Source organism: Nycticebus coucang, chromosome 2, assembly GCF_027406575.1.
Source record: "Nycticebus coucang isolate mNycCou1 chromosome 2, mNycCou1.pri, whole genome shotgun sequence".
Classification (NCBI taxonomy): Eukaryota; Metazoa; Chordata; class Mammalia; order Primates; family Lorisidae; genus Nycticebus; species Nycticebus coucang.
In genome coordinates this window covers 94,862,123-95,006,301 of record NC_069781.1, presented here as the reverse complement: position 1 = coordinate 95,006,301, position 144,179 = coordinate 94,862,123, and the positions used below count along the sequence as shown (strand labels likewise).

Below are 144,179 nucleotides of genomic sequence, written 5' to 3'. Positions count from 1 at the left end.
TGCGATCATGGGGCACCATACACTGGTTTTATAAACAGTTTGACACATTTTATCACACTGGTTAACATAACCTTCCTGGCATTTTCTTAGTTATTGCGCTGTGTGTTTTCTTGAGGAGATAATCTCTACCCTTCACTGGATTCTCCAAGAGATCTGTGAACTCTCTCCCCACCCAAAGTTATGAACCATTGGCTTAGATCAAGGGTAGGTGAACGCACTCTAAAAAGGGGTTAGATAGTAAATATTTCAGGCTCTTGAAGTATATACAGTCTTGGCAAATAAGTGGGTATAGATGTGTCCCAATATAACTTTATTTACAAAACAGGGTTGCTCTGGAGGCCATCTCTGACTTCTAACTTAGGCTATGACTTGGTAATACCAATGACAAATAACTTTGTTATTTCTTTCACGTTGAGGTATAATTTACATAGGACAAAATGAACACATCTTGAATATACAACTTGATGAATTTTTATGTATGCCTACACCCACATATCCACCACCCAGATCAAGATATAGTATATTTTCATCATCCTGGAACATCCCCCCATGTCCCTCTCCAGTCACCATCTGCCTTCTCCCTTCAAAAGTAACATTTTTCCCTCTTCCATCACCATAGCTTAATTTTGCCTTTCCTGGAACTTCATTGAAATGAGATTAGGGAGCAGTGTGGGTTTTTGTGTGTGTCTGTGTATGGTTATTTTTCTTTATTTTTTCTTTTTTTAACTCAACACAGTCGTTTTGGAGATTCTTCTGTGATCTGTGTTTTTGAACAGACACAGATTTCTAATACAGACTTCCTGGCTCACTTATATTGTTGTTTGTGAAGACCATATGTGCTTAAATAAATTTGTTTTTGTTTTTTTGAGACAGAGTCTCAAGCTGTCACCCTGAGTAGAGTGCTGTGGCGTCACAGCTCACAGCAACCTCTTAGGCTTAAGCGATTCTCTTGCCTCAGCCTCCCAGGTAGCTGGGACTATAGGTGCCTGCCACAATGGCTGACTGTTGTTTTGGTTGTTGCAGTTGTCATTGTTGTTTTAGCTGGCCCAGGTTGGGTTCAAGCCCGCCAGCCTTGGCGTATGTGGCTGCTGCCCTACCCACTGAGCTACAGGTGCCGCCCTGAGTTCTAGTGTTTGTAGTGCTAGACTGGGGACCATATGAAGAGAGCAGGAGGCCAGGTATAGTGGTTCATGCTTATCATCCTAGCACTCTGGGAATCTGCGGCAGGTGGATTGCTTGAGTTTAGGAGTTCAAGACCAGCCTGAGCCAACTGTGAGACTCCGTTTCTAAAAATAGGCAGGCAATGTGGTGGGTGCCTTTAGTTCCAGCTACTTGGGAGGCGGAGGCAAAAGGATCACTTGAGACTAAGAGTTTGAGGTTGCTGTGAACTATGATGCGATGGCACTCTACCGAGGGCGGGCAACAAAGTGAGACTGTCTCAAAAAAAAAAAAAAAAAAAAAGATTTAGGAATATTTATATTTCCATCCTCCCACCACTTAAGAGTTAAACTACAAACATGTAAATTGCAATTCAAGAACCCTTAATTATAGATAATATCAACAAATTGAAACAAACTGAGTACTCTTTCTCAGTGGAGAATTTAAAGGTTTAATTATATTCTTAATAAGTAAAATTTGCTTTTGTACCACCACTGACGCATAGAACTGGGGAGGAGAGTTCCTAATGACAGATCCACTTGAGATACAATGGCTGGATATATACGATGGAAAACATATGAATGAATGATAGTATGTGCTTTTGGAAAAGGTTGGAATCGATGGGATCCAAAGAGTAGGATTTGGCTTTTGAAAGGAAGAGAGATGTTCGACCAATGTAATAGGAGTAGAGAAATTTGAAAAAGTGCGTGGAAGGGTGTGGTGGTGGATGTTGAGGTTTTCAACATTTTCCATGAAGTAGGAGGTAATGCCATTGGCTATGAGGAAAGGGAAGCTGGTGCTATTAGGATCTGTCTAGAGAAGAGTGACATACATTAGGGAGTAGAATATGTTGACCACATAAATGTAGGAGGCTGCTGATCATTTGTTTAAAATCTAAGTACATTGTGTAATTTGATCCAGCACAAAGTCAGAAGATGGAGAGCATTTATGTTGATTGTGATTATGCCAAATATGTGACAGGACTTTGGAGTGCTGGCCAGATTGTCACTGAAATGGTGGATCATGGAATTTAAGCAAGAAAATGAAAGTGAAGAAATAAAGTTGATGGTAGGAATGATAGTAAAGAAGACAGTTATTTAGAGGCCCTATTGAACTGGAAAAATGGTCACTATGGGAGTAGTTTAATAAAATACCTAATAAGCAGGAAGGGAAGGAAGTCAGAATCTAAATGAAAGATGTCCCAGTGAATAATTTCAGGCTATGAAAGTCCAAAGCCGTGCTTGTGGGGTAGGTGGCAAAGGAGAAGGTTGCAAGTGATGAGGAGGTCAAAAATCCAAGGGAAGCTGTCTAATGGGTCCTCCACTTAACTACTGAAGTGACTCAGCTTTTGGCAGGACTTGGAGTGAGAAGTTAGACAGTAATCATGTGCCAAAGCTTCCTGTGAGTGGTGATGAAAAGGGAAGCTGATGAGTCACTGGAAAGGTGGTAAATGGCAGTTAGGAGGAAGGGGAGAGGCTATCAGGCATGACATAGGGGGAGATGATTGATGATTATTGGCAGGTGATGGTGGGAAGCACAGAGGACAAAAAAACTCCCATGTTCTGATTTTGAGCTACCTTGACAGTGAGAAAAGGAACAGTTTCTACTTGCAAGAAATGTGGGCAAGTATTTGCATTGGGGTCTGTCTTAAATAAGGTAGAGGAATTAAGCAAAGGAATAGATAAGTTCATAGAAAGCAGTATATGAAACAGCATTTCCAGAGAGCTCAGATAAAGGGTTGTGATGGGTGGGAGAAGGATATGCTGGGTCCTGGGCCCAGAAGTAGCAAACAGGAAGGATGAGGGAGAAGGAGAGGATGGATGGCCAGAGACTTATACTTGGGGTGTTCCTGATGAACACACATGGAAGGGTGGGCACAGGGTCCCATGTTCAGGGGACTTCTCTAAATTTAGATGATCTTGGTCCCAACATTCAGTTTTCATAGCCACTTGGCTTTGGGTGGTATTGTAGGCGGCAGTCCTGCAGCCAAGGCATGGGAGAGGGTAAAAATCCTTATTGTTGTTGAGTCTTATAACCAAAATTTCTGGTTATGTTTATTTTAAGCTTTCATATCCTAGCATCATATCTGTCTGACATAAGTCTTCTGGGATTTATGATAATGCAATCACACATTCCATAATGTTTACAGGCTTTAGAAGAGTTTACAGTGTACTTTTACGCATATGATCCCATATTATACTATGCATTTTTCTTTTATAAACACAAAGCTTTTGTCTTATGGTTTATTTGCATTTCTGGGGAAATTCTGGCTAAGAAAAGAGTATTTTGGATTAATCATTTCTGTTAGTTTAATTGGTTTGTTAAGTGGAAACAAAAGGTACACTGAGGGAAATTTAGATTTGACTAATAAATTTGGGCAGTCAGAGGCAAGGTATATTCTCTGTCAATTCTTAATAATCTGACCCAGGTACAGTGGCTCACACCTCTAATCCTAACACATTGGGAGGCCAAGGTGGGTGGATTGCTTGCTTGAGCTCAGAAGTTCGAGACCAGCCTGAGCAAGAGCAAGAGCAAGACCCCCATCTCTATTAAAAACAGAAAAGTTAGCTGGGTGTTGTGGTGCATGCCTGTAGTCCCAGCTACTCAAGAGGCTGAGGCAGGAGGATCACTTGTGCCCAGTAGTCTGAGGTTGCTGTGAGTGTTGACACCATGGCATTCTACCCAGGGAAAATGAGTGAGACTTTATCTAAACAAACAAACAAACAAACAAAAACAAAAACCCAAACCAAAACAAAAAACTGAATTAAAAAAATTTCTTGACCCAAATGGGCGAAGTTGAAACAACTTTAGCAGGTGGGTCTTCATGCTGTTCTTCAGCCTTCATGGTGTTGCCCTCTAGTCTTTGATTTTTCACTTTTAACATAGTGCGGCTCAGTATAGGATTTTAAACTATCTCACTTGACTTTGTTACTCTTTTTAAAGTAGCAAGGAGGTGACAGGTATTCCAAACATTTGGCTGGTAATGTAAATTTCAGTAGGCTTCAGAGGTAACAAAAGGAAGAGGAACTAGCACCAGGTGTTGAAATTTTGTCTCTCACAGATGCTCAAGCTTTAGTAGGCTTTATAATAACAACTCCTGTATCCCATTTCCCTCCCTGTTAACAATGAAAGTGAGGGATACTTATTTACCTTGAACAATATAGACACTCAGTAAATGTGCAGCTTTTATTTTTTCTTCTTGGCTGAACTATTTGCGTATTCTTGGTACCAAAGTGAAGTTTGAAAGTATAGAAAGGACGCAATGAGGTCTTTTGTTTAAGACAAACTCATCTTGGTTTTGGTATGTGTTTAATAATGTGACCTGTTATATTTTACGCTTTTGGTATATCCTTATATTAGTTTGAGCAATTACATGTTTTTAGAAAACTGACAACATTTTAATTTCACTGTAGGCCACATTAAAATACACAAAGTTAAATGAGAGGTTTGAAAGTTGATGGAGTCTACTAAGAATATTTTTTATTTCAGATTAATATGAGGGTACAAATATTAGGTTACATTGTTGCACTTGTTAGGCAAAGTCCAAGCCCTTCACTCGGGAGCGTGGTGTATACCCTTACCTTGTGTCCATAGTGAGAGCTTACCAAGCTCTCTTCCTCCTTCCCTCTCCCTTCTATATCCTTTCCTCTTCCCCCAACTTTAATTTGTGTTTTTCTCTCATGTGGGAGTATAGTTGTTTATTAATTGGTTTCATATTGCATACATTGGATACTTGCTTTTTCATTCTTATGATACTTTACTAAGAAGAATGTTTTTCAACTCTAGCCAGTTAAATACAAAAGATGTGGTCTCCATCTTTTCTTATGGCTGAATGATATTCCATGGTATACATATACCACAGTTTATTAATCCAGTCATATGTTGATGGGCACTTGGGCTTATTCCATATCTTGGCAATTGTGAATTGAACTGTGATGAACATTCTAGTGCAAATGTCCTTAAGGTAAAATGATTTTTTTTTTCCTTCCAGGTAGAAGCAAGTAATATGATTGTGGGATCAAATGGAAGGTCCACTTTTAGCTCTTTAAGGATTCTCCATACTTCTTTCCCAGCATAGCTACACATTAAAAATATTATACATGATGATCAGGTGGGCCTTATTCCAGGGATGCATGGTTGGTTCAACATACGTAATTCCATAAATGTAATCTATCAAGAATTTAATCATTTGGGAAATTAAAAATAATTTGGTTAGATGAAGCAAAAAAATTTGGGATTTGTCACTGGTATTTTCTTCTTACGGGAAGAAAAAGGAAAAATGAAATAATTATTTATAGTTTGAATGAATTGATACCACCAAGTGTATTTGTGTGGTATCACACTAATAGCAGACATGTTGCTTATCAAGTGTTCTGTGGTTGCATGCAGCATTTTGAATAAAGGCTCTCTTATATTGATCCATATCTTTTTATTGCATGGACCAACTCAAAGTTTCTTGCAATATCTTTCCTTTTCTTTACAGACACTATGAAAAGATGACTCTTGGATAAATTCTTCTTTTTAAATTTCCGCCATTGATTGGCTTATAGTTATGATTCATGGATCTTTCTTCTTTAAGGATTCTTATTTCTTCAAACAGGAATAATGAATTTGGGAAAAAGAGTTTTCCCAAGCAAAAAGTTGTTTATTTTATGCAAATTTAAGGAAATGCTTGTATAAAGCTAATAGCTAGCACATGCCTAAAGAAAAATTCATTGATTTCAGAATTAATATATATTCCTTTCTCTTCTTCCTGTAAGTCTTAGACCAAGATTCTGAGCACTGTGTTTGAAGAAGTCTTTCATCAGCGTGGCATAGATAGAAATGTCATCTTGACCTTGTTTCTGAGAGATGTTTTAACCTCACTAATTAAGTAACCTCCACTGTTATTCAGTGAAACCCTCTTGAGAGAGAAGGGCCTTTGATTGGGGAAATTTCCTAATTGGATAGGACTTCTCATCATAAAATAGTCATAACATGTTGATTATAGTTTTACCATTAAGAATTCCATTTTTTAACATAAATGTATTATACTAAGAATTTGATTAATCTAAGTCAATATTAGCCTGGAGATATTTGGAACCAGTGAAAAGATCAAATCACCCTAGGAACCCATGAGTCTAAGAAGGAGGATGGGCTATTCAATCATGTTCATAAAAATAAGTATTGTAAAACAGAATAACATTACAGTATGTGTTTTTATATAACAGCAATTCTCTAGTGATTGCTAGTATCTAATGGTTTCTTCTGTCTTTCAGCCTTCATTTAAAAATTTTTATTATTCAAATACTCATGAATACACACAAGGAGAACTGTATAATGAATTCCCTGTACCCATCAGCCAGCCTTAGTAATTATCAATATTATTTATTGTTGTATCATCAATCCCCTTGACTTTTTTGTTTGTTTGCTTCACTCATTTAAAAAGAATCCTGGATATATTATTTCACCCATAAATACTTCAGTATTCACCTTTGTCAATCTATTTTTTATTCTGTTAAAATATCTATAGATACTAACATATACCTCTTTATAGTCTTAAAATACATTATCTTTTTCTTAGGTTATCACAAAAAATTGGTACATTTTATCATCAATATTGAGCAGGTTAAGGGGAAAAAACCCTGAGGTTCCAACTGGCTAAATGACATTCTCTGCAACTACTGAATAGTGACAACAGGTTTCAATCTGGGGCCTCCCACAAAGGTATATGACCCTGTCAAGTAAAATCCTGCTGCCTTGGGTATGTGACTTCCACTGCTCTGAGCAGAGGTTCCCTTCTTTTGATTTTGTGATACCTTGGGACCAACTACAGGCGGTTGAGGGTAGCCTGAGGGAAGTGGCCAGTGGAGATGTATATTAAGCATGTCTTTTTATTCTGATGTTTTGATGTCTGGGGTCTTGCTAACTTCTGATTTCTTCACAGCCAACTCATGTCAACTTATGCCAAAAAGACAACGTATTACTTAACTATCTTCCCTGAGGTCTTACTATGACCTGAAATTTTCTACGAGGAAGTACCCAAAACACGTATTTAAACAGAAACTTGAGTCAGACAAAGAGGTTTGAAAAATACACCAACACCCCTAGTGGAAGATCAGCAATTACTGAGGAGACTGCCCCTCCCAGTGCTAGCCAGGGCTTGGGAGACTGCAACTGTGCTTTTCATGTGCAAACCAATCAGTCCAGAGCCTCTGCCCCCATACATCCCTTATCTGCCAGACTCACAGTTCCAGGCCCCTATCCATCTGTCCTAATCAATAGAAAACTGGAGAGAATCTATGTGCCCTACAGCCTGCTGAAATTACTCTAACTCTTCAATCCTAAACCTGCATACCTTGCCTTACTTGCTTCTTCCTTCTGGAAGAAACCACATATTTTCTTTCACTCCCTCTGACTGACTAGTGCTTGCTTCCCTTATGGCCTGTATACTATAGCAAGCCCCCTCCTCTTGGGAGCTAAGAGGATAAGAAATCATCTTTTCAGTGACTGCCATATCTTGATCTGTTGACTTTACCATACCATCCCATATTTACCATACCTGGATAATAATAAAACCTCTATTCTAATACAAGAAGGTGGGAGAATGAGTAAAACCTTTGGAACCTAATATTCTAGGGCAGTGATTTTCAATGGGTATGCCATGGCACACTGGTGTGCCCTGAGAAAAATCTTAGGTGCACTATGAACATTTTTTGTTTTATTTATTTTTATCATTATTATTATTATTTTGCAGTTTTTGGCCAGGGCTGAGTTTGAACCCGCCACCTCCGGCATATGGGGCTGGTGTCCTACTCCTTTGAGCCACAGGCACTGTCCCACTATGAACATTTTTAAAGATCATTGATTAACTTATTTTTGAAAGAAGTTTAAAGCACAGTAAGTATATTCTTTTTTTTTTTTTTACTCTTTTTTGTTTTGATCAACATAATTGAAGTGTGTCATGGAAGTTAAACTCCATGTTCAAGTGTGCCGTGAGATAAAAAAGGTTGACAAGCTCTGATCTAGGGCTTGTTGCTGCAAGATCTAGCAAGCTTAGTTGGAAGCAGGGGAGGATTCAAGGTTAATTAGTCAGGTTGGAGACGAAATGCTGTGAAAAGACAGCAATGAGGGACAGACGGGGGGTCAACAGCATGTGGAAGACATCTTCATTGGCAGGGGCAGACTTAGTGAGTGGATGGTGATCATTCAGTTATCTTGATGGCCTCCTGAATTCTGGAGGGAGTTGTATTTCTTCGTTATGAATGTAACTCTAACATTTGCACTGCCCTAGGACTGTAAGAAGGCAACATTCTCTTTCACTGTGACATTGATACCTCCCCATATGTCTTCTCTCAGGCCACCATTCACTCTTCACAGATGATATGGTTGTATATCTGGAAAACACTAGGGATTCTACTACAAAACTTTTAGAAGTGATCAAGGAATACAGCAATGTCTCAGGCTACAAAATCAACACCCATAAATCTGTAGCCTTTATATATACCAACAATAACCAAGCCAAAAAAACAGTCAAGGACTCTATTCCTTTCACATTAGTGCCAAAGAAGATGAAATATTTGGGAGTATACCTAACAAAGGACGTGAAAAATCTCTATAAAGAGAACTATAAAACTCTAAGAAAAGACATAGCTGAAAATGTTAACAAATGAAAAAACATACCATGCTCATGGCTGGGAAGAATCAACATTGTTAAAATGTCTATACTACCCAAAGCAATATATAATTCTAATGCAATTCCTATTACAGCTCCATTGTCATATTTTAAAGACCTTGAAAAAATAATACTTCGTTTTATATGGAATCAGAAAAAACCTCGAATAGCCAAAACAATACTCAGCAATAAAAACACAGCAGGAGGAATCACACTACCAGACCTGAGAGTGTACTATAAATCGTTAGTGATCAAAACAGTATGGTACTGGCACAAAAACAGAGAAGTAGATGTCTGGAACAGAATAGAAAACCAAGACATGAATCCAGCCACTTACCATTATTTGATCTTTGACAAGCCAATTAAAAACATTCAGTGGGGAAATATTCCCTATTTAACAAATGGTGCTGGGTGAACTGGCTGGCGATCTATAGAAGACTGAAACTGGACCCACACCTTTCACCATTAACTAAGATAGACTCCCACTGGATAAAAGATTTAACCTTAAGACATGAAACTATAAAAATACTTGAAGAAAGTGCAGGGAAAACTCTTGAAGGAATTGGCCTGGGTGAATACTTTATGAGGAGGACTCCCCAGGCAACTGAAGCAGTATCAAAAATACATTACTGGGACCTGATCAAACTAAAAAGCTTCTGCACAGCCAAGAACATAGTAAGTAAAGCATGCAGACAGCCCTCAGAATAGGAGAAAATATTTGCAAGTTATACCTCCAATAAAGATTTAATAACCAGAATCCACAGAGAACTCAAACGTATTAGCAAGAAAAGAACAAGTGATCCCATCTTAGGGTGGGCAAAGGACTTAAAGAGAAACTTCTCTAAAGACAGACACACAATCTACAAACACATGAAGAAAAGCTCATCATCCTTCATCATCAGAGAAATGCAAATCAAAACTACTTTGAGATATCACCTAACCCCAGTAAGAGTAGCCCACATAACAAAATCCCCAAACCAGAGATGTTGGCGTGGATGTGGAGAAAAGGGCACACTTTTACACTGCTGGTGGGAATGTACACTAATACGTTCCTTTTGGAAGATGTTTGGAGAATACTTAGAGATCTAAAAATAAACCTGCCATTTGATCCTATAATTCCTCTACTAGGTATATACCCAGAAGATCAAAAATCACAATATAACAAAGACATCTGTACCAGAATGTTTATTGCAGCCCAATTCATAATTGCTAAGTCATGGAAGAAGCCCAGGTGCCCATCGACCCATGAATGGACTTGCAAATTGTGGTACATGTATACCATGGAATACTATGCAGCCTTAAAGAAAGACGGAGACTTTACCTCTTTCATGTTTTCATGGATGGAGTTGGGACATATTCTTCTTAGCAAAGTATCTCAGGAATGGAAGAAAAAGTATCCAATGTACTCAGCCCTACTATGAAGCTAATTTATAGCTTTCACATGAAGTCTATAATCCAACTATAGCACAAGAATATGGGGAAAGGGCCAAGGGAGGGGTAGGGAGAGGGGAGGTTAGGGTGGAGGAAAGGTAATAAGTGGGGCCACACCTATGGTGCATCATAGAATGGGTACAGGCAAAACTTACTAAATGCAGAATACAAATGTCTACATTCAATAACTAAGAAAACGCCATGAAGGCTACGTTGAACAGTTTGATGAGACTATTTCAGATTGTATATGAAACCAGAACATTGTACCCCTTGATTGCACTAAAGTACATTGCTATGATTTAACAATAAAAAATAAATAAAAATAAAAATAAATAAAATAAATCAATAAAACTAAAAGTTTGTTATCTGAAAAGATTAATGAAATATTTAATCTAGACTAATCAAGAATAAAATAGAGAAGCCTCAATAAAATCAAGAGTCAAAGAGGGGAGAGTGGGGAGAGAGAGAAACACACACATGAAAGAGCAAATTCACCTGGTGTCTCTTCTTACAAAGGCATTTATTCTTTTTTTTTTTTTTTCCACAGTTATTTTTTTTATTGTTGGGGATTCATTGAGGGTACAATAAGCCAGGTTACACTGATTGCAATTGTCAGGTAAAGTCCCTCTTGCAATCATGTCTTGCCCCCATAAAGTGTGACACACACCAAGGCCCCGCCCCCCTCCCTCCATCCCTCTTTCTGCTCCCCCCCATAACCTTAATTGTCATTAATTGTCCTCATATCAAAATTGAGTACATAGGATTCATGCTTCTCCATTCTTGTGATGCTTTACTAAGAATAATGTCTTCCACTTCCATCCAGGTTAATACGAAGGATGTAAAGTCTCCATTTTTTTTAATGGCTGAATAGTATTCCATGGTATACATATACCACAGCTTGTTAATCCATTCCTGGGTTGGTGGGCATTTAGGCTGTTCCACATTTTGGCAATTGTAAATTGAGCTGCAATAAACAATCTAGTACAAGGCACTTATTCTATCATGAGGTTTCCTACTCTCATGACCTCATCTAAACCTAAGTACCTCTTAAAGGCCCCATCTCCAAATACCATCACTCAGCATAAGAATTTTGGGACAACAGAATTCAGTCCATAGCAGGGTAACTTTTAAAATTTTGTGTTATGCTCCTACTGTGCCACCTTATATTATGGTTTCCATTGAGAGCCCCAGTCCTTAACAGTCAAACATATCTACTTCTTTCTTATTGCATACTTGAGTTCCAAGAAGACCGGGGATGTGACCAAAGTACTTAAGTGTCTCTGACTATTTTATCACAGTTACTCTTTGTGGCAGCCAGCTTCCAAGCTGGCCCCCGGTGATCCTAGCTCTGGGTATTCACACTCTTTGTAGCCCCTTTCAACACTGTATTTGCATTGGTCTCTGAGACCAATGGAATACAACAGAAGTGAAGGCATCTCACGTCTCAGATTAGGTGATAAAGGCTTCCATCTTGGGCAGCTTGATCTCTCCACCATGTCCCCCCAACCCAGGAGAAGCCAGCTGTCATATCATGAAGACATTCAGGAAGCCTATAAAGGGACCCACATGGTAAGCAACGAAATTATATGGCAAACAGCTAGTGAGGAGATGAGGCTTGTCTGCCAACAACCCTGTGAGGGATCTTGGAAGCAAATGTCCCCCAGTTGAGCCTTAAGATGAGACTGCAGCCCTCCTAGCAGCTTGGCTATTACCGCATGACCAACTTGAGCCAGAATCACCCAGCTAAGTTGCACCTGGCTTGTTGACCCAGGGAAGCTGAGATAAAAGAGGGTCACTCTCCTAAGCTGTAAGTTTTGGGGTAATTTGTAGGGTGTTACAAATGGAGAAGGGTTCAAGATAAATATTATTACTTAACTGAATAGGAAACTGATGACCTCTTGACAGTTTCTGCTAGAGCCCTTGTATCAAATCTGGTCTCTTTTATGGATATATATTTTAACAAATATATTGTTGAGCGCTGGGTGGTCTCTTTGTAGAGAAAAAGGATCATGACCTTTATTTTTGTTAATAATGTCTAATTTCTAAATCTTTTCCAAATAGTTGAAGCTCCTGTATACATGGTATCTGATGTTAAGAGATTAATTCTACTCCTTTACATCTTTAAAATCTAACACATTTTGTTCACCACTAGGTCATTGGTAGGTAAATGCTAAATGATTGTTAGTTTGTTGCTTAAAGCATCTTTTTGCCCAAAGCCACCTGAAATTGTTTCTTGAAGATAAAAATAATGACATAAGGAACACAGAAGAGGTCTCAGTTTGGAATGTGTGCTATGTGAATAGCCACATGTGCATTGTTAGTTTTTTGTTTCTTTTCTTCTTCTTCTTCTTTTTTTTGGGGGGGGGGAGAGGGAGAAAGTCTTCCTCTGTCATCCTAAGCAGAATGTATCAGAGACATCATAGCTCACTGCCACCTCAAACTCCTGGGCTCCAGCAATCCTCCTGCCTCAACCTCCCCAGTAGCCAGGAGTAGAGACGTGTGCTATTTATTATGCCTGGCTAATTTTTCTGTTTTTAGTAGAGACAGGGTCTCACTCTTACTCAGTGTGATCCATCATTGGTTACTGTTAGAAGATTCACAAATTATTCTATAATACTCATTATTTTATATCATGAAAATCGAGATTTTATATTTGTAAAATGATAATAGTTTAAAATAACCAAATTTATAGAGAATCAATTTACAACTGATTATAAGAAGTTGATGGCCTCCTGGCTTCTAGGTATTATTACTATTTTTATTTGAAATGAAATAGGAGGGTCTGGTGATCGGCTGTTGTTGACTGGAAGCAATTTTGTTTTCCTGGAAACACTAAATGATGTTCTTGTACCTATTTGTTCTTATTGATATGTATCTTTTCAAAATAGCAAATAAACAAGGTCTGCTTTGTGGTTAAGTGTTCCTTCCCTGGAAGCATAAAGCTGAATATTCCTGGAATAGATTCATGTTTGCAGTGCCTACCACTTAATTTAATGAGCATATTTTATATATAATAAGTTCACAATAATTATGATGAGTTGTTTTCAGTAAGGGATGGAAAGTAATATCCAAGACAAGTTCTTCCCTGATGGTTCTTATCATGTAATTTGAGAAAAAATATCAAATACACAAGGAAAAGCTAAATGGCATACATACATTGTGAATAACAAAGAGATTGCGGTAGGTTTAAAAGTAGGGTTGGTTTCCTGGAAAAAGAGTTTAACCTCAAACAGTCCTTGAAGGACTAGTAAGATTAAAACGGGCAGAGAAAAGGAAAAGGAACTCTAGGAGATGCAAATTGTCTCACATTGTGATATTTTTTTTTTTTACCAGTTTAGCTTCCCTGTATGTGAGGCTGTCATCACACTCCTTTGAGGTGTTTTGGACAGGTATGCTTATTCTTACCCACCAAATATAACATTTTAAGTTAGAACAATACTTCAGAACTTTCCACATTAGTTAATGTTGGCAAACCACAGCCAGCTGCCTGTTTTTCATAATTTTAAGTTGTTATATGTATTTGAAACAGTTGCATGAGAACCTATATATTATCTTTGATTTTGCCTCTTGGCCTATGATTAAATAAAAATTAAACCTTGCAGAGCCTAAAATATTTACTACCTGGGTCTGTAAGAAGTGTGCTAATCATTAATTCAAGATATTCATGGTATTTCATATAACACATTTTTAATTTGTTGTAAGATATGGCACTATTACAATATACTTAACTATGCATCACCCTGTAAATACAATTTTGTATCTGTCTTTTTTACATCTAAACTTATATTATGCTTTCCTTGTCAGCCTTCATTTTTTTAAAAAATTATTCTAATGCTTCTATTATATTCCATTATATAAATATAAAATAACATATGTACATATTGTCCTGGTTGAATGTATAGGTTGCTTCCAGTTCTAGTTAGGAAAAATAACATGGCAATAAATATCTTTGTACACAATTATTTACATCTCTGATTAGTTCATTGGCATAACTCCCTAAAAACAGAATGATTCAAAAGTTATGAAATGAACATTTTTAAGAATTGTAATACATGTTGCTAAATTTCTTTCAGAAGAGCTGTGCCAACTTGATCCTTCCAAAAGTAGTGTATGAAAGTGGTTATCATGTTACAAAATCAGAGAACTCAAAGCTTCCTTAAATATAGAACCAACATAATACAGGAGGCATCTTATTATTTTGTTTTGCTAATGATACTTGACTTTAAATTTTTTTTATATGCTGGCATTTTGAACTTTATTTCTTTTGTATTTTATATGTGTGGGTATGTGTTCTTTGCCCTCTTCGCTATTGAAATATATACCATGTTTCATAGATTTAAGGATATTCTTTATAAATATTATGGTATCAATGCTTGGTGTTTGAAATATTTGTCTAAGTATATCATTTTATGAAACTTTTTCAGTTGGTTTTCTTTATGTTTTCTTAACATAGAGTACATTTCAAGGTAAAATATAGTTGAATATGTACAAAGTGTATATGTTTAAAAATGTGTTCTAATGAGTCACATAAAATTCTTAAATATGAAAATCTCTTATTAAAGATAATAAATGAGATAATCACTTTAAATTTAGGAGTCACGCACGAAGCCTTTGTGAAACCCACCTGTACTAAGGATTTTAAGATGTGACCCATTGATGTTCTAGAAGAAATAGGATTGTACTTGGTTTCTTCCTGTAGAACTGTGTTGATACAGAATCCACAAATGGATCTAAATGGAGAAAAATAGAGCCGGGTAGCATAGGCATGGCTTTGAGTAACCTGGGGATTTTCCACTCATTTACTAAAGATATATATGCCTCTGTATTTGCAGATCACTGGACCCATGAGCTTCTATTAAAGAATTGAGAAGCTTCTACATCCATTTGCTGTATAACCAATGTCATCCCTCTCTCCTAATTATACTTCTATTCCTCCTTTATAAATTCTGCAGCAGTTGGTAGAGAAAGGTAAACTTGTTAGAATCCAATAAACTTTCATATGAGAAAAAGTCAAAACAAACAGAAAGGGAGACATTTACTTCATCATAGTCTTGAAGCCCAATTTTAATGTAGGCCTAACTTGTTATTTTTCTCTTGCTGCCTTTCTTTTATTCATCTGTGAATGGCTAGATAAAGATTGATCAGCCTACTACACATATTTGAATTTTATCTGTAAATATGACTGAAATGTAATGAAGAAAAAAGCAAATGTAGGGTGTGCTGGGCAAATGATGAGTCTCTGGATTTGCACCACTGACTTTGCTGGGACAAAGGTAACTCTCTTGGATGATGGAGAAATAATGAGGGTGTTGTTACTCAGCTGGAATCATGGTTTTCCCTGGGATACCCATGGTGGTAGGCTTTCACGAGTGATAGATAGGTTGGGTTCATTTGTTCTCTAATTAGGAAATTATCTTCTTTTTAGAAGGAGAGTATGTCTCTAATTACACTAATGTGCAACAGAAGCTCCAGAGAGAAAACTTCGTTAAGTACAGAACATTGCCAACAGGAGGAATAAAGCTTTTTTTTTTTTTTTTTTTCCCATTTTGACTTGGTTGCAAGGGCCAAGATCATACTAATTAAGTATAGAGAGAATGACCCTGGCCTTAAGAGCTTATTTTGCCACATTTTCAATATCTTACTGACATTGAGCATCTGGGCTGTTTCTAGGATCTACAGCAACATCCTCATTTTTGCCAGCTCTCCTGGCACTCTCTTAGAGGATTATCTGGTTTATGCTACCTTAGTGTTTTCCATTTATGTTTTACTTCCAATGTCTTAAATAAACAAAACATTCAATTGACTGAAATGTGAATTCAAAACCACTGTTTATTGCACCCAAGCCAGTACTTCAGGCATTTAATTTATAGAGGGGTGATCAAATTGGTAAACACACTACAGGCACTTGGAGACGCTGGCAGGTTGTGGGAGAACAAATTCCAGTTGTCTTTCATGAAAAGATATTCGCTGTTTTTCTTAATGTTAAATTACTGATTCTGAAGAAAGATGTAATCGCTATAGTCTTATTATGCTCGAGTGTATACCTCCTTTTTGGCTATGTGATGGTGATAAAGTAAAACATCATGAGCCATAAATTCTCTGTGTGGGAAACATGCAACAGAGACATCTCAAGGTATGCCTAGGTAACAGGATGTGCAGGGCAGTGGCAAAAGTTACTGACCTGTGACACTAAGCTAGGCATGTGACTGTAACAAAGTCGCAGCCACAAGCACAGGAAGGAATAAGGACATATGTGTCAGCAGCAAAAGCTGCAACTAGATGCACAACTAAGTAATCACTTAGCGAGGCAGAACAGCTAAGGCGGATCCCAGGCAGACCAATAAGCAGGTGTCACAGCACGTGTTTCCCACACTAGATACATCAATACAGAACAGTCTGCACTCCCTGCATTCTGCACTCCCTGCTGTATGGTGTAACATGACTTATAACTTTTTCCCTGCAACATTTTCTGTACACTTCTTTCTTTGAATCTCCCCAAATAGCCCTTAGAACCTGGAGTCAGGGCCACACTGCCACACTCTGATAGTGTCTGGCCCCCAAGACCCACTTTGTATGGTTGTATTACACTGAGCTTCTCTCTGCAGCATTCCCTCTTAAGAGCTGTTTTACTACAACTCTTGAAGCAAGGGTACCTCCTGAGGCGACTTTAGCGGGATTTAGTCCATTATGAGAGAAAGGAGTGGTCTATTCTAAAAGTAATGGGAACTTCCAATGGTGGTTTAATAATTTGAGAAACACATTATAGAAATATAAAGATCTTTCTTACAAGAAAACATGAAACACCATTCTCATGCTCATGAAAACACTCAAGAGACACTTTTCTATACATCCCATGGTAAAATCACAAGGTTTTCATGCTATTTTTTACATTCAGGCCAGAAACAAACAGAAAAAATTATACAAAACCAGAGTTGTGGCTACTCAGACATTAACAGACTATCAAGAAGGAAAGGCAGATTACTTTGTCTGTGGGAAGCCAGGTAAGATTTTTTTCTGGTCAGGTATTCTTCAGGCCTGGTTGCCACTGAATTTATGTTAACAGCTGCAAACCATTGTCTGAGTTCAGCAATTCCTAAGTTTTATGTGTATTAGAATCACCTTGAGGACTTGTTGAAACAAAGACTGGTGAGTCTCATCCCACAGTTTCTGATTCAGTGAGTGAAGCCCCCAAACTTCCAGCAATTTCCTAGGTGAGACTGATACTGCCAGCCCATGAACCATCCTTTGAGAACTAGCATGTTCCGTTGTACAGAGATCCCTCATCCTAGAAAAGGTCTTTTGGACTCTTCAGACCTAACATTTACTTATCAAAATTCCATCTCTACAATTTTAACAAAGTATGGAGATTTAAGTTCTCATGCCCTCCTTTCCCCTCCTTTTCTTCTCTTGCTTCCTGGGCTCCTCTTCCCTCCTACATGGTCAATGATATCTCAGGTTCTTCTTCCAGTTCATTTGTGAGCAAAATGAACTTGAGCAAAAATATTTCAGGAATCTAGTAGGGGCTTACATCACAGCACCTGGCTGGCTCTAGCCTCTCTTCAGTTTTTTGTCTTATCTCTCCTTCCTCTCCTTTGTTTTCTTCCCCCATCTGTTGGGAGGAATAAAAACCTACCCTTGTCCACAAGAAGTGACAGAATCACCACCTTTATTCCACAGATTGTTTCCTCCTACAAGAGTCTATCAAGGTATTATTTCAAATGATGGTTCCTTTCAGGAACAATCCTGGTGCCAGATGTTAAGATCATGGTTACCTTCACCTCATTGTTATTAAATACACATCAAAATGATAATGCTGTCATACTTCTCCAGGTTATTTCTCTAGTAATCTAAAAATACAGACATGTTTAGAGTTTTGCCTCTATCATCTTTTTATGCTTGATTTTTGCAGTCTGGAAATCTTATTAGGTGTGTTCATTTTAAGTATTTCTTTTACAAAGTGCTATTTGCATTCTCACCCTGGTTCGGTGGGGGTAGTAAGTGGGGTGGGGTGAGTGGATATACCAGGGTTAAGGTAAGTTTGAGAGTTGAATTCTTGTTGTTGTTGTTTTTTGTTTTTTTTTTTTGGCCGGGGTTGGGTTTGAACCCGCCACCTCTGGCATATGGGACCGGCGCCCTACTCCTTGAGCCACAGGTGCCGCCCGAGAGTTGAATTCTTAAAAATCATTTGTGAAGGGTGGCGCCTGTGGCTCAAAGGAGTAGGGCACCGGCCCCATACTGGAGGTGGCGGGTTCAAAACCGGCCCAGCCAAAACCTGCAAAAAAAAAAAAAAAAAAAAATCATTTCTGAAAAGTATATTTAACAACCCATTCTAATAACTGTTTGTTGTCTTTCTACTTTCCAGAGTTTGTTCAGTGACTAATTATTATCATATTAGTTTGGAACGTGTGACTTTCTGTAAGAATGTCACCCTGGATGTGTTAAAGAAGTTTGCAAGAATTGTAGACCACAAGAAAACATTGACTAGGCCCCTTCGTGTCTCTTTTAGTCTTAGATCTCACTAAGTCAGAGGAAGCCTGATGTTACCCAAGTATTGGTTTGTGTTTTTTCAGAAGTTCTCCCAGTTGTCTCCATTTTATTAACACAAAATTGTAACTTCATTTAAGGATAGACCAAGTTTTCATAACCTTTTCAATACCAGAAAATATATTTCTTTGTAATTTGGAATTCATATAAAAATTTTAAAGTGAAAATTATTTGCAAAAACTCAAAAAGACACTTTTCACTCAGGATGGCCTCTGACCTTGAAAGACCTTTTACCAGAATTATACAATAAGCTAAGGGAGAGGAAAAAAAAAGATATTTAAGGAATTATCAGAAGTGCAAATACCTTTTTAGGTGTTCCATATTTCAAGAATTACATGATTAGTCCTACTTTGCTCTGTAAAATCTGAGTTTTTTGAGTGCAATTGGAGATTTTTATAATGAATCTTTCATGAAATGGGGGGAACCATAGAGCAAATACTTCCGTACAGCACCATGGGTCTTTTTAGGATTTCAAGACAAACAAAATAGTAGAATAGTGGAGGAAGTTTGCTTTGCCAATTGTAAACATCTTTTAGGAAATTAACCAATGATTTGTTTATTGCTAGAAAACATACATTGAGGGCTTGAAAGAGAGTTAACATTCTTTTATACAGGTATGGCATTTTCAACAAATGTATTGGTGGAGAAAGAATTTTGTCTTCTTCCATAATCTCATTTCGTGGTGCAAAAGTAACCTCTTTTTTAAAAAAACAAAAACAACAAAAAACTAGCTCTCTAATTTATCCATCTATGATATGAAAGACTGACCACTTAAGGAATTCTTGTATCATCATTAGAAATCCTGATTGTGTATTTCTTATTACTACATTAATGAAAAATTAGTATCCTAGTTCATTGTTAATCTGAGGCTCTAGGGTATTGATGAAAAAAGACTTGTTCGAAAACCTCATCCTTTGAAAACCAAATTATATAATGCTTTCCAGAAGAATGGGGATGGATTTAGAATTCTTTAGATTTTTTTTTTTTCCTGACTGATCTAACTTGTCTCATTTTGTACTTTTGGGAACACGAGATTTAATCTCTTTCAGTCTAAAAAATAGATTAATATTTTAACATCTCCTTATGTTACAGAATTGGGAAATACTTTAATGCCACATAAAATTTATCTCCTTTATTTGGGGTGTATGTAAATGTATCTCTGATCTTGCAATACATACATTGCATCCTCTAGAACAAAAAGTCATTTTGAGGGGCGGAGCAAGATGGCAGCCGAGTAACAGCTTCCTTGCATCTGGGCACCGTGAGTCTGGGGATATAGGACTCCAGGCATCTCTGGCTGGTGGGATCTGCCTATCATCACCACTGAGAGGATACAGGGAGTCAGCGAGAGACTTCTGGACCCCAAGAGGAGGACTAAAACAGTGGAAAACCGGCAAGTGGTCGCGTGTGTTCAATCCATCTAAACCCGCCCGCAACTTCCACAGGCACGAGAACTTAAAGAGCAAGAGGAAGTGAAAGGAAAATTAGGGCAAGGAAACAGATAAAAGAAATCACCCATGAGGAAGAATCAGCAGAAAACTCCAGGCAACATGAAGAACCAGTCCAGAACAACCCCGCCAAGGGACCATGAGGTAGCTATTGCAGAGGATTCCACCTATACAGAAATGTTAGGAATGACAGAAAGGGAATTTAGAATACACATGTTGACAACAATGAAAGAAATGATGGAAACAATGAAGGAAACTGCTAATAAAGTGGAAAATAACCAAAAGGAAATCCAAAAACAGAATCAAATAAGAGATGAACGATATGAAGAATATAAAAAGGATATAGCAGAGCTGAAGGAAATGAAACAGTCAATCAGGGAACTTAAAGATACAATGGAAAGTATCAGCAACAGGTTAGACCATGCAGAAGAAAGAATTTCAGAGGTAGAAGACAAAGTTTTTGAGATAACTCAGATAGTAAAAGAGGCAGAAAAGAAGAGAGAGAAAGCAGAACGTTCACTGTCAGAATTATGGGACTTTATGAAGCATTCCAACATACGAGTTATAGGAATTCCAGAAGGGGAAGAAGAATGCCCCAGAGGAATGGAAGCCATACTAGTGAATATTATAAAAGAAAATTTCCCAAATATCACCAAAGATTCTGACACACTGCTTTCAGAGGGCTATCGGACCCTAGGTCGCCTCAACTCTAACCGAGCTTCTCCAAGACACATTGTGATGAACCTGTCCAAAGTCAAGACAAAAGAAAAGATTCTGCAAGCTGCCAGGAGTAAGCGCCAGTTGACCTACAGGGGCAAATCCGTCAGAGTGACCGCAGACTTCTCTAATGAAACTTTCCAAGCAAGAAGACAATGGTCATCTACCTTTAATCTACTTAAACAGAACAATTTCCAGCCCAGAATTCTGTACCCTGCTAAGATAAGCTTCAAAATTGACGGAGAAATCAAATCATTTACAGATATACAAACATTGAGGAAATTCGCCACAACAAGACCAGATCTACAGGAAATACTTCAACCTGTTCTGCACACTGACCACCACAATGGATCAGCAGCAAAGTAAGAACTCAGAAATTAAAGGACAGAACCAAACCTCCACACTGATGCAAAAGATAAAACTAAGCAATGGACTCTCACAAAATAAGACGAATAGAATACTACCACACTTATCAATTATCTCAATAAATGTTAATGGCTTGAATTCCCCACTGAAGAGACATGGATTGGTTGACTGGATTAAAAAACACAAGTCATCCATTTGCTGTCTGCAAGAAACACACCTGGCTTCAAAAGACAAATTAAAGCTCCGAGTCAAGGGTTGGAAGACAATTTTTCAGGCAAATGGAATTCAGAAGAAAAGAGGAGTTGCAATCTTATTTTCAGATACATGTGGATTTAAAGCAACAAAAGTCAAAAAAGACAAAGATGGTCACTTTATATTGGTCGAGGGAAAACTACAACAAGAAGACATTTCAATTCTAAATATCTATGCACCCAATTTAAATGCTCCCAGATTCTTGAAACAGACCTTACTCAGTCTGAGCAATATGATATCTGATAATACCATAATTACAGGGGACCTTAACACTCCTCTTACAGAGCTGGACAGATCCTCTAAACAGAAATTAAACAAGGATATAAGAGACTTAAATGAGACCCTAGAACAACTGTGCTTGATAGATGCATATAGAACACTCCATCCCAAAGATAAAGAATATACATTCTTCTCATCACCCCATGGAACATTCTCCAAAATTGATCACATCCTGGGACACAAAACAAATATCAACAGAATCAAAAGAATTGAAATTTTACCTTGTATCTTCTCAGACCATAAAGCACTAAAGGTGGAACTCAACTCTAACAAAAATGCTCGACCCCACCCAAAGGCATGGAAACTAAACAATCTTCTGTTGAATAACAGATGGGTGAAGGAAGAAATAAAACAGGAAATCATTAACTTCCTTGAGCATAACAACAATGAAGACACAAGCTACCAAAACCTGTGGGATACTGCAAAAGCAGTTTTGAGAGGAAAATTCATCGCTTTAGATGCCTAAATTCGAAAAACAGAAAGAGAGCACATCAACAATCTCACAAGAGATCTTATGGAATTGGAAAAAGAAGAACAATCTAAGCCTAAACTCAGTAGAAGAAAAGAAATATCCAAAATCAAATCAGAGATCAATGAAATTGAAAACAAAAGAATCATTCAGAAAATTAATGAAACAAGGAGTTGGTTTTTTGAAAAAATAAATAAAATAGATAAACCATTGGCCAGACTAACGAGGAATAGAAAAGTAAAATCTCTAGTAACCTCAATCAGAAATGATAAAGGGGAAATAACAACTGATCCCACAGAGATACAAGAGATCATCTCTGAATACTATCAGAAACTCTATGCCCAGAAATTTGACAATGTGAAAGAAATGGATCACTATTTGGAATCACACCCTCTCCCTAGACTCAGCCAGGAAGAAATAGAGCTTCTGAACAGACCAATTTCAAGCACCGAGATCAAAGAAACAATAAAAAATCTTCCAACCAAAAAATGCCCTGGTCCAGATGGCTTCACTCCAGAATTCTATCAAACCTTCAAGGAAGAGCTTATTCCTGTACTGCAGAAATTATTCCAAAAAACTGAGGAAGAAGGAATCTTCCCGAACACATTCTATGAAGCAAACATCACCCTGATACCAAAACCAGGAGAAGACCCAAGCAAAAAGGAGAATTTCAGACCAATCTCACTCATGAATATAGATGCAAGAATTCTCAACAAAATCCTAGCCAATAGATTACAGTTTATCATCAAAAAAGTCATTCATCATGATCAAGTAGGCTTTATCCCAGGGATGCAAGGCTGGTTTAACATAACGTTAAACCAGCCATAAACGTTATCCACCATATTAACAGAGGCAAAAATAAAGATCACATGATCCTCTCAATAGACGCAGAAAAAGCATTTGATAAAATCCAGCATCCTTTTCTAATTAGAACACTGAAGAGTATAGGCATAGGTGGCACATTTCTAAAACTGATTGAAGCTATCTATAACAAACCCACAGCCAAAATTTTACTGAATGGAGTAAAACTGAAAGCTTTTCCTCTTAGAACTGGAACCAGACAAGGTTGTCCTCTGTCACCTTTACTATTCAACGTAGTGCTGGAAGTTCTAGCCAATACAATTAGGCAAGACAAGGAAATAAAGGGAATCCAAATGGGAGCAGAGGAGGTCAAACTCTCCCTCTTTGCTGACGACATGATCTTATACTTAGAGAACCCCAAAGACTCAACCACAAGACTCCTAGAAGTCATCAAAAAATACAGTAATGTTTCAGGATATAAAATCAATGTCCACAAGTCAGTAGCCTTTGTGTACACCAATAACAGTCAAGATGAGAAGCTAATTAAGGACACAACTCCCTTCACCATAGTCTCAAAGAAAATGAAATACCTAGGAATATACCTAAGGAAGGAGGTGAAGGACCTCTATAAAGAAAACTATGAAATCCTCAGAAAGGAAATAGCAGAGGATATTAACAAATGGAAGAACATACCATGCTCATGGATGGGAAGAATCAACATTGTTAAAATGTCTATACTTCCCAAAGCAATCTACCTATTCAATGCCATTCCTATCAAAATACCAACATCGTACTTTCAAGATTTGGAAAAAATGATTCTGCGTTTTGTATGGAACCGGAAAAAACCCCGTATAGCTAAGGCAGTTCTCTGTAACAAAAATAAAGCTGGGGGCATCAGCATACCAGATTTTAGTCTGTACTACAAAGCCATAGTGGTCAAGACAGCATGGTACTGGCACAAAAACAGAGACATAGACACTTGGAATCGAATTGAAAACCAAGAAATGAAACTAACATTTTACAACCACCTAATCTTTGATAAACCAAACAAGAACATACCTTGGGGGAAAGACTCCCTATTCAATAAATGGTGTTGGGAGAACTGGATGTCTACATGTAAAAGACTGAAACTGGACCCACACCTTTCCCCACTGACAAAAATTGATTCAAGATGGATAAAGGACTTAAACTTAAGGCATGAAACAATAAAAATCCTCCAAGAAAGCATAGGAAAAACACTGGAAGATATTGGCCTGGGGAAAGACTTCATGAAGAAGACTGCCATGGCAATGGCAACAACAACAAAAATAAACAAATGGGACTTCATTAAACTGAAAAGCTTCTGTACAGCTAAGGAGACAATAACCAAAGCAAAGAGACAACCTACACAAGGGGAAAGGATATTTGCATATTTTCAATCAGACAAAAGCTTGATATCTAGGATCTATAGAGAACTCAAATTAATCCACATGAAAAAAGCCAACAATCCCTTATATCAATGGGCAAGAGACATGAATAGAACTTTCTCTAAAGACGACAGACGAATGGCTAACAAACACATGAAAAAATGTTCATCATCTCTATATATTAGAGAAATGCAAATCAAAACAACCCTGAGATATCATCTAACCCCAGTGAGAATGGCCCACATCAGAAAATCTCAAAACTGCAGATGCTGGCGTGGATGTGGAGAGAAGCGAACACTTTTACACTGCTGGTGGGACTGCAAACTAGTACAACCTTTGTGGAAGGAAGTATGGAGAAACCTCAGAGCACTCAAGCTAGACCTCCCATTTGATCCTGCAATCCCATTACTGGGCATCTACCCAGAAGAAAAAAAATCCTTTTATCATAAGGACACTTGTACTAGACTGTTTATTGCAGCTTGCCAAAATGTGGAAACAGCCTAAATGCCCACCAACCCAGGAATGGATTAACAAGCTGTGGTATATGTATACCATGGAATACTATTCAGCCATTAAAAAAAATGGAGATTTTACATCCTTCGTATTAACCTGGATGGACGTGGAAGACATTATTCTTAGTAAAGCATCACAAGAATGGAGAAGCATGAATCCTATGTACTCAATTTTGATATAAGGACAATTAATGACAATTAAGGTTATGGGGGGGAAACAGAAAGAGGGAAGGAGGGAGGTGGGTGGGGCCTTGGTGTGTGTCACACTTTATGGGGGCAAGACATGATTGCAAGAGGGACTTTACCTAACAATTGCAATCAGTGTAACCTGGCTTATTGTACCCTCAATGAATCCCCAACAATAAAAAAAAAAAAAAAAAGTCATTTTGAACATTTGAGATCAAATTCAGAGGCTTCCCTAGGAAGAAATCCATTGTGATCATCTTAGAATATGATTTGTCTGGTGTTAGTATGTAAGCTTGGGGAAAGGAGAGTGTGTCCTTAACAGCTGTAGAATAATTAGCATATTAATAGCAAGGAAATGTTGCCATAATTATCATTCTGATAGTTCCAACATTAAAACGAACTACATAAGTTACTTATAGTTATTTATAATTTCTCAATATTGCCTTCCTTCCAAAAGACTTTGAGATTTTTTATACTTAAAAACATACATGCATAAAAACAGATAAGGAACTCAAAATTATAATAAAAAATGTCTGACTGGAAACAAGCTAGAGAAAGAGCAGAAATGGGGCTGGGGTTGAGCTGAACACTGAAGTTTAACCCTGTAAATCTATACAGACCCTATTCAGTTGCAATCTGTTATCAGATAAAGGCAAAATGGGAAACAGAATGAATGTCACCCTCTTTTTGCCTTCTAAAAAGAGCTCTGGCAATTTTTCACACAAGGGATTCTGCAGATGCTGTTCAGTCGGTCTCTTCTTAATGTAAAAATGTTAAATAAGTTATCATTAATAGAATTTCCAGTCTTCTTCCCATCATTCTCTTGTGATGACTTACCTTCTTTCCCTGAAAGTTGAATTATTATGTTTTTAATTGGTTTGAAGAATTTTTCCAGGTGCTGAAGGTAGAAGATTGGTTTCAAAATAAGGACATTTCTTGCCAATGCATAAAGTTAACTTATGCTATGAGAATAAGTGAAATGTGCCCTTCCGTCACTTTCTCCTCCAGAGCCAGATTGGAAAACTTTCTATCAAGGGCCAGGGAGGAAATATTTTAGGCTTTGCAGGTTATAAGTGTCTTGTCACAGCTACTCGGCGTGGCTCTTGGAGTATGAAAGCAAATGGATGCGACTATGTTACAGTAAAACTTCGTTTATGAACAAAATTAAAATTTCATACATCTTTCACATGTCCCCAAATATTTTGCTTTTGATTTTTTCCAACAATTTCTAAACACAAAAATCACCTTCAGGGCATGGGCCCTACTAAAATGGGTGGTAGGCTAGCTTTCCTGACATCCGCTTTAACTATCTTTCACCATGGGGCCCAACACCCTTTCCTTTGGCACATAGCTTGTCTTCAACTTTAGATATTCTCACCATCTTCTTACTGAGTACTCCCATGTGACAAATTTTAAAAATATGCGTGCAGTTTGATGCTATTTTTCTTCTTTGTGAAACATAAAATACTAGTCGAGGATATTTGAAAGACTTTCCATGCATTTATTATGCTTAGAATCTAGGCTCAAACGTATCCACTTCACATCATCTGCTACCTTCTTTTTTTTAAATTGAAGATTCTCCATCTTTAGGGCTGTATCATCATGTCTGACCCGAGGAGCATAATAAAAACTACAGAAGAGTCAAAGGATTTCATATTTCTGCCCTGACCTGCTAAGATTTTCAGGAAAATAGAATTTCTACCAACAAAGATTTTGAAAATATACTTAGTTAAATATGCCCAGAATTTTCCCAGTTAAAGTTATATATACACTACTTTTCAGTTTACCTTGATGATCTGGAGATGTACATATACATTACTTTTTAGTTTGTACGTACATATACGTTACTTTTCAGTGTACCTTGATTATCTGGAGATAATCAAGAAATAACTATATGAAATTTCTGCATCATATGAAATAATACACTTTTTAAAATGCCAAACAACTCCTTCTTCCAACTCCAAATAATGATAAAATCAAAAGGATAAGATTTTTAGATATTAGTATTTTCTTGCTTGTTTAAATTATTTGTACTGTTTTTCAGTTCTTACCTGAGATTGCTAACTGACATCTTACAATCTTTCTTTTAGTCCTCAATGTATCATGACAGAAGAGTAAGTCAGGAATATTTACTCTTTTATGCTCTATAAATATTTAGTTATATTCACAGTGCCTTTATATGTACTATAGTACATATAAAGTACCATAGCCTTGTGCCAGGGCTTTGTTGTGGCTTCCAGAATAGCTCATGTACCACACAGGGTCCTTTCTCAAACTATAGACACCATCACAGCCTTTGACTTAAATCTCTTTAGAGAGTTATTTCATACCAAGGAAGTGGTTGTGCACTATCTTAGGTTACCCAGATGCTGAGATGAGGATTCAGGTAAATGTGGAAGAGTAGGGGAAGGGTGAAGGCAGAACTGGGGAGGTATAAGCCACAGTGCAATGCTGACAACAAGCACCATGCCCTGGGGGGTGACTGTCTGAGTATCATAGCTGAGGACAGCATCAGTCAGTCTCAGGGGTGTTCTATGTATAGTGTAAAGGAGTTGGGGTATTCATTCCACCATGCACAGATACACAGGCAAAGCAAACTCCACCAGCTGGAGGGCAGTCCCCCAATAAGTGACACAGGGGATGGTTGTTGAGTGGAAATGCACAAGGGATTGAGGGGGATGGAGTGGAGCACGATAGCATCTGCTACATGTGCACGATTTGGGGACACTTGCAGTAAGCTGAACTGGGTCATCTGGGTTTGAATACTAGTTCTACTAGCTGTGTGTTTTAGTCACATCGCTGAATGGGAACTTACTTTTCTTGTTTCTGAAGTTGGTAAAGCTATCTCCATGAAGGATGTTTAGAGGATTAAATAAGACAGCACAGTGGCAAGGTAGAGAAAGAATCCTTGAGTAGAGGAAATAGCATGCAGGAAGTGACGAGTCTAAAAACTGGGCTTAATATGTGAGCAGCAGTGTGGCTTGAGGGCAGGGCACATGTGTGAAGGTATGGGGTAGCAACAGGGTCATTTAGGGACACTAGAAGGGAGGCCCAATCTCTTTTTGTAAGGTCAGGGAAATAACACTAAGTTGAAGACTGAAGCATGAGAAGGAGAAATCTGTTCAATACAGGGGACTGAGCTGATGTGGACAATACGTCCCTTGCTTCAAACAGATGTGTAGAAAAAGACCTTTAAAACAGTAAACTGAGGTCAGATGTGGTGGCTCATGCCTGTGATCCTGGCACTTTGGGAGTCTGAGACAGGAGGACTGCTTGAGGTCAGGAGTTCAAGACCAGCCTGAGTAGCATAGCAAGACCCCATATCTAAAATAAAATAGAAAAAATAGCTGGGCATGGTGGCATGTGCCTGCAGTCCTAGCTATTTGAGATGCTGAAGCAGGAGAATCATTTAAGCCCAGAAGTTTGAGGTTGCAGTGAGCTGTGAGCTGTGAGCTGTGAGCTGTGATGATGGTATCACTGTACTCTAGCCTGGGTGACAACAGAGTGAGACCCCGTCTCAAAAAAAAAAAAAGTTAGATTACAGATGGCCTGTAATTTTTTACTTTTCCTATTGTATAGAGAGGTGAAGACTAAGGAGTATCTCATTGAGTTTGGGTTAGACTTAGTGACTTGGTTGACCAATGGAAGGTGGCAGAAATAATGTTCTGGGACTTCAGGGCTAGGTTGTATAAGACTCTTAGAGCCCTGAGCCCATAAGAGGCCCAATTTTCCTAGTGGGGATACCATGTAAAGAGGCCCTGAGAACAGGTGAAAAGTGATAGTTGGATTAAAATAAAAATCCATCAGTATAATTCACCACTGTTCACAGAATAAAGGAGTAAAAACAACAGAATCAGCTAAGTAGATGCTGAATGATCTAATAAAATGCAAAATCCAGTCATAATAAACATTCTTAGCAATGTAGGTCTAGAGGATAACCTCCTAAATCCAATAAAGGGAATCTACATAAAAACTCTACAGTTAACATCACAATGATGGTGAAAGATCAAAGATCTCTAATATGATGTGATGAGGAACAAAGCAAGTCTACCTGTATTTACTACTGCAGTTCTACATTGTACTAGAAGTTCAAACCAGTCAAAAAAGCAAGAAAAATGTGTGGAAATGAAGAAGCAAAACTATCTTTTTATTCATGGATGATATAATTATGTATAGAGACAAACCTAAGAATTTACTATAAAGCAGCCACTAGAAGTAATTAGTGAATATAGAAGGTCTCAGAATATCAGTTCATAATTATACAATGATCAAATGAATTTTTAGACACTGGCAACAAGCAACTGGAAATTGATATTAAAAGTAGTCTTTTGAAATAGCTCAAAAATCAGGAGATAAATTTAACAAAATATGTGGAAGATCTATAAATCATAACCTACTTAATAACATTGTTGAGAGAAATTAAAGGAAGCTTAAAGAGAGCTAGATAGATCATGCTCATTGATTGGCAGATTCAATATTTTTTAATATCTAATTTCCCAGAATTGATATAGAAGATTCACAATCACAATACCCAGAAGGATGTTTTTTTGTATAAATCAACAAATTGATCTTAAAATTTGCACAGCAAAACTTAAGAGTGGCAATGTTCAAAACAACTTCGAAAAAAGAATAACAAATTTGGAGAACTGATACTGCCTTATTTTGAGACTTATATTCAACTTATTATCAAGACATTTAATCAAGACCATATGGTGTTGGTGAAAAGATAAATAGATTGATCAACAGGAAGGAATGGAGAGCCCAGAAATAGATCTACACACATATGGTCTTTTGATTTTCACAAAGGTGAAAATCAATGGGGGAGAAGATAGTATTCAAAAAAATAGTGCTGGAAGAACTGGTTGTCCGTATAGAAAAAAAATGAACTTCAACTTTTAACTCACCCAGTACACAAAAACTGACTTAAAATGGATCATAAACACAACAGTGAATGATAAATCTATAATGTTTCTTGAAGAAAAGATAAATGATACCTTTGCAACTCTGAGTAGACATAAGTTTCTTAGATGAGTCACAAAGCATAAAAGAAAAATTGATAAACTGGATTTCATAAAACCTTATGTTCTTCAAAAGATACCATTAAAAAAAATAAAAAGACAAAGCACAGAATGGAAAGTTTTCAAAATACATGCATGTGACAGAGACCTTGTTTCTAGAATATATGAAAGAATTCTTATAACTCAATACTATGACTGCCCAATAAAAGTGGGTTGAACAGTCGTTTCAGAACATGGAAGAATGGCTAATAAGCATATGAAAAGTTGTGTAATATCATTAGTCATCAGGGAAAGGCAAATTAAAACCACATTGGGATATATATCTATACCACACATCTATTAGAATTCCTACAATTAAAAAAGACTAAAATGATCATATTCAGGGTTCTTCTTACTCTGAAAAGGAAGGGGTTATGCAGAGTTATGCATGTATCCCAAGGGGCGAGTTGGGGAACACTGTATATTTCTGCTTACCACAGTTTGCTTTTTCTGCTGTCCAAAAGCTGAACTGAAGGCCATGTATTTTTAATATTTCTTTACTTCCTGCATACACGATGTCAGGGGCCTTCAAAAGTTTGTAGAAAATGGAATTTAGAGATAAAAATGAAAAATAGAAACTTTATTTCTTAATATAAGCTCCATTAAATTCAAGGTACTTTTGTTAAGTGATGACATGAGCCCTTTAACCTGTCCCTAAAGAACTGAGGGTCTTGGGAATTTAACTATGTCAATGCAGGTTTTTTTACGTTATTATTTTTTTTTATTTATAAAATATGGAACGCTTCCCGAATTTGCGTGTCATCCTTGCGCAGGGGCCATGCTAATCTTCTCTGTATCGTTCCAATTTTAGTATATGTGCTGCTGAAGCGAGCTACATTATTAACTGATGAAAAATGAGTGCCATTTACAGATTTTTACGATTAGAAAACCAAAAGAAGTCAGAAGGAACCAAACCAGGACTGTCAGGTGGATGCCCAGTGATTTCTCACAGAAACTCTTGCAATATTTGCAATATTGTTCTTGTTTGATGAGAGGAATAAGTGGAGGGTTATCATGGTGGAGAAGGACTTTCTGGGACATTAACCTGCTTAAGCTTTGGCTGACTTTCTCAAAACACTCTCATGATGAGCAGATGTTATCATTCTTTGGCCATGCAGAAAGACAAGAAGCAAAATGCCTTGAGCATCCTAGAAAGCTCATGCCATGACCTTTTGCTCTTGACTGGTCTGCTACTGCGTTGACAGGACCACCTCTACCTCTAGGTGCCATTGCTCTGATTATGCCTTGTCTTCGGGATCATATGGTGAAGCCATGTGTCATCTCCTGTTACAATTCTTCAAGAAAGTGCTTCAGGATCTTGATCCCACTTTAAAATTTCCATTGAAAGCTCTGTTTTTGTCTGCAGCTGGGTGCAACTCTGATTTGTAACTTTAATTTTTCAGCCAGAATAGTACAAGCTGAACTAATTGAGATGTTAATGGTGTTGGCTCTTGTTTCTGCTGTTAATTGTTGGTCCTCTTAAGTTAGGACAAGAACAAGACTAATTTTTTCTTTGAACATTGATATGGATAGTCTGATGCTGCCGGTTTCATCTTTTACATCATCTGGTCTGTTCTTAAAACAAGTTATCCATTTGTAAACTGATTTCTTTGTAGCATTGTCCCCATAAACTTTCCATAAAGCATTAATGATTTCATTATTCTTCCACCTAAGCTTCACCATAAATTTGATGTTTGTTCTTGCTTCATTTTTAGCAGAATTCGTGTTGCTTCCCTAGAGCCTCTTTTCAAAGTGATGTTTATCCTTATTAACACTTCAAACGAGATCCAGCTCAGACATGTTGTAAACAAGTTTGTTCAAGTTTATTTTGGTGGAAAAAAATCTGAACTTCATGTATGCTTTTTTCATAATACACATTTCCATGAACTTCTTGAAGCCTCCTCACATAGGACACAAACTTTTTTCTCACCCGAGAGAGCAAGATGTATGAGAAACAGTTTGCTAATGTGGAAAAATGGCATGTGAACTTTGCTCAGGCATCACACAGTGGATCAGAAGTTTGAAATTTAACACTTCTCACTCAGTTCTAGCAATGAACACCAACTCTGCTCTGGTTTGCAATATGAAATGTTATTTGATATTGTTTGAAACATCATAGAAAGATTTAATTTTTTTAAGTGAAGGATTTACTGAAGTCTGATCACTGCCAACACAGCACGTACACAGTGCTATATATTGATTACATAATGTTCAATCAATGAGGAAGTTCAACAGAGTCTGTAATGTTTTATTTTAAAAGCAGATCTAAAGAAAATATGATAGCATATTCCTATTTGCAAATTCTGGATAGTAGTATATGCTATGTTATTATTTTCTCTATTCTGGGCTTTACATAAAGAGTAAATACCCTGTTTCCCTGAAAATAAGACAGTGTCTTATTTTAAGGTGTGCTCTCAAAGATGAGCTAGGTCTTATTTTCAGGGGACGTCTTATCTTTCCTGTAAGTAGGTCTTATTTTCGGGGGATGTCTTACTTTCGGGGAAACAGAGTAGATGTAAGTTTTATGATATATTCCTCTTCACAAAATCTCCAGCGTTTTTCCTATTATTTCTAGTAGTGAGCTGTGAGTAGACATTCATGAGAACACGAAGACTCGAGTTCTTTGAGGGATGTGTGTATTTGAGAGAGTTCGTGAACCTACTAAATTGTACCTCTGTGATATTCCATTACTTGGATATCTAGTTCCATCTTAACTGGCATATCAGATCTTTCTGGGGCAGAGTAAATGTAGTGTGAAGTCATGCTCTGAGGAAGGCTCTAGTACCTGAAAGAAATCCTACACAGTAGATTAGAACAAGCTTCTACTAAAAGCTTCTCCCACTTACTGGGTGACAAGCAGGTTAAGGGGGTAGTGCTCATTCCCGTTATGGGAATTTGGGCCAATCTATGATGTAGTGGTGAGGGATCATGTCCCATGGGTCACCACCCTAGTCATTGTCTAACATGAGGTTTCTGAAAGTATGTTTTCAAGAGCACTAGCTTTGGAAAACTCGCAGAAATTTGAAACCAAACCAAATCAAATCCCCAAACTAAAAGCTTCCACAGTAAAATACATTTAGGAAATATTAAACTGCTTTCTTTATCTCATCCAAGAAAGGATATAGTAGGATTTTTTCCAAATTTATTTGCATTTTAAAAATGCATTTGATCACAAAACTATTTCTAAGGATATCTTTTTACTACTTTAAGAAACATACTTTAACAAGATTATCTCTGATTTCTAAAATCCTTAAACAGCCAGAGAGCAAGCTGATATTTCTAAAAGTCGTGCCAATAACTAAGGGCAAGCTCTCCTTACCTATCAATTCATCAGCTCTCAAAGGCTGCTCTGTTATCGCCTGTTTCTGGCTAGCTGTTTCTGGATGCTAAAATAGAAAAGGAGTACCTCCTATTTCTTCTCTCTTTACTCCGTTTCTTGGAAAAAAAAAAAAATAGAGTCAGATTATATAACCTTGGCTTTACCCTGAGTACACTGCTGGGAATAGTCCAAGGCATTCCTGCAGCCTGTTACTTGACTCCTTATAATACATGCTAGGTGATGCATTTGTGAATGGCAAGTCACAATTAAATTGGGGAAACTTTTGGTAGGAAAAGCAGGATCTAATTCTTCTACTGATGCTACGGAATGGTCTGGATAGACAGAAGAGAGAAAAGCTAAAGGATTTGTTTTATATTTACATTCAGTCGTGATAATGAGCTATTAACTTAATCATGTGGCAAAGTGTGGCTTTTTTGAAGTAGAAGTCCTCTTGGAGACTATGAAATATTTGGATCTGTGTGGTGGGGCCAGACTTTAGAGGTCTTGGAATGCCCAGATGAGAGTTTATCTTTAGTTCTCCTTTTATTGGGGTACCACTGGGGTTTATGAGTTAGGGGGCAGGTTTTCTCAACCTCAGCACTGTTGGTATTTTTGGCCAGATAATTCCTTGTAATGGCTGGGAGGAAGGGGATGCGCTAGCTAATGCAAGATATTAGCAGCATCCTTGGTAGCTACCTACTAGTTGCCCATTCTCAAAATAAGACAACCAAAAATGTTCAGATAATGTCTCCTGAGGAACAAACTTCCACCTAACTGAGAACCAAAGAGCGGGAGAATGACAAAATAATTGCTGTATGGCTGTGGTTGTGGAGAATGAACCTAAGCCTGGCAGGGCAGAAACCTGGAAGAATATATTAGAGGCTGTCCTAGTAATCCTAGGTGTGGCATATTGTTAGAGGAAGGGTCTCCCATGCAGTAGAGTACATCTCCCTGTATCCATGGCCTTGAGTAGTCCCCTCCCAGTGTTAGTAGTCCCCTCATCTTGACTTAGGATTTTCCATGTAACTTGATTTGATGAATAAATATCAGCAAAGATGACACAAGCTAAGGCTTGAAAGGCATATTGAGGCTTATCCACTTGGAACACTGCTACCAAGTGACAAAGCCCAAATTTGCTTCCTGGAGACACATGACCCAGTCTACAAACAGCACCAACTTCCAGACACGTGAATGAGGCTCTCTAAGACCACTCAGCCCCCACTGAGTCACCATGACAGCTAACCAGTGATCCCAGGCAAGCCAATAGAAAAACCACCTGGCCGAGCCCTGCTCAAATTGATGACAATGGAATTATGAACAAATAAAATGGCTGCTGTTTCCAACTACTCCATGTTGGTTGTATTATTATACAGTGATAAATAACTAATATAGTAACTCTAAAGTAGATCAATATTAGTGTAAATAAAAAGTATACACAAGATGTTTGGAATAATCAATGTTTTTTGATGACTCTTCAATAAAGGGGTCAGGATAGGTCGTAGAATGTAGGAATTCAGAAATAATGAGCACAAAAGTCAGAGCAGAATTTCAGGAGGGAAGTCATGTAAGCAGACTGCAAAAAGCACTTCGGTGTAAGCAGTTACAAATATCATTAACTCATCTATTTTGAAGGATGCAGATATTTATTAACTGCTAAAATATAATGATAATAATTATTCAAAGAGGCAGTTTAATAAGTTTATTTGTAAAGCTTTAAAGGTATTTCTAAGCTAGCCATTTTTTACTTTTTATGGAAAAATCAATTTTTAGAATAAACAGGAAAGCACATAAACTGAAAATCAATAACAACTTACACTGTACTAATGATAAAATTCATTTCAAATATTAGCTGTGCAACTGTAGAAAACTATATTCACTTAGCAAGTAGGTTGCTAAGACCAGGGATTCCAGTGGACTGGCTCTCATAATTTATCAGTTAAATATGCAGAAGGAGGTTATCAGTAGTGTTTACAGCTTGATAAAAGCTATTCATGTTGATGGCATTTATTGTACAATTCAAGAAGAAACAGTTCCTCAGATGTTTAGTGCTGAGCTGTTTGTTTAAGAACAGTAGCCTGGCGGGAATGTGCCTGTCAAATCTCCTACTTAATTATCAGACCTAAAAAATAAAAGTAATAAGTGATAAAGAGAATCCAGAATGAGATGAAAGGAAAACAGAGTCATAACTAAAAGAAATGGCAATAACTAAAAAATAGTCTAAAATGCAGAGGGAATGGATAATGTAAATAAAGTAAAAACACCCAAACGTATTTTTCACAAGGTATGAGAATCACTGAAAGGATAAACGTTAAACAGTATGACGGATTCAGAGTCTCCTGGAAATGGATGAACAAGACTTTTATAAAATAACCAAAATGGATGACTTTTAAAAAGCTCTTATACATTAACGAGTCATTGTTAAAGAAACAATAACATTGTCGAAATAAGTGTTCAGACTCAAAGGGTAACGTACCTTTATATATATAATTTCCATGAGGTTTGTTTAAACGGAGAAAAAAGTTCCAAATCGGAAAGTACCCCAGTCTTTGTTTAAAAGAATGTTGCCTGGCAAGTGATTTTGGTTGAGAAGGCAAGGATTAGGCAAGGATTGGAAGATGTATGTAATTTCTTTTTTTTTTGGCCGGGGCTGGGTTTGAACCCGCCACCTCCGGCATATGGGACCGGCGCCCTACTCCTTGAGCCACAGACGCCGCCCTGGAAGACGTATGTAATTTCTAATGTATATTAATAAGTAGTGAGACCTTAATGTTAGCTGGATGAAACGGTGTTAAAGAAAGTAGTAAAATCAGAGAATGGGGTCTTCTGGGAAATCCTGTACTTTGGTTTGTAAGAAAACTTGTATATAGAGAAGTTTACCAAGTTTCCTGAATTAGAAAGAGCATAAAATGCACATAAGGTTAAGCAATTTGGAATCTTACCCCTACCTACCTTTCTCCTCTGTCCTGTTAGCGTCTCACGCTCATGCCAGCGCCGTATGTTGGGGCGAACAGATCGCGGGGCTCTACCCGAGCAAACAGTATTTAAGTCCAGGGGCAATGCTACTGCAGCAACCCCAGTTCTGGCCAGAGGCCCCAACTCCAGCGCGGAAAGCACCGACTGGCTCCCGGAGGCGTGGGAACCACAGCCGGCGCTCCCTCCTCCTCCCCGGCTGGGCGGAGCCGGACCCTCCGGGAAAGTGCCCAGTGCCACCGCGCCTCGCAGACTCTCAATCTCTGGCGGGTGCAGCTTCCCAGCGCCCGGAGTTGGGGGCGCATCCTACAGCGCCCGGGGCCCGTAAGGGGCAGTAGGGACCAGCGTCCGAGCGAGCCGCGAGGCCACCCCCGACCCGCCCAGGCACGTCGCCCGCCTGGACATTCCCGCAAGTGGTCTAACCAGCCGGACTGGACTAGCCGAACTTGCCGCGGCTCCTGCCGGTAGCAGCAGGTGGCCCTGGACTTCCCTGCGACGCTGCTGCCGGTGAGGGCTGCGCGCTCCCTTGCGCTCGGTAGCCCTCTCCGCCCGCCCCTGCCAGGCGGGATGGAGGCGGATGGGGACCAGGAGGAGTTGGCCCGGCTGCGCGCGGTCTTTGCCGCCTGCGACGCGAACCGCTCGGGGCGCCTGGAGCGCGAGGAGTTCGGCGCGCTGTGCGCGGAGCTGCGCGTGCGGCCGGCCGACGCCGAGGCGGTGTTCCAGCGGCTGGACGCAGACCGCGACGGCGCCATCACCTTCCAGGAGTTCGCCAGCGGTTTCCGCGGGGCCAGCCGCGGGGGGCGCCGCTGGGGCTGGGGGCCGCGTCGGCCTGCGCCCGCCGCGCCCGCTGTGGGGTCTGAGACCCGGGACGGCGAGGAGGACGAGGCCGACGGGGACGCCGCGGCTGCGCTGACCGCCTCCCGGCGCCCGGAGAGCCCCGGCCGGGCTTGGCTGGACTTCCAGGAGCGACTTGGGGAGGAAGCCAATTTCATCCCCAGGTGAGGGTTGGGTGGGGGCGGAGGTGAAAATGGCGGTTCCGGATTTCTTTCCTTCCTGTTAACTTGCGGAGCGTGCAGGCATGTTAACCGCGCTCTAACGTGCGAGTTGCTTTCCTCCACCTACCACTTTTCCAAGACACGATCCCTTGGAGTTAAAGAAAGGGAATGCGTTCAGAGAATCAAGGTTTGGGGAGAAAAACTTTCTTGCAGAATTCTGAGTCCTGCACAGGCCCCTTGTTGATTGCACCGGCCTTCCTGAAATGCAGCAGGATTACGTCATCCTCCACCCCGGCCTCCAGGTTGCACCCAAGCGCCTGGGCAGTTGGCCAGTTTGGCATCCTCTCTGATAGTTTTTGGATATGTTGTTTTCCCAAGACTTACGTAGAAAAGACATTGGGTATTTGTATTGCTGGACAAATACATTCATTGATGCCTGGTACGTGTGAGGCGTTTGTTTTACAGACTTCATTTTCAATTTTCAAAATATCCCTGGAGATAGGCTTTGCTTATTCCTAATTGATGGAGAAAACTCAGACCTGGAAATTAGATCGAGAGATATCAAAGTACTTGCCCAGTTAGTTAAAGAGCAGGGATATGATCCTAGGTCTTGTGAACTGAAAAACTTTTATTTTATTTTTTTATTTATTTATTTTTTTGTAGAGACAGAGTCTCACTTTATGGCCCTCGGTAGAGTGCCGTGGCCTCAGCTCACAGCAACCTCCAACTCCTGGGCTTAAGCGATTCTCTTGCCTTTTATGCTATGACTCTGACAGACATAAAATACAAAGTTACTAACGAAGTCTACAGGTGGAATTCAGGGCATGCAGGAAAGCGCGTGTTCAGGTTTTCTTTTGAGTTCCAACACATCTGTCCACGTCTTCCTGTCACGGTATGTCAGAGCTATTTTTCACTCCTGCAGTACAAACATTTGAGTGCTGTAAATGTTTTTCTGCTTTCTGCTTGGATTTTAGCTGATATTTTATTGAACCCTGGCTGTTATTATTAAGAAGATCTGAGTGGCATTTTGGTTGGCAGTTCACTTGTCTGAGGGCCTAAGACTCAGTAAAGAAACAGCCCCGGGAGGGGTCAGTGTGCCTTTTCATTGTCTGAGAGCTTAGACCTGCAGGGCCTGGAGTCCTCACTTCCTCCTCCTCCCCACTTCTCCCTCTGGTTAGTAAAGTAAGGAGAAAACTGGGCATGGAGTGTGACTCAGAGCAGCAGAAAGATTGTGTGGTGTAAGTGGGTGTGTCAAGGATCTTTTCTGTTATTTACAAATGAATTAAAATGCTGTGCCTCTACTAGGAAAGTAGCAAAACTTAAACATTGCTATAAACTTCTCTTTCTTTGGGTTGTCTTTCCTCTGTAACTAGTTTGGGTCCAGATAGTTTAAAAAAGTAAGAATTTTAGGAATGAGGCAGGATGGGTCTGTATCATTGGATATTAAATGTATGTACATATGTATCTACTTTTCACATTTGTCTTAGCAGCAAATATTTCACTGTTAAATGATTAAAGTGCTTAACCAAAATGATTAAAGTACTTCCTTTAGGATCAGTGTACAAACCAGAATTTAGTATTATTGGTGGCATTATTATTATCATGATGCCTTTCCAAACTCTTCAGAGGTTATTACATTTAATGAACATGAGCGTCACCTGGTAGACTTGTGGCCTAAGCCCCACCTCCATCTGATGTGAGATTAACAAGTGCAGTGTTTGTCTTCCTATACTTGTTCAAGTGGGAAAGAACTAGACTGGGTGGCTTCAGCTGATTGTTACCATGGCAGCTGTTAGATGTTTTGGTAAATTGAATTGCTTCTCCTTCACTTCTTCATGCAGCTGTCACCTTTCCTTTCTTCCACCCAAATGTGATAAAACATCTTCTGTTATTGATACGTGATGCCATTGTCATTATTTCACCCAAATTTATTCCACAAACACAGAGTGCCTGCGATGTGTCAGATACTGTCATAGGTACTGTCCTAGGTTCCTGGGGACAGAAGAAAAGGGTGAGATGTAGTTCATACCCTTGAGATGCTCATAGTGTGGGTAAACCATTTCTCAAAAATTTCATCCAGGAACATTTAAAGGCAAGAGGGATATTTTCAGGAAACTCCATATATTGTGGACATAGCCCAACAGACTGCTGCAAGCAGGAATTGTTGTTCAAGTCTAGAGTTTTTATCTTTTAAAAAAAGTCATTTCAGTGCATAGTATACTGGGGCTTGTTTTAATATAAAATATGTTTTCTTCCAAGGGGGAAATTGTCTCTCCAGCGGGGCATACCATTCCATTTTATGGCTTTGTTTCTTACCTGGCACTCCCTTTGGTCATCCCCCTCTCCACCCCCATGCCAGTTCTGAAGATAGTCACATCCAGTTTGAGAAGAATGAATATTAAGTATAAGATTATTGGGCTCCTATAATGACAAAGCATGGTAGTATTGACAGGGTTCCATTTCAAAGGCCTTTCAAACAGAATATTAAGAAATTCTGATTAAACTCTGAAGTCATTAATAATTATATTAGGGGCGGTGCCTATGGCTCAAGGAGTAGGGCGCCGGTCCCATATGCTGGAGGTGGTGGGTTCAAACCCTGCCCCGGCCAAAAAACCAAAAAAAAAAAAAAATTATATTAGAAGATAATATTGCATTGTGACAGAGCAAAAATGGCCTTTGGGATGTTTGCCAATACATTCTTAAGTTGGTTTTCTCTTAGAAAATTGAGGGCCCCTTTCTTTTAAAGATTGGGAAGAAGAATGTTCCAGTGTGACCTGTTAACCTGAGCATGGCAGGTGTGAATGGTCTGCAAGATCAGGATGGGCCCTTACAACTTTCTGGTAAGCTTGAACAAGGTCAGGCATGAAGTGAGCCAGGTGGGGTGATATGGTTATGTAAGAGAATTCAAGAAGGAAAGTGATACTAGGCCAAGAAAAGTCTGGAAGTAGGAAGGGAATGTGGATGGGAGGATGGGACAGGCAGAGAGCAGACATAAGGTAGCCTAGGCAATTTCTGGTGTCAGGGAAATTGGTAAAAGAGTTTTGTATGTGGTAGATTCTCAACAAATGTTAGCTGAATGAATCAAATAAATCGGTATTCTTTAATTTCTTGGTTCATTTATGTATATTTAGGGAGGAACCAGGACTACTTGTGTGGGAGCTGTATACACACTGGCAAAACGGTTTACCTTAGCATACCCCTATAAGTAGAACGATGATTATTAAACTCAAGAGGAAAGGCGCAACAATTGAACACCAATCCCACTTAATTGGGAAATGTTTAAAAATATGCAACTGCCAGTAGTCAGAGGCAAAGTTTCAGCACTGGCCATGGTTACATTTGTATTTCCCTGTCTTGAGTTACAGTTTACCTTTTTTCAGTATAATTGTTGTTTTTTGTAATAGTGTGGTTGCTTCATCAGCTTACTTAGTTTATCTGGTGCTTGGCAGGGAAGGTCCAAGGAAGAGGAGAGATGGAGGTGAAGAAAGAGATTAACTTAACGTGGAGAGGGAGCCAGAGAGTAAGAGAGAGGGCCGGAGACAGGGTAAGAGAGTAAGTGAAAGACAGAGCAAGGGACAGATGAAAAGGAAGGGAGAGGCTGATTGGTACCATCTTGCCTCTGTTTCTTCTCTTTTCTACTCAACGAGCTTATGGATGTGTTTGTACTATTTAAAGTTAAATGTATTTTTTCCCCACACACGCGACCAATAACGTTGTGTTTTCATCCAAGGAAGTAAGATTTGTTCTAGCTTTGCAACATGATGGTGGGACGCACCCCAGTCCTGGGTGAGGTTCAAGGGTGGTTTTATTTTATGGGCTATTTACCTGTGGTACTGGATTTGCGAATGATCAGTGTGGTAGCCATAGATTTCCTGAATGTTCCTTTGCCTTTTCTAGATGCTCAGTCAGGGTCCTAACATTTCAGCCTGGGTTTATGTCTGTATCTCTTTATTTTCTTCTAACTGTTGCTGTTCTGTAGGTTTTTTTCTCTCTGTCTTAATACCTCTTCTGTATCCTTATCCGACGGAGTGGGGAACCTGCCTGTTTGAACAGAACGTCAGCTTTACTTTTAACCTTTGAGCCTTCCTCCTTGTATGTATCTGTGTGTGGCTTAGGTTTTAGGGACTCTTATATGCTGGTGGTGGTTGCATCTGATTCTGATATTGGAATTTAATCTCAAGGTAGCTGTTTGTTTTTGACCTTTTTGATGATGGAAAGGTATCCTGGCCGTCTGGTCCTTAGAGAACCTTTGGTTTTGGCCATCAGAGGAGAGGCCTGCTCTGACCCTCTGATCTCTCTGATTGCTCAGAGCTTTGCTCTCAGACTTTGAAGAAAGATGATTTATTCTGTCTTTTTAGATTTTAGGGAAAAAAGACTTAAAACTGAGTGTCACTGGGAAGACTATATGCCTACAACTACAGACTCTTCTGTAGTTTTTCTTTGTTCCTAAACTTTTGATTTACTCTTCTCCCAAATTACTGTTCAAATTCATGGTTATACTATAACATAGTTATTACTTTAAGCTTTTAAAAATCTTTATCTGTTTCTTAATTTCTTCCTAGAATACTTAATTTCTTTTCACTTCTAAAACAGAGCTAGCTGCCTTATGCTGTCTGCCTTGAATGGAGTTTCAGAAGCTAAGGCTGAAAGGAGAACCTTTGATATTGGGAAAGGTTAGTATGATTAGAAAAGGTTGGGTGATTCAAAACATATTGCCTTTTACTCTCGCAAGAGGGTATATGCAACATACATTCTTGCTTCATGTATAGCCTGTTACGATTTAGGTAGTACTTGACTGCAGCATGTAGTTTGAAAGAAGAAATGGGAAGAGATTATTTATCCTGGATGTTCAGGGCTGCTTCCCCTGACTCTAATAGTCTTGTATGAGGTTGTAAAATGGAAAGTAAACACTGTCTTCCAGAGGGAAGTTGGAGTGGTGGAATTTATTTTTGATTTCTTTGGAATCATTTTCTCAAATAAACAAGTTGATTGCTTCAACTTGTAAATATTTGGGGTCTTCCAAATGACATTTGCTTTTGTCAGAGTAATTATGAAAAGAGAAAAGTGAATGTTAGCCCTTGAAACCATAGCTTATATGTCCCATAAAAACTAGGATAGTAGCTGCAGTGGTACAAGTCTGTTTCTTCACCCAGTACTGACATTGTCCTTGACATCTCACTAAGCACTAGTGAGACTATGTAGATAGCTCAGTGTCTCACCTTCTTAAATCCCAGGAATTTCTGAAGAGTAGAGGACCTCAGATGCAGAATAATGAATGGGAAATCCTCTCCCGGGACACAAGCACTGCACACACCATGATCTATGAACACTGCATGTCAAGAGAGCTTCTCAAATTGGGGGTCCCAGACCCTTTGGGTTCCTTCCTAGATGTCTAAACACTCTTGCTTACATTTTGGTGATAATATATAACAAATTAATGTGATCATCTTATTAATCACCTGGATGACTCCAACCTACACATTTGGCTACCATATGTGCATTGCCATGGGCTGTCAAGGAAGGCAGAAAGATGAGGTTGGCATGAAAACCAGGAGTTCATGTAAACTGAAGGGAACTGACAATGCAAGAGTGCTGAATTCTCGGCAATTTTAATAAGAAAGGGATGGAATAGTAGGGTTTTGATCACAGTAGTGTCCTCAAGAGAGCCACACGTGAGCTGACACGATGACATTGGCCAAGGAGGTTTAGTTTCAGTGAAACTGCACACTCTGTCATTTGAGCCAACTATTGCCAATTCTGACTCCATTGATTTTGTAAATGTGTGTTGGTTTTATAAATGTTTCAAAGCTATCAGTATAAGTAGTTTGTATCTGTTTTTGTTCATAGTTAAATAATGTGATACAAATAATGTTTAAGTCAACTCTGAAATTCATAGTATATATTTTCTTTAATTCCAGGTGGACAATTAAGTTCATGAACTCATCCTAGAAAAAGTGCCACATACACATTGCTAAATATCATTTTGGTCAACTTTGAAGTACTCCCTTGTGGAGGCTATGCATTGATGCCAGCGCCTCGTCTTCCCTTCAAAGCAACTTTGGAACTCTTTGCTGGAATGGCCAACAGAGCTGTCCTCGTAAGAGTGCTTTGAAGGGTGGACTAGGAGCTGGCATTGATTGGTGCACAGCTTCCCAAGGGGAGTACTTTGAAGATGACTTTGGTGATATTCAGCAGTGAGGTATGTAGCACTTATTCTAGGGTGAATTTGCAAACTTAATTGTCTGACCTCATCAGGTCTACATGTTAGTCAAGTATGAAAAATACTATTCTAAAGGACTTGAAATCCTCAAGAGCTACATAGGTTTGAAAACATTAGTCTCTCATCTTTCAATGTGTACTGACCTCCCCCATCATTTAAATTGAGGGCATGATACTATGGAAGTTCATCAAGGGACATCTTTGTTTTCCCACAAAGAAATTCTTCTTACCTTTTTCTTATGTTTTTCATTCATTTATTTGGTCCTCCACATAACAAATAACTCTTCATGCGCACTGTGTGCTCAGGACTGTACCAGGCTCTGAGGGCTTGGAAATTGTATTCTGCCACAAATTGAAATTTCCTGGCCAGTTTCCAGAAGGATGATGACACCAGCGAGTATGTAAAGTGGGAAGAATTACAAGATGGATGGGATCTGGCTCTCAACTGGTGATCTGAAATCAAGCAGACCAGCTATGTGACAACTTTGTGCCTTCCCCAGCAAGGCCAAAGCATGCTAGAACTCTGTCTTTCCTAAGTGTGAAACAGCTCTATGGAGAGAGAATACAGGCTCCTGTCAAATGATTTCCAAGCTCCCATCCACACTGTGGGCTGTGACTGTTGTCACTTGATGTAATGGAGAAGGGCTCACTTAGAGGCCTCCAGAGCTGGAAAGGTAACACTGACCCAATGACATGGAGTCTATGGCCAGTAAGAGCCTCTGCTTCATTGCCTGGGGGGACAGCTGCTGGATGCAGGTTATAGGTCCATGGTTGTCAGCAATGCTGGATTTTCAGTGGAAATTTCCAATTTTGTATACAAAAGCATTGAGTATGTATATTTGTATACTAGAAGCATTGAGTATGCCAAAGCATATAGGTGGGAAAGATATCATTTACACCGTGTAACCTGTTTCCTAACTATGAATGAGTGTGCCTTGTTAAATTCAAGTGTCAGGTCTGATCTCATTGTGAAGATCCATGTTGATCTGAGTGTGTGGTTTCATAGAATTCTAACTTAGAATTTTAATGGTGCCATTTCTTTCTCTTCCAAGTTTGTGGGATAGTATTTTGACCCCAAATAGTCTATCTTTACTTTCTTGTTTGCTCTTGGGTGTTATTACACTTTCAGAGTTAATCTTGTTCAGACTCAACAAATGTTGGTGTATAATAATCAGCACCTCCAAGTTATGCTGCCATGATGGGTGTGTCTTGGGGAAAGAGGGGTGAGCTCTGAATGCATTGAGATGTCTTGAATGTCACTTACCCTTATGTTTTTCTTTCTCTTCATTTGAACTGGACATACTTGGTTATCACAGTTTTTAAGCCATATAAAAAGTCAACTGGAATGGAATGATTTGTGATTAAAAATAGGGGAGTTTAGTTAAGAGAGATCACTTTTCTCACATTGCAGTCTTATTTTCTTACATTGTTGGAATACTTTGTTCTTCAGGCAGAAATTGTTTTGCATGGATAAGAAATTTGAATAGGTACAAAAGCTGTGTGTCTTTTTTATTTTTTATTTTTATTTATTTACTTATTTTTGGAGCAGTCCCAAATGCAGGTTCTGTCAGCCTTCCTCCTTAAATGTGCTTCATCTGTTGGGCCTTGTCTTTTATTTTTGGGTGACCAAACAGAAACACTGGAGATAATGTCTTGTTCTGAAGCTTCCTCCCACTACACACCCACAGCATGAGCAGCTACTCTCTTCAGTTTCAATTTTTAAAAGTTAGTTTTGGGACATCTTATGGGAATGTTCAGCCTCGTTACCTCTTTGTGATCATTCACAACTACAATATTAGGAGCAGGCTCAAGGGGCCATTTTATTATACTCTTGTATCTTTGACCAAGAATGTTTTTTAAATCAAAAGCAAAAAAGTACAAAAGGAGTTATTCACTCTGAAATCTGAATGTAGTGGTGAAAGTATCACCTATTGTTGGCTGCCTGTAGCTACCTGGTCCGAGGGTAGATGGGCTCTCAGAGGATGTAGGTACGTTTGCTGGTTAGTTGCCCATTTTCCTAGGCATGGAAGACTGTCCAGGTCCATCCCCTTGTAATTCTTGTTTCTATAGATAAGAGTTATTATCTGTTTGGGGATGAGATGTAAGAATTTGTGAAGAGCTGGTCCATATTTGTCTAGAAAATCCATATTTGAGGACATTCCGATGTCTTGTTTTCTGACAGACATGGTATATGCTAGTGTTAGTGTTTGTGGTGCAAACTACTTTTATTTTTCCTCCTTGGGGATCTGTGGCACAGCAGGTACTTTAGGTTGGCAGATATGGTGAGCTCGGGGATGCTAATGAATGTATTACACTGCAGAGGCATTTCTCCTCTAACACGGTGTATGCACTCCAGAAAAACCTAATGTTCCAGAAACACATGGGGTATAGGAACAGAAAGAAAAAAAAAAAATTGAGATGGTACAGACCATTCAGTGTCTACAACTCCGTAACCAGAATACTCAAATAAGCAGCAAGAATCCTACTAAGATACTAGCACAATAAAAACTCATGTTAGATTTTTAATAGATATTGAAATGTAACAGTCCAGAATATATCTGTAGATGTTTTAAAAAATGAAAATAAAGGATTTTGCAGTTTATTTTTTTTCAAAGGTGAAGGAAGCCTCATGAAAGGAGGTGTACGGGTTGTGATTTCTTAGTTATGGGGACAAGGACAAAATGCAAAAAAATCCCGGAGGACCTGGACAGAGCATGTGGACAGTCTCTGCCAGGAATAAGACCACAGTGTAGGAGGGCACCACGTCCAGCATTCTGCAGCCTGCTGCAGGCAGCTGTGTTAATGGACTTGTGTTCCCTGGCTGTTACATAGGGACATGAACTGTTACTAACACACTGGGCAAGTCACTTCTACTTTAGCATCATTCACCTGTTGACTGTGGGATGGAGGTAACTGATGCTACTGGGACCTCCATTATGGAATCATGGAATACTCCAGCAAGGCACAAAGACAGAAATTAACTTTAGATCAATTTTGTATATACACATTTGAGGCTTCATATTAGTCTTTCATTTATAAGAATAATCCATTGCCTCTCTCCTTACAGAGTACAGTGAACCAGATGTCACTGGGTTGATAGTCTGTCAGTCTCCAAAAGTCCACAAGACTATCAGGTCATGAGAGTCCTAATGACCCTGGTTCAAGTTAAAATATGATCAGATATATGAACACTTGGGGCTTCAGAGAATGTCCTACTCTGTGGAATGATATTTTAAATTAAAACTTCTTAAGTTCTTTTTTTTTTCTTTTTAATTTCAGCTTGCTTGTTCATTCTTCTTCGTTTGAAGTACTCTTTTTTTTTTTTTTCTTCATTTTCTTCTTCCTCTGGCGATGCTTTTTCCCATTGCCTCCCCAGTAGCTGGGATTGTAGACGCCTACCACAACATCCGGCTGTTTTTGATGTTGTTAGTAGAGACAGGGTCTTACTCTGGCTCACTGCTGCTCATACTGGTCTCGAACCTCTGAGCTCAGACAGTCCACCTTCCTTGGCCTCCCACAGTGCTGGGACTACAGGCGTGAGCCACCATGCCCGGCCAATACCTTATGATCTTATATTTACCAAATAACATAGAGCCAAATAAAATGCAGTTAGAAGGAAAAGTAGATAAGTATGTTAAATAATATAAAATTTAAGGAAAGATCAAATAGACAATAAAAGATACTAGATTTAGAGAAGTAATACTATTGAACTTATATATTGAATTCTGTGTTTTATAGGGAGACTACACTTTTCTTTCTTTTTTCTTTTCCCTTTTTTGAGACAAGAGTCTTATTCTGTTGCCCAGGCTAGAATGCAATGGCATCAGCCTAGCTCAGAACAGCCTCTTAAACTTCTGAGCTCAAGTGATTCTCTGCCTCAGCTGCCCAAGTAGATGGGAGTACAGCCACCTACCACAATGCCTGGGCAATTTTTCTATTTTTAGTAGAGACAGGATTTTGCTGTTCTTCAGGCTGGTATTGAACTCCTGAGTTCAAGTGATCTTCCCACTTTGGTATGCCAGAGTGCTGGGATTACAGGCATGAGCCATTGCACCCTGCCAAGACTACAGTTTTCTATATAACAACCAAGCAACATTAAAAACTGATCATACATTAATGTACAGTGCACAGTATGGGACTGTATATTATTAAGATCTGGGAGAAGTTTTCCTTTTTTTTTTTTTCTTTTGAGACAGTCTTACTATGTCACCCTGGGTAGAGTGCTGAGCATCATAGCTCACGGCAATATCAGACTCTTGGGCTCAGGTGAACCTCTTGCCTCAGCCTCCTGAGTAGCTGGGACTATAAGCACTTGCCATGACGCCCAGCTAATTTTTCTACTTTTGGTAGAGACAGGGTCTCACTCTTGCTTAGGCCAGTCTTCAACTCCTTAGCTCAAGGGACCCACCCACCTTGGCTCCTAGAGTGCTAGGTTTATAGGCATGAGCCACTATACCCAGCCAGTTTTACTTTTTTCAAAATCATCTTTTTTTCTTTTTGGTTGTTTGTTTTTTCATTAGTTGTCTATTTAATTTTTTTTTTATTAAAACATAGCTGTGTACATTAATGTGATCATGGTTCACCATACACTGGTTTCATACACCGTTTGACACATTTTCATCACACTGGTTAACATAGCCTTCCTGGCATTTTCTTAGTTATTGTGTTAAGACATTTACATTCTACATTTACTAAGTTTCACATATACCCTTGTAAGATGCACTGTGCCATAACCAAACCAGCTCTTTAGGATATTCTCAGACCTATCCTCCATAATGACCAGCCCAATCCTCTACCACAAAAGTAAACTCACTCAGAAACTTTTGATCAAACTCCAATTTCCACAGTGGCAAAAGGATTAAAAATGTCCACTGGACTTTCGAAAAACTCGATACCCAAAATTTTACCAGACTTATCAATATTCTCCATTAATGTGAATGGCTTAAACTGTCCTCTAAAGAGGCGCAGGTTAGCTGACTGGATACAAAAACTCAGCCCAGATATTTGTTGCATACAAGAGTCACATCTTACCTTAAAAGACAATTATAGACTCAGGGTGAAAGGATGGTCATCCATATTTCAGGCAAATGGTAATCAGAAAAAAGCAGGTGTTGCAATTTTATTTGCAGAAACAATAGGCTTTAAACCAACAAAAGTAAGGAAGGATAAGAATGGTAACTTTTTAAGTTCTTTTTTTAATTAATTAATTTATTTTTTTTATTAAATCATAGCTGTGTACATTGATATGATCATGGGGCATCATACACTCGCTTCATAGACCATTTGACACATTTTCATCACAATGGTTAACATAGCCTTCCTGGCATTATACCTGTGGTGCATCTTTCAGAGTATTTGCGAAACTTGGTAAATGTAGAATGTAAATGTCTTGGCACAGTAACTGAGATAATGCCAGGAAGGCTATGTTAACTTCTTAAGTTCTTATCAGCAATGAGGTGCTTTAACTCTTTCAGCCAGTGCTAGTATACATTCACTGTGAAGCTGGTACGTCTGATGACACTGATCAGTCCCAATGAAAGTTTAGTGATTTGAGCCACTCGTATGAGAGTTCTCCAGAGAGAGAACTAATAAGATAGATGTGTGTGTGCATACACGTATATACATGCACACATATATAATATAGATACACATACAGGGTGCCCATAAAGATCGTGTGCAATTTAAAATAGTTTAACATAGTAACTTGCACGTGAACTTTATGGACACCAGTAATATTTATCATGTATGGATCATACATGCATAGAAAGAGAGAGATTTATTTTAAGGAATTGGCTCATGTGATTATGGAGTCAAGTCCAAACTACAGGGTAGGATGGCAGGCTGGAGACCCAGGGAAGAGTTGTGATCACAGTTCCAGCAAAAAGGCAGTCTGCTGGCAGAATTCTGTCTTCCTCAGGGGAGGTCAGTCTTTGATCAATTAAGGTCTTCACTGTTTGGCTGAGGCCCACTTACATGCATTATGTTATGAATATGCTTTACTTAAAAACCACCGATTTAAATGTTAACTTCACATATGAAATACCTTCATAGCAACATCCAGGTATGTTTGCCCAAATGTCTGGGTACCATCACCTAGCCAAGTCTACAGATATAATTCACTATTATTAACACTGAGAAACTTTTTCGGATATTCTCTGTTTTTGAGATTGACTATGTTGTGGGAATCAGTTTAAAAAGATCGGAGAACAGTTTTGAATGCTTCCAGCATGTACGATATATAAACAGAAAAATTTTAGATGATTTGAATCTGAAAAAAATCCCTCCATGTATATTTCTCCTGTACCCCTGCTAAATGCCTAAACACTCCAAACAACTTACCAAATTTCTGAGGAACTGTAAAGTTATTGACATTTAACTTTCTGCCAAGAAAAGGCTTGCCCTGCATCTGACTCTGAGATGGACCCTTGGGAGGAGAGTGCTCATTATGTATCTTTGTTTTTACCACTCCAGCCTTACCCTACAGACCCACTCTTCATCAAAATATTCACGATACCTAACTGAGCACTTCACAGAAGAGAAAGCCTGGATTTAAGCAGCCATAGCCATCCGGCCAGCCACGCCAGCATTTTAGGTTGCTGACTAGCCCGGCAAACTAACCGCTTGCTCGCCACCTTCTTTTCTTCCGGTCCTTCCTCCTCCTCTTTCTCTCCCTCCCTCTGTAAGTACTCGGTGAAACAAAGGCGTCGTGTCAAGAAGTCCAAAGGCGACTTTAGTAAGCAACGGAATGGGTTCTTATCCTGCTGTCCCCAACTACTAGTTTTTGTCCCTGCATAGGTGCTTGCTAACAGGGGTATAATATGAGAGGAAGCCCAGAAGGTCCACCAGTTCCTAAAACTCAGCCACAGGAGAGGTGCTAGCTTCATTCTTTAGTTCGGTTCCCAGGAGCTCAGTGGGCCCTGGTTTTAATCACATCTTTTCTCAGGCTTTGCTAGTCAGGGGCAGCATTGGCAACAGCTGGGAGTGTTTCTAGAACCTACAGAAATTCAGACTCCTAGGTAGGCCCCAGCACAAACCCACTAAAACCTGTGCATAGGTGATGTGGCTGTGCCCTAAACTCTGCTGGGGAAATGAGAAAGGGGATGTGGTCACCTTTGCTTCCAACTACCACAGAGCCTTCTCCCACATCCCAGGGTAAGTTATTATTCTTTGCCTGGTTTTTTCTTTTCCGTATGTAGGGTCCCATAATATATTTGGCTTTTTTTACTTACCATGTTTGTGAGCTTGTAGTTTAGATCTTCTGTTTTCGTGGCTGTAGAGTAGCGCACAGTTTATCCAGTTTGCTACTAATGGCCATTTGGGTCATTTCTACATTGTGCCTGTAACACGTAGTGCCACAGTGAGCGTCTGTCACCAGGTTCAGAAGCAATTGGACGTGTGCAACGCATTGCTCGCAAAATCATTTCAGCTTTCCTTGCTAACTTGGGGTCGGTACTGTGAGGCCGAGTTTTATCCTGGGCTGTATTACAGTGATATCCTCAGAATTGGTGGTTCAGCTTGGGTTTTTGAGCTACTGTGCGTTTTTTCTGTTCTTAACTGTCAGGCTGCCAGGTGAGATCTTAGTATTGTCGGTATTTTCTCCCCGGGTCCCTTTATCTGTTGAAGATTTGAAAAACAAATATATTAGAATTGTAGTTTTGAACCCTTGTTGGAATAGCTCAGTCCTATACTAAATCAGGGGGTATCTTACAGGCTTTTTTCAGGCTACCCCCCCCCCCCAGACTACAACCTTCTTTTGGATTCTTCTTTGTGACAGACACCTAAATTTCAGGTGGCAAGGCTGCCATTTGAAATTATTGTTACTATTTGCAGTTTTACTCCTTTTCCATTTTTAGTCATGTGTTAAGTCTTTTAAAAATTGTTTATATGGAAAGTTCCTCAAGTAAATACTGTAGTTTTAAGTTATCGTTGTAGAAATTAGGCCATTTGGAAAGATAAGCGTAAACCATGGATATTATTTTGATACATGATATTATCCGTGTAAAACCATGATATTATTTTGCATACAGGTAAGAAGTAGGTGTCTGGTGGGGGGCTGGCTCACACAGTGGAATTACTGGGAGGGTGGCATCTTGTGTCTTGGGCTCCTAGCTAATAGTTGGTCACCAAAATTATTTTTAATCCTCTTATGTTTTTCAGTCTTGGAATGCTTCAAAAACTGTACACAGAGGTAGGCAAATACTACTGCTTTGTGGATTCTTGTCCACTCGAGAATTGTTATAATAACTTTATTACAGCTCTTTCTTTAGCACTTGCATTTAAAGCAACAAATTATTTCTATTTAGATTTAGTAGCTTTTACACCAGTTTTGTAGCCCAGAGGGGATGTTATCCAAGCCGGTGAGAGAGGAGTGGCAGCTCAGACTACAAGAACTGGAAACCCAGGGAATGTGAAAGGTTTGGGATGAAAAATATAAACTGAGATAAATGTAAATACACAGCTCACTGAAATTGCTTTCTCCTTATCAGATGAAGCAGTGAGTTACAGTGATGACTCAATTAAGGAAGACTGGTTTTCCTTTTCCTAGCTCTTCTGGGAGGCTGAGGTCAGATTCCTTTGGCAGATAGTGTTTGCAAATCTGAAGGTTATTTGCTCTCTTAGTGAGCTGTGGTTCTGCGAGCTTAAAAGTGGTCTGGTTTCAGGACCACTGATCGCTTGTTTAATGTGGAAAGGTCAGATTTTAATAAGATTTTTGGCACATTCTAGGAAATCATCCTTTGGATTGTGCAGAAAATCAAATGAAAAAGTAATTAAACTTTCCAGCAGGATGGTGGGAAAGCAGAGGAGTGAACAGATAATGTGTGCATTGGGGTTCGTCTCAGGAAGCTTCTGCCCTGTGGAAAATACACCCCAGGCACCATTGAGTGAGACCAGGGTCTTCACTACTGAGTTGTCAAATTAGAGGTATTACCAGCATTTTATTTCAAAGGGGAAATGTGTTCAAGAAAATCTATAATAAAAATCTCTATAACTAATGTTTCTTTAGTTTGATATTTTGGGTCCATTTTTATATTTTTGCATGAAACAGACTGGAATACTGTGATTGATTTATCTTTGTGTTCACTGATTAGATAGCAAGGTAGGTAGATAAAAATCAATGATTCTTACCTGCGGTGCATCTTACAAGGGTACATGTGAAACTTAGTAAATGTAGACTATAATTATCTTAACACAATAACTAAGAAAATGCCAGGAAGGCTATGTTAACCAGTGTGATGAATATGTGTCAAACTGTCTATAAAACCAATGTATGGTGCCCCATGATCGCATTAATGTACACAGCTATGATTTAATATTAATAAAAAAATCAATGATTCTTAAAGTAGATTAAAAAAAATCTTTCTATGACTTTTTTTTTGGTACATTAAGTAAACACACAGTGTCATGCCTAAAACTAATTTAAGATAATTCAAAGGCATGGTTATAGAAACGGATTTCTTGGTTAATTACATGATCTTTCAGACCAAATTCTCGTGAACTCTGAAAGAGGCTTTTTAAAAAGTAGGAGTAGCTCGTGTACAATTTCCAACAAATTTTCTTGCCAGTATCATCTATTCCTTAAACATCCTTAAACATAAGGTTTAATTGTTGAAAAAAATCTGACTATAATAGCTTAGGCACCAACCAGTTATCCTTCTATCATACTACTAATAATTTAGCTTTAAATGCCAGACATTTAATAATTAGTGGTAGGTATTCAAATATATAATAAATGCTAATTCAGGAAATATATTTGCTGTTGCGTGAATAAGTAGAATGCACTTATATTCTAAAATGTAGTGATTTGGGGGGAGAAAATTTCCTCTTCATTGGTACTCATATTAAGAAATCATTTGGAGATTTTAGAATGGTGAGGAAATTCTTATCTTTTATAGAAGCTGTTGGGGGGTTATCTATGTAGGCAATATTTTAAGTGGGAGTTTATATATATGAAATCACATAATTTATGTTTTTGGAACTCATATTACAAAGAAATACATTTTCTTTTGTTGTTAAAAGTGCACCCATATTTAAAATATGTTCAGGATTCAAACCATTGGTTTAGCCATTCACCAGGAATTCAGATTTCAGACACCTCAACCTGTGAAACACATAAATCTGAGGTGAAAGGAAATGAAGGGGCCTCTCTGTGTTAGAAATATTAATCCCAAAGCACAGCAGAATAGTTTCTTGTTAAAAATTTGCACTCTTTTCAGTGTTACTAGTGTGGTTATGTGGTAGATACTGGGTGCATCACCGCTGGAAACGATGTGAAAGAAGAAAAGGGAAAAATCAGTGAAGAAGGCAGCAGCATGTTGGGGGACGCAAGGAGACCCTTGTTAGCTGGGCAGGCACATTTCCTGCAGTTCATCCCCTCTGTGACCCTATGCCCATGAGTCTCACCTGCTCGCTCCTTCCCACCATTGCCCTCTTTATTCTCTTTGAGAGAATTCTGAGCCTGCCTTGGGCCCAGAACAAGACTTTCCCATCTTCATTCCAGGTCACACTAACTCCTCCTCCTCCAGGCCTCCTGCCTTATTCATTCATTAATGCAGGCCAGGCCTCTGGGGCTGGATGCTGTGAAGGTTGAGGGACTGAAAGGGTAACAGGGATGGTTAAACCATTTAAAGAAAACTCAGTACATAGAACTCAGATGAAGTGTGGCGAGGATCTGAGGGAGGGATTTCCGATGTCTGGAGCAGTCCAGACTTCTGGTGGAGGCAGCTCTGAGGACAGCCTTGACTGATGTGCAGGTTTTGGTTTCTAGATAAGAAATACGAAAGGTTTAGATTCTGAACAGAGACTAGTATTAAAACTGTACTATGATTAGCAAGAGATAAATCTGTTTCTCAATCTTTTTCAGTCTCAAAAATTGGGAAAAAATAGTTAAAGGATGGGATGATGTGAAATCAGCCAAAATAACGTGTTTCATCTGGACTCTTTCTCCTTTGTTGAAAAAGTAGGTATTGTGTCTCTGTGAAAAATACTTGAAGACATTGAGTACCTAAGAATGGGAGAGGGTGAAGGAGGTAAAAAAGGAAAGTAGAGTGGACATAGAGTTGATTCCCCAAAGCAGGACTTGTTTGAGAATAAAATGAGGAGAAAGAACTACTGTTCTTTAAGTTATCTAATTTTATTGAAATACTATTCTGTCTTGACAAATTCCTTTATTATGTAAGTGAAGTAGTTCTATTCAAACATTTAAAAAAGTTTCTAACATAAATAAAAAGTTTGTCTATTAAAGCAAAGAAAATCTTCATATCAAGTTTATGAACATTAAAAATTGCATAAGCAGAATACTTAGTACTAGAACATATTTAAGTTTTTTAATTAGTTAATTACCCGTGTCTATCTCTAATGCCATTAGCACTGACACTTTCCTGAAGAATATATCTTCTCTCTCTATGGTCTTGTTATATTTTACTTTTTCCCTGATATTGCATGTGGTTTCTTTAGTATTACATTTTATGGTTATATAATTTGAAATTGTTGACAGCAGTCGACTCTTCTAGGTATCAGGGGTATCCAACCTTTTTTCTGCCACACATTGGAAGAACAAGGGTCATCTTACATATACAAACACTAATGAAAGCTGATGAGCTGGGCATACTTTTTGCAATATCCTTCACCACAAATAAGCAAAATAGTCTTCAAATAATCTGGTTGGATACCCTGAAAATATTTTAATATTTTTAATACCCAGGTGCTGAAATATCAGTGTAGAGCTAATTCTGATAAGTGGAGGATATTCTCAGTTTTTTCCTTTTTTGGTAATTGACATGTATAAATATTAACACATAAATATTTGAGTCTCAGATAAATTCTCATAAATATTTGACAATCAGATAAATAATTATCTGATTGTCACAAGTTCTGTGTCTTTACCTCCTTTGAAAGTATTTTCCTTGACACATTTCCTAACTTTTACAAGATAAGACTTACGAAGTATGTCCTCATTTATGATTTAAATACTTTCCCATACTTAGATGCTTTGCAATCGTAGGACTTTTCATTCCATTCTTTTCTATCTCAGAATATACATTTAATCAATGATAAGAAAAGCCCAACAAAAGATTTTTCCTATGAATTGAGACATTCCAACTAATAATTACAGAATCTCAGAATTTGTACATTTGAGCTCTCCTCATTTAATCTGTTTAGTTTCTTAGTGTCTTCATGTTTTCAGTTTTAGTTTTCAACTAATTTCAATATGCTGAAGGCTTAATAAACTGAAGGTAGTTTTTATAGCTCCTGTTGTTGAGTAATATGATTAAAATTTTCCTACTGACTTGGGACAAAATGTGATGAAACATACGACATTTAGGAGTTCTTCAAAGGTTCAAACATTTCCAAAACTTGAAGGATGATAGGTCGCAAAGAGATGAAGGTGACTATCACAAAAATGCTTAGTTTAGATAATATAATCATGTGTGTAAATATATTGGAAATTTTGATAGCTACAGCTTTTATTTCATGTAAAATAAAAGTCAGAGGCAGAATGTCAGAGTGTTTGGATTAAACTAGGTGGATATTTTCCAGGTGCATTTCTAATTCACCGACTTCCTAATTCAGTAAAAGTAGAATTTTTACCACAGTACTCTTTTATTTTTTCACTGAATTTATAATAGTATTTATACAAAGGCTGGGCATTTTATCTTCGACCAGATGAACTTCCAAAAGCTTTAACTTTGATTTCATTCAGTGGTTGGAAAACAGCAATGATTGGAATGAGCACAACTGATTCTTTTTGAAGTCTCCTGTTGCACTCGCTGATAGAAAACTAGCCTCATTCACCTTGGACAAGTGCTGTCTCTGCTAATGGAGATGACTTCACCAGCTATTCCTTTCCTGTTTGCATTTATACAATAAAGTTTTGAAATCAAAACTATGCAAAATTCGTTTAGAATAGTTTCTTCATCCTCGGTAAGTTATGCTTCACAGGTGATATAGAAATGAACCTTCCGTAGAAACTTCAGTAAAATCATAGGCTGTGAATACAGTTTTCTTAAAAGATGTAGATTCTGTTACTTCTTCAGGAGATTTATATCTTCTGGTTTTCAGGTGGTTGGTAATTTCCATGGTGGATGATAAATGTTGACAAGTTTTATTTTTTTTTAAATAAACATAACTTTTTTAATGAATGGTTTTAAATTTAAAGAAAAATTGAGAAGAAAGCAAAGAGTTCCTATATAACCTGCGTCCTCTTCCTCCTAGTATTAACGTCTTGCTTTGGGGCAGATACATTTGTTAAAAATTAATGAACTGATATCGACAGAAGTCCTTATTTTATTCATATGTCCTCAACTTTTCCTTCATGTTTCCCCCTTTTTTGTTCCAGCATATCATTCAGGATATTATATTATATTCAGTTGTCATATCTCCTTAGGCCTCTCTTGGTTATGATAGTCAAATATTTTGAATAGGTACACATTTATCAGTTTTCTCAAGGAAAGCAAATTGAGTACTCAACTTTTTATTAAGCATGCATCTTTTTTGTTTGTTTTTTGAGGCCATTGCCAATGAAAAGGGTTTATTGTAAAATATAAAAGCATTGCCATTCAGTGAAATAACTATACATTTTAACTATACCAAAAAAAAAAAAAAAAAATAGAAGAAGAAGGTTAAATCGTCGTAGCAAGAGCTTCCCAGTTATTCTTTATTGCTGTATGGCAGGACTGCCCAACTTCTGTTTTCTATACCAATTTAACATGCACTGAGCTTATTTGGGCCACACTGCCGCCTGGCAGCATCGCACATCTTGCAGAGCCAGTCCACAACTAGCTGGTTCTCCAGGTGGTCAGCAGAAGCTGCTGCCTCTGGTCTTTCTCCAGCCCCATTTGAGCTCTAAAGGAGTTATCTGTCTTCAGCTTCTCTTGTCCAGCCTTAATTTGTTTTATCAGTGAGTACTCTGATACTGGTCCTGAAAGGAATGTCTTAGTTACATTGTGCCTGGAAGGGGTCAGGAAAGGAGAGGTGGGTTTAGTATCACAGATCATCTCCTGATTTAACCACATATCAATGAGAAGTATTTTCATTGTGAGGATCACAATGAAATACAATGTACTGTGAGAGACATCCTCACAGTACATCATTGTGAGGATGTCTCTCACTACTAGATGAAAGTAGCGATTCACAAAACTCACCCTGGCTTGTTTTAATGCACCTGTTAATAGTTAGTATGCAGTTCAATAACATTTAACAGCAATGCAGCTTTTGATTAAAATAAAAGGGAAATTCTGGATAAATTTTAAAAAGGACAGTTTGCTCCTAGGCAATCCTGGAAAGGTGACAGATATTGTTGAGGAAGGCAGTCTTGAAACTGATTCCATTCTTTATTTTCTCCACAACCCCTGTCTTTCTTGCCAGAATAGAATTTTTCAGTGAAAAATAACTATAATGTACTCACTTGCACTAAATATTACTAGATTATGCCTACATTTAGCTTGACTCAAGGGAAGTTGGCAGAAAAATACTAGAAGAGTAAATGTGCATTGCAAGGTAAGTGCTCTTACATAAAGAGGTGTACATTCCTATGTTATAGACACACATGTATAGCACATTAATAACATGATATCGACAGAATGAACTTATGTATATAAAAACATTGATCTGGACCTAGGGCCAGGATGTGAAGAAAAGCCTGTTTCCCTAGGTATGGAACAGTGAGGTCTGCATTGCCGTGCTCAGGGCCTTTTCTGAGTAGGCTGTTACGGGGGTCAGCAAAGCACAGTCTATCTGGCCCTCTATTTGTGCAGATAAAGTTTTACTGAGACACCCAAGCTCCTTCGTTTACGTATTGTCTAGGGATGGTTTCACTCTACAGGGATGGAGATGAGTAGTTGTAACAGGGAGGATTTGGCCCACAAAGCCTAAGCTGTCGTCTACCTAGCGCTTTAGAGAAAAGATTTACTCATCCATGTACTAAAACCTTTTCAGGCTGACCTTGGGCATGACCTAATTCTCTTTTTTTCTGTTTCCACAGAACTTTGTTCCCATAAGACCTTTCTGTCCATGGGACTTTGATACTGTATGACCTTCTTTCAGTTAACACTTTTCCCAAAACACCACATGGACACAGGCAGGACACAGCCACCGACCTGTCTTTAACTCACTTGTGGAGTCAAGAATAGTAACAGATCGTAGCAATGGCTGACACTAGTTACCCTCAATGTGCCTTATGCTGTGCCCAATGTGCTTTATTAGGTGTGTGTCCTCACAACAACCCTATATGGAGGGTTTCATTATTCTACTCACTTTGTGGTGGAAACTGAAGCTCAAGAGGTTAGATAGTTTTCGCTGAGTCATAAAGCTTAGATGTGGTGCAGGAAGCATTTAAAATTTACCCAGACCATTCCACTTGCCCTATGTACTATTCATTCATGACTTTAGAAGTCCTCAGTTGTTTTGAGGCTGTACCTTCTCTAAACTTTCAGCACATTACCTCTTGCTGTTTCTATCTTCCTGCCTCCATTGGTGAGCCTCCCAGTAACCAAATGTCAGTGATTTTAAATAGGAAGCAATTTGCATTCTGAATTGTTTCTAGACATTGAATTGAATGGATTTAGTTAACTCTATCTTCCAGAAAACTTCCATTTTAAAACCTTTTAAATGTTACCCAAACAAATACTTACATAGTAAAATATTTCTCAGGATAATATGAATCCAGAAGGAATTTTATCTGCAGGAAAGATATTTGGGGAAGAGGCTCTGGATGAGATGGTGGTGATTTAATGCCTGGACTAGATCCTCCTCTGATCAAATAGCAGCAAAATGGAGGTCAGGGAAACCCAGGTTCCTGGACCAGGTTGTCTCTTCAAGCCAGCTGTCTGCAGGGGCCAACTTGAAGACACCATTGTTGATTTTTCTGTAGAACGGAGGCCAGATAGCCATCCTATAGCTGAGTTAGTGAAGGGAGAGACCTATTTTGAGAATACAGATTAGAACCACTGCCAATCAAAGGCATCTCTGTTGGTGGGCAGGGGCCATCCTGTCTAGAAAGTAAAACTTGACCTTTAGAAAGAGAACTAATGTTGCCCTGTTCTAGCAACTTAGCTGAATTTGGCCCATGGAATTTTTTTTCCTAGTTAATTTGGGTTTATTCTGGAAGTATGCATACTGTTTAATGAAAGTATATTTTAAAGAGATCAATTTTTGCTTGTGTGGGAGGAAAAGTTTAAGCTTTTATACTTAACTAAATGATAGTGTGAAGGCGGCACCTGTGGCTCTAGGAGTAGGGCGCCGGCCGCATGTACCAGAAGTGGCGAGTTCAAACCCAGCTCCGGCAAAAAAAAAACACAACTAAATAATAGTGTGGTTCTTTCAGGGCATCTAAAATGGTCAACGGATAATACGGTAATAAGAAAATACTCCTTATTCATACCCCAAAACGAAAATAATTATTCCGTCAGATTTTAACTATTCATAATTTTACCAGTTTTAGGGTCAAAAAGAAGCTAGTGACAACTGAAGTTTCATATTTCCAGATTAAATGATAATGGCCTTAGTTTTATCTTTATCTCTGAAGATTTATTTCAGAATCCTTTATTTAATTCTTTGCTGCAGCCATAACTGTGTGAAGATGCAAACTCAGTTGTCACCTCTTCCTTTAGATCTTTTCTTGGCTTCCCACCCTGCAGATTACCCTCCCCTTCCCTGTGTCTTTACTGTGCTTTCAGGCCCGGTACCTTCATCTGGCTCCTGCTGAGGTCTCTAACCCCATCTGGAGAATGGGAGGCTCCTCTGCTGTCCCCAACTCCCTCTTCCTGAGGCTTTGTACAACCTGTGATCATTGATGCCTGGAGCAGGACACTCTAGCTCCCTGTCTGCTTTCTGCCTAGTTAATGTCTACACATGTCTTGGGTAATTCCCCTCAGAGGGTCAGGCTTACCTAACTATGCTGTCAGAGTGTCTCATAGGTAATCTTTCCAGAACATTCCAATCAAGTGTGAGCTTCCTTCTAGTCAGGCAGGTAGGAACTCAGCCTGCTCCTTAGCATTTTATTTCCAGGATCACCTATAGTGCATGTGTATTTCAATTTCTAACGCTCAGTTATTAGGATCTTAGCATCAATTTTCTTGAAGTATTTGTTACTATAAAATGAAGATATTGACATTCAATACTATTTGCTTTTGTCCACAAAACTGCCTCTGTATAACATGTAGTTTGAATAAATAGATAAATAGTTTAGCTCTCTATTTTAACATTTAAAGCAGCAAGTCTTGGGAGCTAAGGGCAATTTTCCTAATAAACCTGCTGGATTTCCATGTTCTATAGTAGGGAGTAGAGTTGTCTGCACTTGACTGTTTCTCAGGGTTGTCTGGAGATCACAGGTATCTAGCCATTCTAAATACCAGCCTTAATTGCATTGCTGATACACAAACGTAAATATATGTATGATATTTTAAGTAAAATGTTACATCTTATGAAAATGTGTGACCCTTTAAAATTTTTATACATCTCAAGTACACCTGTCTTTTCTTCAAGTACACATAATTTCCATCTCAGCATCAGTGGGAATATTTGCTATTTAAGCTGCCTAATTCCTAGGGATTATTTTAATATTTTAAGTTGTGAATTTTTCATCAGTAATTACTGTTGTCACTCACACAATTCATCATATAATTTATTGAGCAAGAAGATAAGTAGACTTAGGTTTTGAGATCTAAAATTGGTTGATAATTCAAGGTACATTTTTCTCTAATTGAATTTCAGTTTTGATATTTTGAGACAAAAATTATTTTTAGCTTTGGTGGCTCTCTCAGCACAGATGTAGAAACTGTTTTTGTCTTGATTGATGAATGCTTGTGACTTGACCCTTAATCTTTAACTAGTATTGGTCAAGTACACCTGTAAACAGGTCTACATGGTATTTGAGTCCAACTGTATTTGCCTTAGGTGAGGCTCTGGGTCTTAATGAATTCAAAGTGCTTCCAAGCCCCTCTGAGCACTCACATGTGCCAAAATGGGCCCAGAAGAAAACTGAGTTCTGTGAGTGGCCCTTGTATAGTTTCCGCCTCTTTAACCTTTGATGTCAGGAGCAGGGTACCAGGAGAGGCCAGTGACTACTACACCCTTGGAGGGGAGTAAAAGGTTACCTTGGCACCAAATACCAGCACCAACTCTGCTAAGTAGAAGGATCCCCAGGTGTTCTGTTGCCTGTGTAGACATAGCATTTCAGGTGTAAACAGAAGGACCAGGTATTATCTCTTGTTATGTTGAAGTGGGTTTCTTGTTTGTTTGTTTTTGTTTTGTTTTTGCTTTTTCCATCAGATGTGACAATGGGTAAGTACATTCCGTTACAGTCTCTCAGAATAATCCAGGTGGTTCTCTAGTTTCACAGCTATAGGCAGATGGGGCAGAGGTGGAAGGTGGGGGTGTGCTCTACTGCAGATAAAGTGGCTTTCCCCCAAATAGCTTTAGTTAAACTAAGTATGGTAAGGTTATCTCATTTTAACCTTAGTCATGCTTTCTTTCAAGGAGTCTTTTATAATGAGGACAATCCTTGTAGCAATAATATATAACCTTCTCCAAAGTAAATTTTTAAAGAGATCTACATGACATTGTTTTAAATGAAGGTTTGTAATTGGGAACCCTTAAGACCAGTTCTGCACTTAACTTTTGGCATAAAGAGCTGGTTTATCCCTGAAGAGCTAGATGCTACAGTCAGATGGACTGAGTTGGAATCCCAGCTCTGGCACCAGGATGATACCCACCCCTCTCTGCCTCAATCTCTTCCTCAGTAAGGAGGATACTAATGACAGCTCCTTCCTAGGGTCAGTGTGAGAATTACATGAATTATATATGCAAATGCTTGCGTCATCACCAGGGCTGCTTAGATAAGGTGCTCAATAAATGTCTGCTTCAGTAGATGATTGCTTCAGAATAGTCTTTTGTTCTTTTTTAAAGAGAGAGAGTGGCAGTTAATACTTACCCTGCTCATAAAAGTTTTATTACTTAGTGTATGAAGCTATCAAGTTAGGAGGTAGGGAAGTTTTAACTTTGAAGAGGATGATAAAATTAAATACCAAAATAGGAAACTGTATCGCCAACTTTCCAAGCTTAAGCTGTCACGAAGGACTTGCAGGTCTTAGCGGCTTCGTGCAGTACAAACTTTGTTCTGTTTTACGTGTCAGGTTGCTCCTCTGAGCAGGTTCCCTCCATGTGATGGTGCAGGGGTCCAAGCACATTCCCTCGTGTGGCTTTGCCATACTGGAATTCTTCACTTTAGCTGTGAGGACGAGGGTGAAGGAGAGGGAGACGAGAAGGGAGAGAGAGAGAGTAAGAAAATGAGAAAGAAAGGGGAAAAGGGAGAGAATAAGAGCTGAAGATCTTGCACAGGATGAAAAGATTTTAGGGGCCAAGCATGGATTTGGCAAACACACGCCATTTCTGCACCTGTTCCCTTCACCAGAACTAGTCATGTGGCTCTAACCTACCAGCCAGCCCAGTGGTTCTGGGAAATCAAATCTCCCTGTGTGCCTTGTAATGAAAAGGATAGTGGAGTTATCTATGCAGCTCTGGGTCAGCCTTTAACCATGTAACATACTTTCTGTCAGTGGCAGACATTAATCTACTTGTATTGTTCACTGTAAACTATTCCTGAAATTCTTTGTGATGAATTCCAGAAGCAGCAAATGACCCAAGAGAATTTATGCATCATGTTTCTTTCCCATTTTAGAAAGTTGAGGGCATCTACTGAGACATCCACTTCTGAAGATTTTATTTTCTGCAGTTAGCCAGTAAACAGGGACCCCCGGTAACACTATCTTAATGACCATCCCTGGACAGTCAGATTTCTGTTAAAGAACAGGTTTGTATGCTTTGATTCCAGTAAATGGCGAAGGCAGAGAAGTTAATGATTCATTCAAATTACGTGGGACAACCTAAGAGTAGATTTTTCCCCCTACTGCCCTCTAATAATTATTTCTCACTGTTGGAACCAGTGTTTGTACTCAACTCCAATGGGAGGGGTTGAGTGCAATTTTCCTTTCTTTTTTGTTTTTTTTTGTTTTTAGAGACAGAGTCTCACTTTGTCACGTTTGGTAGAAGGCTGTGGCATCACAACAGCCCTTGGGCAGCAACCTCCAGCCCTTGGGCTTAAGCGAGTCTCTTGCCTCAGCCTCCTGAATCGTGCAATTTTCTGTGTCTTACATCACTGAGAAAGTGACTTACTCCTGCAGGTTAATTAATATTTCACTTGGATGATTATTTTGAATCATAATTAGCCTCCGCACAAATCAAGCATTGTATTTATAAGACCAAACCTGGGCAAGTTTTGCCACATGGACATACCTTGGGGCCATGATATGGTTTTAGAGATAATGTGTACCTGATGTTTTAGGGTGTTTCATAGGTCTGGGGAATGATTTTGAGCCCCATTTCTTTTACCAGCGTGCAGATGTTTAACAACTTTGAGAAGCAGTCTGATGCCACCGTTGGTCACGGGGTCTGCAGCGTTGAGACTGAGTTTGAATCCCAGTTCTCCATGAACTAGTGTGACCTTGGGCACTATGCAACACTTGTTTGCTAGGGCAGCCTAGGTATTCATGGTGACAAATATCACAGACTGGGTGGCTTAAACAACTGACTGATTTCTTCACAATTCTGGAGGCTAGAAGTCTGAGGTCAAGGTGTGGGCAGTGTTGGTTTCTTCTGAGGTGTTGATGGGTGTAACAGGACTAGCTCCATTTTGCTTCTGACCTCTGAAATGATATCCTTTAGGTTAAAGGTTTCTGCATAGCTCTGCATGTAGGCTAGGAGAAAGGTGACAGCCAAGACTGTTCCAAAATTAACTCCTACGAGATAAAAATGGTCCACACACATGGAGCACTGCCACTATAAAGACTCAGAGAACATCCAAGTCACCTTCCAGAGTTAACTGACCAAGAGCAAAGAAGTTTTACAACCTGCTCAGACCCTCACTAATGCCCAGCTGATCACCCCTTCCCCTTCCCTTCACATAAAAAGGAGCCTCAAGTACATACGAACTTAAAATAGTTATGAGGGACATTAGTTTGCCATCTGCTCCTGTTTGCTGGCTGAGTAAAAGTTGCTTTCCTTTCCCCAACGCCTTGTCTCTTGACTTACTGGCTGTCCTGCAGTAAGTGTTACAATTTTGAACTTGGGTCTAGGATTGTAGATGGCTGTCTCTATCTGTGTCCGATATGCTCTTCCCTCCCTATGTGTCTGGCTCCAGATATCCTCTTTTTATAAAGTCACCAGAACATTGGATTAGAACCCACCCTAAAGACTTTATTTTAACTCAGTTACCTCTTCAATGACCCTGTCTTCAAGCCACATTTTGAAATACTGGGGGTTTAAGATTCCAATATGTGAATGGGGAATAAGCCCATAGCAGGGTCTTAGTCCTGCTTGATCTGTGAAATGGGTTTACAGCATTGTTGTGAGCATTCACATGTGATGCATACAAATTGCTTAGCACAGTACATGGACTGTAGTGATTACCCTAAAGAGAACATTTTTATTACAAAAATAGATAAATCATGTATCATTGTCATCTGTTGCAGTTGATGGCTGTATGCATGCCTTTTAAGTACTAAGGTCTGGGATTATCATATTCTTTCTCATGTTCTTGTAGCTTGTTTTTTGTTTTTTTTTTCTTGAGACAGAGTCTTACTCTTGCCCTGTGTAGAGGGCCATGGCATCGTAACTCATAGCAACCTCAATCTGTTGGGCTCAAGTAACCCTTTTGTCTCAGCCTCCCAAGTAGCTAGTGCTACAGGTTCCTGCCATGATGCTCTACTACTTTTAGAGACTTAGAAATGAGGTCTCACTCTTGTTCAGGCTGGTCTGGAACGCTTGAGCTCAAGCAATCCACCTGCCTTGGCCTCTGTGACTATAGGCATGAGCCACTGTACCCAGCACCCCTGCAGCTTCTTATCAGTACCATGTGCTACCCAACTGTGCCACTGGAGCACTGCCTGCAGCTTCTTAACAGGCTGTTTTTGACAGAGTACCAGGGCAAATGCCCAGGGAATGTTGATTGGTGTGAATTTTGTGCTCAGGATTTGAGAGGTCTTCAGTGGCTGTGACTTTAGGGTCAATAGGCACTGTAGATGGCTGTGCAATACTCTAAAAAGTCCCCCTCCTATAGAGCCTGCCCAGCAGTTTTAACAGCACTGGACAAACACCAAAGAAGAGTAATCTCCATGCCAGGGGCTGGAGACAGAAGACTTTTTGCCTTCTTGGGGAAGTAACTACAAAATTATCAGAGTCAGATCAACAAATCTAAAAATTATCCAAACACTGGAAGTAATTTTTAAATAAGGCTGCATGTGCTGCTACTATTACAACTCAGTCATAGCTTATGTTAAATACTAGCAAGCATGCTTTTCCACTAGGAATAGAAGAAGGAAGGTTGGATTGCATGGCCTCTGAGGAGGCCAGTATGCAGCCCTTCTGATCAAGAGAAGCTTTGCTATGGGGAGGAATAGTGTGGTTATTCAGTCCACACAGGGTAATAGCACCCCTCAGTAGCAGTTAGTTACACAGACTTCATTAAACATCAAGGTGCATTATTGGTCAACTGCAAGGTTTCACTTGGTGCATTAGCCATTAACCTGTGAGTCAAGGACACGGCTAAGCCTCACCAACTGGCTCTGTTCCTCTGTCAGATTAGCATCTGAATCTGGTGACATTTTCTTTTGAAATGCCTCTGAAAACTTTTGTCTTTTACTAAAAAGTATTAAATGATAGGTAAGAGGCTGTCACATGTAAATACTGAGCTACAATAAGAAAAATATTTTTTCTTTGTTTCAGGTTCCTGGCATGCAGCTCCTAAAACCAGTGGTATCTCCAGAATGATAAGAATGTCTGTTAATGAGATGGCTGGTGGCCCCTAGGTAGCTTCAGGGTGGGAGTTGGTTGCCAGAAGGGCCCAAACCTGATTAGACAGTTGAAATGTTCAGCCCCACCCCTAACCTGGGAGGGAAGAGGAGCTGAAGACAGAGTTACTCACCAGTGGCCAGTGATTTAATCTATCATGTCTACTCAGTAGAACCCCCATAGAACCCCTAAACAATGGCGTTAGGAGAGTTTCTTGGTTGAGGAACACACTGAGGGGCTGGCATGGGTGGAGTTCCCAGAGATGCGCACCATCCCTGCCCCATATCTTGCCCTAAGCATTTCTTCCATTTGGCAGTTCCTGAGTTGTGTCCTTTATAATATACTGGTAATCTAAAGTGTTTTCCTGAGTTCTGTGAGCTGTTTTAGCAAATCATGGAACCTGAGGAGCATGTCATGGGATCCCATGATTTATATCCAGTTGGTCAGAAGTACAGGTGGCAACTTAGAGCTCATGATGGGTGTCTGAAGAGGGGGCAGACTTATGGGACTGAACGTGTAGCCTGTGGGGTCAGTGCTAAATCAGGGTAGTTAACTGTCAGAACTGAACTGAATTGTCAGATACACAGAGGTGTCCAGAAAGTCGGAGAATTGGTTGGTAAGAGAAAAAATTCACACGTTTGGTATCTGGAGTATTGGGAATAACAGCAGTGCAAATACATACATAAATGTGAATTTATATAAAGTAATTTTAACTGAGTATGAAATAATAGGTGTATATCCACTCTACTGACCAGAAAGGCTAAAACATTTTATTAGGGATTGGTCAAACATGGAATTAAGTGACTGGTTTACTGTATCTAGCTTTTCTGTAAATTTATTTACCTTTCTTTTTAAAAAACAAAACAGAAGTGACAAAAAAATTCCTTCCCTTCCAGGTCCTTCCAGTGCATTTCCACTGCCCTCAAAGGCTTCCATTTCCTAATGTGGAGAAAAATGCAACAGTATTTCTGACTGTCGTCTTTCCTTCCTTCTGGATCATTTTATTAATTGCTGGTTTTCCTTTCTTGGTTCTTAATGTTTCTCTTTCTTAAAAGTATTCTACACAGTTGCCCCCTTTTTTTAAATCGTTTTAGTTAATTTACCTTTTTTTTTTTTTTTTTTGGCAGAAAAGAACAAGTTAGTACCTTGTATCAAAACATCAATCTTGTGGAGCCAAGACTACTTCAGCCATATGAACATGTTATAAAGAATTTTATTCGTGAGATCAAACTTCAAAGCACAGAAATGGAAAACCTGGCCATTGCAGTGAAGAGGTATTGGAGTCTTTCCTTTCTCAGTGGCATAGAGAGCACGTCCTTTAACCTGCTCCCCGACAGGGTGGCAGATGGAGTGAACTGCATGATCACATTATGATGTAGGTGGTCCTCCTGAGTTAAATCAGCACAGAGAAATTTGAATCAGACAGCAATTTATAGGGTCAGTCAGCAATCAGTTGGTCATTATATAAACTCTTCACAACTAATGATTCAATATAAAACAATTCAGAGATTTAGCTTATATCCAGCCACAGATCGGAAACTTCAGAAAGGCAAGCGGGACCCCATTTAAAGCCTGGATTTGTAACTCACAAATGTGAGCCTTGTGGGCTGGTTCATTAATTTGCCTTAGTCCATTCCAATATCTGGAAAATGAGGATGAAAATATTCTCATCCTCAGGATATTGAGATTTAGTACATGACATCGTGGGTGAGCCCCTCATGCTGTGGCTGCCACTGCGATGCTGCTGTCCCTCTCTCTAGCCCTCGTTACCCAGCCCTCTCCTGTGAACTGAAAGCTAAAAACCTGTTAAACCCTTACTATGTCACAGACAGTTCACATAAGCCAGAGCTGGCTCACATGGGATATCTTACTCATTTTAACAGCCATCTCGTTGCAAAAGAATTTATATGTGTTGCAATCCAAACATCAGCCCCTTTATTCCCTGCAACGACCACATTCCTTTAGCACATGTTGGGAAAGAGAGGGCATTTTGTTTGTCACAAATCTTGGTTGTGCCCCACACATGCTGCTTGCTCCCATGTGTTCTGCCAGCAGGTCCCACCACACTGCACACCTTGCTGGCCTCTGCCCAGAGCCTGTGAACACAGCCCCTGTGAGAGGGTGCTGCCTGTCCGTCTGGGACTCCTCTGTCTCTTTATTCTTCCCCTCCACCCTCCATGTGGCGTCGAAACTATCTAGTTGAATCTTTGGAGTAAGCGAAGGGAATTAAACTGTAGAAGAGAAAATGTTTTAAAATCCTGATGCTAAATAGGACCTTTCATATGTCCTAAAGTAAGGGTTGAACTATTCACAGGAGGTTTCTTATGGAACATTTTCCTTACCTGGCTCTGACCTTTCCCCTCAAGTTCACCTTCCAATAAGATAAAATGTGATCCTTAGAACTGCAAATTCCATTCAGCCTTCTGGAGTGTGTGGCCCAGAGCCCCAGACCGGGCCTTCTTTGGGGTGACAAGCAGGCATATTTATTGATTTTTCAGAGTGCCATTGAATGTCTCTTAAAACAGACAAACTCCCAGGTACATATGTACAGACCTACATGAAGATACATGGGACACACACATGTCCACACACACAACATCCCATCTAAGGACATGTAAACCTACAAAGGGAGAAAAGGCCCACTTTATGTTCTTACAACCAAGTAGGCTGCGCTCTCACTGCGGAGTGAGTACATCACATTAATTCAAGCTGTGTTGATGTCTCCTGCCACCCCCTCTCCTGTGCTCTGTGGGAGGGACGCAGAGCCAGGCTCTGTCCTGGGCCTAGGATCTCCTAAAAGCCCCTCTCTTAGCTATCAAAGGCCTCCAGAGAAATGTTTAAATGAGTGCTGATGAACCATTCCCTGCATTCTTAGACAAGGACCATTCATCCTCTCCTCTGTTTTTGGTAGGGGGCGGGTTACAGTGTTTTCACTCTGCACCTGCCCTGAAGAATGGACTCCCAGTGTCCTGGGAGTAGCCTTAAACTAGGTTATGGGGAACAGACATGTTACTAGAAATTAGAAATTGCTAGGGAAAACACTGTGTCATTATGGATTGCCCTGATTTATAAAAGAAGAACAATGTTGCTGGGAGTGAGTAGATTCAGTGGCAGTCCCAGATGTTGGGACTGGACATCTAGCAGAAACAGCTGAGAAAACGATTATAACAAAGGGAGAAAGGATATGTGGCTTACCTACTTATAGTTCCAGAGTTAGTAAAAAAAAAATTGCTTTGGGAATATATAATTTCTAGATGTCAAGTAGCAGGTACTAGCTGACTTTCTACAATTGGTTAAAATAACCATGTGTAGGTTGTAAGGTGAGGAGGAAATTAAACTGGAATAGAAAATAGTAATGCTACCCTAAATTTTGGGGTCTTCCCCCTCCAGTATTTCTTTGGAGTTTTATGTAGCAGTTAAACTAATGCATGAACAAATTGTATTATGAGGGAGTAAATAAGTGAGAAACAGGTAGAATGCCATAGTAGAGGCCAAACTAGAAGATGGGAGGAAGTTCTCGCCTTTAGTCCCTTTTATTAATAGCATGTCCTGGGTTCAAGTGCATCACCTCTAAATCCCTAGGTGGCTGCTTTCGGGTCACTTATAATCTAGCTGAGTAGGCAAGGCAGATGGATGTGAAGAGTTAGATAATTGGACATGTAGCTCAGAGAGTACCAAGGAAAATAATTTTTTTAATGTTTAATCTCGAACCTCGACTATTGTTTAAACCTCAGCCGTTGGAAGGGTCTGACATTTCATACTAGGCAATTACTAAATAAAATAATCCTGGAATCCCTCTTACCAAAATTTTTCCATTTCTAACTTTTTAGCAAATCAATATGCTCCACCTCCATAGAGATTTGATTTATTAATTGTATTAATAACAAATAATTTTTCTAAAAGGTTTAATCTTATCTACATTCCAGAAGTTTAGGGGACTAATTAGAAATAATTGTTGAGATCTTTTTTCTCTTTTAGCTTTAACATATAACATGGTAAGCTTCATATAACAAAATTTCAAAATTATAGCTATCTTTTTGCCTTGAAATTCCCTTTGTGTGTGTATCCAGAGTTGTAACTCAGTTATGATAGCAAAAAGGATTTTCAGAATTTATTGAGAGCCTCGCAGCAATTTGGTATCTTTATTCCTTGCCACAACCTAGTTCGATACCATTTTACCTCATGCATTTCCTTTTTTCTATACAAGCGTATGCCATATTGTGAAGTTTTGATCAACAATGGATGGTGTATGCAATAGTGGGCCCATGAGATCGTAATATTGTGTTTTTACTGTATCTTTTCTATACTTAGATATGTTCAGATACACAGATACTTAACCACTGTGTTACAGTTGCCTACAGTACTCAGTACAGTAACGGTGCTGCCTGTAGGTTTGTAACCTGGGAGCAGAGGCCACACCATGTAGCTTAGGTATGGAGTAGACTGTGCCATCTGGGTTTGTGTAGGTAAACTCGGTGATCTTTGCACAATGACAAAATAACAACTCTTTTCTTAGAACATATCCCCATTATTCAGCAACGCATGACTGTATCTAGTTTTAAAATCATTTTACGCCAAGGCGGTCAAATTGCCAATCTCATTTGATTATGCAGAAGGAAGGGGGAATATTCTTATGTTTCTCCTCATCTGTAAAATATAAAGCTTAACATCAATGAGTGCGACATTTTCTCTTTGTGTTGTAAGTCTGCGAACCTAATAAAAAGGAGCCCATTCTTTTGAATTGCAGAGCCCAGGACAAGGCAGCCATGCAGTTGAGTGAGTTGGAAGAGGAAATGGATCAGAGGATTCAGGCTGCGGAGCATAAGACACGGAAAGACGTATGTTTCTGGGGTTGGCTATTCATTTAGCAGATCTTTATGAGGCACTTTGTATGCACTGGGCCCCGGACACACATCTGGGTGTCAAGATGTGAGTAGCACAAGCCCAGGCTCCCACAGAGGCTCCTAGCAAGGGAATTTTTACTGGTGGCATTTTGGGGGGTGGGGTAAGGATCAGAGGAGATAATAATCAAATATATAAATAAAGCAGATACATTCAGGTAGTGACAAGTGCAGTAAAGAAACAATGTGGGTGATGATCAGTGACTGGGAGAGGAGGCTGCTGGGTTGGGCATGAGAGGCCTTGATGAAGAAGGGTTGTGAGAGCTGAAGTTGAAGAAGGCAGAGCTAGCCTTCCGTAGAGAAGGTGGCTTATGTTACACCTATCTGTCTCACTGCCGTCTCTGCTGACAGCTTTAAATGTACATTACACTGAAGTTAAAATTCTTTCTAACTTCATTGTTTTATAATGGAGTGTAGTTATCGTCATTATCCACAGAAGGTTCATTTCAGGATTCCCCCCACTCTGGCTGTACCAAAATCTGCATGCTCCAGTTCATATATAAACGGCACGGTATTTGCCCCTAACCTGTCACATCCTCCAGTATACTGTAAGTCATCTCCAGATTACTTACAATACCTAATAAAATATAAATTCTATGTATATTGCTGTTATACTATATCTTTTATTTACATCATTTTTTATTGTTTATTTTCGTATTTTCAATCCATGGTTGTTTGAATTCACAGATGTGCATCTCAGATATATGGAGGGTTGATCCTACACCTTAACTCAGCATTATAGGAACCCTTCAGGGCTGAGAGTTGCACGCTATCTTCTGTGATTTTCATTGAAGACATAATTATTTTTTTCCTTAAAAAATATTTTTGGGTGATTAATGCTCACTGAAAACAGATAGATATATTTCTTTGAGTAGCTAATATTAGGTTAAGAATTCCTTTTTTTTTTTTTTGTAGAGGCAGAGTCTCACTTTGTGGCCCTCGGTAGAGTGCTGTGGCCTCACCCAGCTCACAGCAACCTCCAAGTCGTGGGCCTAAGCAATTCTCCTGCCTCAGCCTCCCGAGTAGCTGGGACCACAGGCGAAGAATTCCTTTTTTATTCATTCATTTGACCTGTTAACACTGAAAAGCAGTGAGATAGTAGGCACGTGGCCTGAGCAGTGGCATCCAGGAACCTCGGTTTGTATCCTGGCCCTTTCCTTACCTAGACAAGGTGGCACTGGACAAATAGGCCAACTCCTGAGCCTTGTTTCATCTTTAAAAATGGAGTAATGCCACCTACCTGCTTTAACAAGGATTCCCGCCATGACTGGATACAGTGTCTATGATGTGGTGGCTGCACTGTGACTCTTACTGTGCTTTTCTCTCTGTGACTTTGTGTACCTTTGGTTCCTCTGAGATTCTTCATCTTATATGGCTTTACCCTGTGTATGACCTTGGGTCTCTGTGTTGTCCTCTCTCTTTATAACAAGCACAATAAGCATTTCGATGTCATAATCAGCCCAGTAAATGGTTCAGGGTTCATAGTCCAGCTTTACTACAATGGGTATCCTGTTCTTCTGCTAGTACTTTCCTCTTTGTGGTCTAAAAACAGTAAAATTTATTTTTCTTTCTGCCTTGTTTCTCTTTATCCAGGTTTTTAAATCCATTCATTCATCATATACTTAATCAAATACCTGTGTTATTCTGGTAACCAGTCTCGTTGCTTGTAAATACCTTCCAAGTTTGTGGCTGGTAATGGGGATATAACCTTGGCCCCACTGTAAATTCATGTTTTGTTAGTTATATCATCTTCCTTGGGTTCTTGGGCTTTGGCCCTGGGGTGGCAAACCTGTGGCATCTGTGGCAACATTTCTCTATTCCACAGCAAGGGACATGCAGCCAGTCATTCACCACATTGATGTGGCCTCTGAGCCGTCAGCAGGCCAGCCCAGGACCTCACTAGGCTGAGCAGCTGTGGCCCTGGGAGGAAGCCTCTTTGCCTGCCTGTCCTGCGTCTTCCTCACACCCTTCTGAACACGGTCTCTCTGGAATAACACACTCAGGCCGCTGGAAGACTTTCCCTAGTTTCCCTCCGGTCTACATGACTCCCTTTAGCTCGTCATGGTTCTTCACCTCAGAGTCTTGCCGGCTGTATCTCTGCCCACTGCCCATGATTCTGCTTTCGCTCCCGCTGTGTTTTCTTTGCCTTGGTGGTTGTCTCCCCACCCCTTTCCACTGTCCTAAATTCTGAAAAGCTCAGAGAACGTCGTGGCTTCTCCTTGGTGCCCTCCCCGGTCCTCCAGCCATGTTCATCTCTTTCTCATATTGTATGTTTCAGTTAGATTTTTAAAAAATTGTAACAACTTTACAAAAATATAATTGTCATGCAACAAAAAATACAGAATGTGGTGATTTTAGACTCATATTACACACTGTGAAACCATCCCCACAAGCATGATCACGGACATAACCATCTACTATAGAAGTTTCCTCGTGCCCCTTTGAAGGCATAACAAGACTTTCTTCCTCCCTTCTTTGCCCCTCTTTGCTAGACAAGCGCTGTTGTACTTTCTGTAAATGTAGATTAGTTTTAAGTTCATAGAATTGTATAGAAATGGAATTAGGCACTATGCACTATTTCTGGTCTGGCTTCTTCCACTCAGCGTGATTATTTTGAGACTTATCCAGGTATCGATAGTTCATCCTTTTTTTTTTTTTTTTTTTAACCACTGAGTAGTAGTCCATTGTGTAGGTGAGACACAGTTTGTTTATTCATTCATCTATTGAAGGACATTTGAGTTATTTCAAGTTTGGGGCTATTGCAAATTAAGGGGCTCTGAGTATTTATGTACAGGTCTTCACGTAGGCATACACTTTCATTTCTCGTGAGTAAGTTTCCAGAGTGGAATGGCTTGGTCAACTGTGGTATATATTATTTTTCTTTTCTTTTTTTTTTTTTTATTTATTTATTTATTTTTTTTATTGTTGGGGATTCATTGAGGGTACAATAAGCCAGGTTACACTGATTGCAATTGTTAGGTAAAGTCCCTCTTGCAATCATGTCTTGCCCCCATAAAGTGTGACACACACCAAGGCCCCACCCACCTCCCTCCTTCCCTCTTTCTGTTTCCCCCCCCCATAACCATAATTGTCATTAATTGTCCTCATATCAAAATTGAGTACATAGGATTCATGCTTCTCCATTCTTGTGATGCTTTACTAAGAATAATATCTTCCACGTCCATCCAGGTTAATACGAAGGATGTAAAGTCTCCATTTTTTTTAATGGCTGAATAGTATTCCATGGTATACATATACCACAGCTTGTTAATCCATTCCTGGGTTGGTGGGCATTTAGGCTGTTTCCACATTTTGGCGACTGTAAATTGAGCTGCAATAAACAGTCTAGTACAAGTGTCCTTATGATAAAAGGATTTTTTTCCTTCTGGGTAGATGCCCAGTAATGGGATTGCAGGATCAAATGGGAGGTCTAGCTTGAGTGCTTTGAGGATTCTCCATACTTCCTTCCAGAAAGGTTGTACTAGTTTGCAGTCCCACCAGCAGTGTAAAAGTGTTCCCTTCTCTCCACATCCACGCCAGCATCTGCAGTTTTGAGATTTTGTGATGTGGGCCATTCTCACTGGGGTTAGATGATATCTCAGGGTTGTTTTGATTTGCATTTCTCTAATATATAGAGATGATGAACATTTTTTCATGTGTTTGTTAGCCATTCGTCTGTCGTCTTTAGAGAAAGTTCTATTCATGTCTCTTGCCCATTGATATAAGGGATTGTTGGCTTTTTTCATGTGGATTACTTTGAGTTCTCTATAGATCCTAGTTATCAAGCTTTTGTCTGATTGAAAATATGCAAATATCCTTTCCCATTGTGTAGGTTGTCTCTTTGCTTTGGTTATTGTCTCCTTAGCAGTACAGAAGCTTTTCAGTTTAATGAAGTCCCATTTGTTTATTTTTGTTGTTGTTGCAATTGCCATGGCAGTCTTCTTCATGAAGTCTTTCCCCAGGCCAATATCTTCCAGTGTTTTTCCTATGCTTTCTTGGAGGGTTTTTATTGTTTCATGCCTTAAGTTTAAGTCCTTTATCCATCTTGAATCAATTTTTGTGAGTGGGGAAAGGTGTGGGTCCAGTTTCAGTCTTTTACATGTAGACATCCAGTTCTCCCAACACCATTTATTGAATAGGGAGTCTTTCCCCCAAGGTATGTTCTTGTTTGGTTTATCAAAGATTAGGTGGTTGTAAGATGTTAGTTTCATTTCTTGGTTTTCCATTCGATTCCAAGTGTCTATGTCTCTGTTTTTGTGCCAGTACCATGCTGTCTTGAGCACTATGGCTTTGTAGTACAGACTAAAATCTGGTATGCTGATGCCCCCAGCTTTATTTTTATTACAGAGAACTGCCTTAGCTATACGGGGTTTTTTCCAGTTCCATACAAAACGCAGAATCATTTTTTCCAAATCTTGAAAGTATGATGTTGGTATTTTGATAGGAATGGCATTGAATAGGTAGATTGCTTTGGGAAGTATGGACATTTTAACAATGTTGATTCTTCCCATCCATGAGCATGGTAAGTTCTTCCATTTGTTAATATCCTCTGCTATTTCCTTTCTGAGGATTTCATAGTTTTCTTTATACAGGTCCTTCACCTCCTTCGTTAGGTATATTCCTAGGTATTTGATTTTCTTTGAAACTATGGTGAAGGGAGTTGTGTCCTTAATTAGCTTCTCATCTTGACTGTTATTGGTGTACACAAAGGCTACTGACTTGTGGACATTGATTTTATATCCTGAAACATTACTGTATTTTTTGATGACTTCTAGGAGTCTTGTGGTTGAGTCTTTGGGGTTCTCTAAGTGTAAGATCATGTCGTCAGCAAAGAGGGAGAGTTTGACCTCCTCTGCTCCCATTTGGATTCCCTTTATTTCCTTGTCTTGCCTAATTGTATTGGCTAGAACTTCCAGCACTATGTTGAATAGTAAAGGTGACAGAGGACAACCTTGTCTGGTTCCAGTTCTAAGAGGAAAAGCTTTCAGTTTTACTCCATTCAGTAAAATATTGGCTGTGGGTTTGTCATAGATAGCTTCAATCAGTTTTAGAAATGTGCCACCTATGCCTATACTCTTCAGTGTTCTAATTAGAAAAGGATGCTGGATTTTATCAAATGCTTTTTCTGCATCTATTGAGAGGATCATGTGATCTTTATTTTTGCCTCTGTTAATATGGTGGATAACGTTTATAGACTTGCGTATGTTAAACCAGCCTTGCATCCCTGGGATGAAGCCTACTTGATCATGATGAATGACTTTTTTGATGATAAGCTGTAATCTATTGGCTAGGATTTTGTTGAGAATTTTTGCGTCTATGTTCATGAGTGAGATTGGTCTGAAATTCTCCTTTTTGTTTGGGTCTTTTCCTGGTTTTGGTATCAGGGTGATGTTTGCTTCATAGAATGTGTTGGGGAAGATTCCTTCTTCCTCAATTTTTTGGAATAATTTCTGCAGTACAGGAATAAGCTCTTCCTTGAAGGTTTGATAGAATTCTGGAGTGAAGCCATCTGGACCAGGGCATTTTTTGGTTGGAAGCTTTTTTATTGTTTCTTTGATCTCAGTGCTTGAACTTGGTCTGTTCAGGAGCTCTATTTCTTCCTGGCTGAGTCTAGGGAGAGGGTGTGATTCCAAATATTGATCCATTTCTTTCACATTGTCAAATTTCTGGGCATAGAGTTTCTGGTAGTATTTAGAGATGATCTCTTGTATCTCTGTGGGATCAGTTGTTATTTCCCCTTTATCATTTCTGATTGAGGTTACTAGAGATTTTACTTTTCTATTCCTCGTTAGTCTGGCCAATGGTTTATCTATTTTATTTATTTTTTCAAAAAACCAACTCCTTGTTTCATTAATTTTCTGAATGATTCTTTTGTTTTCAATTTCATTGATCTCTGATTTGATTTTGGATATTTCTTTTCTTCTACTGAGTTTAGGCTTAGATTGTTCTTCTTTTTCCAATTCCATAAGATCTCTTGTGAGATTGTTGATGTGCTCTCTTTCAGTTTTTCGAATGTAGGCATCTAAAGCGATGAATTTTCCTCTCAAAACTGCTTTTGCAGTATCCCACAGGTTTTGGTAGCTCGTGTCTTCATTGTTGTTATGCTCAAGGAAGTTAATGATTTCCTGTTTTATTTCTTCCTTCACCCATCTGTTATTCAACAGAAGATTGTTTAATTTCCATGCCTTTGGGTGGGGTCGAGCATTTTTGTTAGAGTTGAGTTCCACCTTTAGTGCCTTATGGTCTGAGAAGATACAAGGTAAAATTTCAATTCTTTTGATTCTGTTGATATTTGTTTTGTGTTCCAGGATATGATCAATTTTGGAGAATGTTCCATGGGGTGATGAGAAGAATGTATATTCTTATCTTTGGGGTGGAGTGTTCTATATGCGTCTATCAAGCACAGTTGTTCTAGAGTCTCATTTAAATCTCTTATATCCTTGTTTAATTTCTGTTTAGAGGATCTGTCCAGCTCTGTAAGAGGAGTGTTAAAGTCCCCTGTTATGATGGTATTATCAGATATCATATTGCTCAGACTGAGTAAGGTCTGCTTCAAGAATCTGGGAGCATTTAAATTGGGTGCATAAATATTTAGAATTGAAATGTCTTCTTGTTGTATTTTTCCCTTGACCAATATAAAGTGACCATCTTTGTCTTTTTTGACTTTAGTTGCTTTAAATCCACATGTGTCTGAAAATAAGATTGCAACTCCTCTTTTCTTCTGAATTCCATTTGCCTGAAAAATTGTCTTCCAACCCTTGACTCGGAGCTTTAATTTGTCTTTTGAAGCCAGGTGTGTTTCTTGCAGACAGCAAATGGATGGCTTGTGTTTTTTAATCCAGTCAACCAATCTATGTCTCTTCAGTGGGGAATTCAAGCCATTAACATTTATTGAGATAATTGACAAGTGTGGTAGTATTCTATTCGTCTTATTTTGTGAGAGTCCATTGCTTAGTTTTATCTTTTGCATCAGTGTGGAGGTTAGGTTCTGTCCTTTAATTTCTGAGTTCTTACTTTGCTGCTGATCCATTGTGGTGGTCAGTGTGCAGAACAGGTTGAAGTATTTCCTGTAGAGCTGGTCTTGTTGTGGCGAATTTCCTCAATGTTTGTATATCCGTAAATGATTTGATTTCTCCGTCAATTTTGAAGCTTAGCTTAGCAGGGTACAGAATTCTGGGCTGAAAATTGTTCTGTTTAAGTAGATTAAAGGTAGATGACCATTGTCTTCTTGCTTGGAAAGTTTCATTAGAGAAGTCTGAGGTCAATCTGATGGATTTGCCCCTGTAGGTCAACTGGCACTTACTCCTGGCAGCTTGCAGAATCTTTTCTTTGGTCTTGACTTTGGACAGGTTCATCACAATGTGTCTTGGAGAAGCTCGGTTAGAGTTGAGGCGACCTGGGGTCCGATATCCCTCTGAAAGCAGTGTGTCAGAATCTTTGGTGATATTTGGGAAATTTTCTTTTATAATATTCTCTAGTATGGCTTCCATTCCTCTGGGGCATTCTTCTTCCCCTTCTGGAATTCCTATAACTCGTATGTTGGAACGCTTCATAAAGTCCCATAATTCTGACAGTGAACGTTCTGCTTTCTCTCTCTTCTTTTCTGCCTCTTTTACTATCTGAGTTATCTCAAAAACTTTGTCTTCTACCTCTGAAATTCTTTCTTCTGCATGGTCTAACCTGTTGCTGATACTTTCCATTGCATCTTTAAGTTCCCTGATTGACTGTTTCATTTCCTTCAGCTCTGCTATATCCTTTTTATATTCTTCATATCGTTCATCTCTTATTTGATTCTGTTTTTGAATTTCCTTTTGGTTATTTTCCACTTTATTAACAGTTTCCTTCATTGTTTCCATCATGTCCTTCATTGTTTTCAACATGTGTATTCTAAATTCCCTTTCTGTCATTCCTAACATTTCTGTATAGGTGGAATCCTCTGCAGTAGCTACCTCATGGTCCCTTGGCAGGGTAGTTCTGGACTGGTTCTTCATGTTGCCTGGAGTTTTCTGCTGATTCTTCCTCATGGGTGATTTCTTTTATCTGTTTACTTGCCCTAATTTTCCTTTCAATTCCTCTTGCTCTTTAAGTTCTTGTGCCTATGGACTAAGGGTTACAGGACCAGAAGGGTGAGAAGGTTTAAGAGCAAAAAAGCGATGAAAGAAATGAGGACCGAGTGATAAGAAAAAAAAAAAAAAATGAAAAAAAAGAAAAATAGAGAAAGGAGAGTGGTTAGGTGAAAGGAATATTGACAAAAAGAAGAGAGGCACAGAAAGAGGGAGACAGAGCAATATAGGTGTACAGTAGGGTACTTTGATACAACCTTAAAAAAAAAAAACACCTTCTGGGGGTGCCAAGTGGGGTGGTTCACTTGAGGTCAGCAGCTCTTTGCTAACCTGATCAGACACAGTACCCCACCTCCACCAAGTAGAGAGGAAAGACAAAAATGCTATAAATCAAACCAAAACAAGCAAACAGAAAGCTTTACAGGATAAAATTGGCTGGAAAAACCAAATAATAGTAGTAGAAACACTAACAAAAATGAAGTTCTGATTATTGAAATAGGCAGCAATGGGAAATTATAATTAAACTAGAAAAATTGAGGAAGAAAAAGGATCTGTATGGAAAAGGTTGAACTTAAAAAACAAAACAACAATCTAGAACGTCAAAATAAACAAAAAAAAAAACCAAACCAGAAAAAAAACCAAACAAACAAACAAAAAAAAACACACACGCAACCAAAAACAAAGCAGTATGTATATGGAATTGAATATTGTCTGGGCAACACGTGGTCTTCTGGGGTTTGAGATGTTAATCACAGTTCTGATACGACTGGAGGCTGCTAGTTTCTCGAACCCCAGCAGGTAGACGCCCTAAATCTCTCTTCAGCCCACTTAAAAGGCACTTTGAACTTGTTCACTTACTGAGCAGAAGCTTTCTCAGGGAAGTGCTTGTTGCTGGAATCACTGCTGAAGTGGCTATCCACTTACCCTGTGTGTCAAAACTGGTCTCCCTCTGCCCCCGAGGGTTAGGGCTGCAAGGCGGCTCAGACCCCGCCCTTAGGCTACTTGGTCGCTGGGTTACCAGCTCCCACCCAATTCCAGCTCTGCGACCCTGAGGGCGGAGCTTGCCAGGGCAGATCGCTCACAATGTCTGCCTGTGACCCAGAGCCAAACTCTATTAGCTCCGTCTGGCTCAGCGGCTCAGACTGGGGCCCTAGACAAAGGCCAGAGTTCTCCGCACTCCCGCTCAGGCTCTCCCCAAGGCAGTTCAGCAGAGTGCCAAGTCCAAAGACACCAAAACAGTTCACAGGTAAGGCCTTTCTGGTTTGCAGTCTCGCTGCTACTGAACTTACAGTTGCGGGCGGGTTTAGGCGGATTGAACACACGCGACCACTTGCCGGTTTTCCACTGTTTTAGTCCTCCTCTTGGGGTCCAGAAGTCTCTCGCTGACTCCCTGTATCCTCTCAGGGGTGATGATAGGCAGATCCCACCAGCCAGAGATGCCTGGAGTCCTATATCCCCAGACTCACGGTGCCCAGATGCAAGGAAGCTGTTACTCGGCTGCCATCTTCGGTATATATTATTTTTCTAAGACACTGCCAAGTTGACTTCCAGACTGGCTATGGCACTGTACCTTTCCAACAGCAGTGTATGAAAATTCTAATCTTTGAGCATTCTGATAGCTATGTAGAAGAATCTTGTTGGGATTTTTAACTTGCCTTTCTTTAATGACTAACAGTGTCCAGGATCTGCATTTATTTGCCATGTATATGTCTTCTTTGATGGGAAGTATCTTGTTAAAAGATATTTTTCTCATTTTAAAAGTTAGGTTGTTTTTGACTTCTGAGTTTTGCCACGTTCTTTTTATATTCTTTATAAGTCCTTCATCAAATACCTGATGTATAAATATTTCCACCCAGACTATTACTAGTCTTTTCATTCTCCTAACTGTCTTTTGAAGAGTAGAAAAATTAATTTTGATGAATTTGAAATATATTGTGCATTCCATTATATTTTCTAGGTTGATGATTATATAGGAATAAAGTCAGATTTACTGGTCCTTCTGACCTGCATGGTGCTTTTATTTTTCTTGACTTACTGCACTGGCAAGTAGATTAGAGGTGGTGGAGAGGTCGTCCTGGTCTGCATTCACAGGACGCCGTGACGTCTGTCACTCACACATCTGCCCTTTGTTAAGTTGGGGAGGTTCCTTCTGTTCCTAGTTTGCTGATGTTTTTGTTGCTGCTGCTGTTATTTTAATCAGGAATGGATTTTGGATTTTGTCAAATGCCTTTCCTGACTCTATGGAAGGGATCTTTTCGTTTTTCTTTTTTAGATTATTAATATGGTGAATTACATTGATTTTTGAATGTTAGAATGAACTCATACTTTTGAGATAAACCCCAATTGGTTATGATGTATTATCTTTTTCATAGATTATCATTTTGAATTAATTTATCATTTTGGCATCAGCATTCATAAGAGATGTTGGTTTGTAATTTTCTTTTAATGTCTTTGATTTTGGTACCAGGCTAGTGCTGGTCTTATAGAATGAATTGGGCTACGTCCTTCCATTTCATTTTGCCAGAAGTTTGTGAAGATTTGATCTGAACCACCGCCATTTCTCACCTAGGTTACTGATGTCCCAGCCTCTACCTGTTGAAGTTTGGGAATGAAATAAGCTGGTGATAAATTTTTTTAGTGAACTTTGCATGAAAGTTGTTATATTTGGGTTTGTGGCTGTCGACCCAGTGAGAAGACTTGCATCCATGTCCCTTCTGATGTCAGGAAGCGTCATTATTCCTCATTGTGAGGCCTTGTGTCTTCATTCACCTGTGAAGTGGGCAGTATTTGTGGCATGCCCAAGGCATAAGTGTATACCTGCATGAAGACCTGTACATAAATACTCATAGCTCCTTAATTTGCAATATCCCCAAACTGGACATAACTCAAATGTCCTTCAATAGGTAAATGAATAATTAAATAATTACCTGTTAATCTGGATTAAGTCAAGGTAGTCACTTAATAAAAAAGAAAGAAAGAACAAAGGCTGGGTGCAGGGGCTTCTGCCTATAATCCTAGCACTTTGGGAAGCTGGAAGGTCTCTTGAGGCTGAGAGTTTGAGGTCAGAATGAGACCCTGTCTTTACAAGAAATAGAAACATTTTAGCTGGGTGTGGTGGTGCTTGCCTGTAATCCCAGCTACTTGGGAGGCTGAGATAAGAGGATAACTTGAGCTCAGGATTTGGAGGTTGCAGTGAGCTGTGATGATGCCACTGCACTCTAGCCTGGGTGACAGGAAGACCCTGTCTCCAAGAAAAAAACAAGTTACCTTTAAGGGCAATGTTGCTTTTCTACTAAGCATTACAGATGGATTATTTATTTTATATGGATTATTTAATTTTCATGGAATATTTAATTTACTTAGATTATTTAATTTATATGGATTCTATAATTTGCTTGGATTTTTAAATTTAATCTTCACAATAATCTAACGAGAAAGTGGAGGCACAAAGAAATTAAGTAGCTTGCCCAGGCTCCACAGCCAATGAGTAGGCAGTGAGACCCTTTCACCCGGGCAGGTATGTAGAGGTGGGAACATGACATCTCTGCAGAGAGGCCCTACCGTGCCCCCAACTGGCTTCCCAGCACATCTGCCTGGATTTTCTTTTTCTTCATATCATTTCCTGAAACTGTCTTTGTTCCCTGACTCCCCACAAGAATGCCTGAGAGCATTGGTTTGCGTTGTCCCCTGCTCTGTCCCCACGTCCCCGGTGCCTGTGCCTGGAACTGTTCTTAGTATAGACGGGGCATCAGCGAATATTTGTACACTGAATTTCACTGGCTAACAATATAAAATCATTTGAATACTGAGCATAGAATATAAGAAAAAGGAAATTTGTAGATGTTTCAGCCCATGAGAGCTTCCGAAAGGCGACCCCTGGTCTCCCAGGGGACCCTCTTGCTGTTCTCTGCTTCAGAACTTGAAGGGATCTTTAAGAAGCACCTGCCCATTTCTGTGCAGTGATTTGAATTCAGATGAGGCGTAAGCTCTAGGAGGAAGTGTGTACCCGCTGTGCCTGCTGATGTGATGGGATATAGGCCAGCACTGGAGCCCTTTGCTTGGCCGTAGCTTTTAAATAATTACAGCAATCAGTGTTTAATTAATTGCTGTGCTGCAGCCTCTGTCACATGAGGGAGTCCTAGAAGTGGCACTCCCAGGTGAGGTGTGCATGTGGGCTGTGGGTCTTGCAGTTCTTCATTTTTCGTGGGTTTCAGCTGCAGAGCTGTTGTGCATCTGAGGTCACTGGTCTTCCTCCTGCCTTCCCTACGGAGGTCAGCCTCGGTTTGATGCAGAATTTTTCTCATCTATGGGGGCTGGGAGGTAGTTTAAGAGACTGAACCTATTTAAATCAGTACAATCTCTCTTTTTTTTTTTTCTTTCAGGAAAAACGCAAAGCTGAGGAAGCCCTCAGCGACCTCAGGCGTCAGTATGAAACTGAAGTGGGAGATCTGCAGGTGACCATCAAAAAGCTTAAAAAGGTAGGGATGTGGCGCTAGACTCGACAAACAGCCTTGGTGTCGCCGTGTATCTAAGCTACTGACAAGGAAAAGTTTTGGAATCATACAGCAGGTAGAATCAGAGTTCAGAGTCAGATGGCCTCCTTGGAAGACTTTTTTTCTAAGGGTCTCTGAGTTCCTCTTGTGTTTTGTAGAGATGTGATAAATATTTCTGACCCCTTGAGTGGTTGTCATCAAACCTCAGTATACTTCCTTAGGCTTCACAAGCCCGTTGTCCTCAGGTCCCGTGTCCAGTGGACTGTCTGCTCCATGGGCCCATTGACACTGTCTGTCTTGGTCATCCATCCCTTGGCCCCTGCCCCTAGCTTACTGCAAGGTGTATGGGAGGTACCTGGTGGCTGTTTACTAAATGAAATGAATATAGCTGTTCTAAGTAGAAAGTTTCAGATCTCAGGGACCCCTGATCAGCAAGAAGTGAGAGTTTATTGACATATGAAAACGTTTTTGTGATTGGTTTTGGCTTTTGCTCTATACTTGGTTTCTAATGAGTAGGGTCTGTTTCACTCAGGGACGTGCAAGAAAGTGGCTCTGGAAGTGGAAGGGGGAGAAGGAAGGGATTTTTAGTATTTGCTGATTTTCATGGTTATATGTATGTCCATCATTTACTGATTTCAAGCTACCAAGTTGATATCACTAAATTCAGAGTTGAGAAGACTATAGACTGTCACCTGCTGGTACAGCTGGCTCCAGTGCTGCACCAGGCTCACGTCTCAAGTGTGAGTTCTTTCCATAATGAAAGGAAATACTTAGCTAAAATAAAAGTGAATAATTAAAAAATAATCACCCCTGAAAGTGGTAATGGGATTAAGCGGCAATCAACTGTAATTTTTAGGCTATTGGAATTTAAACCTCTGGGATGATTTAAGAATTCTCCTCAGTAGTCTTCCTGGAAAATTACCATCAATGTCAAACTTATATCTAATTTGCAAAAGTTATTGAACTGTACATACTATGCTTGGATTACAGAGTTGAGTGGACCAATCTCCTGTATATTCCAGAGCCACAGATTGTCCTAGGAACTGTCTTCACTTATTTCTGTGACTTCCTGGATCTTTAGGTGAAAAAAGACATGTAATTTCTTGCCCTTGTGCAGCATGTGGTGAAGACCAAATGTCTCTGAGCAGTAAGAGAGGACATGAGTCAGAGTGAGGAAGTCTGAGTCCTTCTCAACCAGTTTCTCCCTGTAACACCTGCCACAATTCCCTTTGTCTTGCTCATCTTCAGCTTCTCAGATGTAAAAGTGGGGTTAATAATGAACTGTTTTATTCAACCACAATAACTATTGACTATTCATGTTATTAAGCTCTTTTTTGATAATTTAAAAAATTGAATTGTTAGACTGTCTTTGAGGAGGGTATAAATATCCTATCTCTAAAGGCAAGGACTGGGTTCTAGAGAAGTAAAATAACTAACTTGTTAAACGTCACACAGCTAATACCATATTCTGCTGCATATAATGCAAACTTTTTGCCCAAATTTTTGAGGGAAAAATGAGGATGCACATTATATATGGGTAGTACTAATTCAGTTTCTATATGAATGTTTTAAATTATTTATGCTTATGCATTGAAAGTATAACTCTAGAGAGTGAATAACAGTATGCACATGCAAAATAATACCCTGGAATACAGTAATTGGTTTTGTTGAATTTATGATGAGCATGCAACGAAGTTGCATTTTCAGCCAATGAAGAGCAACATACATTTTCTCTTCATATACCTAGCAATCCAGGTAGTATTTTTCCAAAATTATTTCATAATACAAAAAACAAGTGCCTAAATATAAACAAACAAAAATTTGAATTAAAAAATTAAAATGAAAGATTTTTTTTCCCTGAAAGTTTGAGCCAAAAGCATGGAAGTGCATATTATATACAGCAAAATATGGTAACTGACAGTCATCTTACTACATAGTTTGGGCTTTCTCCCTTTTTCCAGGCTTCCTCTTGTCCAGTGTGGTTATTATGCAGAAGAGTATGGTAATTGATATGAAATGCTATAAAGAACTAGAGGAAAATTTACATATTTATTACTATTGCCATTCATTTATGTCGCTGATACTGAGAAAATCATTTTTTCCCCACCGTTTTTCTTCTTAAAGTCAGAACGCTCTTCTTAGTCTCATGACACAGTGTGTAAGAACCTTCCCTTGGTACCACCTGGTCAAGGAAAGAATATGCAGAGTCAGAGTACTTAGCCTTGAGGAAGCTGGGGTCCATGTTGATAATGCATAGACATTTTATGAGTGAACACCCATAAATCCCACAGTTCCAGGGGATGTAAGTTAGTATAGTCAGAAAGACATAGTTTGTTCTTCATGTAATAGATTATCCTGAACCAATTTAGTCTGGTAATTAATATTAAAGAGTTAGTCAGCTTGTAAAACTTGTGTGTGTGTTTGTATTAATATGTGTGTGTTTTTAGCTTCATGTTACACTTAGATTTTATTGATTTTTTTTTTTTTTTATTATTTAATAAGCATTTCTTGAACTTACCATGAAGAAAACATAGGTGAATCTGACACAACTCTGCTTTAAAACATTTTATACTCTAGGAGGGGAGATAAGATATTCCTAAACAATTTTAATACTGGATAGAAAGTGTTAAGCGTGGAGAATATAAATATCCAGACTCACATGCAACATAACTGAAAACCACAAGGGCTGGGTTGTTTAATAGCTAAATGGATTCTGAAAAAAGCTTTGCAGTTGCTTCCAAGAAAATTTATTTAATAATAAAACCTTTCTTGAAACGTTTGTTTAGAGTAAATCTTTAAATTCTTATGGATTTTATGTAGCTTAATGATTTGTAAAGTCACATAATATTGAAGATTGAAGACTTCTAGAATTCCCATGTCTATGTTCGAGGATAGTCCTGAATTTAAAGTAATTCTAAGTGACTTTGTTTATAAGTGCACAATTTTTATTTGCTTTTTCAGCTTGAAGAACAATCAAAACACATAAGTCAAAAGGAAGATGTGGCAGCATTGAAAAAGCAAATTTACGATTTATCCATGGTAAGAATTACATTTTCACTCACTGAAATGCGCAGAATCACCTTTTCATTTATGGAAATGGACTTCCTGTTAGACTACATAATTGTGCTGTTATTGCAGTGTCCCAGGAATAGCAGCTTTTAGAGAAATTAATACGATGGTGAGAGAAAGCCTTTAAAATACTTTTGAGCAAAGATATTATTTAATCAGGCTTTCCCCCTCAATGATACACCACTGATGATACAAGTTTTTATTTATTTTTTATTCAAAGTAGTAAAGACATGGTGCTTTGACTTATCCTAACCCTGCATTTCCGTACCATGGGTTGTGGCCTGTGTCCCTGATTTTGTTGGATGAGGATGTCGGTGCCTTACCCTTCCTCCACTTTTCCCTTTCTGTCCCTTTCCATCTTCTGCTGACCGTATTTTTGCTTTTGCTGTTGACAAATTGAGAATCTTTACATCTGTTTTGTAATCATGATTAAGTTTTCTTTATTTTGATTTTAGGTTAAGTCGAAAATTTGAAAGCAAATAAAGAATATTTTCTTTTTTTTTTAAATTCTTCTAATGCATATTTTATACTTCCATCACAAATTTAAATATTAGTAGACTAAATATAGCACTTTTAAAACTTTATATAAAGGGTATCTTACTATTGGTAGATTTATACCCCATTTTTAAAATTTTAGAATATTATAGGGTACATCTGTTTTGGTTACATTAAAAAAAATCTAACCCCATAGTAAGTGCTCAATGAATAAACAAACAAAAAAAACAAACCCCTAGATTGGAACTGGAGACCATTATCCTAAGTGAAGCATCATAAAAATGGAAAAACAAGCACCACATGTACTCAATTCTAAATCGAATCCAGTTGATCAACATTTATGTGCATATATAGAAGCCAAATTTAACGGAATTCAAGTAGGTTGAAGAGGGGAGGAAGGGATAGGTAAATTCACACCTAATGGATACATCCTACACTTTCTGGGTGAAGGGCACACATGTAACTTTGATTTAAAATATACAAAAGCAAACTCAAACAAACAATTTTCTTTTTTTTTTTTAAGAGTTATACCTATATTATCCATTTTCTAAGAATGTAGAAAAACATAGCTATCTATTAAGAATATTTTCTTTATTATGGTGCTATTAAATACTTTTATTACAGAGCCAGGAAATAAGCAAGGATTGCACCTCTTTCCCTCCTGTCATTATCCCTGTACCATTTATAGGAGAAGGTTCCTGGCTTCAATGTCAGATGAATTCCATTTACACAACAGCAGTTCCAGATGTTGCCATATGTTAATTGGTTTTGTATTTAGATCATGACTTTCTTATGGAGTTACCTATGTTTCTTAGATTTTCTGTTTGAGATTTTGGTTTCTTGTTGTAAAAAGTTATCAGTGATACTTACTTACTGAGTCTTCCCAATACTTGAAATTTATTTTAATTTTTCTTGAATATACAATTCTTATTGGACTGATTGCTTTTTAAACTTATACCAGTATGTTATGCTGGAATATTTTTTCATTGGGTCCTTTGTTGAATTGCAGTGTTTTGCATACTGTAGTTTTCTTCCTTTGGGTTTTCATCCTCATTTTGCTATGGTACATCTTCAAAGAACCTCTTCAGAAAAGTATATGAGAGAGAAATGTTCTCAGTTTTTGCATAGTTGAGTATGTCTATTCCCTCCCAATTTGTTGGATTTGTCTAGATAAGTAGGCTTTCCTGGGACCCCTCTGGGATTTATTTATTCAGATCTTTCTAGCGACATTCCTTCCCCCACCTCCGCCCCAAATACCTGGCAATCCTTGGTGGTCTGTAGTATTTTAAAGTAAAGGATTAGCTTTATTTTAGGTGGCTGATGTAGGAGCCTTGTGTTTCTGGATAACAGCCATCTGCCTCAAAGCCTTTTTCATTAGAGGGTGTCTTCTTAGCTTTTTGACACTGCATGATGCCAGTCACTAGAATGAACAAAGAAGGGATATTCAGAGAGAAGTATTAGCTTTCTTTGTAGAGTCATTCATTTTTTAAAAGACAGTCTCTGCCTTGTTGCCTTGGGGGCCTAGTCTATCTGTTGTTCTTTGCTAAGGTCAGGGAGGGAGGGATTTGGGGCGGGCTGCCTTGATTTGATACACACTCTTCATCTCCATTTCCAGCCCCACATCTCCTGCCCTCTTTCTGGCTGCTGGCCTCCTCTGCATTCTGCATCAGGACCTTCAACACCTTCGGGATTTTCGTTCCCCCACCTCCTTCCCTAGACAGTGCATTTGCTTTCAGTTTCCAGTTTCCAAAAATGTGTTTAAGTCACTTGAATTCTCATGGGCCACTCTTTCATTCTTTTCTGTTACCAGTTCATTTCTTTTGGTATTTCTTGTGAATGGGGTTTTAGAAGAGAAAAAAGACAATTATGTCCTTAGTCCACTGTCTTGAGTGGAAACATGTATATTTTTTTTTAAATGAAAGTATAGAAATTTCCTAATCACACTTATTTTTAAGTGCAAACTCAAAATTGTTAAGTGATAAAATTTACTATAAAAAGTAGTCAGTGTACCTGGTAATAAGTACAGTTTATTCCACAGAGTGTTTACCAGTAGTTCACAGCTCTCATTGAGTAAAGAAGGTATTGAAATGTTTGGTGTTAGTTAATTTGCCAGTAACATGTGAAAATACATCATTATACAGTTTTGACTATTGTAGTCTGGTACCAAGTGCCGAACTTTAAAAAGTGAAGAACAATTTTGAGGATTTAGATTTTTTATACTGGCCAGGCGTGCTGGCTCATGCCTATGATCCTATCAATCTGGGAGGCCAAGGTGGGTGGATCACCTGAGCTCAGGAGTTCAAGACCAGCCTGAGCAAGAGTGAGAGTGCATCGCTACTAAAAATAGAAAAAGGAGCCAGGTGTTGTGGCAGGTGCCTGTAGTCCCAGCTACTCAGGAGGCTGAGGCAAGAATATCTCATGAACTCAGGAGTTTGAGGTTATTGTGAGCTATGACATCATGGCACTCTACTCAAGGTGACAGAGTGAGACTCTGTCTCCAAAAATATGTATGTATTTATATATATATATACACATACGTAGTACTTTATTTGTAATAATTTCAAATTACCTTGTTGTGACGGTTTTTTGAACTCGTCACCTTCAGCATATGAGGCCAGTGCCCTACTCCTTTGAGCCACAGGCACCCCCGTGACAGTTTTTTTAATACCAAAATGTGAAGAATGCTGAAAAGGTGGGAGTGGCATGGGAGAGGGTCACGCTGCACTTAGCTTCATTCCTCCCAGGAGGAGGAAGCTGAAGCTCTGACCCTGATCATCTGATGTGTCGCTTTTCTCTAGGAAAATCAGAAAGTTAAGAAAGATCTTTTAGAAGCACAGACAAACATCGCCTTTCTTCAGAGTGAATTAGATGCTTTGAAAAGTGATTATGCTGATCAGAGTCTGAATTCTGAAAGGTAAGAAACTTTGCATTTTATTTTTTAGTTGGAGTGGAATGTTCATTAGATGATTATCCAGGCAATGGAGCTTGGCTTTGTAGTAATAAAGGGTTAGGTGTTAACTTTGCTAATATGGTTTTTCCTTTCTAATGAATTATTTTTATAATACTTTCTTTGTCAGATGTCCTAATGCTTTTCAGTTTTATTTTTTTAGATGAACAGATTGATTAGTTTAATTATTGGCTGCTCGGAACAGCCAATAATTAAATGTTAAACAAATGTTAAACTGGGAGCTAGAAGAATATGCGTACAGTATCGAGAGTCAATGCCTATTAAAATGCTTTATGGGTGGGAATCCTGGCCATAAAACATAAGAAAGGGAAAAATGGACCTGTTAGGCAAGTCATTTTATTTTTCTGGGTGTTAGTTTTGCACTATGGTATTAATAACATAAGACCTAATGTACTCACTCATATACACTCACAGATGTGTATTTATATATAAAGGATTGAGATGTGGATATTTATATAAGTTCATGTAAATATAAATGTATAGAAATTTGTATACAGAGGTAACCCCTAGGGCATGTACCCTTGGGAAAAATATTCTTTATTTACAAACTTTAATCAGAATTAAGGTCTTGTAATGGAAAACAATGAAACATTTAATAAATACTTACTATACAGATAGGTCTCTGCGCTAGATAAGGAGCTGTGATGTAGAGTAGGCAAAAAAAGAGAAGATGTAGTCTCTGCTATTTGAATACTTTAAGTTTAGTTGGGATAAAAAGCAAAAGAGATGATGGCGTAAAGCAGTGGTTCTCAACCTTCCAAATGCTGTGGCCCTTTAATACAGTTCCTGTGGGTCGTGACCCACAGGTTGAGAGCTGCTGGAGTAAAGCATCGGGAGAGCTGAATAATCTCAGAAGCAATATCACTACCAGGGTCATGGTTTGGGTTAATTGCTGTGTGATCATAGGAAAAAATTTTTAGTTTAGAAAAAATGCAGAACTTTATAAAAAGGAGATGCTGGAGGTGCACTCAGGTAGAGGGGTAGAGGCAGGAGGGATGCCAACTCCAGAGCTCTGGCATGCCGTCTGCTAGGCGCTGTCCTCGGTGCTTGCTATTACTAACTCATTCAATCCTTAAAGCACCCCATGGCAAGCAAGTACCAAAGCAGGGCAAGGACATAAGGAAGGGTAAGTCTAGCTTGGGGAATGGTGGTCAGACCACTGGTCTGAAAGAAATATTTTGAACTGAAAGTCAAAAGATGAAAAAAATTAAAAACCATAAAAGCTCATTTGAGGCTATAGCCTAGGGGCCCAGAATTTGGGGCTAAAGAATGTAATGCTTATAGACAGTTGGGAAACTGTCTGCTTTATCATCTACAGAGCAAATGGAAAGGATGTTGTGGACACAACTCCTTAGCCTGAGAGTTTGGGGTGCTAGTGATAGGGTTTGTATACTAAGGGGGAATTATAGTCTGGAGTTGAGTTGCAGATGCTCAGAATGTGTGTTTTGAGGAGGGGCCCAGGGCTTCTGTAATAAAGCAACAGAGGATAGCTGGGGTGTTTCTAGTGAGCCCAGCAAGCTGGGTTCTGTGAGTGTCTCTGTGGCTTTAGGTAAGGAGAGGTGGAAGGGCAGGAGTAGGTTTGAGGTTGGAAGAGGGGAAGGAATCACAGGGAAGGAAGAAACAGATGGAACTGGGATTACATAAGGCTTAGAATGAGCAGAGAATGTCCAGTGGATTGAGAGGGGCTGAGGAGAGGGGACTCCAGAGCTGGTCAGGGGTTCAGTCCCCAGGGAGAACAGAGCCAGCTCACAGGGATGGGGATGGAAGAGCTGGCGGGTGCCAAGGTACAGCTGAGGAGGAGAAGGACCAGGTTTCCAGTGTCAGAGGTGGGGCAGATGCTGGCTCCGTGAAGCACCATCTGTGAGTGTGTTTGTGGAGTTGGAAAAGGAGAGGAGGCGGCTGTGGCTACAGAGGAGAGGATGGAAAATCGTGGCCAAGGACACTTGTCTTTGAAAAAGGCGGAAAAGGTTCCGGGAGGGCGGGTATAGGTAAGGCAGACCTTGGTATCTAATCCTCTTTCAAGCATGAAATATAATTTTACAGAGACCTGGAAATAATCCGAGAGTACACAGAAGATCGAAATAGTCTTGAGAGACAAATTGAAATACTCCAGTAAGTTCTCAAATCAAATACCTATCACATTTGCATTTTACTTATTCCTTGTCACTAAAACCCACACTGCCTAGAACGTGCTGCCGTGTTCTTAAGACCAGGTTCGCAGGTCAGGGTGTGTTTCTGCCCGAGGTAGTGCCCTTGGTGTATGGCTTAACTTTCTGCTGCTTCTAATCCTAAATAAATTATTCAAATGCAGGGGATAGAGGATAATTCTCCAAAGCTCCTTACAAGTCAGGGGATTCGTCCTACATGTCTTTTTTGAACCTCTGTAAATAAGAACAGCCCTGAGCCTGTGGCTTTCTCTGAGCTCTATACCAAGTTTGTCGGGCTTCTCACCATAGTGAGGGCCATACAACTGGGCTGACGTAATCATTCCTTCTCAATTTATTGTGCTTGGCTAGTGGTATATTTTTTCTTAGGTTGTTTTTTCTTCTCCTTAAGTGAAAGTATTAATATTATACTTGCTCTGTCAGCTTCATAACTAAGTTGCAATAATTCCATCCTCCCAGGGTCTTGTCCGTAAACCTTCCCTTCTTCATTCCCCTTTCTTTTCTACCCATGCAGTATTTTATTCTGGTTTTAGTTCTCCCAAATGAAGTAAAATTAGGTTTGACCAGTTTTTTTTTAATTACCATTTTTAAATGCTCATTAAGACTCACCTGTAACAATTATAGAATTTGAGTTCATTCATTCATTCAACAGATTTTTAGTCAGCACTGTTCATAGGTCAGGTGTGCTGGGAGCTGAGGATAGGATGGCAAGGAAGTGAGAAATCTCTCTCTCCTTCGGGGTCTAGTGTGGGGGAGGAAGACAGGAGCTGGCCCATAATCATAGAAATAAATATGAAATGCCAAGTGGGGTGCAGAGACGTCCTGTCTCCTGAGGGGAGCTTTATCCTGTCCTAAAAGGTCAAGGAAGTGTTCCTAGAGGAAGTGGGGACTGAGCTGACGTGTGAAGGATGAACTGGCCTTCAGAGGGGAAGAGCAGCCACTCTGTGAGATAGGGCCCTATTATCATCCTCATTTTATCTGAGGAAGCACTGACGCTCTAACAGTGTCAGATGGAAATAAGCACCTGAGTTAGGATTCGAACCCAGATCTGACTGTGGTTATCATCCACCCTTTACCTGGTACACGATGGTGTACCGGCCTTGGGTAGGATGCTAGGGGCAGGAGGGCTGCTAAACATGTGGTGTCCATTCCTGGCCCTGGGGAGTGTGGACTGGCTGGCTGAGTTCAGGCATTTAGAGAACAAAGACCTGCCCCAAACCTGTCCAAACCACAGAGCTGCCTGCGGGAGGAGTGTGTTACATGCCATAGATGCTTCATTCTAAAATGCCCCTAGACCTTTAAAGAATAATTAAGTTAATTAAGTTGTCGCAATTGGAGTAGTGAACTGTGATCTCAGTTTATAACCTTTCGAAGAGGTAGAAAGTTGTAAACGTGGTGGTGAAGACATGGTGATCTTGACTCCCCCCACTAACACATTTCCTTTTACACCTCTTTGTCTGTTTCTCTACCCTGCAGAACAGCTAACCGGAAGCTTCATGACAGTAATGATGGCCTAAGGAGTGCCCTCGAAAACAGTTACAGCAAGTTCAACAGATCCTTGGTAGGCCATGTAATTTTATAATGTTTTTCTTTCTTTTTAGTGGTAGAGTATTTTAAAGGTGATAAAAATCATGAAATTTCTTAGAGAACTTCATGTAGATCCTTATAATAATGAAAACCTCTTTATTTCAAATAAAAAGAGGCAATGTTTTTCTAAACTAAAAAAAAATGCCACTTCTCTGCAGAAATAAATGCCTTGCTGTTAACCAACTCTTTGGTGATGTTCTAGGAAACTAGAGAAGGACGTATAATATATAAGCATTGCCCTGGGAGAGTTTGTAATGTAGTAGGAAGTCAAGGCGTGCACAGCAATAATGTAACAGAAAATGGAAAATCCTGTGGAGGTAAAAATAAAATCTTGCCCAATTGAGAAGCAGGAGTGGGTGCTGTGGCCAAAGGGTGAATTTAGACACATTGAGTATTCTTCATGATAGTGAGATCACCAGAATGGGGCTTTGGATTTCCAGTCCTCCTACAGAAACAAGCTAAGTCCCCCTTGGAATTTTGAAGATTTTCCCCAGACTGCATTTGTCATAAAGCACCTTATCCCACTTTGGGAGATGAGATAGGGAAGAGTCCATCACTGAGCCAAAATATGATTCAAGAGGAGGCAAATCCAAGGAAGACGGTGCCACAGCATCTCGGCAAATTGGGGAATCAGAGTACTATTTACGGAGTGTGCAGTAGGATTTAGAATTAAGAGAGGACGAAGAGACGAGAGTGCTGTGGTCAGTTATCTTTCTTGTAGCTTTCCCTATGATTTTCATGCTCACATTTGCTTTTGTAGTATGCTAAACTTTTAGTTACGTTAGAAGTTACATAGTATGCCCCAGTTAAAAAAAAAAAGTGTGTATGTATGTGTGTGTGAGCACTCATGAACCTGTGTGTACATAAAATGGTAAAATGTTTACCTGAACTGACAAATGACTTATATATTACAGCGCGTAAATAACGTATCACCAGGGAATACAATTACTAGAAGCAGTCCCAGATTCAATGGTCATTCTCCTCAAACTCTGGGCTATGACAGGTAAGTTCCACCTGCTTACTTTGTTTGACTTCTGGATCAAAGTTACAAGGAAAGTAAATTTTCTTAGTGGTGAACTAAAAGAAAAGAATATATTTCGGTCACTAATTTCTATGGTCTTATTTGAAAGTTCTGAATGCTAACTATGTAAAAATCAAAAGTAAAAACATTTCAGGAAGGAGAGAGTATTTCCATAAGGCGTTATGCCTTAGTTTTATGTTTGCTCACAGTCACCTCATTCCTCACTTGTGTCCTTGTTTCTTGGAGGTGGCATCTGTAAGAGATGGTTCAAGGAAACCAACGGAGTCAATGGCATATGATGATGCAGTACATGTGTATAAATTGTTGAGACTGTTGCCAGGACCTGTAAATGTTTAATAGCTCAGCATAATATTATGTAAGCTCGCTGCAGGAAAAGGCAACTTTCAAGACAAATAGAAGTAGGGCTAGTAGATGCTTATAAACTACTGTACTGAAAGAGTCAGAGAGGCTCACCAAAAGTTAGAATTCAGCCTATTTTTAGTCAAATGAATTAAAATATTGGGCCTGTTATTACTTTAGACCTAGCAATAAACACTGAAGGATTACATGTGTGTATATATACATATGTTCAGTGTTGGCTAGTTAAAAAGTTAATTTTGTAGTATGTCAAAATTTGAAAGTAAAAGTAAAGACATGAACTAACGGTTTTCACCTCTCCATTTCTTAGTGACTTTCTGATTAATGTTCGTCCCCCTTTCCTTTTGGGTAGTTTTGGTAAAGAGAACAATGTACTTATTACGTATACCCTGATGATAGCAAATGGTCCAGCTGTCATTCAGGAAAACCTATATTGTCAAGGCTTATTGGTGACCACGTCTAACAAAATTCTATCCAGGTGTAAAATGTTTTTATTTCTCACGTAGTTGTTATATAATAAATTTTAATGGCTTATTGATAGGCAGTTGACTGTTCTGTCATGGAGGAATACAGATTTGTTTAATAATCTATAGGTATGATGCCATTTTTCTTGGCTGACGTTTAAGATCAATTCTAACCAAATGGGGGGAATGGCACATAACTGAAAATTATTTCAGAAATTTTGCCAGGATTCATTTTGAAGACTAGACACCATAAAATAGTTCATTAGTACTGTACTAAACGCTCCTTGACAAGGTCATCACACCACTTGCCCCTCCAAGTGCAGGAGCATAGCACTCAGGTGCCACCTGAAGCTACAACTAGAGGCTCCTGTGGCATGGACTGATGTTCTTTCTGGAGGTAACTAATTTGATACTAGATGTTAACATTTTTCTTCTTAATGCTAGTATAAAAGCTTAATAAAAGCACGTTATATAATTAATTTTATTGTTTTGGGGAGGTATTTGATTTTAACATGTACATTTTATTTATAATCAAATTATGGTTGATTTTAATGTGTAAACTTGGCTTTGTGTTTTTTCTGTAAGAACTCTAACCAAAAATATAACTTGTTTCATATTTTTACATAGTTAATTATAATGAACACATTCTTAGGGCAAGTAAAAATGGCTTACTTTGTAAAGTAATATTTAGTTACTTTATTTCAGTTAAATTTGAAAATGTTTGATCTGTACCTGTATTTTAATGTAAAGTCTAGACATCCATGGAAGTGATCCCTCAACTTGGGATTTCACTTCTTTGCTTTTTATTAAAAACACAAATAGGTCAAAAAGAATTCTGACTAGTAATGACTCTGCTATCATTGTGCTTGCCTTTCCCATTTAGGTTTTCAGCATCTCCCCCTTCTTCATATGGAGACAGAGTCTCTGTTGCCCTGGGTAGTGTGCAGTGGTGTCATCATCATAGCTCACTGCAACCTTGAACTCCTAGGCTCAAGCAAACCTCTTGTCTCAGCCTCCTGAGCAGCTGGGACTATAGGTGCATACCACGGCATCCAGCTAATTTTTCTATTTTTAATAGAGACAGAGTCTCACTCTTGCTCAGGCTGGTCTTAAACTCCTGAGCTCAAGTAATCCTCCTGCTTCGGCCTCCCTGAGTGCTGGGATTACATTGTGAGCCACCACATGGCCAGCATCCCTTTTTAGTAGAGGTCTTCTCCAGAAATGGACATACTATTCAGAACGTGGTCTGGCCACGTTAAGAGTAAAAAGGGTCACATGTTCTCTGTATATGCTATTCACACAACTTAGAATTGCATTTAGGTCTTGGGCATGCTAACCTTTTTACATCTGGAAGTAAAGGTGATATAAAAAACAGCTTAATTTATTAAATGTTCGATTTGAGGGTCTTTGTCTTCCAATCAGTAACAATTGATTATTGTTACATAAAATGAACCCATGTTGCTTTGAACATTTTGTTCCCCCTGATGCTTAATCATGAAATATGTTGTGGCCGTTGGCAAAAGTGAGAACGTCAGCATCCTTGGCTCCATGTAATAGCTTGTGGTCTATTGCCTGTGCATTTTTTTTTTTTAATTGCCTGGGCATTTTTGAGCATTGCCAGCACTCAGGTAAAGTGGTCTCCTTTATTACCAGGTCATCTCGCTCTTCCTACGTAGATGAGGACTGTGACTCCTTGGCCCTCTGTGATCCTATGCAGAGGACCAATTGTGAAGTTGACAGCTTGCCTGAGAGCTGCTTCGACAGTGGCTTATCTACCCTGAGGGATTCCAATGAGTATGACTCGGAGGTGGAATACAAGCTCCAGAGGGGATTTCAGAGGACACACAGAGCTCAGGAGAGCTTTGGAGGTGATGCTTCGGACACAGATGTAAGCCCCAGAAACCACTGCTCTCCCAGGCCTTATGTTTGATTGAAATCTATCACTGGATTTGCCCTTTTTCTGTCATAGAAATCCAGTTTAAAGGTCATATATATGAAGCATGGTCAGAAGAATGTTTTTTTCCTCCACCAAGTTAGAGAGAAGTTCTCATAGATTGCCATTCAGGGCCACTCTGTTCCATGACAGCATCAACCGTAGATTCAGCTGCATATTTTTCTTCTCTTTCATCCATAATTTATTTGTATGTGTATATGTATAATGATGGTTTTTAAACTACTGACTTTTTTTAAAAAAAAAAAAACAGGTTCCTGATATAAGGGATGAAGAAACATACGGTTCGGAAGGTGTGGCTTCTGTCTTAGACTGGAAGCCCCCAGGCTCTGTTAGTGAAGGCAGCATTGTCAGTTCATCCAGAAAGCCCATCTCCGCACTTTCCCCCCAGGTAGGTGGTTTCTGAGACAGTCTTATTTATGAACACTGATGGTTTTCTGTGCTATGTTACTGCCTTTATCACCCGCTGTGGCTTTTTTCCCCAGACAGACCTAGAGGATGACAGCTATAAATCTTCCAGCTCGCAGAAGGCTTACAAGATTGTGCTTGCCGGGGATGCTGCAGTGGGGAAGTCTAGTTTCCTCATGCGACTGTGCAAGAATGAATTTCGAGGAAATACAAGCGCCACCCTGGGTATGGCTCCTATGTTGTTGAAAGTACAAAAATGACCCTCCTTACCTTGGTGTTTTTTTCCCCTTGGGGTTATAGACACAGAAGCACTCATCTCTTTCCCTTTTTTTTTTTTTTTTTTGTGATTTTTTTTTGGCCGAGGCTGGGTTTGAACCCGCCACCTCCGGCATATGGGACTGGCGCCCTACTCCTTGAGCCACAGGCGCCGCCCCATCTCTCCTTTTTTTTTCTGTGTGTACATACACGTTTATAGATGGGTGCGTGTCTGTGTCTCTCTTTGACTATGGAACGGTCCTTCTCTAATGTGGCTGAGGCTCAACTGTAGGAGAAGAAGACTGACAAAGTACAGAGCTGTCTGCTTAGCCAGTTGGATGAACTGGACCAAGTTTAGAACCTAAGGTGTCAGATTCATCTATTCAGCTTGTGTTTCCTGAGTCCTTCTAAGAGCTGAAGACTATTGTAGGTGCTAAGGATAAACAATGAAGAAAGCCAGCTAACTGCCAGCCTGCAGGGAATTTACATCCCAGTGGAGGGGAATGCACAAAAAACAAATATGATAAACTAGAATTTGGGGAGAGGTGCAGTTTTACACAGGGTGACAAGGGGAAAGCCTTTTTGATAAGATGTCATTTGATGTCAAATAAAGTGACAAAGGATATAGATGGCCCATTTTTCACTGTGTTCAGAATCATAGCCAGATGTATGTTCCCTTCCCACCTTCACGCTAGAACAATAGAATGAAGTAGTTTCCTGACTTCCCAAATTTGCGTATCAGCAAAAGGAGTTGGATGTGTGTAAATTATCATTTTTTTCCTTCTACTTCTAAAGCGTTCTTACTGTGATAACCAGAACTGGAACAGATCGATTGCGTTTTCACAATGGGTGTCTTTGTAAACGTATGGTTTTCTGATACCTTCTTAAACTGTGTGGACATGTGGGTGCCTAAAGGAAGAGTCATCTCTTGATGTGTTTACATTGCTAGAAATAGTAATTTAGTAGGTTTAAAATTAGTTCTTAATTATTTATTATGAATAGGTTAAAAATTAATTAGGAAAATAATTACAAATGATGGACAGAAGGAAACAGAGATAAGAGAGAAGCAGATCAGGGAACCCCCAAATCTGTTACAAAGTGACAGCCTACCAGCTGACATTTTCAAGCAGACTGTCTGGCCTGAGCTTCACCCCTCCCTAGCGCGCTCGGCTCCAAGGTCTCTGAACACTGAGAGGCCAAGCTCCGACAGGTGGGAACAGCCGGTTGGTTAGATTTATGAGAAAAGGTGAAAGGCGCTAAAAACAACATGAACACTTTGATGTCAGGGGGGAGAAAAAGTCTCTCTGGGAGGTAAGGGGAAAGTGCCCCTCCCCTGCCATTTCTCAATATGACACAGTGCCCCCACTACTCACAGGACTTCCCAGAGACTTCATTACTTATCCTGAGATTCCTGTGCACATTCACATGGGTGTCATGCTCCTGTCCCAGGCTCTGTTTATGTTAAAATAAAAAATAACTTAGAGTGATAAAAATAAAAAATCAGTACAATTAAGATAGTTAAAAAATAGTTTGATTAGAAAATACAAACCCAACACGAACTGTGACATAAGGGTTTAGCCTCCTCATTTAATATATGTAAATAAAAACAACTAGCCCAGAGCAAGAGGCTGCCACCAGTCCTCGCACTTGAAGGTGGTCAGTCACCCTGACCCAGCTCTTTCAAAAAACTTCCTCTTTATGTCTTGACTATTCATTGCCCTTATCTTCTCGTTTCCGCCAGTCACTTGGAAAGAACTCATTAATTTAGGGCTGGTCCCCAACAATAACAAAGCTGACAGTTCACTTCAATTTGATTCATAAAAAGACTACAGTATTTGGTTGGTAAAGACCATGGTGCATGTACATATATATGTATGTGTGTATATGTGCACCCACATTTATTTATACATACTAATTCATTCACACACATACCTTCATATACATACGCACATACAGATACATACACACATAGACTCATAACATTCACACACATACACACATGCACATTCATACATGGCCACCCATACACACACATACACACACACAAACATGAAACATGACTGACTTCATCATCTGAGAAAATAGAACATAGATCTTTTTCCTTTTGTCCATAGATTAAACACTTCCCCAAGTCAGCCAACCTACAGATGGTGCACCTGCATGCACCTGCGTGGTCTAACTTATAATTAGTATCTGAAGGTCAGTCTCCTTAAAGGCCATGTTCATTCCTTTCTACCTCACTGAGCTTTGGCTTATTGTATTTCCCCTCGTCTAAACAGGGCTTGAAAGTAAAAAGCCAATGGAATTATTTAAGTCACGTTCCCCATCCATGTGTTCTTTTGCAGGAGTTGATTTCCAAATGAAAACCCTCATTGTAGATGGAGAGCGGACGGTCCTGCAGCTCTGGGACACGGCTGGTCAGGAGAGGCAAGTGCTTCGCATAGACAAGAATCGCAGGAGACTCGATGCTCTCTATGCTCGTAATTCTATAATTGTGACATACTTTATCATTATACAGATAATTATAACTTTAAGAACGTTTGTTTTCCCTCATCCTCTCCTTCATTATCTGTGGGTCGTGTGAGAATGGGGCTTTTAAGCTTCCTTTGAGCTGCTGTTCACCTGGGACCAAGGGAATGCCCTTTCCTAAATAAGAGACGACATTCCCAAAAGCACTGACAGTGTAAGGAGCTTGGTTGTGGAATAATAAATGATGGACAAGAGAACCAGTCAGCCCTCGTTGTTTAAAGGGCAGAGGCACCAAAACCCAAGTATCAGATGCACATCTGGTGATGGTTCTTTATCTAACATACACTGCTGATAACCAGAGCATAAAGCATAGGTTTTGCTTTTGTCTAACTCTGTGGGGACAGCACCTATTCAAATGTTTAACAAATGAGTATGGGATGCCTGCATCTATATCGGGCACTATTTGGCACGGTAAGATTCAGTGGAGCACAGACACAATTACCTGCCTGCGTGGAGCTCATATTCTCTAGCAGACGGGGAGTTTCAAAGTGTTAATAATTGTGGTTGACCTGGCCCTATTTAAAATACTCAGATGGTCCTACACTTGGTCTAGAGATCGGATGTGTGCACTGAGGTGTGCTTGTCCCCTGGGGAATCTTCCCACCTCCACATGTGCGAAGCTGCTGGCCTGCGGGTGTTCTTCATTGTCCGTTCTTCCACCCACACACAACACTGCCTTCCCATCACCCCAAAATGTCTCTCTCTAGTGTATACCTCCTTCTAGTCTCCTCCGCGTCCCCCATGGCAGCTCTTAGTACTTTGTAGTTGAGATTGAAATTTTTTTTTTATTTTTATTTTTTATTTTTGGGGATTCATTGAGGGTACAATAAGCCAGGTTACACTGATTGCAATTGTTAGGCAAAGACCCTCTTGCAATCATGTCTTGCCCCCAAGATTGAAATTTTTAGCAATTATGTTCTCAACCTTGTCTGGGTTATGCTTTGGGGTGTGCAGACATTCTTGGGATTGTTTGGTAGAGAAAATGAATGGCTTTTCTGGCTTTTCTCAGATTCTCATCCTGTTACCTTTCCCCGGGTCCTTTGCGGCCTTGGAGATGGCTGTGTCACAATAATGTGCTGCAGTTAGATTCTTCTCGATTGGGCCTGGTTTTAGAAGATGAGGGGAAAAAGAGCATAAAAGAGAAGAAGGATGAGGCAGCACAAAGTAACTGATTATTTTCTCTTTCCCAGATTCAGAAGCATCGCCAAGTCTTACTTCAGAAGAGCAGATGGCGTTTTGCTGCTGTATGACGTGACGTGTGAGAAAAGCTTCCTGAATGTACGAGAATGGGTAGATATGATTGAGGTAAGGCAGCGAGATGGAGAAAAAGAAACTGCATGCAGGAGTTGCAGGCTGTCTTGGAAAATGCTCTGGCTCTTTTCTGTCAGAGTGAACTTGATTAGGAACCACTGATGCAGGGGCTTCTCCTATCAGGAAGAACTGGAGGCTAGGGGCAGAACTGGCAGCCCTGGTCTCTTCCTCAGGAGTTGGGCAAGTTTCCCCGAAGCCGAGGACACGATAGAAGGGAACTTCTGGGAATAAAGCTTCTGGGTTTTCGTACAGATAAAATCAGAACCCCATGTAAGCCAATCAAACGTAGGTAACCTTAGAAGCAGCAGCTCTTACAAACAAGGCGGTGGTGTGGTCAGGTGTGTAGTATGGTCGGCTGTGCGTGAGAAGCCCGGTGAAACACCGTCTGGGTGTGGGATGTGCTGAAGTCCACGTTCTGTGGCATCCGTCTTCTCAACCTCTTTCTAGGTGTGGTTTGGGGGTCTTTAGATGCAGCAGGGCACTACTTGGGATTTCAAATATGTAGGGTAGAGTCTGTTCTTTCTTTGGTTAAATGGGATGGTGTGTTTTATCTGAAGACCTTTGATATCCTCTGGTTTCATGGTAAATAATTTTTAATTAATTATTTATTTGAGACAGAGTCTCACTTTGTCTTTCTTGGTAGAGTCCTGTGGCGTCACAGCTCACAGCAACCTCAGACTCTTAGGCTCAAGCGATTCTCTTGTCTCAGCCTCCTAAGTAGCTGGGACTATAGGCACCTGCCACAACACCCAGATACTTTTTTTTTTTAGAGATGATATGTCGCTCTGGCTCAGGCTTGTCTGGAACCTGTAAGTTCAGGCAGTCCACCTGCCTTGGCCTCCCAGAGTGCTAGGATTACAGGCATGAGCCACCACATCCAGCTGGTAAATAATTTTTAAAAGTAGGACTTTGGCTACATTTAGCATCCTGTCAACAGGTGTTAATCCACATAAGACTACATTTCAAGGTCTGCATACTCTCTTGAAAAATCCCCAGATGATGGATCAATTGTATAGAAATCATGCTGCCATGGGGGCAGGGGTCACACTGGCCCCTCCGGCCCACCCATCATGGGGAACATGGAGCCTTGGTGTATTTTTTTTTTAATGAATCAATAGCAGTGTCCAATCCCCCAGGGCTCATTCCTGCCTATATCCACAGTGGCTACAAGCAGGATCCTGGGGCTGTGGCTGCAGCTCAGGGCAATGGCAGGCCAGATTGTGGGTCTCCAGCCTTGCTTGGCCTTAGGGCTGGCAGCTGGGTCCTGGGGCAACCCATCTGGTCTCTAAGGTCAAAGCTGGATTCTCAAAAAAAAAAAAAAAAAAAAGAAAAAAGAAAAATAAACTAGTGGCTAATACAGCTTCTCAAGTAAGTGTATCAACTGTAACTTTAATGGGCATCATTAAGTTACATTAGTGGCCAGAGAACCAATTGCCTGCTGTCTGATCTCAAGTTAGACTCTGGGAAATGTTCTCTTTCTAACTAAAGAAGTAACGTGAGAGACAACTGATTGTGATGGCGGTAGACTTCCATAAGGATAGGGAAATGTATATTTTTTTCTACTGGAGCTTGACTTAAAATGATGACAAACGCAGTGAAAATGTGCTCACATGTATGTACCATTTTTACCTTGCATGATTCCCACATATTCTGTTCATCTTTCTAACATCTGAGAAAGAAAGAAATGTTACTATCAATTTTTTTTTTTTTTTTAATGCAGTTTTTGGCCGGGGCTGGATTTGAACCCTCCACCTCCGGTATATGGGGTCGGCGCCCTACTCCTTTGAGCCACAGGCGCTGCCTGTGTTACTCTCATTTTTTTTATGAGAAACCAGAGGCATGGAAAACACATGGCCCTTGCTTATACTTATTAGTGATGTGAGGTAGAATGGGAGCCTCTGTCAGACCTGCTGAGCCAACACCGGTTGCTACTTCGATAAAGTACCAAAGTTAGCAGTAGGTTCCTAGAAGCCTGGATGCCAAGAAGGGAATTCTCAGGGATGGTCAGTGCACAGAGGAGTGGTGGCTACTCAAACTTTGAATCTTTCAATTACACTGAAGAAAAGGAGGCTTGAAAGGCAAGGTCAGCATGGTGAGATGGCTTGTAGGCAGGTGGCCCACGGCTGTGGCTTCCTGAGCACCTGCATGTGGTGGGAACATTTTCAGCCATCAGTATTGCCTTGTCGTAGGGGCTGAAAAGGAATAAAACTACAGACAAGGTGAACTCTTAAATTCTTTGGTAGAGCAAATTAGATACCATATGGTAATTTGATTTTCACCTTGGGGAAAAAAAGGGCACAATGAAGCTACTCCATGGTTCACTGTTGCTAATTTGAGGCAATCCTAGGGGACAATTAATTTAGAGATACTTTGTTTTCCTTTATTTTATTTCAAAATATTAAGTGGGTACTAATGTTTTTGTTCCACGGACACATTATATGAAGCAGATGTCAGGGCTTTCAGTGTGCCTGTTGTCTGGACAGTGTTGATTGTGAGCAATAGGCATGTTTGTATCCCTTGCCCTACCCCTATTTTGCCCCTTTTATAATTTCCAATGTGCTTTTATATCTTTATGCTCACGTGTACCTGTTGTTTAACTCTTGTTTATTAGGGAGAACATAGGGTGTTTATTTTTCCATTCCTGAAATACTTTACTTAGAACAGTGGACTTCATTTTCATCCAAATTACTGCAAAAGACATAATTTAATTCCTTTTATGGCTGAGTAGTACTCCATGGGTTGTATATATACACACACACACAAATACGAAAACATAGAGGATACGAAAAAAATGAATACACGTTTTAAGAAAGGAAAAAAACTATTAAATTTGTAATACTCAAAGTCACATTTGACTTCTGCAATTATAGGAGATACAAGGTACAATTCACAAGATAACAGACATCGGGATATATTATTACAATTTTAATGTATGTTATATAACAAATACATAAACACAAACACCACATTTTATTTAGCCATTCCTGAATTGATGGGCACTTAGATTGATTCTGTATCTTTCCAGTTGTGAATTATGCTGTGATCAATATTTGGGTACATGTGTCTTTTTGATAAAATGACTTTTTTCCCTTTGGGTAGATATCCAGCAGAGGGATTGCTGCATTGAATAGGAGGTCTACTTTTAGTCCTTTTAAGAATCTCCACAGGGCAGCACCTATGGCTCAAAGGAGTAGGGCACCGGCCCCATATGCCAGAGGTGGCAGGTTCAAAGCCAGCCCCAGCCAAAAACTGCAAAAAAAAAAAGAAGAATCTCCATACTGTTTTCCATAGGGGTTGTACTTGTTTATAGTCCTACTAACAGGAATATAAGCATTCCTTTTTCACCACATCCATGCCAACATCTATTGTTTTTTGACTTTTTAATAATGGCATTTTTGTGGAAAACAAACATCACATGTACTCTCTGATAAATTGGAACTAACTGACAGAGGGAAGTAAAAGTCATTGGAAATCAAGCAGGAGCAGGGGGAGGAGCAAAACCCAGCTAACAGGAACGATGAGCCCTATTCTGATGATGGGCACTTTCACAGCCCTGACTCAAGCCATGTAACACGAACGTTTGTATTCCCTTAGTATTTATAAATGCATGAAGGAATGAATACTTTAAAAAACATTTTCCCCCACAGACACATAAAATAATAATGGCCATTTTGACAGGGGTAAGGTGTTATCTCATTGTGGTTTTAATTTGCATTTTAGAGGGACAGTTTAAATATGGCTGTATTTATATGCGGCCACTATAAATATGGTTAGAAACAAAAGTTGTAATCACTGGAATAGGCCAGAGGAGTGAAAAGCAATAGACTCAGTGGTGAATGACCATCTTAATTAATTGATAACCTGGTAACCCATGGTGGAAAACCACAGGGGTATAAAATCTTGTAATAGAATTGTAGATAAAATAAGATCTGGCTATTTGTTTACCTGTCATGAAGAACTTACTGATCAAATATCTGCATCAACACTGAATGGAGACACTTGGGATGTGAGCTCAGCTGACTTTGACATGTTCAGAAGCAGTTTTCAGGGGTCCTCTCTGTGCTCATGTGCTCTTCAGGGGTCTCGGGGCACATCTATTAATGAAGCCCTGTCCTTATGGAGCTTGTGTTCTGCGGAGTTGGGTAGTGGAAGTGAATAGACGACAAGGAACAAACAGAAAAAAAAAATAATATGCTAGAAAGTATTATTGTTAGAGAAATGAAAAGCCTTAAGATGAGGATGTGGTCTATGGTTACCATTCATATGATCAGATGGCCTCACTGCAAAGGAGATATTGAAGTCAAGATTTGAGGTGCTAGTACTTACCTGCATAACTTTGGAAGTCACTTAGGTGCCTAGGTTCTTAGCTTACTTAAATGAATATTTGACTAATAACTTCCAAATAAGGCCCCCTTGCATCCTGAGGTGATCACCACAAAACAGTTAAGAGCGTAGGAATGGGTACAGCCGCTGGCTTTAACTCCGTTGTTTAACTCCGTTCATTCCCTTCTCCCCTTTGTTTTTGTTGCACTCTGGTGCCTTCAGTCAAAGGAAGGTCGTCTGCAAAGAAGGGACGTCAACTATAATTTCACTTTAAAGCTCATTTCTTGATCCTCTTATTAGGTGTAGTGCCAAACCAAATGAGTGCTCAGTTGAGTCACGACAAGGAGTTAACTTCCGCGTTTTTGTCAGGGCTGCTGCATCCCTTGTTGAGGAACCAGAAACCCATGTGTCTGTGCTGGGTCAGGTTTTCACCTTGGACTCTCACCATAGCCTGTCCAGGTGGGCTGTGCCTTTGTTAAGCCCTTCATTTCTCAGAGTGGGAGTCTGGGGCAGAAACCTAAAGAGACCTGCAGGATATCACATAGCCAGTGAGCAGTCAGCTGGTGGGACGGTGGGTCTCAGACTTAGCCCTGCCACATTCAGGAGGTCTGCTGGGACCCTGCCCATATGCTAATTCAGGGGCATCGTTCTTAGAATCTATTACTTTGAGTGATGGGTAATTTGGCTCTTTATAAGAAGAATGATGACCTTTAGGACTTATACTGTATTTTGCTTTTGTTGTTAAGCAGAGAGCAGGTATGGAACTTTCAAACTGTTTTTATGCCATTATAACTGAAGAATTACCTGTCTGTTTGGTACCTGAGATGGTGAACTTGACCTGTAATCACCGTTGCTTGAAGTGAAAGTTGTAGAAACTGATATGGCAGTGCAACCAATGTCATTCTGTGGTCATGCCTCTCGAGTGTATTGGTTTGTAGTGCTCTGTGAGCAAGAGACAAGAGATTAGCACATCTGTTTTTCCTTTGTTGTAAAACTGATTAATTGCAGCACCTTTTACCCTCTCTTCATTAACCTCAGGGCAGAGCATCACACAGTGGCAAGGATTATGGTGTCAGGTTTTTTTTGTTTGTTTGTTTGTTTTGAGACAGTCTCACTATGTCACCCTCTGTAGAGTGCAGTGGCATCACAGCTCACAGCAACCTCTAACTCTTAGGCTTAAGCGATTCTCTTGCCTCTGCCTTCCATGTAGCTGGGACTACAGATGCCTGCCACAATGCCCCGCTATTTTTTTGTTATTGTTGTCATTGTTGTTTAGCAGGCCCTGGCTGGGTTCAAACCCACCAGCCACGGTGCATGTGGCAGGGCGCCCTAACCACTGAGTTATGGGCACTAAGCCCTGGTGTCAGTTTAGACCAGGTCCAGGCCCTTACATGTTCATATTTAACCACACTGAATTTCAGTATTCTCACCTGTAATTGGGGAAAAGTATGGCTGTTTTGAGAGATGTTTGAGGTTTGAAGATACCACCACTACGTCACTTGTCACATGGGGGCGGCTGGAACATAGTGGCTGCTGCTGCAGGTGCCGCCGCTGCTGTCCTCAGCGTCCTCATGTCTCTCACGTTCAGTGCTTGATGCTTCCCTGTTTTCCTTTCCCCTCGGTAGGATGCCAGCCCTGAGACTATTCCTATCATGTTGGTAGGAAACAAGGCTGATCTTCGTGACACTGCCGCTGCAGAGGGACAAAAATGTGTTCCAGGATTCTTTGGAGAAAAACTGGCCATGGTAAGAGTGAGGGTGGGTGTGAGCTGGAAGAGAACGTATCAGTTTCCTGGGCTCGGAGTCTGTGGCCTTTCACTTTTGCTTGTGAGGTTCTTTGTTAAACCCCGGAGTCTGTGGCCTTTCACTTTTGCTTGTGAGGTTCTTTGTTAAACCCCACCCTGTTTGATGGGGTATTGGTCCTTCTTACATAGTCACGACCCCCCCCCTTTTCATGAGTGTAAGTAATGATGCTAGGTAGGGGTCAGTCCCTCTTGAAGGCAAAATAGTCACAATTGTTCCCCCTCTAAGTTTCTTTGACAAAGAGGAGCTGAAATAAACTCACCTTACCTCCTCCCTCTCACCCAGTTCCTGGAATCCTTCTCCAGCCCTGGAATCTAGGTAAAGGATAAAGAATGGGTGTCTTGTTTTAAAAAAATGGGTTTGTGGCTCCAGAGGGTTACAGCGCCTAGGGGCAGAAGATGGTGTGGTGCCTCTGTGCCTCCCCTGGGCGGGAGGGAATTGAAGACTTCTTTGTGCTTAGTGGAATAGTCTAAAATTAACTTTTGGTCATGGATTTGTATACAGGGAGAAACATACTCTTATTTAGAATATGACTGTTTTTTCTCCCACTATCATCTGGTTTTATGTATTTATTTTTTTTGAGACAGAGTCTCATTTTGTTACTAATGGCATTAGCAACACAGCAACCTCAAACTCTTGGACTCAAGTGATCCTCTTGCCTCAACCTCTCAAGTAGCAGGGACTAAGCTGCCTGCCACAACACTCAGCTATTTTTAGAGATGGAGTCTCGCTCTTACTCAGGCTGGTCTGGAACTCCTGAGCTCAGGCAATCACCCACGTCGCCCTTCCACGGTGGAATTACAGGCCAGGATTACAGACATGAGCCCCTGGGCCCAGCCTTATCTGTCATCTTGTCAGAATGCTTGCGGCCCTCTCAAGGAATCAGATGCCCATGGGATGAAATAAGTTTGCCCCGTAGCAGTCTGAGCTGATGTCTCTTATCAGTACCAGGAAAGGACTACTGTGTAGCAGGTGAACTTTAAAAGGGGTTTCAGTTCTACTAGTTTAAATGGGGAAAATCTTTCCTGTTTTAAATCTTGGAACTGCAAACCAAATGGGATAAACTTCACAGTGAGGCAGTGAAATGCACCAGAGGTACATGCAGCAGCTAGTTTATTTGCCTGCACCATGTGAGAAACACTTTTATCATGTGCTGGGCAAAGAACAGAGGATGAAGCAGATGTTCCTTGTCCTCATATAGCTTACCGTCTGGGGAGATGGATGTTAAACTCTGTGTCCCGTGTGCCAAGCCGTCCTACACAGTCCTACACAACCCTTTCGCCACATACTGGTTCTATTCCCCCTCCATGATTTCTCAGTGTTGCCAGGGTTTGCCCCTTGTGCCTGTTGTGACCTCTCCTCTCCTGCGTCCTTAGGCACAGCCACTATTTCAGCCCTTGCCATCCTGCATATACAAGTTAGCAACAGCACCAAGTGTTTCTGCTACAAGTGCATCTGCCTTTCCATGGATTTGGGGGATCATGGAGGCTCTCCCCATTGTCTGTCTCTTCTCCTGTCCCTGTTCCAGAGCAAGCATCACAGCTTCCCCTGGTCCCATATGGGGTTGTTAACCCACCCCCAGGCCCATGGCACTTGTCCTTTAAGAAGGGAACAAGTCTCCAGCTTGCCAGATAAAACCACCCCAAAATAACTTGAGCCATTAGAGTGGCGGCCAGTGCCATGCAGGAAGAATACAGTGTGTGGTGAGGTTTTAGGATAGGAAGTGCTATAAATGTTTTAGGGTTAGAAGAGACTTAATCTTACTTTCAAGGAAGGAGTATCTTAAAAATTGAAAAAATAGGTAGGAGTCAGACTGATACAGGGGTTAGGTGGCAGAGGTGAACCTAGGTAATGAGAAGAGCATGTGCAAAGGTCCTGAGGTGGGAGGAGATTAGGGCACTGGGGAAACAGGAAGGCTGGGCAACTGGGGCTCAGAGGGAGAAAGGGTGGGGATGAGGCTGGAGGCCTGTCTGGGGCTACACCAGGCTGGGCCTTGTTGGCTGTGGAAAAGCCATTGAAAGGTTTGAACACGAGAGTGACGTGATCAATGATCATATTCATAACCGCAGGGAGGCTGGATAAGAGAAGACTAGAAAGTTGAATAGTTTCAGCACCACAGAGGCTGCTGGATCCTGATAGGGCAGGATGATAATGTGAAGGAGGGTGTGTGTGCTAGCTGCTGGCCAAGGGAAGCATATTTTATATGGGCATGTAATTCCTTTGTGGTTACCTTAAGCTATCATTTTTGTGTCTCTCAAATTATTTGATAGTGAACATTTGGTAGTATGTGTGTGAGTGTTGGAAATAAAAACCATAAAAAGTGAAATTTTATATTTTTTAAATGCAAAGTAAAAAATCCTCTGACGAGGTAACTGGTCTTGGAATATCTGGGCTCAAACTTATTTTTTGTTGTGAGTATCAAAATTCAGTTTCTTAGCTATCAGGCATTCATAGCATGCTCAACGGGAAAATATTTTTATTTTATTTCATTGATTTTAAAAGCAAAAATTCTAAGAAACCAACTAAAGGTTTAATTCATTTAATTGAGTATATTTCTTTTCTGCAGACCTACGGAGCATTATTCTGCGAAACAAGTGCCAAAGATGGTTCCAATATTGTGGAAGCTGTTCTCCATCTTGCTCGGTAAAGTTTTGCCTTGTATTTGGAAAATGGGACGTTTTACCTACTTGGTGCATACGCCAACTTTCTTGACCATAATGTATTGTTGGAACATACCTTGGAAAATGGTGTCTTGTCTTTCAGTCATGGTAGGAGAGACCAATACACATGGGTATTACAAAAACTGGTAACGCTGCTATGAACACTGGCGAAATAGCTTTACTGCCAAACAAAACAGATTCATCCGAGGTATAGTTGACATTTCTGCAAAATGTCACCACAAAGCTAATAGTTGACTTGTACAAATCATTTCCAGGAACCAGATTTTAAACATAAAAGACTATTATGAATACAACTATCTACTATGACATTTTCCTGGGTAAAAGAGGGTGGGAGAAAACCCTACAAAGTAAATTGTGTATCCTGCCAGTTAGAAATACTTTTTCAAAATTATTACCTAGGTAATTATTAAGCTAAAGCAATGGTGTTAATAATAAATAACATTTTGGGGTATAGACGAGCATGAAAATGGCATCATTAAAGACCTTGGATATAAACATGTTTTAATCCTTGAAGTATTCTCAGAAAATAACAACATTATCTGTTAACATTTTCTTTTCTGCTTAGTTTTCTGCTACAAATGAAAAGGTGATTCTTTACTGGCCTAAAGGGATTAAATGTAAGGAAAAAATGTGGGAAATCAAAACATGCATTAACAAAATTTTAGGACATTGATCTTTAGTTGCAGAGAAAGTTGACACATAACTTTTGGCATGTCATTCTTTTTGTGATTATTTATAGGATTTTATAAGAATCTTAACTTCAGTGTGGTAATTGGACTCTTCTGCTAATAAACATTGATAGTTAAAATACTTTGCAGTATCTTTGATACTGTTTTTTCATTAACAACCTGTTATTTGTAGTGCCTAATGGAATAGAATTCTGTTAATAGACTGCTTGAATTGGGACTTTGGTGTAGATTGTTGCCCTCACTTTAAAGAATCAGGAAACAGATCCCAGGACTTCAGGTGGCCCACTTGGCGTGAATTGGTAGCAGAGCTTGGCAGATGCCCTGGGCTTACATTCAGCATCTTGAAACATTTTCCACTCTGACATCAGTCCAAGAGAGATAACCACCTCTTGGGAATCATTTTTATTTAAAAATAAAAACAATGCTAACTTTGAGTGTGACCCAGAACAGGTATTTTTTTTAATGGCATTTTTTTTTTTTTTTTTTTATAGAGACAGAGTCTCACTTTATGGCCCTCAGTAAGAGTGCCGTGGCCTCACACAGCTCACAGCAACCTCCAACTCCTGGGCTTAAGTGATTCTCTTGCCTCAGCCTCCTGAGCAGCTGGGACTACAGGGGCCCGCCACAACGCCCGGCTATTTTTTTGTTGCAATTTGGCCGGGGCTGGGTTTGAACCCGCCACCCTCGGCATATGGGGCCGGCGCCCTACCGACTGAGCCACAGGCGCCGCCCCAAATGGCATTTTTAAAACATGTATTGATCCAACTGAATCACTCAGCCTTTTGCTTGTGATTAGTAGAGGAATCAAGAGCTAATACCACATTTGTCAAAAAAGAGCCAGGGTAAAACCTTGATACATTGAGTCACATGCCAATTTTGAAACACTTGTGGGTACGTAGGCAACACGAGCCATTCTGGCCAAAGAAGCTGCATTCATTAAAGAGGGGTGGAATTCAGTAAAAGGCAGTCTTTGACTTACATGAAGATGGAGTCATTGCTGAATTGGCGGTGTTTTCACTTTGTCAGATGGTTGTATTTGTGTTCTTTTTATTTATTATGTTATTAAATCATAGCTGTGTACATTAATGCGATCATGGGGCACTGTACACTGGTTTTATAGACTGTGACACATTTTCATCACACTGGTTAATATAGCCTTCCTGGCATTTTCTTAGTTATTGTGTTAAGACATTTATATTCCACATTTACTAAGTTTCACATGTACCTTGTAAGATGCACTGCAGTGTAATCCCACCAATCACCCTCCCTCCACCCATCCTCCTCCCTCCCTCCCCTCCCTCTCCCCTTTCCCCCATTCTTAGGTTATAACTGGGTTATAGCTTTCATATGAAAGCCATAAATTAGTTTCATAATAGGGCTGAGTACATTGGATACTTTTTCTTCCATTCTTGAGATACTTTGCTAAGAAGAATATGTTCCAACTCCATCCATGTAAACATGAAAGAGGTAAAGTCCCCATCTTTCTTTAAGGCTGCATAATATTCCATGGTGTACATATACCACAATTTATTAATCCATTTGTGGATTGATGGGCACTTGGGTTTTTCCATGACGTAGCAATTATGAATTGGGCTGCAATAAACATTCTGGTACAAATATCTTTGTTATGATGTGATTTTTGGTCTTCTGGGTATATACCTAGTAGAGGAATGATAGGATTGAATGGCAGATCTATTTTTAGATTTCTAAGTGTCCTCCAAACATCTTTCCAAAAGGAATGTATTAATTTGCATTCCCACCAGCAGGGTAGAAGTGTTCCCTTTTCTCCACATCCACGCCAACATCTCTGGTCTTGGAATATTGGAGTTAGATGGTATCTCAAGGTAGTTTTGATTTACATTTCTCTGATGATTAAAGATGATGAGCATTTTTTCATATGTCTGTAGGCCGTGCTCCTGTCTTCTTCAGAGAAGTTTCTCTTCAAGTCCCTTGCCCAGCCTGCGATGGGATCCCTTGTTCTTTTCTTGCTTATATGTTTGAGTTCTCTGTGGATTCTGGTTATTAAACCTTTGTCAGAGACATAACCTGAAAATATCTTCTCCCATTCTGAGGGCTGTTTGCTTGCTTTACTTACTGTGTTTTTGGCTATGCAGAAGCTTTTTAGTTTGATTAGGTCCCAGTAGTGTATTTCTGAAGCTGCTTCAATTGCCAGGGGCGGGGAGGGCGGTCCTCCTCATAAAATACTTGCCCAGACCGATTTCTTCAAGGGTTTTCCCTACACTCTCTTCCAATATTTTTATAGTTTCATGTCTTAAGTTTAAATCTTTAATCCAGTGAGAGTCTATCTTAGTTAATGGTGAAAGGTGTAGGTCCAGTTTCAGTCTTCTACAGGTTGCCAGCCAGTTCACCCAACACCATTTGTTAAATAGGGACTCTTTTCCCCACCGAATGTTTTTAATTGGTTTGTCAAAGATCAAATAATGGTAAGTAGCTGGATTTATCTCTTGATTCTCTATTCTGTTCCAGACATTTACTTCTCTGTTTTTGTGCCAGTACCATGCTGTTTTGATCACTATCGATTTATAGTATAGTCTGAGGTCTAGTAGCATAATTCCTCCTGCTTTCTTTTTATTTCTGAGTAATGTCTTGGCTATTTGAGTTTTTTTCTGATTCCATATAAAACGAACTATTATTTTTTTCAAGATCTTTAAAGTATGACAGTGGGGCTTTAATAGGGATTGCATTAAAATTGTATATTGCTTTGGGTAGTATGGACATTTTAACAATATTGATTCTTCCCAGCCATGAGCAAGGTATGTTTTTCCATTTGTTAACATTTTCAGCTATTTCTTTTCTTAGAGTATCATAGTTCTCTTTATAGAGATCTTTCATGTCCTTTGTTAGATAAACTCGCAAATATTTCATTTTTTTGGCACTACTGGAAAAATGGAGTAGAACCCTTACCTGTTTTTTCAGCTTGACTATTGTTGCTATATATAAAGGCTACTGATTTATGAATGTTGATTTTGTAATCTGAGATGCTGCTGTATTCCTTGATCACTTCTAAGAGTTTTATAGTAGAATCCCTGGTGTTTTCCAGATATATAATCATATCATCTGCGAAGAGCAAAAGTTTGTTCTCTTCTGACCCTATGTGGATACCCTTGATCGCCTTTTCTTCCCTAATTGCGATGGCTAAAACTTCCATTACAATGTTAAAGAGCAGTGGAGACAATGGGCAGCCTTGTCTGGTTCCTGATCTGAGTGGAAATGATTGCAATTTAACTCCATTCAATACGATGTTGGCTGTGGGTTTGCTGTAGATGGCCTCTGTCAGTTTAAGAAATGTCCCTTCTGTACCAATTTTCTTAAGTGTTCTGATCATGAAGGGATGCCGGATATTATCAAAAGCTTTTTCTGCATCAATTGAGAGAATCATATGGTCTTTGTTTTTTAATTTGTTTATGTGCTGAATTATACTTCTAGATTTACGTATATTGAACCAGCCTTGAGACCCTGGGATAAAAGTGACTTGATCGTGATGTGTAATTTGTTTGATGTGTTTCTGGATTCTGTTTGTTAGGATCTTGTTGAATATTTTTGCATCGATATTCATTAGTGATATTGGTCTATAATTTTCTTTTCTTGTTGGGTCTTTTCCTGGTTTGGGGATCAGTGTGATGTTTGCTTCATAGACCGTGTTGGGTAGTCTTCCTTCTTTTTCTACATTTTGGAACAGGTTGAATAGTTCTCTTTAGAGGTTTGGTAGAATTCTGACGTGAAACCATCTGGTCCCAGGCTTTTCTTTTTAGGGAGATTTTGTATGATTGATGCTATTTCAGAACTTGATATGGGCCTGTTCAACATTTCCACTTGATTCTGGCTAAGTCTTGGAAGGTGATGTGCTTCCAAGTATTGGTCAATTTCCTTGAGATTTTCATATATCTGAGAATAAAGTTTCTTGTAATATTCATTAAGGATTTTTTGGATTTCTGAGGAGTCTGTTGTTATTTTGTCTTTGTCATTTCTGAATGATGAGATTAGAGATTTTACTCTTTTTATTCCTGGTTAGGTTAGCCAAAGGTTTATCTATTTTATTGACCTGTTCAGAAAACCAACTTTTTGATTTATTGATCTGTTGTATAATTTTTGTGTTTTCAATTTCATTTAATTCTGCTCTAATTTTGGTTATTCCTTTTCTTCTACTGGGTTTGGGGTTGGAATGTTCTTCCTTTTCTAGTTGATTGAGATGTCCCATTAAGTTGTTAACTTCCTCTCTTTCCATTTTCTTGAGGAAGGTTGCAGTGCTATAAATTTCCCTCTTAGAACTGTCTTTGTGGTATCCCAGAGGTTCTGATAATTCATGACTTTGTTGTCGTTTTGTTCCAAAAATTTGGCAATTTCCTTCTTAATCTCATCTCTGACCCAGCTGTCATTCAGCATAAGGTTATTTAACTTCCATGTTTTTGTATGACTATGCAGATTCCTATTGTTACTGAGTTCAACTTTTATTCCATGGTGGTCCGAGAAGATGCAAGGAATAATTTCTATTCCTTTAAATTTACTGAGGTTAGACTTGTGACCTAAGATGTGATCGATTTCGGAATATGTTCCATGGGCTGATGAGAAGTATGTGTATTTAGTTTTGTTGGGATGAAATGTTCTGTAGATGTCTGCTAAATCCACATGTTGGATGGTTAGGTTTAAATTTAAAATTTCTTTGCTCAGCTTCTTATGGGAGGACCTATCCAACACTGCCAAAGGAGTGTTGAAATCTCTGACTGTTATGGAGCTGGAGGAAATCAAGTTGCTCATGTCTGTTAGAGTTTCTCTTATAAATTGAGGCACATTTTGGTTGGGTGCATAAATATTAATAATTGAAATCTCATCATATTGAGTATTACCCTTAGCAAATATGAAATGACCATTCTTATCCTTCTTTACTTTTGTTGGTTTAAAGCCTATTGTGTCTGCAAATAGAATTGCAACACCTGCTTTTTCCTGATTACCATTTGCCTGAAATATGGACGACCATCCTTTCACCCCCAGTCTATATTTACCTTTTAAGGTAAGATGTGACTCTTGTATGCAGCAAATATCTGGCCTGAGTTTTTGTATCCAGTCAGCTAACCTGGGCCTCTTTAGAGGACAGTTTAAGCCATTCACATTAATGGAGAATATTGATAAGCCTGGCAAAATTTTGGGTATCGAGTTTTTCGAAAGTCCGGTGGACATTGTTAATCCTTTTGCCACTGTGGAAGTTGGAGTTTGATCAAAAGTTTCTCAATGAGTTTACTTTTGTGGTAGAGGATTGGGCTGGTTATTATGGAGGATGGGTCTGTGAATATTGAAGAGCTGGTTTGCTTATGGCAAATTTCTTCAACATATGAATGTCATTAAAGTATTTAATTTCTCCATGATAAATGAAGCTCAGTTTAGCTGGATATAGGATCTGGGGTTGAAAGTTATTTTGCTTTAGGAGATTAAAAGTCAATGACCACCCTCTTGTGGCTTGAAAAGTTTCAGCAGAGAGATCTGCAGTCATTGTAATATTCTTCCCTTTGTAGGTAATGGATTTCTTATGTATGGCTGCTTTCTAAATTTTCTCCTTCATATTAACTTTAGTGAAGTTAATTATGATATGCCTGGGGGATGTCTTATTGGGATTGAGTTGTGCTGGGGTTCTGAAACTGTCTGCTATCTGAATTTCAGAATCTCTCGGCATGTCTGTAAAATTTTCTTTCATAATTTCATGGAGAAGGGTCTCTGTGCCTTGCCAGGCTACTTCAATAACTCAGAGATTCCAATGAGGCAGATATTAGCCTTCTTCGAATTATCCCAGAGCTCTATGAGAGAATGATCTGTTTTTGCTCTCCGTTTGTGTTCCTCTTTGAGAGTTTGGGAGCATTCAAAGGCTTTGTCTTCAATGTCAGAAATCCTTTCTTCTGTTAGGAAGTGCTTGTTCCACTCTGTTACTGAGGGATTCTACTGTATTTTTCAGATCTTTGAGGGCTGCAAATTCTTCAGTGTGTCAAAATCTTTGGTGGTTTTGTCTTTAAATTCGTTAAATTCTTGAGACAACTTTTGAATTTCTCCTCAAATTTCTAATTCTGATTTTTGAATTTTCCTTGACTTTCTAATTCCAAATTTTCCTCCATTCTATTAATCTTGTTTGAAATCCAAAATCTGAATTCGATTTCTGACATCTCGGCCAGCTGTTTATAAATGGGATCTTCAGGGGCGGCGCCTGTGGCTCAGTGAGCAGGGCGCCGGCCCCATATACCGAGGGTGGCGGGTTCAAACCCGGCCCCGGCCAAACTGCAACAAAAAAATAGCTGGGCGTTGTGGCAGGCACCTGTAGTCCCATCTACTTGGGAGGCGGAGGCAGGAGAATTGCCTAAGCCCAGGAGTTGGAGGTTGCTGTGAGGTGTGTGACACCACGGCACTCTACCGAGGGCAATAAACTGAAACTCTGTCTGTACAAAAAATATATATATAAAATAAATAAATAAAATAAAAATAAATAAATAAAAAATGGGATCTTCAGTTACATCTGCCATATCTTTCCTTGGGGGAGTTGATCTATTCTGGTTATTCATGTTACCAGAGTTTTTCTCCTGATTCTGCCCCGTGGTTATTTTACATCATTTGATTTTTTCCTCTGGCGCTTTGTCCAGGACTTGTATAGTGCTATGGGCTGAGAAACTGGGGACCTGTTTGGTGTTGTGGGGCTAAGTGGTTCTGTCTTGATTTCAGCTGGTCTCTGTCCAACCCTAGTGAAACAGTTACTCTGTGTTATATCTCAGCTGTGGAGAAATACCAGCAATTAAGTCACCCCGCCCCCTACAGCCAATAATTGGAAAAGGAAAATCAAACCTTCCTGCAACCACACACACAGGGCACTACTTAAATAGTCCTTGGGTGATTTGCTCGGCTCAAAACGTCGAAATCAATTATCTCAGTCAGCACCTGTCTCAGGTGGGAGAGTTTAAAAGGTCTCTGGCAACTGGATCACAAGGGTCTGGTGAAAACTCAGATATGACTTGCTCCGGTGCTCCGAGAAGTCAGGAGGATCCACCCAGCAAATAGATCAGTGTGGGAAGGTTGATGCCTCCTTTCCCACCTTGCACCTCTGTCACACCCAGTCACTGATAGCCCTGCAGGTCTGTGACCCAGTTGCCTCTAATGAACAGATACTCCAGTGGTTTGCACCTGCCTGAATCATAAGGAAATCTATATCTGCTCAGCCAGGCCACTGTGCTCTGCCTCTATCCAGCAGGGTGAGGTCAGGCCTGACAACTTTGAGTGCTTGATGGAGGCTGGGGGGTGTTCACTCAGTTCCAGGCCTGCACCTGATTTTGATGTTACTGACAGAACAAAACAACTTCGTGGGAATTTGTTTCTGTCCCTGCTAAATTCCTCTGCAGAAGAGAAGCTGTTTTGAGTTCCCAGAGCCTGCGCCTCAGGCCCTGTGTTTGCTCCTGCAGGTTTGTATTCGGTTAGCTGTCAGTTGTAGTCTCCTGCCTTCCTTTGTCTATAGGCTGACGATCCCCTGAGGGCTGGGTGCATCTTAGGCTCAGTAAAGCGGTCATCTGGGTCAGTCCCAGCTCTGCACATGCATTTTCTAGTCCCCATGCTCCACCCAGGCCGGTACCACCTCAGGCAAACCCTTTACTCATGGGGCCTGCATTTCTGTCCCAGATCTGTTCCAAGGTGGTTGCCACCTGAGAAGATGCCCGGCCTCCTCTGGTTGCCCAGGGAGACATGGGGTGTCTCTTTGGAATATCCAGGAGTGAGCCGTATTGTTGCCAAAAACAGCTGCTGCTCTGCGCCTTGGGGCACCACTGCTCCAGTGTGGTTCCCTCTCAGCAACTGTTCTCTCCTCACTCCCATGCTGCAGAATCAGCACTGACCAGCTGCAGTCTAGGCCCTGTCCACACCCCTCGAGAAATCACCCAAAAATCTGGACTCCTGGGGGACAAGTCTCCAGACCTCATAGTGAGAGTGGAGGGGAGTGCTGAGAGCTCAGAATTGCAGGTAGAGAATATGTACAGTTTTATACAGTTTTATGCCTGGCAGGAGAACACCATGGAACCCTAGTAGGGGAGGTAGGTCCAGTTTTTAGAGGGTCTCTCCTGTGGAGTGTAGTGGAAGGACCTTTGAACTCTGCTTGTTTGTTTGTAGGGCACTCCAAGCCATTCTCATGGGGGAGGGGACTCCCATCCGCTTGGTGATGGATTATGTACCTTTTGTTTGTATCTTTGGGATCGCAGCTCACCTCAGTGGGGTTGATGTGCATTCTTCAACCTCCTCTCCTGGTGCAGCTCTAATCCACCAGGTTACTTGCTAAATTTCTGTCCTTTAACTTTCCTTCTGGAAGGGTGCCTCTGTGGAAAGCTGGCTTCAGTCAGCCATATTGTCTCCACCTATATTTGTGTTTTATTAACATGAGGGTGCCTGGATGGAAGGCAGGTAGCCATTGGGGCAGATGGTGTCAGGAAGGACGTGCACATCTTCAGAACACCATGGGGCTACCTTGGCCTTAGTCAGTGAGTGGAGCGCCCTAAATGATGCTGGGGTCAGGCCTGCACGCGGTTCCTGGCTGCTGCCAGCATATTGGAAAATTATGCGCCAGGAGGCTTCAAGTCCATTCTCAGACTCACCCCTGAGTACCTATGGAGTTTTGAGCAAGTCTCTGTCTTACTTTTAGCATCTCTATTCTGTAAACTGGAGGGGACTGAATAAAATGGTTTCCATGGCCCTTTCTAATTCTAACAGTCTAGGATTCCGCATGTGATAACCTGTCCTCCGCTGAATAACATAATCACAACCTAATGCTCAGTTATCTGATGGGGTCTTATTATAGTTAAATGACTCTGAAGTGCCCCAGTCTCACCCAGAGTGCAGAGTTGAGATTCTCTTTATAGTATCATAAAGATGGGTGAGGCCGTGACCTGCCTCCGCCTTTCTCCTCATCTGCTCCTGTACAGCTGTCAGCTGGCCCTGTTGGTGGTGTAACTTAGACACAGGCTCCTGCTTGTTTACTTAAAAACAAATGGTATGCAAAGATATTTTGATAAAGAGGTGATTTCACCTGTGTAATGAGCAGGTTGTAACTTTTTTTAGAAATCTGATAAGCTTTTTGGGAATCACTTATCATAGAATTTTTTGTGTTAATTGTTATTGCATTATGGCCTGGTTTGGGGCCTCTGGTGGTATTAGTGATATGCTAAATATGAAAATTACAAATAAAGCACATCTGGGAAGACTTTAACTGCTTTACACTCTGCCTTCCGATGTGCTTGTCATAACGCCCAAGTGTCAAATGAAAACGTTAGTGTCTCACAGGTAAATGTATCATTTTTTTAAAGTTATGCAAACTTTAGAAAGTTATACATAATGCAGAACATGTGCACTCACTTTAGATCTCCTAAGGTGATCCCAACATGTTTGGTCCAGAAGAGTAGATGAGTTTGCACTGTGTGAAACAATTTGTATTTGAAGGGAGGCTATAAATGTTTTGTTAACAACCTGAATGACTCTGCTTTTCCTGGATAACCTCTCAATCCCAGAAAAGTTTCTCCGAGAAATGCAATTTCCCTGTAGTGCTGATAGGTTTTCTTTCACAGCCAGGCTCCCATTAGTAAGCAAATTTGCCATCACCAGAACCACAGGCTTTAACATTTTGCAATAGATTCAAGTTCAACGGGCATATTTGATTGACCAATGACTTGAAATTGGGGAAAAACACAAAAAAGCTCAGGCTGATGTATTAGTTTAGCATAACAGCTGAACCCTTTGGGCATAAATTTACCCATAAGATGCATAAAATGCAATTGTTAAATGGATGGTAGTTTTTAGTGAGGTGACTTAATTTTCCCAGCTTTAAGTCTGCTTTTGATACTTGGAATTGTATTTCTAATTTTCTTAAAGTGAGCATGCCAGCTTTTTCTAGCAGATTAAAGAAACAAAGCTAGATGAAAGATGGGGGTGTATGCTTTTCCTCCTTAATATTTGCTTTCAGTTTCCCGTCAGCATTCTAAGTACCTACTGTGTGGATAGCCCCATATTAGGTTCAATGTAGATATTATATCATGGGAATAAAAGACAGGCCTTGCAACTTAACATTTGAGGAGAAAAAAATAATAATGTATAACTAGGAAACCAAAGGGAATTTAGCTGATAGAGGCCATTGACCTCCCAGAAGGGCGAGATGTGAGTTGTTTTGTGAGGATGCTATGATTATTATATCCGTTTTAAAATAGGAAAATTGGAAATTAGAATGCTTATCAGTTTGCTCAAAGTGACACAGCTAAGCAGGCAGCAACGTGGGGACTCTACTGCTAACCCAAATCACTGGCTTGCCACTTCCATGTCGGTAGTCTCAGAGTTCCATACTGTTCTCTCTCTGTCTTCGATCCCCACAGCTTCTGGAACCATCGCTAGCTAGTGGCTTCCAGTTTCAGTATTTTTAACCCCCATCTCTTTAAAAAAATCCCATTAGCATATTCTGAACCACCAACTGGAAATCCCATAGGTATAATGACTACATGTCCACATCCTAAAGGGTTAATGTTTCTTTACAGTTGTTCCTCATTCTGTATTCTCTCTCTCAGGAATCTACCAAAATGATAATTAAAAAATAGTCACCTGGAGCCAGTCTCGCTCGAGTCCTTTCCCTTTCACGTCATTCCCCATCTGCAGTAGCTCCAGGGCCCTTTGGGTGCAGTGCCCTCCTGTCTGTCTTGAATCCATGCATCTCTGTGTGTGTGTCTCTCTGTCTCTCTGTCTTTCTCTGTTTAGTTTAGGCCTCAAAATTTCCTGCCTGGGTTAGCATAGGGGTTTCTGCCTCAAAATTTCTCCTATATCCATTCATCCTCCACTACTTAATCAGAGAAATCATATAAAAAATCCAATGAATATTTGCTGTTTTGTTTACAATCCCGCATTGGTGTCCTTCCTACAACATAAATCTAGCCTCCTCAGCATGTGGCTAATAGTCCTTCACAGCTTGACTTCACCTACCTTTCTGATTTTATTTTCTTTTTTCCCAAATGAATGAAAATCTGCAGATACAGTGCAAGGTGTAAGCAGTGGTGCCCAGAGATGACACTGGAGTGGAGATGTTCAGGCCAGGTTTATTGAAAGGAGAGGGGGACCCGCCTGGGCAGTGCAAAAGTATGTGTGCACCGGGCCAGTTGAGACCCTTTTTCATAGGGCTGGAGGGAGCAGGCAAACTCTATAGCATGCCCAGAAAGTTAGGGTCTTTGGAGCAAACTTTTGGGGTATCGGCAGGCTGATCCTTCGTCTTCTTTGTCTTGGGAGGAGGGGTTGAGGAAAGGGTTCATGTGTGGCTGCATTAGGCCCTCCAACACACAGCAAGTTTTTTGTCTAGTCATGGCCAAGGTCTTTATGCTTCTGCCTTTATGCATGCTGTTCCCTACACCTGTGATTTCCTTTCTTCATTGACTGCAGGTGAGTTCTTAGTCTTCCAAAAAGTCCCTTCAATGTCAGAGTCTCCAGGAAGCCTGCAACACACACACACACACACACACACACACACACACACGTATGTGTTTAGAGCTCCCCCGTGACTTTGCAATTATTTATTGAGACATCTGTCTTTCCCTCAAAGCTCACAGGAGGAGGGTCCCAGAACCTGGCCTAAACTGGACAGTTTTTGAATACAAAATAACCAAGAGACCAAGATTTTGCTTTTGGAAGATATATTAATTTTCTCTTATCACTTTAACATATGCCCACACAAGTAGCAGCTTAAACAATGCACATTTATTATCTGACAGCTCTAGAGGTCACTTCATTGAGTCTTACTGGGTGTTACAGGGTGAGTTGTATCTTCTCCTCTCTTCTTAAGTCTTTGTATCCTTGCCTGTAATACTCACATGTCACCTGTCAGTGCTGTGCATGTGTAGGGGGTAGTGTATTACATAAGAAAAACATGAAAATGTGTATCATCAGTTGTAAAATATTAATGACATTTTATTGCTTACATGCTGAAATGACAAAGGTTTTGCTATACTTAATATCTTAAGTAAAATAATAGAATTACTTTCACCTATTTCCTTTCATTTTTTTTATTCTGGCTCCTAACAAATTTAAAAGGAAATGTGGATCATATTATATTTCTATTGAGTAACGTCGCTCTACTGGAAATGTACAGCTTCCTAGTAGCTTCATGTGACTACCTCATATAAACCATCCCAAAACTTAGGTGCCTGAAATAACAACTATTTTTTATTTCTCACAGTTACCAGAGTTGGCTGAATCTGAGTTGGAAGCTTCCTTGACTGCCCTTGCTTGGGGTGTTTTGTGTGTTTACGCTCAGCTGGCCACCAACGCTGTGGCTTGGGTTTAGGTGTCTGCCACCAGGCTGCTCCCTCACGTGGCTCCTCTCCATGTGGCCACTCTGCTGGCTTCTCTCCGTTGAGGAACCTGGAGCTTCTTAAATGGCAGCCCAAGACTTTAAGGAGAAGGAGGCTGAAGCCTCTAGGCATTATGACACTTGGAGTTGGAAGTTGCAGGCACCATTTTCTCCATATGCTATTGGTCAAAGCAGGTAGAGAGCCATCCTTCTTGATGGGGGAGTTCTAAGCATGGACAAGGAAGGGCAGAATTGTGTGAGAACGAGCCTGGGTGCTCATCTTCCACACTCAGCTTGTCTGAGGTGAGATTTCAGAGACCTTACTTATCACACGCTCCCTGGAGTCTACCTTTGGAAGACACTGTTCCAGGGGACTTTTATCAGATTCTGGAGAATAAGACGTTTTATGTCATTGTTGCCGGTAGCCACTAACTTTAAAAGAAATTTAGGATAAGGTGAAAGGATGGTTTTAACTGTCCATTGTTACCTCTGTGATCATGTGTGATTAAAAGATGGTTACAAAACCACTTGGCTTTTGTGAAGATCTGCAAGGTCACTGGGACCTGGATACCAGATTCCAGAGTCTTAAGGAGCAAGCTTTCCTGTGGCAGACTATACAGCATCCCACAGCCTCAGGAGAGAGCGAGGGGAAGAGTTTGGGTATGGCCTGGTGGTCAGAGTACAGGCGTCCAGACCAGCCCACAGGGTTTGAATGTCACTCCTCCAGTCTTGTGATCTGAGGGAAATTTCTTAACCTCTTTTTGCCTTCATTTGGGGCACAACAAATTCATATGGTTCTTGTAAAAATTAAATAAATCAATACCTATAAAGCATTTAGAATATCTAGATGAGTGTTTTTCAGCCTTTCTAATCTCATAACACACTTGAACCTATAGTTAAACTTCTGCAGCACACTTAGTTATATTGATCACAAAAAAAAAAGTAAAAAAAAGAATATACTTACTGTGCTTCAAAAAATAGTTTAATTAATGATCTTTAAAATTTTTCGTGGCACTCTGTGGGGGGCAATACACAATTGCAAGAGGGTCTTTATCTAACAAATGCAGTCAGTGTAACCTGGTTTCTTGTACCTTCAATGAATCCCCAACAATTAAAAAAAATTCTGTGGCACTCCTAAGATCCTCTCATGGCACACCAGTTGAAAATCACTGGTCTAGATGGCCCGTGTAAACACTAAGCTTTGCAATATTTATTTCTACAGAGGCATTTGTGTTTGGTTTGTACCTTAGTAATTCTCATTCTCTCTCTTTCCACCCTCTCTCCAGAGAAGTGAAAAAAAGAACAGATGAGGACGACAGCAAATCCATTACCAATCTGACTGGGACCAGTTCCAAGAAGTCAACACAGATGAAGAATTGTTGCAATGGCTAAATTCCAAACATCTTTGGCCTGTGAAGCCTTCATTTCCCAACCACTGAGTTTGTGTGGCTTGCTAGAATGGTGCATCCTACTGAAACTGTCAGATGGAGGGTTGCGGAGTGGGAAATCCAGACTGTTCCCTCTGGTCCCCCCAGAACCTCAGCTCTTTTTTGCTGTATCTCTAAGAGCGACTTGGGCCCTCTGGCTGAGAAGATGTATCTTGTCCTTCTGGTTTTAAAAGATAACATGTAATTGTTTTTGAAGTGGTGGGGAAAAAAAAAATCACATACTCAAAAGCTATAGAAGAAACTTGCTGACATAATTGGATTCATGTGCTGATGTTGTATATAACCTAAGACAATGTTTACTTAAAATATTTCTTACTGGAGTCCTAGTGAAAGGGAGTTCTAATCCTCGCTTTGTTGTTAACTTAGCTTTGGATCTTGGACATGTCACCAGCACATGTCAGATCTGTTTCCTCACCTATAAAACCAGCAACTTGGCCTTGCAGGACTTGGCATCTCTCAGATGCGGCAGTACTTTGAGTGGAGCGGGGCAGGGGAGTTGGGGGACTGCAAGGACCAATGACCCATAGTTAATAAGGACTCTGGCTATTCTTGCTTTTTTAATATTGGGGTATTGATTTTTATCACTTCTGCAATAAGAACAGAATTTAATTGAGAAAATGGAAAAAGAATGATCTATTTTTTATAAAGAAAACGTATTTGAGACAAAAATATTTCTATATAGAAGACGGTATTTCATTGTCTCAGAGTACTTACAAAGTCTGTGGTTTAAATTTAGTGCTAAAAATTCTAATGAAAATGTGTAAAACCACATACTACTGAAAGTCCAATGCCCACAAAAGTTGTCACTCAACGCTTAAAAAACAAAATACACCAGCAAGGGGCTGCCAGGGGCTGGGGAACTGGAATGGCTGTTGATGGGTATGTGGTTTCTTTTGGGGATGTAGACAATGTTCTGGAATTCGAATAGTGGTGATGGTTGCCCAACTTTTTGAATATATTAAGAACCACTGAATTACACTCTTTGAAAGGGTGAATCTTACGGTATGTGAAATGTATCTTGTTAAAAATGGTACTAGCACTTAGAATGATTTAGCATTCTGCCAAATGGAAATATTTATGCTTCTTTCAAACCTTCCCATGGTTTAAAGGATAATCTGTAATACAATGCAGATCCCCTCACTCCATAGTTGTGAGCATTAACTTTCTTACATAATGAGCAATGAAAAAAATACTATGTGTGGTTTTGAAAAACATGCCTTCTTCTATTGAAGACCTCTAATATTTTTACTAGAAGTTTGGATCTAGCCTCCATATTTCTACCTTGATTTCCTATTTCGTGTTTCATAGTTTTTGGTCCCAGAAAAGAAAAAAGAAAGATTACCTTTCTGATCAAAGAGAGTGCCTTGTTCATGGAGAATTGTCCAAATAAATGGGGACAGAGGGATATTAAATTTGTGGAACGGTGAAACAAAAGTCGTGCCATTACTGTTTGCCTCAGTGTCATCCCTTGAACCCGCATGAGATTGAACTTGATATATGTGTTTTGATATCTGGGACACAGGTTTGAGTTTTGGTGCATTTGCACAAAACTGTGTTTGTGTATGTGTTATGTTGCCTTTATTTATTTCCTCCAAAGTGTCTCTTTATATTTATCTTACAATCTGTACATAAGAATATACCTTTAATACAGAAGTATTACCTTGGTCTTTGCCTCTGGATTGTACTGTCAGTACACCCAAGTTGATCAGGAATTACACAGGTGCCTTTGGTAGACCAAACAATCATCTGCAATTATTTGAGCCCAGATAAATATTTTGGTAACATAATCCAAAGTAGAGATTTGGAGCTATGGTTAGCAACTTGTTTAAAGAAAAACTCCTTAATCAAATTTAAAGTGTATTTTCAGTAAGGACAAAAATATTAATGTTTTTAACTTGGACTTAATTTGATACATTTGCATAGTCCTAGGGAAGTTACTCACCTTTCTATTTTTCCTTTGAAAGTTTTTAAAGTCACAATTATACTGCCATCTTTTTTTAATGTATCCTGATGCATTGGAAAATATTTTAATTTCATTGTGGAAAATAATGTTGGATAAGAAGACAGTTTTCACTATTAACCTTCAGCCCCATGCATTTCCATAATTTATTTTTCCACTTACTGTTTTGTATGACATATGTGACATTTGATTATTTAATGCTGGATGTAATTTGCATAAACAATTGTGCAACCCTCCTGCCGAAGATAAAATTGAGGTTAAAGATTTATTTTCATATTTGTACAGCGATCAGCTTCAGAGTAATGGTTGTTGTAGGCTTTTATTGTATGTGTGCACAAGAAATTTCATATGTATATATTAAGTAGGCCTCTGAGTATTGAATAATTGTTTTATGATTTTGATTTATATAGCTTACATTTTCATAGTATGGGCCACATTTTGTTTATACTGTTTATTTCTCTTCAAACCATTAATAATTATACCATAAAGTGTAATTTTTATAGCAATGCGAATGTCTGAGGAACTACAAATATTGTCTGTGTTGTAAATTCAATAAAGCTTGCTTCTTTTGGCCTTTTGGGTGTTTCCTTTAGCTCTACTGCAGATATCCCTGAAGTAATTTTAATTCTAGGATGTGTCATCATAGAACCATACCTCTGAAACACTTGGCCTTTCTGGACGTGGCAAGCTGCCCAGTGGGGAAAAGGAATGCATGCCTGGTGTGCCATGCTGTGGCTCAGTGGTGTAGGCCCACAGGGCCACAGTAGACCAGTGTGGGTCATGGCGGCCAGAAATGGTGAGATTTCTGTACAAGAGTGCCCTGGCCATCCTCGTGGCCTCTGAGAAGCTAGTCCCTTTCTTTGACACTGACTCCTTTCCCTTTGCTCCCATATTGCCTGGCTAACTCCTCTAGGAAGTTTTCCCTGAACCCCTCCCCAAAACTAGAGTGAGGCTGCCTGCTTCCACTTCTGTATCACCTTTTTAAATTTATGAACATGGTTATTGCTCTTACACTTGATCACTTAGACAAGATGCTCCACGCCCTTACACGCTGTATCTACTGCTACCTCCCTCCTGTGCTGCAGAGTGCTTGGAAATTTAAGAGGACTGATGATTGAGTGGATGATCAGAGAATTACCTGGTTAAATAAGGGGGGCTTTGCAAAGAGTTGATGCAGACACTACATGCACACACACACATACAGAGCTATACAAAATAATAATGGACTGTATAAATAAGAGGCAGCCTATTTTAAAGGGTGTGAACTCCACAGCCAGCCGGCCTGGGTCTGAACCTGGCCTCAGATCTACTAGTCTGAGGGGCAAGGGACTTAACCTTTGGGAGCTCCAGCTTCTTTATTTATAAAATAGGATGATAACAGTACCTCCTTTCTTATGGAGTTGTTCTGAGGACTAAATAGGTTAATGTATATACAGGGCCTGGAATGATGAGTGACACTTTGGTCACCCAAATTAAAAAAAAAAGTTTTGAGCCCTGTTGATTGCACTGGTTTTGTTCAGAACCCTGGAAACTGCCTTTAGTAACAGAACTCCAGAGATTTGCCAGATCACAGGGTGGATGAGGCTTAGTGGAGGGTTCTCTCCTATATACATTCAGGGTATTTCAGTGGACACAAAGTTGGAGAATCATACGGGATAGGATATTGTGTACAATGGATTAAAAGAGGAGGAAACAATTGAGAGAAAAATAAGAGCCAGAAAGGGTGGCGCCTGTGGTTCAAAGGAGTAGTGGCCCTGGCCCCATGTGCTGGAGGTGGAGAGTTCAAACCCAGCCCTGGCCAAAAACTGCAAAAAAAAAAAGCCAGAGCCTGAAACAGCATGGAAAATTGTGAATAGAATCATGAGAGGGGTAGGATATCCATTAATTATGATGGAGTGAAGTTATGGAAAGGATAAAGAAAATACTGAGTTCTGACTGGGACTTTGAATCTAAGTGATAGTAAAAGTGGTAATGATGGTGGGATGAAGGAATTCTCTCAATAAATGGAAACTGATCTTTATGCTATGACAAGTAGCCTCTTGAAAAAGATCTCCCATGGATGTGTTAGGCAGTTAGCTAAATATGAACAAGGTAGATGACGGATATAGTTAGGTTCTTTTGGATTGGTTTGGGTCGGGTTGCCTTGGGCTATTATGGGAATGAGGCTGATTAAGACCTTGTGGGTGGGTTGTTTTGAAAACAATAAATTAAGACCCTGGGAGACTTCCAAGAAGCAGTTGATACTTCTCAAAGTTGCATATAAGATGCAAAACTGCATTTTCCATGGAGCCCACAGTCACTGGGACAGGGCCCAGCTTATTGTGCAAATCATTGTTTAATAAACTTTCTTTTGCTTACTAAAATTTTAGTTATTCTTTTCAATTATTTCAGCTACTATGTTGAGCCACTGTGCTTCTCTACCAGATATATCCCCAATTCCATGAGTTTGGAATGAATCCCCAGGAAAGCATTTTATTTCACAAGGTTTAAAATAAAAAAAATTCTTCTAGATAATGGATGTTAAAATGTTTTCATAGCTAAAAATCGAACAAAGATTTAAAAAATATTTCAACTTAAAATTATAGAGTAAGTTACATTTTCATATGCAAATGCTAGGAATGCTCATTTTCTTCAATTTTCATATCTGTGTATCAGATTTATTTGTGAATTTATATTTCTTAATTTTCTGAAGCATGGCCATTTAGCTGGAAGGCCCTTTAACTTGTGATCTTTCCAGCTGGAAGTTTATGAGCCACCTTTCATAACATTTGACTTAGGCTTTTACAGAGGTCCTCGTTATCCACAGGATGTTGGCTTTCTGAATATTCTTTCAGTCTGTGTATGCCTTCCCACTGCTGTGTAGTGGGGTAGAACTTGGGAACTGGATAAATAGTCTTTCAAGGAGAATCTTATGAGTAGTTCCAGTATGATTTTAAGGTTAAACCTAATGCTCATTAAATTGCCACAAATCCCTCTTCTTGCCTTATCATTCATGAAACAAATATTTTACCCTTTAGATAAAATCCAAAAACTTCTTAACATGATATTTAAGGCTGTCTGTAATCTGGCACCTACTTGTTCACTGACTAGTCCAGTCAGTATTTATTGAGTCCAACTATCCTGAGTGCTTTCTTGACAGTGGAGATAAGCCGTAGCTAAGACGGACCAGATGTTCTGGTCAAGGGTGACAAGAGACTTGCAAACAAGTAGAGAAAGTCCACATTCTGCCTCCTCCCACGTTACTCCACAGTGGGGCACAGTTCCTCAGACGTGCCATGCTCTCTCTCACTGCCAGCCCTTTGCTCAGGCTTCCCTTTCTGCTTAAGACACTACTGTCCACTTGAGAGTCCCTGCCCAACTCCTGCACACCCTGCACATCTCAGTTCAGAGACCATTTTCTCCCAGCAGCTATGCTCAACCCCAAAGTCTAAGCCAGATTCTCTCCTCCATACGTACCTGCCCCAGGGCCCATCCCAGTGCCCTATCAGACTGTCTTGTCATCATCAATACACTCGTGTGCCTGGCCCGTCCAATCTTTCTGCCTCCCTTTAAACTTTATTGGATGAGGGGTAAATGCTCTCCACTCAGGACACAGACTGCTGCAAGCTCATGACTTTTCTGATTCCTGCAGATCTTAGTGTCTTAAGTTTTCTGTGCCATAGATGTCTTTGAAGCCCAGGAGCCCCACCCCCACCCCTCCCCCCACCCAAGAGTCATGTTTTTAACTGAATAAAGTAAAATATGTAGGCTTATAAAGGAAACCAATGACCTTGAAAAGCTGTTCCCAAAATAATTCTTGAATTTTGTGATAATAGCAGGATTTGCACTGCTTTTCTGGCACATTGAACTGCAAGATACGGTGATAGGTGTAATAGCCACCATAATTCTGACAGTGATGAAGGTAAACAATATTTCAAGACATCTGCAAGAAGCTAACGTGAATCATGAATATCTGTGATATCTCTTGGTGACAGTCACAGATATTGATCATATTGCTGGGGTTGGTTGCTAACATTTTATGAAATGCTAAATTTCAGATACAGTTTAGTGAAATAAATGTGATTTTTTTTCCTATCCAAGATAGAAATATGGATTTCTAGCTATACACACAATAGGCCCATGGACCCAGGTTAAAATCCTTGCGCCAAGTGAGAAACATATACTACATTTTAAGTCACCTACCAAGGCCATTTTGAGATACAGCAACTTGTTATTGTCAATAAGGAAAGTTTTGAGAACTGATTCAAGAGTGCTGATATGCAAAAGTGGGTGAGATTCTAGTAACCAAAGTCCTAAAGGATGAAACAATAGCCCCCTCATAAACAAATATACAGCCAAGAAATGATGGCAAGGTCAGTCTCTGACACCCTCCCCCTCTCCCCATTAGGCTGCGACTCAAGTTGCAAACATATATTATATTCAGATGCATACTCCCATGTAGTAACCAAAATCCCAACTTTGGCCTCGCAGTGCCAACTGGTCTCCCTCCTCCAACTCAGGTCCACTTCAGTCAGGGAAAGGGAGCTCAGTCCTCCTGCTCTGTTTTGTCACCTCTATCTTGACCTCTATCTTCTAATAGACTCTTAGGAAGCTAAAAATCAGATTTGTTCTCAGGATAATAATAAAAGAAGGAAAGAGAAAAGGAAGAGAGTGAGGAAAGAAGATGTACTACGGTTCACAATTTGAAAATGTTCTCTCACTTATATATTTGAATTTTACTCAAAAAACTTTTAAGTCACTTGCCTATGTTTTTAATACCTACAGGCAAATGGGTCTTCAGAAAAGCATTTTAAATTTCTTGATTTAAATTTCTTGATTTCCTTTTTATCAAGGAATCAGATAATTAAGATTATGAAACTCTGCAGTAGACATTTGTCACTTTTTCTAGCTGTATCTGAACACCCTTTTGTTTTAGGGGGAAATCTCACACTATTGCATGTTAGTGGAGATCCAAACTCTGCATATCACTGGAGACGCTGAAAGGAGCAAATTTGCCTATTTTCCCTAAAACCTAGGGTGTAAGTATATAAATATAACCTAGATTTAGCACAGCCCATCCATGCACCAGGCACCCATTCTAAAGGACTGAAGCAAACTTGGAGGCCAGTTATCAAACCACTCACTGAACAGCGCTGTGGCGGACTGCAGCAGTGGTTTCCACCTTGACTGGACCACAGATCTTCTGGGTTTGAACAGTATTCCCTCAGATTCTGCTTATTATCTATAACCCACATCAATTCTGGAGCCCTTCCATTGATTCTGTGTGTTACCCAATAGTTTCTGGGTAAGGTCATTTCTGCTAAAATTCAAAAGTAAAACAAAGAATGTAAAATTACAATGAATCTGTTAGTATTTTTAGTTTGTTTATATATGGCATCTTCTAGTTTAAGTATCAAAAAGCCAGAAAAGTTAGCATGTTATATATATTATGCCTTCTTTTTCTACTTGATCTGTATTACTTTCCTGTCACTGGGCTAACACATTATCACAAGCAATATAAATTTATCTTACAGTTCTGTAGGACAGGAGTACAAATATGGATTTGATGGGCTAAAATCAAGGTGTCATCAGGATGGCATTCTTTCTAGAGGCTTTGTGGGAGAATCCATTTCTTATCTTTTTCAACTTCTAGCGGCTGTCTTCATTCTCTGGCTCGTGGCCCCTTCTGGCAAGGGCATCATTTCAGCTCTGGCTTCCATCCTCACATCTCCTCTTTACTCTGACTTTTCTGCATCCCTTTTCCTCTTATAAAGAAGCTAGTTCCTATATTGAGATCACCTGAATAACCCAGGTGAATCTTTCCATCTTAAGATCCTTAATTACATCTGCAAAGTCCCTTTTGACAGTAAGGTAACATATTCAGAGTTTTGGGGATTAGTACTTTGGGAACCCATTATTCTGTCTGTTGCAACATCCATAATAATTTTATACCATTATCTTTTTTCTTTTCATCATTTCCAAGTTACTAGGTGATTTAAATTTACAAAGAAAGAACTCTTTGTCTTTAATGCTTTCCCTTGTAATCTTCTAATTTTTGAAAAAACTAAATAAATACACAGCCAAAATCTATGAGGTATGTTGGTGATTTTAAAAAATTTCTGAATGTCCTTTGAGAGCAGGAAATGAGCAATTGTCATTTCAAAAATTATGTATGGCTGGCAGTGGCTCGTATCTGTAATCCTAGTACCGTGGGAGGGCAAAGTGGCTGGATTGCCTGAGCTCACCAGTTTGAGAGCAGCCTGAGCAAGAGCGAGGCTAGGTAACAGACTGAGACTCTGCCTCAAAACAAAAACAAATGTTACTTATCTAAACGACACAACGTGACATTGAGTTGAGTTGGCCACCTTCTAACCATTTATATAACACTGATTAGAGAGAGAGTTCTTTGAAAGTCTGGGCAGGGGCGGCGCCTGTGGCTCAGTGAGTAGGGCGCCGGCCCCATATGCCGAGGGTGGCGGGTTCAAACCCGGCCCCGGCCAAACTGCAACAACAAAAAAAAAATAGCCGGGCGTTGTGGCGGGCGCCTGTAGTCCCAGCTACTCGGGAGGCTGAGGTAAGAGAATCGCATAAGCCCGAGAGTTAGAGGTTGCTGTGAGCCGTGTGACGCCACGGCACTCTACCTGAGAGCGGTACAGTGAGACTCTGTCTCTACAAAAAAAAAAAAATAATAAAAGGAATGTTTCTATTCTTGAAGAACCTATCAGTTAGTTGACGAGATCACAAAAAAGGCCATCTTCTCATCAACGTGAGAAAATGGAGCCATTAATAAACTCCAGCTGCATAGCAAGTGGGAGAATGTGGGATTCCAAGAATTTCTCCTCCAGCCACTGGGCTGTCTACTCTGCGCTTCTCCATGTTTTAGAAGCTGTTTAAATGACTATAAACATATATGGCCTTTTGAGGGTTTTACAGCTCCCGAGATTTTTAGAGTCAATGGGCAGCAGGAGCACTTGGTAAGTACTCAGATGAATGACAAAACATATCCATCCAGGCATGAGCTACTGCCCATGTGCAGATGGTGGGTCATAAAGAAGGCCAGAAATCCACGGAGTCACGAATAGAGTCAGACTCGGAGGCAGATCACATTCTGGCAAGACATAGAGCGAGCGTACATTTCTTATTGTAAACAGCAAAGCTTGTATTTATTTCCTATGTGTTTACTGTGTCAAACAGGTTTTTCACATGTCATCCTTGCAGTAATTCCTGCTTTAACAGATGAGGTAACAGGCTTTGCCAAGTTGAGTGTCTTAGCTAAATAGATTCAGGGCTGAGACTCAAACCGAGGTGTGGTGGAGTCTTTACAGCATCCTGCCTCCCCTGGTGTGTGTCTTTAAAATCATCCAAATTTTAAGTCTGAATGCTCTTGAAGAAGAAAATATCTCATGATTTAAAGATTCTAATGTGTATTGAAAAAAACAGGAAACATCTTCTCTGTCTATTGTCTTAACTCACTGAGCTGAAGTGCCTGAAAGGAACGGATAACATTGTAAGGAGGGTAATGTTCTGTTTCAAATTTAAGGCAACCATTTCTATGGCCTTTTCTCTTTTCAAACTGTAATTTCTGTAGACCTTTTTCCCCAATGGTCTTGTATTCTAGACATTCTCAGGTTCTCTTAAGTACTAATTCTTGACTTTCTAACTTAATGAGGGGTAGAAGAAACCCTCCCATCTCCATGGACTTAGTCCAGTGAGTGGAAATGCAGGTAGAATTAATGCCAGTACTCAGAGGGGGTCTAAAGATCATCCAAGTGCTTTGTTTTTGATTGATGAGGTAATGGGTAATCGGGGATAACCTGCTATCCCTGGTTTCAGAGCTGGGCCCACAGGCCAGGTCTTCAGGCCTACAGTTAAGACACCATGTTTCCTCCTGTTCTGCAGATCTGGGAACTGAGTGTGGGCTTGCTTTCTTCCTCTTCTCTCTTTCATTTTTTTCTTTTGTTCTCTTTTTCTTTCTCTCTCCTTCCTTCCTTCCTTCCCTCCCTCCTTCCTTCCTTCCTTCCCTCCCTCCCTCCTTCCCTCCCTTCCTCCCTTCCTTTCTTCCTGTATGCAATTATTTTTTTTTTTCATTAAGTTATGTTGTGGATTGAATTGTGTTCCTTCAGTACTGGTGAATGTGACTTAATTTGGAGATACAGTCTTTGAAGCCATACTCAAATTAAGATGAGGTCTTATTCGGCTCATGTGGGCCCTTATCCAATATTGCTTGGTGTCCTTACAAGAAGAGAAGACAGAGAAACACACAGGGAGGACACTATGCCACAGACTGGAGTGATGTGTCCTGAAACCCAGCAATGCCAAGGATTGCCAGGAATGCCAAAAGCTGAGAGAAATGCATACAACAGAAGAGTAATGTTAAGAGAATGCTAAGGGAGCAGCAGCACCCTGGAGTCCTTGGAGGGAGCCTAACCCTGTAGAAATCTTGATTTTAGACTTCTGGCTTCCAGAACTGTGACAGAGTAAGTTTTTGTTGTTTTAAGCACCCCATTTGTGGTCATTTATTAGAGTTTGTTATAGTCACTAGACAGTTCCAGAATTCAGCCTAGAGCAAGATGTTTTGAGGGACATGTGGTGGGAGAAGGGAGCACCAAACAGGTGAATAAGACACAGTCTGTGCCCTCCAGGATCCCACAGTTTAGCAGTTAAGTTACAAACCTTAGTGATGCTCCCACCTCACCACAGGTGTCACCATGTACAGGACAGCACACAAGCACAGGTGGCATGTATTGTGACATCTGTGTGCACTAAACAGGGATTAATTACAAGAAAAATTGTGAGGGCTGGAAGTGTTAATTAATTTTTAGGGTCAGGCAATAAGTGAAATTGACCTCAGAGAACTGAAGGCCAAAAATTTATATTATTAAAAAGAATGTTGGTAATATTTAGCATTCTGTTTTGAGTTATTTTGGGTCTTCAGGAAAGAAGTAGACAGACAACTGAAGAAATCAAAAAGAAGTGGCTGTGAAAATTCTATGTGAACATACTTCCAGGGAAAAGGGGAGTGCAGAAATCGTGAGGTTCTTCAGCACCCCAGCCTTTCCTTGTGGGTCTGGCCTAAATGGAACTGTAGTCTCTTCCCCAGATCTTATGTCACATAGGGAGCTGGGCTGGTGAAGGGAGCAGCAGGACTGCGGGGGCCCCATCTTTCATGCCAGTGAGCCTACCCAGGCCAGCCTATCTCCTGAAGCTTGGTTCAAATCATTCCCTTAAGGGTTTTGGAGGAGATGATACAAAGGAAGATGTAGAAAGAGTGGAAAGTCTACAGTAGGGTAGAACAGCCAAGAGCAACAAGAGCAGGACGTTTCTACCCAATCAAACCATGGCTGTCAGCCTGCTTCTGCCTGGGGGACAATGGTTGCTCCTGGACAGAGCCTGACTTGAGTGTTTTCCAACACGGACTTGGTAAAATAATTAATGGATGGCTTCAATTTAACAATCAGTTGCCCACTGATTGATAATTTCTAATTTAGCCTCTCTTAATTTTGAAGAGGTTCATAGTTCTGAAGGAAATAGACAAACAGAGAGAAGAGGAAGCAGAATATGCAGTAGAAGGCACCACGGACCTGCTTCGGGGATATGTCCTGATCAAAAATTATCCCACAAAGGAGTCTTTTAAGTCAGATTTTCCTAATTGTCCTGCTTCTATAAAATTTCAATGTCATAGATATATATCTGTTTAAGTACAGCACACACGTCTGTGCTTTATACATTATAAAGTAAGATCCCCTATCACCCTTCACCCTCCCCTGCAAGAAATACTTTTCCCTCCTTGGGGCTGGTATCACCTCCACTGAGAATTTTTGGTCTGAGTGAGAAATGACTCCAAGACCCAAGAATTCTCAAGCTGGGACAGAGATCAGTGTGCCCAGCATTGTACATAGATGGGCTCAGGAGTCTGACAGCACTGGCCTTCAAGGCCACTACTGCCATATTCTAATTCTGTAACCTTGGACAACTTACATAATTTATCTTGAGTTTTAGTTTCCTCATTTATCTTATCTATATTAAGGACTATTTATAGTAAAAGGTAAAGAAAATTAAATTCTTGGCACATTACTTGACACTGAGTCCATGACTGGAGTAGATGTTCTTTCTAGCTGTTTGCTAAGCTGTCTTCTCTGTTCCCTGCTTAGACCATCAGATGAAATTAGTTATGGAATAGTTAGGCCAAGGAATTACATGAATGTGAACAATTAATTTTCAGAGATTTTTTTTCCTCTTGAAGAATCTTCTCCATGAAGAACATAATAACCTCATTTTCTGAAGGGATATGCTGGTCCTGGGAGGCCTGGCCCACTGGGGAGCTGTCTTTGCCTCTTCTCACCGGCCTGTCCTTCCCCGCAGAGGGAGCTGCTATTACCTTCCCCCTTCCCAGATTATCTAGGCTGATATAGCCAGAATGTAAGAAAAATTTAAAAGCCAAGTGGGAAAAATACATTAAAAAGAAAAGAAAAGTTATAAGCCTTCAAAGTGTTTGAAATAAAGAAACAACACACAAATGAACTGTCATCAAGAAGAAAATTAGTTTCTCTTCAATTATGTTTCCTTAGCAAAAGGTGATTCTGTATGTGGATAATAGGATAAAGAAAAAGAAAAGGAAAAAGGGGGAACACTTCTAAAGAAGAGGAACAAATGAGAGAAAATGCAGTGCTGGTGATACTCAGGAAGGAGTTTAGAGTGCTAGTTATTTCTAAATGAGGTGTTTAAATATAATCAGGTCTCAATTTTTAGGAGATAATAAGGATGCATTTATATAACTCAGGAAACTTTTTTTTTATTAACCTATAAGATGTCATATTACAAAGATCTTCAAGTCTGAGATCTAGAAGTTAAAAACTCCAGATATTTGGCAAATTAGCTGAGAAAACTGAGGCCATGCCGAAGAGGTTAAATCATCTATGTAAGGTCAACAGCTAGCACGGTAGCAGATTGATAGACATAGCCAGGCTTTCCAGTCTTAAATCTACTGGTCTCTTTGTTCCAAATTAACAGTTGGTAAAACCAGGACTTGGCAAAAGCCCATGACACAGAGTTCAATTGACTGGGGCTTGAGTCTAGCTCTAGCACTCATCAGATTGGTAGCTTTAGGAGAATCATCAAATCCGATTTTTAAAGATAAATAATAGCTTCATGGAAGAGCAAAGTTCTGCTCGATTTGAGGAGCAAAATTGTCTACGCATAACAGATGTTTCATTGATGGGATGTTATCTCGAACTCCAAAACCAGGCCTCTTAGTTCCCAGAATATTGGCCACTTTGACTGCGTGCCTATGGAATGGGTCTAACCCACTGTAACATGCATAATGCCAAGAAATCCTAAGTAACTTTTATCCTAGTCAGCTTTTATCATATAACACTTGTTCAACATCATACATTGTAAGAAAAGTGCATATTTAAACCATATGATATTTCACTTTTCCTACTGATTAGCTTGTCAAGTTCAAACGTTTGATAATAAATTATGTTGGGCAAGTATTTGGGGAAACAGGCACACTCATAGTTTGGAGAATTAACCGGTATCACCTCTTTGGAGGGTGATTAGGCAAACATCTGCAATTTAAAGTGCCTATTCTCTGACCCAGAAGACCCACTTTTACAGATACATCCACACATGCCCAAAATGCATTATCAATGCAGTGTTATCTGCTGTAGCAAAGTTTGGACACCCTAAATATGTATGTTTTAAAAATCTTTAAATTAACTATGGTACATCCATACACTGGAATGTTACACAGGAATAAGAAGAATGAACTGGCTCTGCATGCATTGCTCTGAAACCATGTCTAAGGTGTACTGTTAAGTGACAAAGACAGATATACCCTATGATATGGTTTGTGATATAAAGGATGTAAATACATATGCGCTTATACATGCATAGGCTAGCTATGGAAGGATACAGAAGGAATTTAGGAGACAGAATGAGGGAACTGGGAGACAAGAGTGAGAATGAGATTACCACTCAATATACCCTTTGAACCTTTTGAGATTTGCTCCAGTATGTGTATTACCTATTTTTAAAAATAAGTACAAAGACAAAAGAAAGGCTAGCAAAGTAAAATGCTTGTGGTCTCTGGTGCTGGCACAGACTGCCTGTTGGACCATCCACTCTGGTTTTCTTGGCTCATCCTAGTGGCTCTGTGACCTTGTGGATCCTCACCTTGGCTCTGTCTTGATTCCTGATACCCACCAGCTGCCTTTGTCCTGACAACTCATTTCAGAGGGCTGCTCTGGCTTTCCTTGCTGGCACTCTCTCAACGTGATGCTGTGAATGCTGTCTGGCTCCCTGTGCTCAGCTTGCTGCAGCCCACCAACTCCTGGCCAGGCCTCCCAGTGACGAGACAGCAGGCACCTCCTGGCACCAGACACTGCCTAGTCACAGGAGAAAATGGTCCACATGCTCGTCCCTTGTACGGATTACAAGGGGGGCTGCCTGTGGTCATATTTTACCTTTGATTGGCCCAGTAAACCTGGGTTCCTTCATTTGCTTGTTTCCTCATTGGTTGATTTGTTGGTTCTTTTATTCATTCTTTCAGTCAGTACTTTCAAACGAGAGAAACAGAAACTACAGTCCAGTGGGATTAGTGTTAGGAACACTTCTAAAGATTTCACATTTCTCCATTTCCCTTTTCTCCAAGCCAATGGATAATTTATATTTTGCTATATACTGATAACATAAGACTTAGTAATTCGACCCATTGCCAACTGAATATGTTGCTTGGACTGTGGCAGCTTTTGGGAGTTATGATGACCTCCCTTTGACCCTCACTGACCGGAAGGATCTACAAGGCACAACAAAGAGGCATTTAGTTTAATGATATTTGCAGATGAACCTGATTTCCCTTGGCTGACATTTTTTTAAACAATAAAATTCTTATTAGTGAGGCTTTTCAGTATTTCAATTCTCCCTGAGGGCATCTTGGGGAGAACAATGAATGCCTATGAGGCAATCGACCAGTTTCTATCTTCAACCACTTGGGATCTAGGGTGCAGTGAGAACCGCTGCCAGGAACCCCATCAATATCGAAAAATGCCTCTGGCTTGATTAAGCTTCGGAAATGCCTCCATTGATCCTATTCAAATATTTATTGAACATCTACCTCAGACATGGTATACTAATTGACCTCAGAAAAGTCACCTTTGCCCAAAGCCTGGGAGGGAGAAGCGCACATGAAGGCTGAGTGGAAAAAGGAAATTCCTCATGGGGCGACTGACAAATGGGCTGGCTCAGCTCCAACCAGAAAAGGATCCAGGAGAAATAGCCATTAAGTCCCAAACGCTCATACGGATTATGGCCCCTGTGAGTAGCTAGGGTACCCAAGAAGAAAAGAAAGCCTATGGAGTGGCAGCAGGTATGAACAATGACCTTCATAAAATGACCTTTGTGAGAAACCATCTTGAACAGCCTCCCAGGAAAAAGCATTACAGTCTCTTTCTTGAGTTGTCCTACATAACGTGTTTTGTTTTGTTTTATGAGGTGGTATTAAACATAGTATTTAAGAGTACAGACTCCATAGACACACTAACCACCTGGCTTTGGATCTAGGCTGTACCTCTAAGTTTACTTAACCTCTATGCCTCCAATCCTCATGTGTAAAATGGAGATACGATAGTACCCACCAGACATGGGTGTTTGAGGACTAAATCATGCCTGAGCCATAGTAAGTATTTAGAAATGAAACAGCTAACTGGAGTTGTTAATTTGCCTAGTTTTGAATTTTATACTTGTATGGGTAGTAAAATTTTTGTGCTACACAATACTGTCCTTTGCCTTTTTGTGGTTTTGGTTTGTTGCCCTTTCCACACCATTCTTTTTGATCTCAGAGAAGTCATATCAATGAAGTGAGCCATGTGGTCTGTAGTACCTGTGATGTGTTACTGAGTGTATGTGGGCTCCTCTAGTTTAAAGACGAGCCATCATATTTGGCTTAAAATGTCATAAAGATGTTGCAGCTGAAAATTCCCAGGATCATAAATGATTGGTCTCAGGTTTTTCCTATCTCTTACCACAAATATCATTAATAATGTTGACTAAAAAATTCTCTCTCCAAACACCTGTGTTTTTGATGAAATTGTATTTCAGTGTGCTATTTTCACTGTATTATTAATAGTTTTGAAATAACTTCATGAGATGCAAATTCCTCGTGTTTATTAAAAATAGTTTGCATCTGTGTACAAATTGACATTGCCTGAGGAGAAAATTGGAGAAAGACTGTGTTAACAACAACAGGAACAAGACTTAGGGTTTGCCTTCAGAATAGTCATAGCTATCAGGAATATATTGTCCAGTTCTGTCACTTGCAGAACTTAAGAATGCAACAAGTTGTCTTTGTCCTTGTCATTTTTTCTGTCTCCATAATACTTCTTGTCTTCTGAGTTGAGCCAGAATAACTTTGAATACATTTTTGAAATTGAGTTCTAGTTCCAATCATACGGACGTATTCAGAATTTTGCAACATTCCATTTCCAAATGATTTTCTGTCAATTCAGTACAAGGTGCAAATCAAATCTAACTTTCATAATGAAAAGAATTGCAAGGGGGGATAAAAGGCTTTCCTTAAAGGGCTTTCTACTTTAAGGCCAATATAGTAATTTTCACTGAACACACCCATCACCATGTTTCCCCCCCAAAATCTATTTTGCTAAAGTGAAACTGAGGGAATAATCTCAGTTCTTTTGCTCAGCCCTATGCAGAAAGGTCCGGGTTTAACTCAACAGCCCTCGGTGCTGGTAACAGCAGGTTTGTTCTTCACAAGTCCCTCTAGGTGGCAGTGTAGCCCAAGACAACGTCCTCGGTCCGCAGCTTCCTCCCCTCCCCCTCGATCTGGGCTGGCAGCGCCTGTTGGATTGGCATGCAGGGAAAATAATCATTAAAAATAAAAGCAATCAAAAGAAGTAGGTTATTATAGTGGCACATTGGAACTGCTTTAGTTAGAAGTCTGTCAGCCTCCCATTAGAAATGTTGTTTGGGAGGAGTTTGCCACTCAGTTGTGAAAATTTGCTAGAGGTTAAAAGTGCCACTCTCTGGGACTCAACCTGGTAGCCTATTTATTCCTGAGAACTTTGATTTTAGATAGTGGGGTGGCTTTGAAGTAGCACACAAAGACACACAGATGGATTTGTTTTGCTTCTGGCAATTCATAACTGTTTTTGCAATACTGAAATACATTATGACCCAATGACATATGGAGGTTTCATTGGCCACGCCAGAGTACAGGTCCTTATTAGGATTTCAAGATCAAATTCTGAAAAAAATGTTGTTGTGTGAGTATGGAAAATATGATTAGAAATTGCTAGCTGGGCATGCTATGTAGTCCTAGCTACCCAGGAGGCTGACCTGGAAGGATCACTTGAACCCAGGAGTTCAGGGCTGTAGTGAGCTATGATTATGCCCCTGTACTCCAATCAGGGGAGCAGAGTGAAACCCCATCTCCGAGGGGGGAAAAAAAGAAATCACTACTTTATAAAAAATTTAGATAGATTTACCTTATCTGAAGCTCATCCCTTCCCCCACTTTTCTTCTGAGGCTATGTGCTTCCCCACTCTTCATGAGCATCGAGATCATGATGTTAAGAAATCAGGATTTTCGGGGTCATGCTGTGGTAACAAGTGAATTCCAAATCCGAGGGACTTAGCACCACCAAAATGTTGTTCTCGCTTATACAGCACGTCTAACTTGGGTTGCGGGAGACGCTAGCCCTAAGGCCCCACTGTCTCACAAGGGCACTACCAGGAGTAAGGGCTGGACCTTGGGCCTTTTCTTCTAAGCTCTGCTCTGGAACCGATACCCATCACTTCTGCCCCCAGTTCACCAGTCACAATTACTTACAAGACCCCACTTTACTGCAAGACAGTGGGAAATATTGGATGGGCATCTCAGCCTCCAGCATTAAGTCACTTTAGCTCTGTGTTTTATGAGTCTGACACTATCTTATTTTCTCTTTAATGCCCTCAACCGTCCACACCAAATGCTTGTTAATTCCTCAAAAACTAAATTTCATGGATTACCTTGATGAACTTTTGGGATCCCATTAAGTTGCAGGCTTATGTAATTTTTTCCGTGAAGCCTCATTTTCCTGTTTTAGTCAAAATTAATTGCTTCCTCTCTGTGCTTTGGAGGCATTACGGTCATGCTGATGGCTTTGTGTTTGTTACAGTCCAATTTGTTGCTATTCTGTCTCCTCTGATAGAGTATAATTTCCTCAATGGCAGGTAATCATTTTTACCCATTGCTGTTTTTGCGATACCTAAAACAAT

At 39.8% G+C, this 144,179-nt stretch overlaps 1 protein-coding gene and 1 non-coding gene across 2 annotated transcripts; one reads left to right on the top strand and one right to left on the bottom strand.

The window, feature by feature from the left end:
* Positions 1-31,008: 31,008 nt before the first annotated feature.
* LOC128580003 (U6 spliceosomal RNA) lies at positions 31,009-31,111 on the bottom strand. The gene has a single exon (XR_008378368.1). It is a non-coding gene; the product is annotated as a U6 spliceosomal RNA (small nuclear RNA).
* Positions 31,112-37,013: 5,902 nt separating this feature from the next.
* On the top strand, positions 37,014-128,502 carry RASEF (RAS and EF-hand domain containing). Its single transcript, XM_053577465.1, has 17 exons — positions 37,014-37,567; positions 67,753-67,899; positions 71,373-71,463; positions 83,972-84,067; positions 87,044-87,121; positions 90,445-90,560; positions 92,658-92,726; positions 94,256-94,340; positions 95,281-95,369; positions 97,883-98,117; positions 98,434-98,571; positions 98,666-98,813; positions 101,189-101,270; positions 102,563-102,677; positions 108,632-108,751; positions 111,375-111,451; positions 125,808-128,502. The coding sequence occupies exons 1-17, from the start codon at positions 37,137-37,139 to the stop codon at positions 125,911-125,913; spliced, it is 2,223 nt and encodes a 740-aa protein (XP_053433440.1). The 5' UTR covers positions 37,014-37,136; the 3' UTR covers positions 125,914-128,502.
* The last annotated feature ends 15,677 nt before the right edge of the window (positions 128,503-144,179 follow it).

Coding starts and splice junctions, on each gene's coding strand:
- RASEF (XM_053577465.1), top strand. CDS start 37,137: ATGGAGGCGGATGGGGACCAGGAGGAGTTGGCCCGGCTGCGCGCGGTC. Junction 84,068..87,043: donor CCATCAAAAAGCTTAAAAAG/GTAGGGATGTGG, acceptor TTGCTTTTTCAG/CTTGAAGAACAATCAAAACA. Junction 108,752..111,374: donor TTGGAGAAAAACTGGCCATG/GTAAGAGTGAGG, acceptor TCTTTTCTGCAG/ACCTACGGAGCATTATTCTG.